This window comes from Dasypus novemcinctus, chromosome 8 (genome assembly GCF_030445035.2).
Source record: "Dasypus novemcinctus isolate mDasNov1 chromosome 8, mDasNov1.1.hap2, whole genome shotgun sequence".
Classification (NCBI taxonomy): Eukaryota; Metazoa; Chordata; class Mammalia; order Cingulata; family Dasypodidae; genus Dasypus; species Dasypus novemcinctus.
In genome coordinates, this window is record NC_080680.1 from 32,556,192 (window position 1) to 32,700,370 (window position 144,179).

The 144,179-nt window shown below is 41.5% G+C and overlaps 1 protein-coding gene across 12 annotated transcripts; it reads right to left on the reverse strand.

The window, feature by feature from the left end:
- Positions 1 to 35,881: 35,881 nt before the first annotated feature.
- On the reverse strand, positions 35,882 to 75,979 carry GCNT1 (glucosaminyl (N-acetyl) transferase 1). 12 transcript variants are annotated; one of them, XM_058301648.2, is made up of 5 exons: positions 75,272 to 75,380; positions 74,429 to 74,541; positions 42,754 to 42,902; positions 42,519 to 42,565; positions 35,882 to 40,565 (listed from the first exon to the last, which is right to left on the reverse strand). In XM_058301648.2, the coding sequence occupies exon 5, from the start codon at positions 40,418 to 40,420 to the stop codon at positions 39,125 to 39,127; it is 1,296 nt and encodes a 431-aa protein (XP_058157631.1). In that variant the 5' UTR covers positions 40,421 to 40,565; positions 42,519 to 42,565; positions 42,754 to 42,902; positions 74,429 to 74,541; positions 75,272 to 75,380; the 3' UTR covers positions 35,882 to 39,124. The 12 variants fall into 12 exon arrangements, with proteins under 12 accessions (XP_058157631.1, XP_058157626.1, XP_004447513.1 ...); XM_058301643.1 differs by lacking the exon at positions 42,519 to 42,565 and having other exon boundaries at positions 35,882 to 40,228; positions 40,301 to 40,565; positions 75,272 to 75,363; XM_004447456.5 differs by lacking the exon at positions 42,519 to 42,565 and adding an exon at positions 46,777 to 46,898 and having other exon boundaries at positions 75,272 to 75,363.
- Positions 75,980 to 144,179: the final 68,200 nt, after the last annotated feature.

Here is a 144,179-nt window from a genome sequence, read left to right on the forward strand (position 1 = left end):
AAGTCTAGCAGTCATTGTCAGGGATCACCGCCCCGATTTCCCCTGCACATCTCCAAGAGAGAACTAAGAGTTCTTATTTTTTAATTCCTCCAGATTTGACAGGAATAGAAGATTGCATGAATATCTGTGATCCTTAGACTTGGGCAAAATGGCTTGTTTTAGTCAACTGGATTTTGAAAGAATGGACAGACAGAAAATTCAACTTAAAGGAAAGATTTTTTTTAAGTGTTAGAAGGTACAGCAAGCTCTGTTGTGCGGGTGTTAATCATCTAGTCCTTTCTTCCTAACGGAACCGTGTTTTGTTCAGGTCTCTATCAGAAAGTGTGACACTAGCTCCAGCGCAGAAATGAATCTAAGATTCCAAGCTTTGTAGGCTGTGACTCAGAGTAAAATACAAATTCCAATTGGCAACCTAGGACACACCTGCACACTATATACTTTTTTATAGAAAACGGAAAAGAAAGCATAATAAAACAAAACCTACCTTTTTTGTGTGCATTGTGCTTTGGTACATTTCTTCTGTTCTTTTCCATTTTTTCAAAGATTCAGGCCCATGGAATTTTATTTCCCACTCACTAATGGGTCATCAGGTGACGTTTTAAACATCATACTCAGCCTGTCATGTCAGTCCTACTCATCTTGGCAATAACTGGTTTCAGGGTAGGCACTTGACCCGTTTGACCTTACGGTACGTGAGGGAAGTCTGCCAAGAATTTTGCTAAGAAAATTTCTTCTTTCTTAAAAGAGACTACCATGCATAGAACAGCCTCCCACAACAAACAACGATGTGGCCCCAAATGTCAATTGTGTGAGGTTGAGAGCCCCTGCCCTAACCGCTTCCTTTAGCACCTTCTCCTGTATAATTTTCTACATTAGAATTCAATTGATCGGGGACTTTAATTTCCAACTTTGTTATTTTCTATGTTGTTTGAATTCTTTGTAAATACACAGTACTTTCATATTTTAAAAGAACAATAAACATTTATTTAGTCAATCAGAACTAATTGTGCTTTCAAAAGTTTGTCACCTGTCTACCCCAAAAAATTCACCATAGTGTTTATATTAATTTTAATGTATATTTATTACTGAGTTAAAATCAAAGTTTAACTGAGCATTTTTAGCATAATAAGGGATCATTTTTGGCCAAAATGGCCTCTCTTCTTTATCCCTGACACGCTCCCTTGCTGTACTGAGTATGTATCTGGCACACATCATAATAAGGAAACCTGAAATAGTAGTATATAGTTTGAAGCTTTATTAGTGGAAAGCAAAGTGCCATTTTTAAGGAGACTTCTTTTTAAGTGACGTGAAGTCTGCTAAACTAGAGTTAATTCTCAGAGTCCTCACTGGGCCTGATGGCCCTTTCTGGGGCAAGTGAATGAGATGGTCCTGCAGCCCTCTATTTGCAAGCACTGATGGTATCTGACACCACCGACCCTTTATCCCAGCTCAGACAGCCACTTCATCATTGGGGACTTCTTTCCCAGAAGATGGGGTCAGTGATTGTGGAAGACTCAGGGAGGAAGGGAGACTCTGTTTTACCTACTATGTGACAGTTAAACCTTCTTTTTTATTTTCTCAGGCTATGTCAAAATGGCTCATAATCATAATAACCTCATCAACATCTTGATGGGATAGAGGGTAAGGAAGTGTTCAATGTCTGAATGGGACACAGGGGCCAGCTTGTTGGGGCTCTTCCTGGCTAAATCTGGAATAACTTTAGTACAAAAATAAAAGTGAGAGTGGCAGACTCTGTGGGTTCATAATGATAGTTTGAAAAAAAAAAATTAACAGCAGTGGGTGAGGGCATAAAGAAAGCTCTTCTTTACAAAAACATGCCAACCAATAAATGTTGAATAAGTTTTTGAATTAGAAAATAACCACCTTGCAAGAGCTGAATCATCAGTGGATGCTAAAACCATCAAATGAAAGGATTTGGGGAAAGTGGATACTCAAAATATAAAATAAAAGATTATTTACTGTTAGCACTTATAAAGACTAAAGTATCTTTACAATGAAGAAATCTGATAAACATCACCTTAACCAAATGATCCAATCTGGTATCACCAGTGATGGGACAAACTGACATTATGTGACAGTATGTGCCACCTGATGCGATAAACATAGTGTTCCTACTGATAATGCTTAATTTGAATCTAAACAGAAGGAAACAATCAGTAGCGCGGTAGAGTGAATTGGGTACCCCAGCAGAGACGCATTCTTAATCCACATTCTTGTAGGTGTGCACACATTATAAATAGGACCTCTTGAAGATATTGTTTTTGGTTAAGGCATGGATGTGAGTAAATCTTAGTTCATATTATTGGCGGCCTTATAAAGAGAAGAAATGGAAGTCAGAAGTTGGAGAAGGTCGCAGGGAGAAGCTGGAAGTCAGCAGAAGCCTGCAGAGCAGACACAAAGAGAGATCAGCATGTGAGGAGATGCAGAGATGCAACCCAAGAGTCCCAGAACTGCAGCAAGCCAGCAGGAATGCTAGTCTTTAGAGAGAAAGCACGGTCTTGCCAAAGCCTTGATTTTGGACTGCTAGCCTCAAAACTGTGAGCCAACAAATGCTTGTTCTTAAAGCCAAAGCCAGTTTGTGGTCTTTGTGATAGCAGCTCTGGCAAATGGAGACAAGTGGCAATTTCAAGACATGCACATACACAAACACATACACAAAGACTAGAGGAAGTGTTCTAGATGAAAGCTTACTAAAGAGACACGACAGCTAAAAGCAATATGATATTTTTTAAAAAGATTTATTTATTTATTTCTCTCCCCTTCCCCCCCACCCCAGTTGTCTGTTCTCTGTGTCTATTTGCTGCATCTTCTTCTTTGTCCGCTTCTGTTGTTGTCAGCAGCATGGGAATCTGTGTTTCTTTTTGTTGCGTCTTCTTGTTGTGTCAGCTCTCCGTGTGTGCGGTGCCATTCCTGGGCAGGCTGCACTTTCTTTCATGCTGGGCAGCTCTCCTTGTGCGTGGGGCTCCCCTACGCGGGGAAACCCCTGCATGGCATGGCACTCCTTGCGCGCATCAGCACTGCGCATGGGCCAGCAGCACACGGGTCAAGGAGGCCCGGGGTTTGAACTGCAGACCTCCCATGTGGTAGGTGGACGCCCTAACCACTGGGCCAAGTCTGCCGCGAAAGCAATATGATTTTTGAGTCCTGCAATATACAAACAAACAAGCATTCATGTGCTTTGAAGATAGATGTCCTTGTTTTCAAGAGATACACAGAAAATATTTAGCTGTGAGTCTTAAACAGGTATCATCGTACTGTCTGTAACTTCTCAAATATTTTAGCAAAAACAAACAAATGGAGAGAGAGAGAAGGGGGAAACAATGGGGGAAAATGTTAACAAATGGAATCTAGGTGAATGGCTATTTATTGCTTTGTTCTTTAAATGTTTAAATAATAGTAGATTAATATAAATATTAACATAAATATTAATATTTGCTTTCTTCTTTAGGTTAGGAAAAAATTACTGCATTCAGCAGGCTGCATTAGAATGTCTCCTGTATCAAAAGGCTATGTCCAATGAAATATCAGGTGTCAAAAATGCTTTTTGACCTTGAATAAAAGGGGGAAATGGAAAGGGGGAAATGAGTTTATATGGCTATGAGTCTCCAGAAAAAGAGTCGGGAGGTCATTAGAGGGGTCACTCTAATGCACGCCTCAGCAGGGTCCCAGAGACAGACAAAGTAGATCCAAGCCCAGGTATTGGTTCTTCTGAGGGCTAGAGAGACCCGCAGGTTCTATGGTCATGGCAGATGGAGTTCAGTGCCATGTCAGTTGGTCCTACTTTGGAGTTCATGTTCCTGAGTGTGATGGAGTTGAACTCAGATGCGATCTTTGTTCACAAGCCTCTCCTGTTACTTTTACCAGACTTGTGGTTGGTGGTGGGGTTTTGTGTATGCTCAGGGGACCTGAATCTCTGGACTATCCATGTGACAGCCAGACCCTGAGCCTCAACAGACTTGCAACTCCTACCCTCTGGTTTAATGAACTTACTCCAGCCAGCTAACAGGGAGGTGAAGATCAACCACTCCAGGGAGCCAAGAGTGCCTACAACCGCAAGCAGGAGAATTGTATCCAGCATTCATGTGGAATCTAAGCCTCTTCTCGATATAGAGGTGGAGCGGACATAACCATCCCAGGGTCCACAGGATGGAGAAATAGAGTATGGATTAGAGTGGATTTACTGATATTCTATTCTGGAAATATTGTGATTAGTAATGGAAGAAAATGTAGCATTAATGTAGAGAAAGTGGCCATGGTAATTGCTGAGGGTAGGGAGAGGGAAGAAGAGATATGATATGGGGGCATTTTCAGGACTTGGAGTTGTCCTGGGTGGTGCTGCCGGGACAGATGCTGGACATTGTAGGTCCTACCATGGCCCAATGGGTGGACTGGGTGAGAGTGTAAACTACAGTGTAAACCATTATCCATGTGGTGCAGCAGTGCTCCAAAATGTATTCACCAAATGCAATGAATATGCCATGATGATGAAAGAGGTTGTTGATGTGGGAGGAGTGGGGTGAGGGGGGTGGGGGCTATGTGGGGACCTCATGTTTTTTGAATGTAACATTAAAAAAAAAAAAAGAAAGAAGGAAAAATAAGATAAAATAAAATTCTTGGCTGGAAAAAAATAGGCTATATGTCAAGACCTGGCTTTTTGGACAGGAGTCCCTGGGCTCAGCCAGTCATAATAAATTTTTCCTTCTCAGAAAAAAAAAAAAAGAGGCTATGTCAAAAATACTGCATCCAGTGTTGTATCCTCCATGCAAAGAGCAAATGCCCCTCGGTGAGGGAGAAATCAGCACTTCTGGCAGAAGTGCTGTGAAATGAGGCCTGACAGAGAGGCAAGAGCCAGATCAAGTGTGCCCTCGTGACTCTAACGTAGGGCTGTGTATTAGTCAGCCAAAGGGGTACTGATGCAAAATACCAGAAATTGGTTGGTTTTTATAAAGGGTATTTATTTGGGGTAGGAGCTTACAGATACCGGGCCATAAAGTATAAGCTACTTCTCTCACCGAAGTCTATTTGGAGCAAGATGGCTGCCAACGTCTGCGAGGGTTCAGGCTTCCTGGGTTCCTACGTTCCTGGGGATTCCTTTTCTCTGGGTTCAAGGTCCCTTTCTTCCAGCGGCTTGCTTTTCTTTCCTCTGTGTGCTGACTTCCTGGGGCTCCAGCTTAAGTCTTCAGCATCAAACTCCAACATCAGAGCTCCAACATCAGAAACTTTCAACTCTGTTTTTTGCCTGCCTTTTATCTGTGAGTCCCCACACACCAATGCCTTAATCATAACTCAATCATGCCCAGGTACAGATCAGATTACAAACATAATCCAAAACTTCTTTTTGGAATTCATCAATAAAATCAAACTACTACAGGCTGTTAAAGATTTAATTTAGTGTTGGGGATTGAATCATGTCCCCCACAAAAGGCATGTTCAGGCCCCACCCCCTGATCCTGTGGGTGAGAACCATTTGTAAATAGGACCTTTGGAGATCTTCTTAGTTAAGGTGTACCCAGACTGAATGAGGGCAGGCTTTGGCATAATATATTAATAGATGAAGTCTTTACATGCTAAGAAAATTGGACACAGGAGGAGAAGCCACAGGGAGCAGCCAGAAGCTGAAAATCAGTGGAACCTGGAAGAGAAAGGAGAAGATGCTGCCATGGGACAGAAAAACCAAGAACCCCAAAGATTGCCGGCCAGTCAGAAGAAACTGACCCCAGAAGGAAGCAAGCCTTCTAGTCTCTGAAACCATGAGCCAATAAATTCCTGTTGCTAACTAACCCAATGTATGTTATTTGTTTTAGCAGCTGAGAAACTAAAACAAGCAGCTAAGCAAAGAGGATCAGAACCTTGACTTTCTAGATTATTTCAGCCTGGCTGCCCTGCAAGGTGCCTTAGCAATGGTGTCCATCTCCTCAGTGGCCTCCTGTGTGGATGCTGCCACTCCCATCCTCCTCTCCACTCTGGTGGGCACCCTGCCAGGAAAAGTTTGCCAGTGCAAGTTCTAAAACATGAAACCCAAGTGTCTGGGAGGCTTTTATTTTGTCTTGATTTGTAAATGGAAAAGTGAGTGAAAAAACATCGCGGGCTCAGCTCCAGATAATATATGCTGGCTTGGCAGCTCACGAGAGCAGCCTGCTGAGATTCAAATCCCAAGTTGCTTTTCAGATGGTAAGGCTGGCTGTGGGTTCTGTTAGCTCAACCTCGTAACCAACTTGGAAGCGGGACTGTGGTAAAAAAAAATACTGCCACCAAAATTCATAGAGACAGAAAGTAGAGGATACAAGGGGCTATGGGAGGAGAAAAGGGGAAGTTATTGCTCAATGGGTACAGAGTTTCGGTTTGGGGTGATGAAAAAGTTTTGGTAATGGATGGTGATGATGGTAGCATAACCTTGTATATGAAATTAATGCCACTGAACTGTACACTTAAAAATGGTTAAAATGGCAAATGGTACATTATAAAACCACAAAAAAAATTTCTTTCTATAAAGTGAAAACAAAACTCTTTTGTCTTTCATTGATTCGTAGGGCTCTTAAAATTGTCCAAGTAGCAGGCTTCTCTTTTTAGCACATAGCCACATCTACAATGAAACAACTTCAGAAAGAGTAGAACAATTCTTATAAATTTGATTTTGATTTCCTAACTAATCAGTCTAAGGCTTAGTTTCATTTCTTTTAAAATTTAAATTAGGTGTTAGAGTTATTAGCATACCAAGTAATTCATGTACATGATAAAAAATATATGTATAATGCAAATGACATGGAAGGGGACAAATGAAATAAAGATTCCTTCACTGCCAACCTCTCCCCCTCAAAATACTAGTAACATTTTCGTGTGAAATCTGCCCAAAATATTTTAATGGATCCTTACTTTTTAGTAACTGTATTAGTCAGCCAAAGGGGTGCTGATGCAAAATACCAGAAATTAGTTGGTTTTTATAAAGGGTATTTATTTGGAATAAGAACTTACAGATACCAGGCCATAAAGTATAAGTTACTTCCCTCACCCAAGTCTATTTTCACGTGTTGGAGCAAGATGGCTGCCGATGCCTGTGAGGGTTCAGGCTTCCTGGGTTCCTCCCTTCCAGGGTCTTGCTTCTTCCTGGGCTCAGGGTTCCTCTTTTCCTGGGGCTTGCTTCTCTTTCCTCTGTGAGCTTCCTTCCCAGGGCTCCAGCTTAAGGCTTCAGCATCAAACTCCAACATCAAAAACGCCTTAACTCTGTCCTTTGCCATGCCTTTTATCTGTGAGTACCCACCCCTTGGTGCCCTAATGATGTGACTCAATCAAAGCCATAACTCAGTCATGCCCAGGTACAGACCAGATCACAAACATAAATCCAGTATCTATTTTTGGAATTTATAACCATATCAAACCACTACAGTAACACAAACATATTCCCTTTCCCCTCAGCGGTAAAGGGAACCGTCCTTAGAAGCATAATGGTTGACTTTCCTTCCTGGAGGTGTAGGCGAGGTTTCCTTAAATGTGCATGAAGGCAAATGCACACACACAGTTTTATAATCTACTACATATGAACATATATGTGCATGTAAACACACATAAATGTAGGTACATGTATATATATATGTGTGTATACAATGAAAGGGTTATATTATTCAAACTGTCCTGTACCCTGATCTGCCTCCCATTACCCAAACCCACAGATACATTATACTTACTGTCTTCTTTAAACCTTTGCTTACACACTTTCCGCTGCCTACGAATATCTTGCTATTTATCTTCTTCCAGATAATTTTCTAAAGCCACCAACACCTACCTCAATTTCCAAGCATTTTTTGTTTCTACATCATAATTTAGAAGATAATTTTACAGAAACCACTGTAGCTTAGTGGAAAGATGGTAAATTCTTGATCAGTCATTCCTGGGTCTGGGTCTTAGCTCCACCACTAAGTAGCTATAAAAGGCAACCATGGAAGTCGCCTCAGACAAGTTTTCAATTTTCTCTGGACCTATTTTCCCATCTGAAAGTCTTAACTTTTATAAAAAAGAATAATGGTATTATTGTTTATAGAGAAAACATACCTATGTGTTTGGTGCTTTTAGAATTAAAAATACTTTAAAAGCACAAAGAACATTTTTATCCCCCCAAGGCAGTTTGATATTATTTGTGAATTCCAAACAGAGATATTAATTATGTTTGCAAACCGGTTGGTTCCTCAGGGTGTGATAACCCTTTGATTGTATTAGATTTAGCTGAGAGGTCTGATTAAATTATGTTAAGATTTAGGGCTCTGATTCAACCAAATCATTAGAGAGTGTGACCCAGCGTTGAGTCCCCGCCCTCTTGGTGGACTGATAGAACAGACTCTCACACTGTAGTACACAGGAGAAGAGCACAGAGGAATAGAGACAGCTCCACAGAGGCCCTAGGAGGGAAGATGAGCCTGATAGTCTACAGCTGACCTTGTGAAGGGAACAGAGCAGCTGAGCCTGGAAAGAAATGAGCCCCAGGGAGAGAGATAAGCATTATGCCAGTCTACAGCTTAGGTCAGAAGAAGTTGGGACCAAGGAGCCTTAAGAGGAAAGAGAAAGGCTGAACCTCATAGACGTCGCCTGCCATTTTGTTTCAATACGTGGCAACAGAGCTTGGTAAGGAAGTTATTTTGAGGTGGACTCTTTAGGGCCTTGTAACTAAGGTTTTACCCCAAATAAATACTCTTTATAAAAACCAACAGATTTCTGGTGCTTTGCATCAGCACCCCTTTGGCTGACTAATACATACACACACACACCCCAAATCCAAATACCTAGGGACAAACAATCTCAATATTTAGTCATCATTATTCTCAAATTTTCTGTGGCTAACAAGAGAGATAAATAGAAAAAGACAGATGAAAGAAAAGAAGCATACACTATAAGAGCTATTTTTAATAGACAAGTTTATAATTTAATATTTCTTTGAAGAAGAAAAAAGAATTATAGTACAACTTCAAATAAAGGTTTCTTTACAGTAAAGTGTATTCATACCTAAAAGGTACTTCTGAAGCTGGTAAAAACAGTGTGTAAAACCATCAAGAAGTTAGAGTCATTGTGGTTTCTTTTTTTAATCATAGTTTCCATTCTAGATAGGACCTTCCTATTACAAAACATAAAGAAATTAGCACTATATTGACCTCCTAATTCCTTCTCTCTCTCCACTGTCCAGTATTTATTTATACTGTTTTTGGTTTACACTGTTAAAGGTTATACAACTAACATTATGTGCTAAAATATAACTTCCACAGTCATTTCATTTTTGTTTTATATGTAAATATACGCAATGTTTATTATCAGTCCTTTTACCAAACCTTTTATATTTCTGGCCTCTTACATTCAGTTTTTCTCTTGGTTGACTAGGTTTTGTCAACAAAATCCTGCGCCACCCCCCCTCCAAATCTTTTTTTTTCCATGAAAGGTTCTTGAGCGCTGTGTCTTAGGGAAACAATCGTCCTGGTTTTTCCAGAATCATATCATATTGTATCATATATTCTTACATAGAGAACAGCTTGCGTTCACTTGTCCCTGAGAATATGCTGTATTGGGTTGAATAATGTCCCTCCGCCCCATGCACACGCACGTCCTTGCAAAACTTCAAAATGCAACCTTATCTGCAGATGTATTTAGTTAAGATGAGATCATGGTAGATTAGGGTGGGTTCTAAATCCAATATGACTGGTATCTTTATAAGAAGAGGGAAATTTGGACACATTCCCACAGACACAGAAGGAAGACGGTCATGTGAAGACAGAGGCAGCCAGAAAGTGAGGCTGCTACAAACCAAGGATTGCCTGGGACCCCCAGAGACAGAAACAGGGTGAAAAAGCCTACTCCCCTAGAGCCTCCAGAGGGAACTTGGCCCTGCCATCACCTGATGTGGACTTAGAGCTTCCAGAACTGTGAGGCAAGAGATTTTCTATTGTTTTAGGCCACCCAGTCTGTGAAATCTTGCCATGGAAGCCCTAGGACACAAATACACACCGGAAGCCTTGCTTTGCCGCTTTCTGGCTCTGAGCGTGGCTGGGAGAGTGTACAGCAGGCCCAAACTGTCCTCTTGTTAGGACTCGTCTTGCCTTTTCTGCTTTGAAGCCCATCAGATTCTTCCTTTAGTCCTGATGTTCAGTAAATTGTCTTGTGTTAATTCTTTTCCAGTGACAGGATGTACTCTGTCATTATGTAGACTAAAATCTTTCATCATTTCAGCAACGATCCTTGTTTTATATCGTTGAATATTTTTTTATTTTGTTCTTTTCTCATTCTCAGACACTCCAGCTTTGTGAATGTTTTCTCTGCTTATCTCCCTATGCTTGCAGCATTTAAGTGAATTCCTGAGTGCTGTTTACCAAATCAGGACAGCTTTCTCAAGTCTGCCCTTCCTGGTGTTTGCCCGATCAGATTTTGGGCCTCAGTAAGAACCATGATAACAGTAACTATCATCTTCTTCTCCATCAGCCCCATTGCAAACATTTACCAAGCACTTGGGGTGGGTTAGACACTGTGTGGTCTATTTGAAATGTTTTCTCTTCTTGTATCTTCACAGACTTCCCACGAATTTAAGTTCCACTATGACTGCCATTCTAAAGGTAAGGAACCTGAAAGGAGAGGTTATTACCCAGCAAAAGGTACACAGGTAATAAGGGACACATCGGGCATTCCAACCCTGTTTTTCCAACTCTAGTCATCTGGGATTTTAACCATTGCTTCTCGTGTTTGCTATTCTACTGTATTTGACTTCCATCCCTGGTATCTTTATTTAATAAGAAAATATTGGGAAGCGGACTTGGCCCAGTGGTTAGGGCGTCCACCTACCACATGGGAGGTCCGCGGTTCAAAGCCCGGGCCTCCTTGACCCATGTGGAGCTGGCCCATGAGCAGTGCTGATGCACGCAAGGAGTGCCCTGCCACGCAGGGATGTCCCTCGTGTAAGGGAACCCCACACGCGAGGAGTGCACCCGTAAGGAGAGCCGCCCAGTGTGAAAGAAAGTGCAGCCTGCCTAAGAATGGTGCTGCCCACACGGAGAGTTGACACAACAAGATGACACAACAAAAAGAAATACAGGTTCCCGTGCAACAAAAAGAAACAGATTCCCGTGCCACTGACGACAACAGAAGCAAGCAAAGACGACAAAGCAGCAAATAGACACAGAACAGACAACCGGGGGGGGGGGGTAGGAATAAATAAAAACAAGTCATTTTTTAAAAAAAGAAAATATTGAACTGATTTCATTCAGTAGTTATTAATTAAATCAGTCACTCATTTACTGAGCATCTACTATATGTTGAATATTATGCTAAATATCAGAAATGCAAAATCATATATAATGGGGCCTTAAGGCAATTCAAAGGTAATTATAAACAGATAAATTGCAATTCTCTTTGGTAAGTGCCATAATAGAAGAATGAACTAATTCCAATAGGAATACAGAGGCAAAGAGACATGGGTGTGTCTGGGAGGAGGAGGAGTTGCTTAGATGAAGAGTATGTGCTGGGGGAAAAAAAGCACATCAGGCAGAAACAGGGGCATGCCTACTGCTTAACTGAAAAAAGAACATCTTATGATTAATGAATTCAGAAAAATTTGAAGTGGTTGGAGCACAAGGGACAGGAAATAGCATGTAGAATATGCAACTAGAGAGGTAAATTAGCACCAAATTGGGACGCTCTGGTTTGGTTGTGTTGGGTTGACTGCCACTCCGCCCTTAATTAATGTCTTCACCCCATAAAGGGTTGTTGATGAGTTTAAAAGTTCTTGGAAGACGCATATACCCAGATCAAACTTTCTATAGAGCACCCTATATTCTACTTCAGTTCTTTGTTTTCTTCTAGTTCATACTTGATATTTCTAGCCAATTTTAGAAGTATTCTTTTACTTTTAGTTTTCTCTTAAAGCCATAAAATCCAACATTCAGTGCAGATCAGGATTGAGGGTGAGTGATAAACACACACCGCCCCCCTTAAGAAACCAATCCAGCCCAGCAAACTTTTTCCAGTGTAAAATGAGCAACATGGAGAGAGGAGAGGGTAAATATAGAAATCTAAGTAAATAGTTCTTTTCTAAAAACATAGCAGTTTTTGGTTTGTTTTGTTTTTAATCTGAGACGAAACTTTCTGGTAGTACCCTCCCATCAAAGAGTAAGTAGTGTGAGAGGTTGCTCATGGGTTAGTTGGCAAGCAAGTTAAGTGTGTTGACTCAGTTGGTTGTGGTATCTTCTGAATATCAGAGCCCACAGAACTATACTCCCCGATTCTGGAACCCACACAAACAACCTGGGTTTGGAATTTAGGAGGAAAAAAACTCTTTTTTTAGGGTTGATGTACATATACCCACAGAAAACCATAGCTTCCTGCTTTTAAGAAAATTGGCTTTTGAGTGTATAGGTATATATGTTTTTTTCAAAATAGTAAGTCTTTTTTAGAAAACAACAATTTGATAGTGGAATAAGTATGTTTTTTAAAACTGAAATATTTGGCAAATGATTAAACATGGCCAATTTACAGGCAATTTTCCAATCTGAGTGAAAAGGCCAATTTGGATGGAAATCAATGAATTAGTCAGGAGAGGCCAGAATTGAGGGAAGAGGAAATAAGTTGCTGGAAAAAAACAGGAGTGGTTCCCAGGGCCAACATATCCATTAGTCACAGCGGGCAAAATGCTTGGGGCATATGATACTTTTAGAGGGCACAAAAATTATTTAACTTTAATGTCTTTTAAAATCAGAAGAAAAAAGAAGCATATAATAATGAATCCAGCTTGGATTATAGTCATCTTTATACTAGTGCAGTTGTAAAATATAATGTTTGATATTTTTTTTATGTGGGAAGGAGCCCACAAAAGTTCCTAAGAGCCCACAAAAATCATAAGGCAGCCCCAGCAGTCATTCAATATGTTGGCTCAAATGTCTAAGAATATGTAGCCCCAATGTCTTCAATGACATTAGCTCTGATAATTTGCACATTCCACTAGCTGGGTGGGCTCTATCCACAGAGCTATGGGACCTTAGCTCATTTCTCAGTTTCCCTCTGCTATTTCAGTAGACCACATACATGGGTTAAGTAACAAAGCCAATAAAATTAGTCTGTTCCACCCTTTATTTTAATTTCCACTGCCAAGAAGCCAAGTCAGCATCTCTTCACCAATGCTACTTTGGTACATACTTCAGCTTTCCTATCTAACTGCTGTTTCCAAAATTTCACACCCTTCGGGGCCCAAATAGCAGAATAGTGCTTCCCATCCTAACCACAGTATGAAAGCTGGATGGGGAGACTCCTCAGTCTGCCAATTTTCATGGCATGTTTTCTAAGAAGTTCTAAAACTGCTACCTGGAGCCTCCCAAAGTCCCTTGTATAAATAGCTTCTCCAGGTAATTACTAGTCTGTGAGTCTGGGCTAATGAAGAGATAATGTCCTATTGTTGCCAGAATTTCTCTAGGTTCTTTGCTAAGCTACAAAAAAAAAAAAAAAAAAAGGAGTTTTAAGTGCAAACCAGTTTAGTTAGGCCAGTAGTTTATCAAAGAATGAAGTGAAGAGAAATGAGAGAAAATAACAGATTATGGGTACCAGGGAGAGAGGAAAGGGGCTGACAAGAGATTAAAAGGGCTGATTTATAGACTACAAGTCCCTGTTACAGATTACAATTGCCCAGGTTTACCTGTGTGCTGACCTAGGCAGGGGGAGAAAAGGCAAAAACAGGGGCAATTTGGATTTCATGCTTGCTTTTTAAACCATTAATCATTCTGCCCCTTTGCTAATGTCAGGGCAGGAATCCCAGCTGTTCACTGTTTTGATTGATTACCCCACCCCTCAATCCCATTGGAGGGCTCAATGATAAGGCCCCTTAAGAATATCCAGGGCTTCTCCTTGATTCTGAAGGAAATCCTGTTCTGAATAGGGGTTCCCACAAGGTTCTTCCAGCAACCACCTTGTGGGGTATCCACGGCCACATGGGTTTTCTGCCAAGTTCCAGATCTGTCTCTTGATTCCCTAATCTAGCTTTACTCTCTTGTACTTTCCCATTTGTTCCTATCTGTTATTCCAGGAATCCAAAGTCTAAAACTACGTTTGGATTGTTTTACATATATATATTATATATATATCATATATAACACTGATGCATATATTGTTTTATATATATAACATTTAAAGCCAAATATATGTTCAAATATATAAATACACAATTAAAGTCAAATATTTCAATTTCAAAAATAAAAGTATGTCTACATCAATGTCTATGTCTAAAACAATCCAATACCAGCATTGTTAATAGAGTTGTGTTCATTTCTTAGGGCTTCCATGATATATTACCTCAGACTGGATAGGTTAAAACAACAGAAAGTTACTGCCCCACAGTTGGAGGCCAGAAGTCTGAAATCAAGGTGTTGACCAGGCTCTGCTACCTCTGAAGTCTCTAGGGAAGAATCTGTTCCATGACTCACTCTTAGCTTCTGGTGGTTTGCATTCTTTGGCTTGTAGAAGCATCACTCCAATCTCTGCCTCCATCTTCACATGGCATTCTCTTCTCTGTGTCTCTGTTTCTGTGTCTCTCTTCTTCTTATAAGTACAACAGTAATATGGGATTAATGTCCCATATATAACGGTCATACTCTAGCATGACCTCATCTTAACTTCATTAATTATATCTGCAAAGTCCCTGATTCCAAATAAGGTCACATTCTGAGGTTCTGGGTAGACATGAATTTTTGGAGGACACAACTCAACCCAGTACAACAGTATAAACTTACTCTAATATGGCTTCTTTCTACCATTAATTTGAGTTCTGGTGAAAATTTTTCATCTACCATACCTAAGAAAAGTTGTATAAATAATACTCCTAGACCTTCAGCAAAAGATAAAGGAAGCATATCACGCTGGATGTTAAAGTTCAAAGCTGTATAGAGGCTCTAGCCATCTTCAAAGAAATGGTCAAAAAGACCAGGGTAAAGAGGAACTGGAAATCACAGGTTGATACAGAAATGCTTTTACTTTTGAAATACACTGTAGACATCATTGCAGTATGGGAAAACAGACTGTGCCCTGAGTTATGCATTGACTTTAGGAGACCTGAAGACTCTGTGTCTATGAACAATATTGTGAGTCATGTTCAAAGGGTCATGCATGAGAGAAGAATCATCTACCTAGCATGGAGTCAGTCACTGCTCATACTTCCAAGGATATGTCTCCTCCAGGGAAGAGCACATATATGTATGCAGGCATCCAGGATCTTCTGGGCTAACAATTCAGCAAATACAACTAGACGACTATGGTCAGGCTCCAAGAAGCCATTAGACCAATATAGTAGGAACAAGAGGAAAGCCATACATTTACTAAGAAAACCTGTTTCAAATCATAGGTTTGAGTCAGAACTTCAGAACTGTAAAGAATTTTTACCAACCTGGTAGAGATTTCTCTCTTTTTGTCTTTACAAGGAAACCCACTAAATAAAGTACAAAAAAGCTAAGCTGCTGTGGTGGAGGCAATGGACGGGAGCCTATCATCTTGACCATCTGCCTCCCTCCTCCAGCTGTCCCTGGAGATCTGTGAAGTAGCTTGAAGATGAGTTGAGTTGAGGGGTTCTCAATCAGGCCAGTACGTTCCCTGAAGGGGCATTTGGAAATGTTTGGTTAAAAAAGTTTTTAACCATTGGCTTTTAGTGAACAAGATTAAGGAACGCTAAATGTCTTGGGAGGCAAGAATAGTTGGGCAAAACAAAGCTAAATTTTTTTTTTTTTTTACTGAAAAATGTCAATAACACCCCTTTGGGATATATATATTTAACTATTTGGAAATTTGAGGGAACTTCTTCTCTTGCTTTTGGCATCATTCAAGAAATCCTCCTACACCAATAGTTGGGCACAGGACCATTTAGGGATCAAGCCAGATTCCAAGTCTCCCTAAATTCTTAAGTCTTAAATATTTATAACATCACCAGAGGGCTCATTTCTAAGACTCATCATGCTAATTAACAAGTTACTAGTGTTTCTTCAATAAAATCCCCTTTTTGACATTCAGTATGCTGATTAGCGAAGTGTCAGTTTGGTGAAACCAGCTCTGGAGTGCAGTCCTTTCTGATGTGATGATAGCTGATCATACCTTGACGATGCATTCCAGATTGTCCCCTGGGTTTGGCTGAACCTGAAAGACAGATACAAAGCATGTGTATGTTGTAAGATTTAAAATAAGTAATAGCCAGTGTAACATGATGGCATTTCCATGGGTTGCAGTGCTATGAGAACCAAGTGAGGTCTGCACCTGTGGATGTGCCACCACTAGGAAAACCCTGGGAACCACATGAGTGTCAAGGACCTGGCGAGAGAAGGAATATTTGGAGACAAAGACCTGCAGATGACAGAGAGCAAGACCAAAAAGCAGAGTAACTCCTCCTTTCTCTCAATTATTTCTCTTTTCTTTTTTTTTTTTTAAGATTTATTTATTTATTTATTTCTCTCCCCTCCCCGCCCCCACCCCGGTTGTCTGTTCTCTGTGTCTATTTGCTGGATCTTCTTTGTCTGCTTCTGTTGTTGTCAGCGGCACAGGAATCTGTGTTTCTTTTCGTTGCATCATCTTGTTGTGTCAGCTCTCCATGTGTGTGGTGCCATTCCTGGGCAGGCTGCACTTTCTTTTGCGCTGGGCAGCTCTCCTTATGGGGCGCACTCCTTGCACGTGGGGCTCCCCCACGTGGGGAACACCCCTGTGTGGCAGGGCACTCCTTGCGCGCATCAGCACTGCGCATGGGCCGGCTCCACACAGGTCAAGGAGGCCCGGGGTTTGAACCGCAGACCTCCCATGTGGTAGACGGACGCCCTAACCACTGGGCCAAGTCCAACGCCTCAATTATTTCTCTTAATCGAGGGATAAGAACTCAAGAATTCAGAACCAGTTGAGGGGTAAGGGTATGTATTAGTCAAGGTTCTCTAAGAAAACAGAATCAGCAAGAGATATCTGTAAATACTATGAGATTTTATAAAATTCTCTCACATGACCATGAGGATGCACAAGTTCAAATTCCATAGGCAGCCTGCAAACCAGGGTCTCTGATGAAGGTCCTCGATAAGTTCCCAGGAGATGTTGGCTGTCCAAAGTTGAGTTGGAAAATTCTCTTTGAATGTTGAAATCACTTCCTTTCTTAAGGCATTTAACTGATTGGATAAAATGTCACTTGTTGCTGATGGTAGTCTCCTTGGTTGACTGTAGATGTAATCAGCCATTTATGTAATCAACTCACTGATGATTAAAGTCCATAAATGTCCTTGTATTATAATTATCCCAGTATTTGCTTGACCAAACAGCTGGGCACAATTACCTGGCCAAGTTGACACATTAGCCTAACCATCATAGGGTATTTGGAAGAAAAACCCCGGAAGAAGGTAAACCCATTAGGATGGACCTTTAACCATGAAGAAACCCCCAATCAACAGTTTGGGCAAAGAAACCTAGAATTAACAAAATTAAAATTTTCTATCTAGCAGAAGTGAAGCCCATGATATCTGTATAAAGCTGCGTACTTTCAAAGTAAAGTTATATTTTTGTACCTCTGAATTCTGTGGGCCGATGTGACTAAGAAATTATACCTGTTACAAAGTTACGTCATGTTTAAGCATCTAGGCTCTACACAGGCTCAACTCCTTAAAAGTCAAAGTCACACATGAAGAATGTGTTTATCAGGCAAGTCTGACACCACACTTCTGCCAGCAGCCAGGGAGGAAACAGAGACTTTTGATATCCAGCTGGAAGAGTTGCTCCAAAGAGAAATCCTGGATGAGGAAGTGCTATGAAGTGATCCAGCCCTGATAACCAGAATATAGAAAACATTTCAGGCCAAATATGAAATGGAAAAAGGAACAGGTAGCTGTGCTAGGATCTGAAATGTCCTTTTGAAATTTATATTTCTCATATTTTCTGGGCTTATCTTTGGTTATCTTAGTATGTTTTTGGTACAGCATTTCTTAAAAATTCCAGCTGTACTGAGGGAAATCAAGGAAGGCAATTTTGTTTCTGTCTGCCTGAGAGATTTAGAAGGGACGGTACACTCCAGGAACATGTTTGTTAATGGCAAGAGGTAATGAGAAGGAGAGAGATACCCCAAGTTAGAAGTAAAACTCTGGGCACAGATGGATCCGTTTGGTCTGCCAAATCGTTCCACATGGAAAGTGTGGGTATTTTCCCCCCTCTTTCTTAACATTATATAAGTAATTTTTATTCACTATTGAAATAGATAAATAAAAAGAAATCTCCCCACCAGTGATAACCTTGATCAACATTTTAATGTACATCTTTATAGATCTTTGTATATATTCACATGCATGTCTGAATATTCAAAACCAGGATCCTGCTATATATACTCTTCTGTAATCTGCTTTTATTTAACTCATTATATAGTGGACTTCTTTTCATGTTAATAAGTGTTTGTCTATTCCAGTGGTTCTCAAATTTGAGCATGTGTAATTACTTAGAGAGCTTGATAAAATGCAGATTCCTGGACCTCACCTCTGGAGTCTTTAAATCAATAGTTCTGGAGCAGGGGAGGAGAGCCTGAGAATTTGCATTTCTAACAATGTGACCCCAGGGAACACATTTTGAGAACTTTGGTCTATACCATCTTATAAATAATTGCCTAATATTTCATTAGATGGAGGAATAGATTTATTTGCCATTCACCTGTGTGAGGATATTTTGACTACTCCAAACACAAACGACACTGGGTTCAACATCCTCATAGCTTAGCCTGGGCTTTGCTTTTTATAAAAGAGCCTTCCCTTACATTTAGTTCCAGGGTCAGACAGTTAAATGAATTCTCACAACCAGGAGGTGTCAGAGAATAATTAATTGAAAGGTTCCATCATAAAGGGCCAAACTGTCTTGGATTGCATAATTAATGGAATTGTAGGTAAATATAGAAATCTGTGCACAGAATTCTTTGACTAATTTCATTCCATTTATGGCAGCTCTGCCACAATCAAAACACTGCTTGGGAAGTGAATGTTACTTAGGCGATTGGGCTCCTGTCTACCATATGGGAGGTCCCAGATTCATTTCCTGGGGCCTCCTGGTGAAAGCAAGCTGGCCCGTATGGAGTCCTGGCCTGTGCAGAGAGTTGGTGCAACAAGGTGACACAACAAAAGGAGACACAGAGGGGGGACAATGGGAGATGTAGCAAACCAGGGAGCTGATATGGCTCAAGCGATTGAGTGCCTCTCTCCTATATCAAGGGTCCCGGGATTGGTTCCCAGTGCCTCCTAAAGAGAAGATGAGAAGATAAGACAAGCAGACACAGACAGCACATGCAAATGGACACAGAGGGCAGACAGCAAGCACAAAAACACAACGGGGAGAGGGGGCATAAATAAATAAAAATAAATCTTAAAAAAAAACAAAAAACATTGCTTGATGAGGGGAAGTGCCTTATCTGTTACTTAATGTTAGATGTGGCCTTAGTGAATTAAATAGGTTTTTTTTAAAAGCTAGAAAAGAAAAGATAAAAAGCAATTTTGAGTAATTATAAATAAAAAAATTTAGATAAACTTCATGTGATCAAAAAGTTTCCATTATAAAATTTAGGGGAAAAAAAATGGCACAAAGTCCATTTTTTTTAGACTCTCAGATTTTGAGAAAGGTTCAAACTTTATTCTAAAGTTCATGAATGGAAAAATAAGGACATCTTGAGGCTACATTTCATGAATAGGAAATCAGGTATGAAGCAACCTAATTCAAAAATGGGCAAAAGTAATAATAGGAGGGTTTACAGAAGAACTACAAAGTTAAAAGAAAAAAAAATCCCTAAGTCTCACTCATAATGAAAGACATTCAAAACAAATATCATTGTTTTTCCCCTAGCTGATTGACAAAAATTTTAAAGTTTCATAATATACAGGATTGATTAGAATGTGGGAAAGAGGCACTCTCGTATACTTTTGTTGGGAGGTTACAGCAGTACAACATTTTGGAGAACAATTCAATGATATCTATCAACATTTTAAGAACATATACTATTAAATCTATAAAATAATCATTAGGAATCTTGTGGATATGCTTTAAAATATTAACAAAATATATAAAGATATTCACTGAAGCATTGTCTGTTATAGAAAAAGCTGAAAACAACCTTAATATCCTTTCACTGGGGAGGCTGTTTAAATAAATTATAGTTTATCCATTCTCTGCAGCCTGTAAAAGCAATGGTGCATGGTGCTGAGAACAGAACAAGTCCAAGTTTACTAATAAATGAAAAGGACAAGGTGCAGAATACTGTATAGGGTGAGATTCCTTTTGCATGAACAAATATAAACATCTATACATTAATGTGGAAGTATATGCAAAATTTTTCTGGAAGAAATCCCTAGAAATGATTAATTGTCATTTTCTTTTCCAAGTGAGGAAATAGACAGTAACAAGTCATGACATGAAAATGCAGAGGCCAAAATCGTTGGTACTCACGGGGGAGGTAAGGGGGAGAATACCAGCGGACATTTCTCAGTCCAGGAGACATATTTGATCCAAATCTTTAAGGATGAACCAAATTTCAAAGTCTTCCAATACATCATCAGAAAACATGGTTTCTTTTTTAAAATCTCTATTAAAATCTTTTTCTAACAAACTGTGGCTATTTGAGATTATTTTATGTGATTGGGAAGATAGCGGAATAGTTGAGACTGATACAGGAGGCCTGGAAAGAAACAAGACCTATGCCAGGAGAGAGAGAGGACTACAGGATCACTTAAGCATGAAGCCCCAAAAGACTGGGCCCACGGAGCAGCTGGAGAGGAAAGGGTGAGCCCAGAGGGGAAGGCTGAAACCTGGGCAGGGATGGACGGCCATCTTGCTTCACCACATGGCAACACACTAGGATCACCAGTGGCTGACTTTGGTGAGAAGGCATCTCTGATGGTCCCTTAGTTTGGACTTTCATGGCCTTGGAACTGTAAGGTTTTACCCCAAATAAATCCCCTTTACAAAAGCCAATGGATTTCTGGTACTTTGCATTGGCATCCCTTTGGCAAATTAAAACACAACCCAAATGTCTATCCATTGTACAATGGAAACTGGTGTATATTCAGGGAAATACTACACAGCAACATAAAAGAAAAAAAAACCACTGCTGGTGACAATACAGATAGATCTCACATACATTATGTTGAGCAAAGTACATTAACAACAATGAGTTCATAATGTTTGTAAGTGCAAGAACAGGCAAAAGCTAATTGGCGTTATAGCAGTCAGAACAGAAGCTAGTTTGAGGGGACGTTATTGCCTGGGACGGGCATGAGGGAGCCTTCAGGGTGCTAGAAATCTTGATCTGGAAATGGTTTCACAAGTGTGCATGAGTGTGTATGCAAAAATACATTTTGTATTGTATTGAGGCTATGTGAACTTTATTATATGTACATTGCACTTTGACATTTTTAAAAACTTTTTTTTTTTAAGGAGAAAAATTTTAAGAGAAAAATTGGGGAGCAGAAGAAGCACCCATTGTGTTATGTTTTTAGTAATTTTTCACAAATTCAAGGTAAATGTCTCTTGATTTATAATTTCTCTCCATTTATAGCATTAATTTAGTAAAAGATATGGTGATTTAGTGAAAGATAGAATGAATAATTAATAAAGGCCTGAAAGATGTCCTCATCCTAACCCATAACAACCTTGTTATTATGTCGCCTTACATGGCAAAAGGGAATTTGCAGGAAGCAGATGTGGCTCAAGCAGTTGGGTGCCCACCTACCACATGGGAGGTCCCAGGTTCGGTTCCTGGTGCCTCCTAAAGAAGACAAGCAGGAGAGCAAGCTGACGTGATAGGCTAGTGTAACAAGCTGATGCAATAAGAAGGCCCAATGAGTTACTCAACAAAGAGGCACAAAGAGGAAACACAGTGGGAGACACAATAAGCAGGGAGCGGAGGTGGCTCAAGTCATCTTCCAACATGGGAAGTCCTGGGTTCAGTTCCTGGTGCCTCCTAAAAAAAAAAAAGAGATGAGTATACAACAAATGGACACAGAGGGCAGACAGCAAGCATAAATAATGGGGGAAGGGAGAAATAAAGAAATAAATCTTTTTCAAAAGGGGGGTGGAATTTGTACAAGTGATTAAGGAATTTGGTATAGGGAGATTATTCCAGAGTATCCTGGGTTAGACTGACTTACTCACAAGAGTCACGAGAAGGATGCAGAAAGGCCACAGTCAGAGAGAGGGCCATGTGATGAAGGAGGAAGAGAAACATTTGAAGATGCTATACTGCTGGCTTTGAAGCTGGAGGAAGGGGCCATGAGCCAAAGAATGGAGGGAAGTCAGCTCCAGATGCTGAGAAAGGGAAAGACACAGTTCACCAGAGGCTCCTGAAGGAACCAGTCCTCCAACTCCTTGACTTTAGCCCATTAAAACTGTTTTGGACTTCTAACCTCCAGATCTGTAAGAAGAAATTTGTGTTATTTTAAGGCATCAAATTTATAGTAGTTAGGTATAGAAATAGTGATATGAAACTAATACAAAAGGAAGGAAGAAGAGGTTCATATAGTCTTATTCTTTTGAAGTCTTTGGTTTGATTTTCATCAAGACATGGAAAAGCACAGGAAAAGCCTTTTTCTCAAGTCACTTTTTATGTCAAAAAAGATCTCTGTATCAGAAGAAGTATAGTTCCTTATGGCTTAAATGGCACAGGCATTTTAGTGACGGAGAAACCAACACTTTCAGACTAAACATAACTTGAATAATTAATAATAACTGTTTTTAAATTATAAAATGTATACTTGAATCCTTCTATAATGTGTGTAAAAAAAACATAAAAATCTCCTTTAAAAGCTCTGAGCAACTGCTCTTAAAATTATCTTAGGGTTCTATGAGCAATCCTTGATTGAGCACTCTGGCATCATAACCTGGGTTGGTTAAGACTATGCAGAGACAAAATTTAAAACTTTTAGAGAAGTGGATGTGACTCAAGCAGCTGGGTGCCCACCTACCACATAGAAGGTCACAGGTTCAGTTTCCAGTGCCTCCTAAAGAAGTAAGCAAGACAGCAAGACAGTGAGCTGATGGTGACAGGCTGGTGTGATGAGCTGATGCAACAAGATGATGCAGAAAGATGACACAATGAAGAGACACAGCAAGGAAACAATAAGAGACACAACAGGGAGCGGATCTCCCTCCCACATGGGAGGTCCCTGGTTAGGTTCCCAGTGCCCCCTAAAAAGAATATGAACAGAGAGCAGACAGCAAGCCCAAACAAAAGGGGAGGGGGTGGGGAGGGGGTAAAGAAAATAGATCTTTTTAAAAAACCCCAAACTTTTAGTTTCTAGCACATCACAGTTCATAGCATTGTCTACTCACATGAGGAAACTAGGAAAGGAAATGAGGTAGATTCCTCCCTTCCCTGCCTCTCCTGCCTTTGGCAGAAGGACAGGCCAGCTGGGGGGAGCAGGGAGTGTGCTGCATGGGACGTTGTCACATTCAGCCTGTTTCCCAGGAGCATCCAAATTCCCCAGTGATCACCGCCCTCATCTTTCTCCATGCTAGAGATTGGAAGAGGTGTGGGGTGGACCAGGAAAAAAGGGATCAAGAGGCTCAAAAGCGAGAAACCACCATCCCAAATCAGGTAGGCAAAAGCTTGTTACTGAAGCTGAGGCTGTCTATTTTTGAGAACACTGGTGTGCGAGAGGTTGTCCTTTGGGTTTTCTTTGTTCTACTCTCCTTTGGCGGTGGTGGTGGGGGGGTGTCCATGTTATCTGGCAATCATCAAGATAGTGAGCTGAAGTTAGGTTAAGAGTAAAAATGTCACACCTCTAAAATACCCGTACTGGAGTTCTTTCCACAGTATCTGTCTTGAGTTCTGAAATTGGGAAAGAGCTTGGTGAGTGTGCACTAAGGACATGTTTCATTAATGATGAATGAGAAACTTGTTTGTGTTCATAAGTTCTCTGGGTCTTTGTATGGTGCCTACCATTTCCCCACCACTAGGCTAGTAGCCTGAAAAGAAGCCCTGGGAGGATGGGTAACTTTTGTCCTTATCTTCCCAGAATTCTTTTCTTGAATATCCCTGCCCCTCTGACCACAGAAATGGGCACACAGTCCAGTCTGGGCCAATCATGGTACTGCAGACACAGTGAACAGTCTGGGGATGGTTTTATAGATTGAGCCATGGCCCCTGCATGTTCACATCCTAAGCCCTCGTCCTGTGGATGTGAACTCATTTGTAAATAGGATCTTCAAAGATCCTGCTAGTTAAGATGAGGCCAAACTGAATCAGGGTGGGCCTTAATCCAAAATGACTGGAGTTCTTGTAAGCAGAGGAAGTTTAGACACAGCCACAGGAGGAAATAGGAGGCAGGTGGATTGCTGATCAGTCACCACCAGAATGCTACAGACGTCACAGAAAGCATGATCCTGCCAGGAACTTGATTTTGGACTTCTATCCTCCCAAACTGTGAGACAATAAATTCCTGTGGTTTAAGCCAACCAGTCTATGGTATTTGGTATTGCAGCCCCAACAAACTAAGACAGATGGGCCCACAACCCAAACCTGCCCTACCTGGGCTCTTCTCCAGGAAGTTTCCACTGAATCTGAACTCATGTGATGTGAAAATTGCCAGGGGCATGTTTCAGGCCTGTAGAGAAACTTGAGGGCATGAAGTTCAAGGAAAAGTCCAGTGAGATACAGAGCCCAGGGGTGTACAATTCACAAGCCACTCCTGGGTCCGTTCATGTATGAGGCAGCTCCACCCACCTTGGGGTTGGCTTACAGGAGCTACAGTTTCACCTTTTATTGTTGAAGTTAGTTTGATTTGTGTTTCTACCACTTAGAACTGAAAGGAAACTGCCAAATATGCATTCATGCGAAAATGAGACACAGGTGCTGCCCTCAGAGAACTTGGTACACATAGAAAGATAAGAACAATTACAGAAGAAAATACAAATTAGGGGATACTTAAGCATTACGTTGTGTTTATGCCCATATACCTGTGCAGTGGATAAATCTATTGTTTTAGTTCCCAGTCAATTAAAAAAAAAAAATACAATGCTTGGCTTAAACCAGCCACAGTTTGAGTAGGAAAAGCCAAAATCAAGGTTTCAGCTAGGCAATGCTTTCTCCCAGAAGACTGTGGCTTCTGGGGCTGGCTGTTGGTGATCCTTGGTCCTTGGCTTTTCTGTCACATGGCAATGTCTTCTCCCTTCTTCTCTGAGTTCCCTTGACTTTTGGCTGGCTGCTTCTGGCTTCTTTCCAGTAATTGGATTAAAGCCCAACCTGATTCACTGGGGCCACATCTTAACTGAAGTAATACGTTGAAGAGATCTGATAATGGGTCCACACCCACCAAACGTACACAAAACCAAGAACATGTCCAAACTGGGGTACACAATTCAATCCACAGCATTTATTACCCAATGTATAAGGAGTGTGGGAGAGTGGACAGATGAATAGTTTAGAACAATGGCCCTTGTTTGGCTGCCACAGAACCCAGAAGTTTCCAGCTCTTATTTTAAACATAAAATAGTCATGTGGAAAGAATCTTGGGGAAGGCTTTCTTCTCTCCCATCCCACTGGTTTGCTTTTGCTCATCCTAAACTAAGAATGTTTTTTTTTCCCCAAATCTTTATACACATCTTCCTTATTTTCATTACCTATCCTTACTTCCTTGTTTGCACCTTATACATAGGGGAGTTCAGCTTCATAGGAAACAGATGTAATCTGACCCCATTTGTGGAGTTTCTATTTGTGGCTTGTGTTAAAATGCATGCACGGACCTACAAACACTGCTCTGCCTCCTACTCCTTAATGTGCCTTCCTCTTACCTCGTGAACAAAAAGAATCGCAACTCACCAGAGACCGGTCCTGCTCTCCAGTTACCTCAGTCCTGTATTTAGGCAGTGAGGAAAGAGCATCAGATTCCTAAAGATCAAGTTTCCTGAGCAGAAATATTTGTAGGCTGGCACAAAAAAAAAAAAAAAAAAAAAAAGTGACAGGACATTTCAATACAGGGGCAGCATTTAGTTTTCAGTAAGGTTTTATTTCACTGAGAGAAAGAAGACAAGCTGAAGTTAGCCAAAAGTCAGGAGTCTGAGTTAAATTCTGTATATTTTTGCCTTCTGTTCTTATGATTTCTGTCTGGAGGAAAACCAGACTTTTCCCCTTAAGGGAGGTAAATCAATTAATTGATGTTATTCATTTACCACATATTTAATGAGCACCTACTGTATATCATGCTCTGTGTTAGGTCTGGGAATACAAAGATGTATTTAAGACCTTTGAGATAAAAATGAGACAATATCCCTATCCCCAAGGAGCAATATCAGTAATTTACTATGTTTCCATTGCCATTATTCTGTTTTTAAAAATGCACCCAACTACAAAAACATGGTGTATACTCCCAGATAATCATGTTCTCAAAGCTAATCCATTCCTGTGGTTGTCGACCGATTGCAAGTAAGATCTTTTGATGAGGTTACTTCAGTTAAGACATGGCCCAGCGTGCTTCTTAATCCTCTTACTCGGGTCCTTTATAAGAGGACGAAATTCAGACAAAAAGAGGGAAAGTCACAGAAGCAAGAAGCTGAAATCAAGGAAACCCAAAAGAGAAGGGCGAGACGAGACACCATCACGGGCCTTGCCATGTGACAGAGGGGTCCAGGACTGCCAGCAGTCGGTCTTCAGGAAGAAGACATTGCCTGATGATGCCTTGATTTGGACATTTTTCTCAGCCTAAAAACTGTAAGTTTGTAAGCTAATAAATTCTCATTGTTAAAGCCAACGCATTTCATGGCATCTGCTTTGAGCAGCCTAGGAAACAAAAACAGACGTGTACACAAGGAGGTTCAATGGCATATTCTAAACGTGGTGATAAGCTCTGGGTACTGCAGAACCCAGGGAATGGAGTGGGCATTTATATAGGGCAGGCCCCAGCACCTTTCCCCCCTCATTTCTCTTTCCAAGAAGCCTTAGTAAAGTCTCATTAAATGTCATTGCTTATCCCTGGGACTGGATGGAGTCAACTCCATCAGCAGCAACAGGCTGAAAGTGGGGAAAGAGGTGGTTTCCACAGATTAGTGCTTTATTAAATGAATGCTGAGTAGGACTGGGAGACAAAAATCTCAGGGGAGCATTCTTTCATGGAGACATGAAATAACATCATGTTTTGAGATGTGTTCCAGGAAAGCACAGAGCATCATATGCAAAATAGAAGATGCTGATGACTGGAAAAGTTGGGCAGAGACCAGTCATTTGAAGAAATTTAGATTTTCTCTTTTATTTATTTATTTATTTTTTTTAAAGATTTATTTATTTATTTAATTCCCCCCCCCTCCCCTGGTTGTCTGTTCTTGGTGTCTATTTGCTGCGTCTTGTTTCTTTGTCCGCTTCTGTTGTCGTCAGCGGCACGGGAAGTGTGGGCGGCGCCATTCCTGGGCAGGCTGCTCTTTCTTTTCACGCTGGGCGGCTTTCCTCACGGGCGCACTCCTTGCGCGTGGGGCTCCCCCACGTGGGGGACACCCTTGCGTGGCACGGCACTCCTTGCGCGCATCAGCACTGCACGTGGGCCAGCTCCACACGGGTCAAGGAGGCCTGGGGTTTGAACCGCGGACCTCCCATATGGTAGACGGACGCCCTAACCACTGGGCCAAAGTCCGTTTCCCTAGATTTTCTCTTTTAGACAGCAGGGAACCATTAAAGCGTGAAACAACCAAATTTGTGTGTCTGATAGATCAATCTAACAGTGCAGGTGCTATGTAACTTGGCCAAGTAACAGTCTCTCTCTGTTTCAGTTCCACTTATAGAATGTGGTTGTGATAAGGATTGAATGAGCTAGTATTTGCAGAATATTTAGGATGGTCCTGGACCCATAGTCAGAGCTAATTAAGTGTTTGCTGCTACTCTTATTATTACTATTGCTCCTATTGGCATTGTTCATTCTTGTTTTATCATTATTATTAGATTGGAAGGGTTTGAGATTGGAGGCGATCAAACCCCGCCCCCCCCCCCCCCATTTACTGCCTTCATCACCATAACTTGACTATTTCAGGAAACCCTTGCCCTGTGTGACACTTTGAAGTTCTTTTATGATTCCAAAAAGAAAAGATTGTTTTTGAACTAATCCATTCCCGTTGGTGTGTGGGGTCCTTTGATGAGAGTACTTGATAAGATCACTTTAGGGCTTTTGATTGGAGTACGTCACAGTGAGGCATGAGCAGCTTAGGTGTCTGCCCTCTTGCTGAGCCTGATATAAATGGAGACACAGAGAGAAAGACACACACAGACAAGGGAATCCACTGTATGGGGTCCTGCCCTGTGAGAGAAAGGACTCCAGTTTTGTCCACAATTGAGCTGCAAGGAGAGAATCCCCTGAGAGACTCTAAGAGGTGAGGCCTAGGTAGAGATGAGCCATATGCCTAGCTTGCAGCTAACTCGGGAAGAAAGCAGAGCATCTGATACTGATAGAGGAGGCGGGAAAAGAGACAAGCCTTACGCTTGAACATTCACAGCTGAGCTCCAGGAGATGGTAGATTCTGGAGGGGAAGCAGAGACCTCGGCAGATAGGTGGCCATCTTTGTCTCATGGCAGGAAGTAGCTGACTTTGGTGAGAAAACGTTTCCGATGGTGCCTTGATTTGGACATTTCATAGCCTCAGAACTGTAAGTTTTTCCCAAATAAATTTCCCATTATAAAAGCCAATCCATTTCTGGTAGCCTGTTGTAGAAGTTGAGAGAGGTTCAATTATTTGCGTATAGAAAGGCCAGGACTCAGGAATGATTTTGAGAAGGAAGAATGATTTATTGACGACCGGCCAGACTCGGGAGCTTTCTGTTTCAAACCCAAGTCCTGAACAAGAATTTTGAGTTCCTTTTATACAGAGGAAGGTCTAAATCATTCTTTGCTTCAGTGCTGAATAGGTTTGAATTAGCATATCTATCTTCCACATCCTAGGTAAGCTTTTAGCATGGACTTCATACATTCTAGATTTGGTTTGCATTTTCCCTGAATATTTAAAGTTTATAGAGTTTGCATTGATAAACTGTTTCCTGGGACTGGAGTCATTGCCATGGTTACCAAGGGCAGGACTGCAGCCTCCCACCATCCCACACCCACAAGTTAGGACAGACCGCTTAGGTTAAGGTTATCTCCGAAAAGACAAAGAGCCTCCCACCCATAGCCCACATCAGCCCTTGGGCAAACTAAAACATCCTGGAAGGCAATAGCTGTGAATAACTGTTTTTCACTCCAGGAACATCCTCAGAGACCCATCAAATCCTTAAAAAAATTTTTCCCCAAGATTCTTTGAACCCTTCCCTCTAAAACCCTCATCTTGCCACATCCTCCAGTCCTAAACTCTTATAATTACATCTACCTTAACCTTCAAAGCCTTCAAAACCTCACAAATAGCCTCCTCCTCTGAGAGCTACGGAGGCTGTGTGGAGGTGGCTCTCCCTTCCCGCAGTAAGCAATAGACTCTGCTTTGTCTTATCACCAGGTTGTTGTGGTGATACTGCAGGGAGCCAGTTGGAAAAGTGGCAACAATCTACATGCGAGATGAAGAGATGGCCAGGGCTTGATCACAGGAGAGGAGCTTTTGAATAGAAGCACTACTGAGGAGAAAGACTTGGGTTACTGGGTGTGGGAAGAGAGGGAACGTTCAAGGAAGCCTCCGAGGTTGGTAGTTTCAGTCACTGGGTAGATGGTAGAACTGTTTTCCAAAGTAGAAACTGTCAAGGTTGGAGGGGCCTTTCTCTGTGCATTGACATGAAGTAACTGGAACCAGTATGACTGGTCTTGTTCCAATTTCTAACCACCCACAAGCACCGCTCACAAAGACCCCTCAGAGGTGGGGTGACATAGCGCAAGCAATTTGGGTTAAGCTTCTCGGGGTTAGTTATAGCTCTATCCTTAATCAGAAACTTTGCCTGTCAGCTGGCAAGCAAATAGTTGTGAATAGCTGAATGCTGTGTGTATGTCACCTGTATGTGTGACTTAATACCCAGAAAACACACATTCCATTCTCAGTGCGCTGATGAGTTGGTGGAAAGATAATGGCAGATGATTACCTCACCCAGGTTTTAGCCTTAAAAGAGCGGCTTCCCAAGAACCTCCTCAGTCCTTCAACGAGTGGCTTCCCAAGAACCTCCCCAGTCAGGGGCAAACCAACATAGCTGGTCCCCCAAGACAAGGAAGATAAACATTACACCCTGCAGGCAAACCGTTTAAAAAATCCCCTTGAAAGCTCTCCTCTTTTCCTCACGTTTTTCTCCTTAGGCCGCAGGTCCACCTGCTTCCCTGCCCCCAACAGAATCCTTTCTGATCTTTTCAACTGTTGTCTGGTGTCTCCTGCCCTCACATTCTTTCGTGGAATCGCATCAGTTGCAGGTTTCAGCTATACAAAGGCCAGCCCCAGGAGGATGGCCAAACAAAAATCACGGTGGTTCCTCACATTCGCCGGCCATGTGGGGATCGTCCGGTCACCCTTATTTGTGTGTGTGAGGGTGTATTTGTTACATGAGATGGAGGAAACAATGGTCTAAAAGAGGAAAGAATAATTAAGCTGGGACTGGCCCTGGACATTGGGGGTTGGTATTTGCCATATATATTATGCCAGAGTGTTTTCCTCTCAAACCTCCCACACTTTCTTCAAAAGTGTTAGACTGGGGAGCGGATGTAGCTCAGTGGTCGAGCGCCTGCTTCCTGCTTCCCATGTATGAGGTCCTGGGTTCAATCCCCGGTACCTCCAGGAAAAAAAAAGTTAGACTAACAGGTCTTGAAATTCTTTTCCCCATTGTGGCTTCTAGACTGCCCTCTCCTGCTTCTCCTTTGACCTTTAGGATTTCCCCCCCTTTTAAAAATTATCTTTTTCTTTTTTAAAGATACACAAATCACACAAAATGCCACATTAAAAAATACAAGAGGCTCCCATATACCTCACTCCCCACATCCCCCACTCCCCCCACACAGACAACTTCCTTCATCAGTGTGGCACATTCACTGCATTTGACGAGCACACTTTGCAGCACTGCTACACAGCATGGACCACAGTTCACATTGTAGTTTACACTCTCTCCCAGTCCATTCAGTAGGTTATGGGGGAGATACAAAATGTCCCTGCAATATCATTGAGGACAACACCAAGAACCGAAAATGCCCATATATCACACCTCCTTTTCCCTCCACCTGCCCTCAGCAACTCCCATGGCCACTGTCTCCACATCAATGATACAATTTCTTCCATTGCTAGAGTCACAATAATTCTATAGTAGAATACCAATAAGTCCACTCCAATCCATATTATATTCCTCCATCCTGTGGACCCTGGGATGGCGATGTCCACTCTACCTCTGTATCGAGAGGGGGATTAGATCCCACATGGCTGATGGATGGGATTCTCCTGCTTGCAGTTGTAGGCATTCTCGGTTCCCTGGTGTGGCGGTCGACCATCTCCACCCTCCTGCCAGCCGACCTGGGTAAGTCTAAAGAACCAGAGAGTAGGTGTTGCAACTCTGCTGAGGCTCAGGGCCCAGCTGGCACATAGACAGTCCAGAGAGTCAGGTCTCCTGAGCATACACCAACCCCAGCGCCAACCACAGGTTCGGTAAAAGTGACAGAAGCCTTTAGGATTTTTGAGGCCTAAGATTTTTCACGGGCCTCTCCTCCTCAGCCTTGTCCACTGGTGCTCACAGCAGGCTGCTCTCTCCTCTCCCTCTGCACCTGCCTTTGGGGTGACTTCACCCACACTTATAGTGTTAAAGAATTTGAGAGAGGTTCAATTATTTGCGTATAGAGATGCCAGGACTCAGGAATGATTTTGAGAAGGAAAAATGGTTTATGCCGGACTCGGAAGCTTTCTGTTTGAATCCCGAGCCCGGAACAAGATTTTTGAGTCCCTTTTATACAGAGATGTAAGGCCAAATGGTCCTTTTGTTTCAGTTCTCAATAGACTTTAATTAGCATATATTTCCACATTTTAGGTAAGCGTTTAGCATGGACCTCAGGCATTCTACATAAGCTTTTAGCATATTTGGTTTGCATTTCCCCTGAATACTTAAAGTTTATAGACCTTGTATTGCTAAACTGTTTCCTGGGACTGGAGTCCTTGCCATGGTCACCAAGGGCAGGACTGCAGCCTTTATCACCCCACATCCACAAGTCACAGATAGTTTAGGTTATCTCTGAAGAGACAAAGAGCCTCCCACCCATAGCCCACATCAATAAATTCATTTTTTTTTTTAGTTTCCATCCTTTTCTTTCTCAATACTTGTTTAAAAAATAAAAGTGCTACACTCAAAGCAGGGCAGGGTCTGGGGAATGAGATGGAGAGTTCGAGGTGGTAGAGAAGATGGACTCAGGAAAAACACTTAAAAGGATGGCATTCGTTAGAGATTCATGTCCTTCTCTGACTCCTTTTTAAACTGGGCCAATAGTAGTTCACACTCCCAAGGCTGCTGTGGAGTGAAAGGAGGAACTTCATGAGTGCGGAGAACATGGCTTGCTGGCAGGAAATGTCCAAGGAATGTGAGCTGGGCTCCTTACTAAGGCAGACACGGAACCTAACTGAAGGAGGATTCTTTGAGGTGAGTGGCAGGAAAGGCTTCCTGGAAAAGAAAACGTTTCTCCTTTGAAGTAAGTTAAACTCAAGTTACATCAGGGTTTAAGAATTTTGTTGGCCTGTTTTTTATTATTATTATTGAAATTATGAAAATACTCTAATTAAAAACGATTGAAATGATAAATGTCCAACCATGAGATTATACCAAATGCCATTAATTGTACACTTCACGTTGATTTTATGCTTTATTCATATGTATCAATAAAATTTGTTTTAAAAAATCTCAAGTTAATCAAGGGGATTCTAATTGGGCCATAATGAGTTTATTTATGAGTCTAATGGCAGAAAAAGTGAATTATAAATACCCAATAAAGTTTAACCAGTGATTAGTGAGTGGTATTCTGCTATGCTGAAATTTTTTTTTAAGTGTTTTCTTTCAAACATTGGTTTCTGTTTCTTAGCTAATTGGAAAGGTAGTTGAGCCTCCAACGGAGTGACAAAATTCTCTATTCAGACACACAACATTTCCCTCCTGCACTAATACTGCTCATCCATGCTACTCCCACAGCCGGATGTTTGGATGGATGCTACTGGAGAGTAGGAATATATTCAAGTCCTCCTGCTGAAGGGGAACATTTGCTTTGCACTGGCAGGCAGCTCAAAGAACCAGACCACCCTCACCTAACAAGCAATTTAATTAACAGTACATTTGGAATCAGAATGTGAAATTCCACAGATAGATTCTAAGGTGCCAGAGGCAAACTGCTGCCTGGTTAAGCATCCTGGAGGTCTTGAGGTCAGACTGACAGCCGCCTATAGGGGTGGCTAAATTATACCTTTGACCGCAAGAGGTTTTGTCTCTACCAGGGTTCTGTATTTGGAGCATCTTACAGGGTTACCAAAAGTATAAGGTCTCAAGACACTCTGCCAAAGCACCAAAGCTTAAATCTAAAACCATTTCTGTCGGTGAAAGAGAGTGGAGAGAGAGCAGGACACCTCTCTCCCAAATAAAGGGTGAGGGTGGGGAGAATAAAGCTCCCTAAGATAAACCATGTGAGAAAAGTGCTCCAAATAAATGTTTGGCAAGCAGAAATCTGATGAAGCTAGAAGGAATCGCTCTCAAAATATCAAGATGTGATTTCAGAGAAATTCTGAATGCTCCTTTCTGTTCAATTTTTTTTTTTACATCCATAATTGAGCTCACATTTTATATAGTCTTCTACTTGGTTTATTGCACTTAATTTCCACAGCATTAAGGATACTATAAAAAGATAGTATTTCATAATAGCCCATCACATGAATGTTAAAAAAAAAAGTACTTCATTCCTGTAACTGGAGATTTATATATTTTTGCATTTTGCCATAAATAAGTACATGACAAACATTGGATGGATTTGAGTCTTTGCCCTGATCTCTGGCTATTACTTAGGACATTTGCCAAGAAGTGGAACTACTGATCACCAAGATTTTAAATGTTTTTAAAGACTCTTCATGGGGTCAAACTGCTTTTATGATAGGTTTCACCACTCTTCCCTGGGGTACATCCATGCATTTCTCAACATCATTTCCTAAGTGTCAAGGATGGATAAAAATCTTTGCCAATTTGGTATATAAAATTTGTTTCAATTTGAATTCTTATTAAATGCCAAATTTTGTTATTAGTCATTTGTATTTTCCCTTATTTCACCTTCTGTGAACAGTTACATGCTTTGTTAATTTTTCTTGGCATCTTAATGCTTTTTAAAAACATGCTAGCATTAGGGGTTTGGAGGGAAATGGGGAATGACTTCTAAGTGGTATAGTGTTTCTTTTTGGGATGATGAAAATATCCTAAAATTGATTGTGGTGATGGTTCTATTAAAAACCAAGGGATTGTACATTTAAAATGAGTGCATTGTATGGTATGTGAACAGCTCAATAAAGCAGTTTTAAAACAGCATATATTATATAGTAAGGTATTATGCCTCCCACTTTCAAAATTTGTTGGCGATCTTTCCAATTCTTTTTGCCTTCTAATATTCAGAAGATATATACACTTTGAGTTAAATCTATATTCTATTCCTTAATGAACTCACACATTCCAAAAATCCATTGCTTTTATTCTGGAAAACTCCATGATATCCAGAGAGAGCCATTGATATGTTCTGGATTTATTTTCATTTAAAAATTTTTCTGCTTCATATTAGATTGCTTTTCTATTTACCCCTAAGGTTTATAAGTTACATATTGTATTTTATTCATCTAGTGGATATATTACCCTTAGATTTTCATTTTTAATCCAACTGAATTTTTGTGTACATTAGTGAAGCTACAGTCTAATGTTCTTCAATGAATGATTTTACTCTCCCCTTCCTAAGTTCTGATGGTCCCATTTTAAGACTTTTTAAAAAAATTATACTAAAGTCTAATTTGGGGCTATTATTGCATTGGCCTGAGAGTAAATTAATGGTATCCTTTTAGTAATTTTTGGCTTTAAAATATAGCTTCATACCTAGTATTGTAAGACTTTCTTTTTTCAAGGTATTCTTAGCTATTGCATTTTTTTTCTTTCAAAAGATATTTAGAATAATCTTATCAACCCTTTAAGAACATATACATTTTACAGAGCTTGTTGCCATGAATGGTAACATCCTGTCTTAAAATTAATTTTTTTGCCTGAAAAAAAATTTAATATCTGGATATACTTGCTAATTTCATATTAAGCCTGAGAATTCTAGGTTATCCCGTTGGACCATCATCTTCTTTTCCAAAAATTTTTAACTCTTAATTTGGGTCTTATCGTTCAAAACAAAATTAAATCCATATTCTGACAAGCCCTGGAAATTTTAAGCAGCACACATTAAATCTTTCACAAGCGGTCTTATAATGTGTAGACTATATAAAGCTCTCAAGCTTTAGAGAATAACCTGATGTCAATAGGGTTCACCAGTTTTCTAGTGGCATCCAAAGAACTGAACACATCAGGTGAGACATAGAGACAGGCACTCAGTCCTGTGCTTTCACTTCCCCGCAGCTGTGCTTACCAAAAACACAACAGAGCCAGCAGGAGCTGTTAAAATCTCATCTGACTGGAAAGCTGCTCTCCTCCCTCAGCAGACACAAGCTGAAGCTAATAATGCCCTAGAATCCAATACTGGCTGTCAAGCAGCATTCTTCTCAAATTCCCTGCCCTAGCTTTTTTGCCTAATCTGTGTTAAATTTTCTTCCTTTGCCACTCCCTCTTCCATATCAGACTTTCCTGCCTTGCAAATTAACCTTGTTTCTCAAATCACACACAAGTGATCTTGTTGGTACAGTGAACTCCATCAACTATTAAATTTAAGTGCTGACAACTAAGCAAACAGGAATGATTTGTGCAGACAATATTTTAGTTTTTGAACGGTTGATTTTAATGGTAATCCGGTTGGAGCCAACTGCGTTGTCATTCCCATATTCATTAGAGTAAAACTTACAGAAAACACTTTTGCTATGAAATAATGTTGAGTTTATAGATACTGTAATGATAAATTATTTTTGTTTCCAAGCAACTGAAAACATCCAGTTCAAAGAACCCAACAGATGAAATGGACCAAAATATGGCTCCTTCCCCCAAAACAGGTATATGAATGAATGACACACACACCTTAGAGACAATAATGCCCCACATTTTCAAGGCCAAGCCACCGTTTATTGTGATCTGGGAAGAGTCGAGGTAATTGCCTATAAAATATAGAACCATTTTTACTAACTCATGTCTTGTAGTAATATGTTAACCTTGGAGCAGTTTAATAGCTAAACATCCTTACATCATAAAATTGCCATTTATTCTAATTTTGTGAATATGATTTCTAATAATCTCCTATAAGACTAAATGACAGTAAAAAATTCATTTTTAATAACTGACATTTACAAAGTAACAAATAATTTTTATATCTTTCCCAAAGAGCTTGCATTTTGGGTCCTGAATTTGTTGTCATCAACTTCCTTTTAGAACCAGCTTTTTGTGTCCTCGAATTGCTTGTCCTAGTGTATGAATTTCATTGCTTTTCAACTATGCTGAAAAGTTTAAAAATAAAATACTTTTAGTTCCAGTGAAAATCCCTATATAATCCCTGTAAAAGGTATCACCAGTCGGACAGTGCTAACACACATTTCAACAAGTGTCATACTGGAAAGATGAGGTATCAGAGCTGCATACAAAAGGTGGGATCACAGTTCTAGTGTGGAACTGGGTAAATAGATGCTTATTTCTGTATTTATGCCTACGATGAAGAAGAAAAATTCTCCCAAACCGGCCAATTTAAATGTAAATCAGAAGCAGTCACACTCCCATAAAGCAAGTGTTGAGATGCATGCTAACTTGGGATATTTTTTAAAGTAATTTTCAGATTTTGCTAAATTCAAAAACACATGAAACTTAAAGCAAATGGGGCAAGGTGTTAACAACCAGTGACTCCAGGGGAAGGGTAAACAGATGTTGTCCACACTGTTGCTTCATCCTTCCTGTCAATTTGAAAATATTCAAAGGAAAAAATTTCTGTAAGATATACACCATGAATGAAGTTAAAAAAAAAAAAAAAAAGATATACGAAGGATGTCATTGAAGGTGACTGGTTTTAGAGTTGTTTTTTTTTAATGCCCTATATTCTAAGTAAAACCTTCCTGCTAAGACATCATGGGAGAAATAACATGTGCATTAAAAGGAAACATTGATTTAGAAGCCAGAAGGATATAACACACAATGTGTATAATGCCCTTTTCAACATCGTCTGTTGAGTTTTAAAAGGAAAACATGCGTTTCTCTTGGTCCAAAACAGGTTGCCATGATTTCATGCAAAAATCCAGCAATCCACTGACTTGTACTTCTACAGATAAAGGTTTAAAAAACGACACGAAACTTCCATTAAATATGGCCAGAATAACAAGCCTCAATAAAATGAAAACATTTTCTAACTTTGAGAAGTGAAAAATGTTTTCTCAGTTGAATGCCTGAAAGCCGCCTGGTAGTATGGATTTCTCGTGTACTGTTTTAAGAGTTGGCTACATTTAAAAAATAAAGTACATGGTTTTGATTCTTGTTGAAAGTTTATCGCTTGGGAGCCGATGTGGCTCAGTGTCACTCAGGGCTGGCTTCCTGCGTTCATTCCCTGGCCCTGGTACCCCCCCCAAAAATTTTAAAAAATAAAAAGTTTACCGTTAAATGTTAAAGCTTCATGTTTTCTATTACATCTTTGGCTAAACTGTGTCAGCTTATCAAAGGAACATTATTTTGGGGGGGAAAAAATCTTCATTTACTCCAAGAGACAGCATGAGAGCAACCCCAAATCATCAATTTCGGCAAAAAATGGAGAGAGTAAAAACTTTATGCTGTGGATGGTACCAGTACCAAATCTGTCTCAAAACTAAAGTTCCCTTTAGGATTGCCAGGCCTTCAGGTATACCTTCTGGAACAGCAGCACTCTCTACCTGCCCCTCATCCAAGGTTGTGACAGGGAAAATTACCATCAGTGAGACTAAGGATCTGTGCGGGTAGCGTGAAGAAGCAAGAACAGGGGAGGCCATTTCATTTCAAATGGTGGCTCGGGAGACACGACGATGCAGCGACCCAGGGAGGCTGGACACAAGTGCCTCGGCGGAGCAGTCGTTCCCGCTCCTGGGGAGTCCAGTGCCCACTGCTGGTTTTGAGAAGTCATCACTGTCCTCAGGTGTTGCCTAATGTGACTCCTCCTGGTCCCTCGGCCCTCCAAAACCTACTTCACCCTTTCTCTCTTGGTTCTCTGTACAGTCTGCTGCCAATCAGATCTACTAATACGGTAAAATAAGGTTCTAGAAATTAAGTTTTTGCACAGGGTGACAGGAGGGACTGGGGAAACGGGGTGGGGGGAGGAGGGAGACAAATAGAAAAATTGAGTGCTACTCTTCGTAAAAACTGTAACAAAGAGATGCCTTAATATTTCTAATATCCTAAGATGATTCACAGAATCAACTAGAAATTGTCATTTTTTTGTGTTTTTTTAAAACATATGTGCAGAGTGATAAGCAAAAATTAGCCAGAGATATTAATGTTAAATCAAGCACATTTTTAAGGTCCCTGAGACGACATACAAAGGTATATTACACAGCACAATATTTCAGCAGAAAATAATTTACAAGGATCATTTAGAGTAAAATCAAATTTGTTTCAACTATATAACATACAAGATAAATTATTTTCTTATGATTGTTGCAATAAATTTATTCAAATCAGGAAATCACCAGAATTAAAGCTGTCAGATAATTTTGGCACAGGCTCGTATCTTTTCCTTTTGTTAAGTCCCTGAGCTTTCTGAACTGATTATTGCATTGTATCTCTCCCCTGTCACCTCGGGCAACTTTCCCCACAATGCCCACAGCCTCCTCTGGCCTCTACTTTAACTTCCTTCCCCCCTCACTTTAACTCCAGGTAGACACTTAATGTTATAGCCCTTCTAACAGCTTGTGCTCTAGAGAAAACGCAGAGCTTCTCTGACGTAAAGAACCAGCTGAGTCCCTGACCCAAGAGCTCCCCATACAGTTTTTTGATCCTTATTAACATGTCAGAGGAGCCAGGTGGGGTATATTTTCCGCATCCTTCGTATTTCTAAAAATGCCTACGATGGTTCACGTCTGAACGCCTCCAGAGCTTTATGCCGCAGATGCTCATCCAAACACTGGATAGCAAAGGGGTCAACGTCCACGTCAAACTTGTTGGCAAAGAAGTGGTGCTTGCGCAGCATCCAGTTCAAGTCACCCATCCCGAAAACACACACGGAGCGCACGTGGACCCCGCTGCAGGGTGGGTAGGGGGCGCCCTTGGAGACGTCACCTTCAAAGTAGTGCCACTTGACGAACCTAGCCACCGCATGCATGTCAGACATGTCATACTTTGGGCTCAAGGGCAGTGCGCCTGGGACTTCTGGGATCCTTTGAATAGTGGCCCAGAGGTATTCATCTGGGCTGTATGTGTCTTTTGCCCAGTCTATAAACTTTTGGATTTTTTCATTCTCTAGCACATACCCCACATACTTTCTATTGACCACAAAATAGGCACTGCCTGAAAAAATGGGTGTTTCAAGAGGAGGAAGTACTTTGTTGGTCCCTGTGTTGGTTAGCTTCCCATTAATGATTTCGTAGTGCTTTTTCCACCGATCCTCTTTATTGGGTGGCATCTTCTCAGTTTCTAGGCTGTTTTCACCCATCAACGACTTGAGCTTCCTGACAATTTCCAGGTTGGTTTTAATAGGAAAATCCATACCACAAAGATTGATCAAGTACTTCCAGTCTGCACTCAGGCTGTAGAGGTCCTTCATGCAGTTGAGATCTGCCTGAACCCGACTCCATGAAGCATAAACCACACTCTCCAACTGACTGGCCACAAAGACATTACTGAAACAGGAAGCAATGCCCAGGACTGCAGCTAAAAAGGAATCGTCTGATTTTTTGTCCACATGAATGCAATAGAAATTCTGAGGCATATAAATGGCCCTCAGGAGCCTGTCAAGCATTTCAATTTTGTGATGAACCACTATTGAATAAGCAATTGGAAACTCCGCCTCTTCTTTGCTAAGGGATTCTACAATATATTTGCGCTTCTTGATGAAAGAAGTACAATCACTGGTCATGTTTACGTAGTCATGGGTTGTCCATCGAGGGCGCTTTTTAAATTTCACTGTTATTATCTCAAGCTTTACCTTTTCAATTTCATCTCTGTCACCCTGTAAAATTTTGGTACAATTAATATTACTACTAGGATTTTCCCCAATCAGCTCCAAATGTCCCACACTTACAAATTGGGGCTTTTGATGAATTATTAAAACTGAGAAGGTGACTAGGGAAAAAATGAGAACCAAGAAGTAGTATTTGGTGGGATAAGAAAAAAGTCTCCTCCGCAGCAAATTCCTCAGCATTTCAAACAACAATCTGGGACTTTGCTTTGTTAAAGCACAGTCTTCTAGGCTTCAAGCACCATCAATTGTCCTTCTGTCTTGGCTTTGAGATTTGTCAGTTTGCATTTATCAGAAGTGCAAAGACATCTTGAAACAGAGAACAGAACTAAAAGAAAAACAGAAATAATATATATAAATACTCTTTCGCAACATCTTCTCAAGCTCAGCCCGTCCTTTCTGCTATGAGAGCAAACTTTGTTAAGGGCCAGTTTTTGAAACTAAATCAAAGTGGATAATCAGAGGAAAAAGGGCAATGTTACAGCCTCTAATATTTATGCCACAGGCTGTATTAGAAAAGAAAACAAGACAAAAAAAAAGAAAAATGCCCAGTACAAGGAGCTACAAAGAACATTCCATGTTTTACTGGTACAAGGAAGTGCAAAAACTTACGTTGAAGACGTAGGCTACAATTGTTGACTTGCCCATAGTTGGTAAATTTTTGATGCTGTGCCAGTTCTAAGAATTAGCACACCTTGCTTTGAGAACATTGGCTAATCTGGGTTCCTCCAGACAGATCCATTAGTGTCCATCACCTGGCTTCAATATTTGAAGAGATCAGATCTATTCTGCTCTAGGCTGTTCAGGATTGGGGGACTAACTTTGGGAGAAGTTCAGAATGGCTATGACTTACACGAATCTTTGTGAGAAGGGTGGGTCAACTGAATTTTCAAACTGCTCCAAAAAACAAAACAAAACAACAACAAAAAAACGTCTGCTGAAACTAGGCCAGCTTTGGGGTTGCTGCAAGTTGATCCCACAATGAGTTCTGTCCCATGCCTGGCACTACAGGAAGAGAAGACATGCACAACGGAGCAATGCCATGCATTTCCTGCACTGGCTATAACAGGGTGTAAAAATTAAACCCTGCGGAAAACAACAATTGTATACAAACTGTAATTTACAATGATAGCTGGAAAATGTGCTTACTAAAAATGTCTTTACTTAAACGCAGCTCTGAAAATTCTACTACACTAACCGAGCTGGTTTTCTATCAATCTTAATTTTAGCAGTTTACTCTTTGGACTTAGTTCCCTGAAGGATATTAACCAGACCTTCTCAGTTTTGCCTACAGGAAAATGATAATGTCTCAAAGCAAAACCAGACAAAATGGTGCCAGGAGCATCTCATAACCCCCTAAATCTGTAGCTTTCCTCAGAGGAAAAAAGAAAAAAAAAGAAAAAAGCTTGATATCCTTAAGTGGTCGGGTGAGAAAGGAATCATGAAGACCTTGCACAATATCTAAACTGTGATTTACAAGCCACGGAAACCAGGACAAGTTTGATGTGCTTGAGAAATCCCAAGTATCCGCCTCACAAACCCCTTGGAGGCATCACTTGTTTTTTTTTCTTTCAACTTGTTTTTCTACTCACCTACCCCCTTTTTCTTTGCCTTTAAAACCCTAGCTCCCATTCTCACTTTGATCTCATCTGGGGAAGATTCTCCCAGTTCCCTGCTCTTGCACTCACAATAAATCATCACCACCTCACTGAGAACTGTGCTTCTCCTCTGCCATGCTGGATCAGGCCGGCCCTGCATTGCAAAGAGCTGTGCTTACTTTAACAACAAACCATTTGTCAATATTCAAATGCCAGGAACTCACATCACTTCTACTATATAAAATGCTTACAAATATTCAAATATTATTTTATCAAAAACTCAATTTTGCAACTCAGCAATTGGTTGTCTAATAAGCATTGTTCAGTAGAGAAAGCCAAACACCACCAACTATCACCCTACCATTTTCAGAGACTTTCAATGAGCTTTTAATACCAGAATTAACACTGGTACTTTTAAATGTTTCATTAAGAAAATAAACTGTGAATATTAAGAATATAAATAAAGGAAGTAGATGTGGCTCAAGCGACTGGGCCCCCATCTATCATATGTGAGGTCCAGGGTTTGATTCCTGGGGCCTCCTGGTGAAGGCAAGCTGGCCCGAGTGGAGAGCTGGTCTGAACAAAGAACTTATTGCAGCAAGATGATGCAACAGAGACACAGAGGAGAGATGATAAGAGATGCAGGAGACCAGGGAGCTGAGGTGGTTCAAGAGACTGAGTACCTGTCTCCTAGTCTGGAAGGTCCCAGGATCAGTTCCTGGTGCTGCCTCTAGAGAAGAAAAGCAGACACAGTAGAATGCACAGCAAATAGACACAAAGAGCAGACAACGAGGCATGGGGGGGAGGGGGGAAGAGGCGTGGAGAATAAATAAATAAATCTTTAAAAAATAAAAAGAATATAAATAATAAAAATGGAACATTATTTGTATATTTAAGAAAAGTACTTCAACTTCTTACCAGGCAGCATTAAGGAAAGGCTGGGTCATTTAGTCCTCTGCCTCCAGGTAGCCTTCTTGGACAATTCAAAGGATCTCTTATGCAATCAGCTCACTTAAATATACAAGCATCCAACAATGGTGATATATCCGAGGAGGCTTTTTAAAAATCTGTGAAGTGAAAAGAAAAACATGTGAAGGGATGGATATGCATATGGGAAAAAGCATGCTGGTGAACTAATCCTATATATATATTTACTTCTTAAAATAATGGCTGGTTGATTTCTCTCTCCAATCTTATTTTCCTAATTGTATGTTTTTTGATTGATAAAGGTTTGAAAACACCCTGTAATTTAGGTTATCTTGTTGTAGAATATGAGAGAGGTTCAATTATTTGCGTATAGAAAGGCCAGGACTCAGGAATGATTTTGAGAAGGAAAAATGGTTTATTGACGGCTGGCCGGAGCTTTCTGTTTCGAACCCAAGCCTTGAACAAGATTTTTGAGTTCCTTTTATACAGAGAGGAAAGGCCAAATGGTCTTTTTGTTTCAGTTCTCAATAGGCTTGAATAAGCATATATCTTCCACATCCTAGGACTTCATATATTCTAGATAAGCTTTTAGCACATTTGGTTTGCATTTCCCCTGAATATTTAAAGTTTATAGAGTTTGCATTGATAAAACTGTTTCCTGGGACTGGAGTCGTTGCCATGGTTACCAAGGGCAGGGCTGCAGCCTCTCACCATCCCACACCCACAAGTCAGGACAGACAGCTTAGGTTAAGGTTATTTCCGAAGATACAAAGAGCCTTCCACCCATAGCCCACATCAATCTGAACTTTTGGGGAGGAAATACGCATTTCCCAAAGCACGTGCCAAAGAGTAGTTTAATGAACTGCTATGATTAATAAATCTGAAACGTATTAATGGGAAGATTCCTAATGCTTACTAGAACAATCAAAGCAAATTCTGCAGTTGAGCTAGTTGTTCATCTCAGTGTCTCCCAAATATTTCAGTCACCTCCCTATCACTCCCAACCTTTATTAGGAAATAAACACTGGGATAGGCTGCTAAAGAGAAATCCAATCAACAACAACAACAACAAAATAATACTGATGAATCTTAACCACTAAAACACATGGAACTAAACAATCTAAGCAATTCCCAAACCACTTTTCTTCAGGCTGGCCTTTAAGAGTTTGGGGATTTGCAACATTAGAGTTCCTTTGGGATTTCTATACCATGCATGTCTATCCTTCCTTGCTAAAAATCTACTCTCTCCAAAATCAATACAAAAGCAACACTAAAGTCAAACAAAATTTTAAAATATATATTGTAAAAACAAATAATAGTTTGTACTTCCAGAATGGTGGTGTAGATGTCTGGAATTTGCTCTTCCATAAAAACAATGAGAACAGTAGCTAAAATCTGTCAAAAAGAAAGAGAAAGAGAAAGAGTGTACATGCAAGAGACAGAAATATCTGGCAGGAGGGGGCGGGGAGGAAGGAAGGAAGAAAGGCGTCCATCCATATCAGAAAGGAAGAAGTAAAATTATCTTTATTTACAGATGACAATGAACTTATAAAATATTCAAAAAAATTTTTTGGCAGAGGTTAGCACTGCTAGACCCAGTGTTCCTTCACCTTCAAACTTTGTAGAAGAAGTGGATTTTCTTGAAGGAAGGAATGTAGGAATATTCAATGAGGCAAAAAACTGAATAATAAGATCCACCCTAAATAACAAATGTTCGTGAATTCCAAGAGAGCAAGGAAAACACAAGTTCCACAGTTTCTAGGACTTGCTCTCCCCAGGCCTACATGATTTGGCAACTCTGAGATGTATCCTGGAGAAGGTCCCTCAAGAGAGCACCAATGCCTTTCCTCAAGAGAAGACTTCTTTGTGGATTCCAACATGAACATTTCAACTAGAAAACACAACAGAAGAAGAAATGGTGGACGGAATTAATTCCACCATGAGAAGAAATGAGGTAAAACCAATTCCTGAGAATAATGATTCTCAATACATGACTTTTAAAAACTAAAATCAAGAAGCACAGAAGACTAAGTTCTAGAAAAACTGAAAATAAACTCTATTCCTTTATAATGCCAGTAATAAGGAAGAGAGGATGAGGAAAAATTATCAAAGGCCCCTGAGGTAATGATACCGGGCACTAGAAGCATTCCAACATAAAATGAATATCTACCAGCCATGAGAGTTAGGGTGCGGCAGAATGTTTACTGAAGTGGGAGGACAGATAAAATGATCAGGGTGAAGGGATAGCCTAGGCTGTGTACCATGACAAGAAACAAGCAGAGCAGACTGATGACAGTCAAAAGGCCTTGGGAGAAATGTCTTTAATCATAGTATACTTGAAGAACATACAGTTTTAATAATGCAGACACTATTTATCCAACCAAAATCCAATAAGATTATATTTGGGAGCCAGAACAACGAGAAGGATGGGTGTGGAAAGAAAGGGGTTACGTACTTTGCCAAGCATTACAGAACTTGCAATGGGGATGTGTTTCTGAAATTACTTTGCTGCTGGAATCCAAAGACCTTCTAATTTTATTCTACCACCAGTTGCCCTTGACTTTAACAGCTCAAAATGGTAAGGATCACAAAAAATAAAGAAAAAAAAAAAAAAAAGGTAAGGACCTGATAGAAAAAGTGAAGTGGGGTGTGATGGTTAGGCTAATGTGTCAACTCAGCCAGGTAACAGTGCCCAGTTGGTTTAGTCAAGCAAGCGCTGGGCTATTTGTAAAACAAGGGCATTTCATAGAACTTTAATCATCAGTGGGTTGATTACACAGGTGGCTGATTACATCTACAATAAACCGAGGAGACTGCCCTCATCAATGAGGGATGTCTCATCCAATCAGTTGAATGCCTTAAAAGGAAGCGGACTTGGTCCAGTGGATAGGGCGTCCGTCTAACACATGGAAGGTCCGCGGTTCAAACCTCAGGCCTCCTTGACCGGTGTGGAGCTGGCCGACGCGCAGTGCTGACGTGCGCAAGGAGTGCCCTGCCATGCAGGGGTGTCCCCCGTGTAGGGGAGCCCCACGCGCAAGGAGTGAGCCCCATAAGCAGAACCGCCCAGCGTGAAAGAAAGTGCAGCCTGCCCAGGAATGGCGCTGCACACACGGAGAGCTGACACAACAAGATGATGCAACAAAAAGAAACAAAGATTCCCATGCTGCTAACAACAACAGAAGCGGACAGAGAAGAACACACGGGAATGGACACAGAAAGCAGACAACTGGGGGGGAGGGGGGGGAGGGAGAGAAATAAATAAATCGTAAAAAAAAAAAAAAAAGGAGATGTGATTTCAGCTTTCAGAGACAATTCCCTTCTGTACTTCAGACAGCCAGCATCTCCTGAAGATCTTCATCAGAGTTCTGGCTTGCAGCCTGCCCTAAAGAATCTGGACTTGTGCAGCCCCACACACATGTGAGACAATTCTATAAAATTTGATATTTACAGATATCTCCTCTTGGTTCTGTTTCCCCAGAGAACCCTGGCTAATACATGGAGTAAAGGACACAACCCACTGCAGGACTGTTTTCACAGTGACAAAGAGATGAAGAGATAAGTGTAAGAAACATCCAAGGACCACTGATTATCAGATCTACATTTTAGGTTGGAATAAGTAAGAAACATGGGATGATTACTTATAATGTAGAAAAGAAGAGCTACAGTACTATTTCAAGGCTAAAATCTACTAATTTTGAGTAGCATATGCTTCTATATTTTAAGTAAACCAATTCTTAGATAAAAGAGATAGCATCCTAATATCACACATTAACTACTGTAAGTTAATTTAGAGAAAGATTACTATATGGAGAAGAAACTGAAAAATACTTAAAGAAATGAGTTCTCTCTGACTCAGGGTACATTCTCCTTAATTCTCCTTTTTACTTATAATAAGAAAGGCAAAGCAAGAATTAGGGGTGGAGAAGGGCATCTTATATTATAAATTAATATAACATTCAGAGCTTTAAGTAGCTTTTAACATATTTATATGTGAATATTCACATACATACATACCTCTAAGAACAATCAGGATTTTCTGCTCAGCTTCTAATTATACCGAGACTCCTGAACAAGTAGCAGGAGAGGAAGGGGCTCTGTGCTCTGTGAAGGTCACTGCTGAAAGATACTACCGTGAACTGTGATAAAGTGGGGGACAGAATTCAGAAAGGTAAACTCTTTTCTTCTGTACAGTTTACACCAACGTAATTCTGGTTTAAGTTCAAACAAAAATAGTATAGAGAGAAGGATTAATTCTCTCTACCTATTACCATTATTTTACACAGTGAAAATGTTCCTTCTTAAACAAAGTGCACATACACACATGCGCGCAGATTCAACATGTATGCACACTCCAGTAGAGGTATGAAAAAGGAAAAACTGGATGGGTAAATCAGAGTCCATGACCTATGGCCCTTCTGCAGGGGAAAGCACGGTCTAGGTTCTTTCAGTTGGTCTCTGGTTTTAGTGAATTCTCTGCCTGGGCTCAATTTCATCAACTCTCTCCAAAGACTTATTCTGTGGCACAGAGGCTGCTGCGACTGGAGCGAAATGCCCAAGAGTAGGAAGGAAGTCAAAGCTATGCAAATAATTCACCAGGATTGTGACTTAAGTTGGGATGTCCAAATGCCATCACAAAGCAGACCAAAGCAAGGAGGACACAGATAAGATGACAAGACAGAGAGGCCTCAGGGCTCTGGGTGAAGGGGTCCTTTCGGACCATCTGGGCTCTGTGGCCTCACCTCCCCTGGGCTGGCACAATCTCTGCCCTCCTCCATCCCAGCCTTGGGGCATTGTCTCTGACACCTGAATGCTAGAGTCACTGCTGGAATTACTTAGCTTCTCTGAGGTCTCCCACTAAAAGAAACGCAAAGACCCTAAGCTTTGCCTACCCTTCCAAACTTATTACGAAAAGCTCTTGGGGGTCTGCTATAATTAAGAACATCATGAGGGCGGCAGACTTGGCCCAGTGGTTAGGGCGTCCGTCTACCACATGGGAGGTCCACGGTTCAAACCCTGGGCCTCCTTGACCCGTGTGGAGCTGGCCCATGCGCAGTGCTGATGCACGCAAGGAGTGACCTGCCATGCAGGGGTGTCCCCCATGTAGGGGAGCCCCACGCGCAAGGAGTGCGCCCTGCAAGGAGAGCCGCCCAGTGCGAAAGAAAATTCAGCCTGCCCGGGAATGGTGCCATACACACGGAGAGCTGACAGCTGACACAACAAGATGACGCAACAAAAAGAAACACAGATTCCCATGCCACTGACAACAACAGAAGCAGTCAAAGAACATGCAGCAAAATGGACACAGAGAGCAGACAACGGGGGGGAGGGAGGTTGGGGGGAGAGGGGAGAGAGAGGAAAAAAAGATAGTAGGCAATCTCTGCCCAGTTTCAGCCTTCCCTTCTGGGCTTCCTCTTCCTCTTGAGGCTCTGTGGGCCCAGCATCTTTCTGATCTCTTCCCAAGGTCAGCTATCAATCACGCAAATGGTCCATTTCTCCGAGGTTTTAGCTGTGTGAGCCTTCTCCTTTCTATCACATGGCAGGCTCAAAAATGACAAAGTTTTCATCTCTGTGTGTCTTCTTGAGTAAGTATCCCTTTATATCAGACAGAGCATGGGGGTGGGGACTCAACCGGAGTCATGTCCTCTGATCTAGTCAAATCTAAAAGCCCTGTTCTTAACAAGTGATCTAATCAAAGACCTCTCAGCTGAATTTAATGCAATTAAAGGGTATCACAACCAGAGGGATAGATTAGTTTATAAACATAATTTTTCTCTTTTTGGGATTCATAAAATAATCTCAAACTGCCACATACACTATGATTTATCCCTGGTATGCAAGGTTGGTTCAACATAACAAGATCAATTAATGTAACACACCACATTAACAGAATGAAGGATAAAGACAAATGTGATCATCTCAATGCAGAAAGGGCATTTCAACAAAATACAGCACCCTTTCTTGGTAAAAAATGCTTAAAACACAAGGAATAGAAGGAAACTTCCTCAACATGATAAAGGGCATATAAATCTTTAAAAAAGAAATCTTTAAAATAAATCTTTAAAAAAGAAAATCAATGTAATACACATGAACAGACTGAAAAGAAAAAAATTACATGATCATCTCTATTGATGTAGAAAAAGCACTTGACAAAGTACAGCCGCCTTTCTTGATAAAAACACTTCAAAAGATATAGAAGGCAACTTCTTCAACCTGATAAAGGGTATACATGAAAAACCCACAGCTAACATCATATTCAATGATAAAATGCTAAAGGCTTTCCCCCTAATATCTGGAACAAGACAGGGATGCTCACTTTCACCACTCTTACTTAACTTTGTGTTACAAGTACTTGCTCAAGCACTTAAGCAAGAGAAAAATATAAAAGGCATCCAAATTGGAAAGGAATGGGAAGTGGACTTGGCCCAGTGGTTAGGGCGTCCATCTACCACATGGGAGGTCTGCGGTTCAAACCCTGGGCCTCCATGACCCATGTGGAGCTGGCCCATGCACAGTGCTGATGCGGGCAAGGAGTGCTGTGCCACGCAGGGGTGACCCTTGCGTAGGGGAGTCCCACGTGTAAGGAGTGCGCCCCGTAAGGAGAGCCACCCAGCACAAAAGAAAGTGCAGCCTGCCCAAGAATGGTGCCGCCCACACGGAGAGCTGACACAACAAGATGATGCAACAAAAAGAAACACAGATTCCCGTGCTGCTGACAACAACAAAAGCGGACAAAGACGACGACGCAGCCAACAGACACAGAGAACAGACAACTGGGGGGGGGGGGGAAGGGGAGAGAAATAAATAAGTCTTTTAAAAAAATTGGAAAGGAAGAAGTGAAAAGTTCACTATGTGCAGATGACATGATCCTATAAAAAGAATGCCTGGGGAAATCTATAACAAAGCTTTTACAGCTGATAAAAGAGTTCAGTAAAGTGGCAGGATGTAAGATCAACACACAAAAATTAGTAGCATTTTGATGAATGGATCAACAAATTGTGGTGTATACACACAATGGACTATTATGCAGCAATAAGAAAAAATGAAGTCATGAAGCATATGAAAACATGGATGAACCTGTAGGACATTATGTTGAGTGAAGCAAGCCAGACACAAAAGGACAAATACTGTATGATTGCATTATTATGAGCTAAACATACTGTTTAAACCCACTGAGTTAATAATTAAAATATAGGTCACCAGAAAATAGGAGAGTAGAGAATAGAAAACTGAGGGTTAATCTTTGCAGAATTGTTAAAAAGGTTGTCTGTAAATCTTTGGACGTGAATAGAAACGGTTAAAGCACATCATGGAGTTTGCAACTAGCAATGCTACCGTATGGGTAGGACTGGTTGAAATGCCAAGTCTCAGGTCATGTATATTACTAGAAGGAAAGCTAAAAACAGTAACATAGGACTCTATAAGATAGTAAAACCTCATGTAAAACACAAATATGGGTGATATTGCATATATAAGACAAAAAATAGATAAATACAAATATACTAGAGAGAAGGAAAAAGAATAGCAGCTATGTACAGCAGATGAGGCATAAAGAGATTGAGAGGTGATGAGTTTTGTTTGTTGCATATTATTATTACTAGAATAATGAAAGTGCTCTGGGAGTGATTGGGGTGATGGATATACAAAACATATGATTAAACCGAATACCACTGATTGTCCTCTTTGGATGGAATTATGTATGCATCAATAAAGTTGAAAAAGTGCTTAAAAAACTAGGAGCATTTCTGTACACCAATAATGAACAACATGAGGAGGAAATCAAGAAAAAGATTCCATTTACAATGACAACTAAAAGAATCAGATACCTAGGAATAAATTTAACTAAAGATGTGAACGACATGTATCAGAAAAATATACAACATTGTTAAAGGAAATAAAAAAAGACCTAAATAAATGGAAGAATATTCCATATTCAAGGACTGGAAGACTAAACATCATTAAGATGTCTGTCCTACCCAAATTGATTTACAGATTTAATACAATAACAATAAAAATTATAACAGTGTTTTTAACTGAATTGGAAAAGCTAATTATGAAATTAATTTGTAAGGGCAAAGGGCTGTGAATAGCCAAAAACATATTGAAAAAGAAAAACGAAATTGGAGGAACCATGCTACCTGACTTTAAGGCATACTACAAAGCTACAGTGGTCAAAACTGCATGCTATGGGTACAAGGATAACATACCCACCAACGGAACAGAACTGAGAGTTCTGATATGTATCCTCACCTATATGGTCAAATGATATTTGGCAAGGCCACCAAGCCCACTCAACTGGGAGAGAAGGGCCTCTTAAACAAATGGTGCTTGGAGAACTGGATATCCATATCCAATAGAATGAGAGGATTACCATCTCATGACCTATATAAAAATCAACTCAAGAAGGATCAAAGACCTAAATGTAAGAGCCAAGACCATAAAGCTCCTAGAAGATAATGTAGGGAAGCATCTACAAGATCTTGTAGTAGGAAATGATTTTAAAAACTTTATATCCAAAGCACAAACAATGAAAGAAAAAAAAAGATAAATGGGACCTTGTGAAAATTCAAAACTTTTGTGCTTCAAAGGAGTTTGTCAAGAAAGTGAAAAGGCAGCCTATTCAATGACAAAAAATATTTGGTAACAATCTATGCAATAAGATCCTAATATTAAAGAAATCCTACATCTCAAAAATAAAAAGACAAATAACCCATTTAAAAAATGGGCAAGAGATTTGAATACACTTCTCCAAAGAAGAAACACAAAATGGCAAAAAAGCACACAAAAAGATGCTCAGTATCACTAGTTATTAGGGAAATGCAAATCAAAACCACAATGAGGGAAACAGAAAGAAGGCAGGATTAACACACAGGACAACAGGGATGAACCCTGAAGACCTTATGTTGAGTGAAGTAAGCCAGTCACTGAAGAACAAGTATTACATGACCCCACTGATAGGACTTAGGCGTACTGAGCAGACCCACAGACCAAGGGTTTGGAAGATAGGTTATCAGGAGACAGAAAGGGTAGTGAGCCAAAGCTCAATATGGGCAAAATCTATGAAAAGGCAGAAGGGGGTGATAGTGGTGTGCAGTGACGTGATTGGGTTCCCGCATGCAGGAACGTAAGGGGGAGTAGGGTGGGGGAAAAACCTTATTACAAAGCCACAGTAATCAAAACAGTATGGTACTGGCACAAGGACAGACATATAGAGCAGTAGAATGGTCTTTTCAAGAATTGGTGATGTGAAAACCAGATCTCCATTTGTTAAAAAAAAAAAAAAAAAGGAAGACCCCTACCTCATATAATATACAAAAATCAACTCAAAGTAGATTAAAAAAAACCTTAATATAAGCCCTAGAACTATTAAACTCCTAGAAGAAAATGTGGGAAGCATCATCAGGATTTTGTGTTGGGCAATGGTTTCTTAAATTTTTTTTCCTATCTGGTTGCATCATTGTCTTTTTTGGTGCATTGCTTCCCTGCGTGGGGGCCTGTGCCTTTCCATACCTTGTATATTCGGAATGCCTTTTTTCTTTTTTTTTTCCACCAGGAGGTCCCAGGAATCAAACCTGGGTCCTCCATATGGTAAATGGGAGCTCAACTGCTTCAGCCATAGCTGCTTCCCAGTTTCTTATAGTTTTCACCCAAATCACAAGCAATGAAAGAACAAACATGGAATCTCATCAAAATTAAAAACTTTTGTTCCTCAAAGAGCTTTGTCACGAAAGTAAAACAACAACCTACACAATGGGAGAAAATATTTGGAAACTACATATCCAATAAAGGGTTAATAAAAAGAAGCCCTCAACTTAAGAGCAACAACAAAAAACCCGATTAATAAATGTCAAAAGACTTGAACAGACATCTCTCCAAAGAAGATATTCAAATGGCCAAAAAGCAGATGAAAAGATGCTCAACATCATTAGCCATCAGAGAAATGGTAAATCTAAACCACAATGAGATACCATTTCATACGCATTAGGATAACTGCTATTTAAAAACCAGAAAATAGTAAGTGTTGGAGAGTATTCAGAGAAACAGGAACACTTATTCATTGTTAGTGGCAATGTAAAATTGTGCAACCACTGTGAAAGACAGTTTAGCAGTTCCTCAGAAAGCTAAGTATAGAGCTACCATATGACCTGGCAATCCCACTACTGGGCAGAGGGATCAAAAAAATTGAAAGCAAGGACTTGAACACATATTTAACACACCAATTTCATAGTGGCACTATCCACAACTACCAAAAGATGAAAGCAACCCGAGTGCTCATCAACCAATGAATGGATAAACAAAATATGGCATATACCTACAATGGAATATTATACAGTTGTAAAAAAGGAATGAAGTCCTGATACTTTGGATGTACTCTGAAGACATCATGTTCCATTAAATAAGCCAGGCACAAAAGGACAAATATTGTATGAGTTCTCACTGATTTGAAACAATTCATAGAGTTGTTTCAGCTACTCAGAGTCAAAATCTAGAATATAGGTTTCCGAGGGATGGAGAGGAGACAAGGAACAGGAAATTAAGGCTTAAAATATACAAGGTTCCTATTTGGAATGATGGAAATGTTTTGGTAATGGATGGTGGGGATGGGAGCACCACACTGTGAATTCAATTAACAGCATTGAAATATATATCTGAATATGATTAAAGGGGGAAATGTTAGATTATATATATGGTAACAGAATAGCATTTTTAAAAAAAAATGATGGAACTATACTACACAGTGAGCCCTAAATTAAACCATGGATTTTAACTAATAGCACAGTTATAAAAATGTGCTTTCATCAGTTTTAGTAAATTTTCCCTACCAATGCAAGGTGTTGGTAGTAGGGTGGTATCTGGGAACCCTGTATGTTATAGGCACAATTGTTCTGTAAACCCACAACTTCTCTAGTGAAGAAAAAAAAGGCCCCTCAAGATAACGTACTTCTGTCCCTAGCAGAAGACAAACAGACTTACGGCCCACTAAAAAAGATTCAAGTTCCCTAAGCTCAGGGTTCCCTTCTTGTAATAGGCAGGTATTATCTGGCTCTCTTCACCTGCGCCCTGTGGGAGTTGGGGATCAAAACACTAACATTTTTTAAAAAGTTAATTCATGTTTTTAATTTTTAAAAAAAGCCTATTGCTATGGGTAATAAATAAGTCTTTCATCGCTGGTCTAGGAGTCTTGTGTTTTCTACCAGTATCCATGAAATCTGTGGCAGACTTGTGAGCTTTCAAGTAGGGCAAAATCTTAGACTCTTCATAGTTCTTGATCTTATATATCGACCTCTTAAAACAAAAAGCATTTATAACTTTGTTTAAAATAAAGATTGTTTCTAAGTCTTCAAAGTAATGATAAAAGAGCAAGAAAGATAATCAGTTTTTAAAGATAGCTGATATCAATTAATATTTTAAGCCTTGATAAGCAGATTTCCTTTTCTCCATTCTACCCTCTTTATACAAACACATTGTTAAAAGTCATAAAGCATATTTTATAATACAAAATTTTAAATACATAATAAAATCCATAAACTTTTCAATGCCCTGTTCCTAACTTAATGAATTCTATTTAAAATAGATAAAATAAAATTAGAGTCCATTTATGTGCTCACCTACAGAAGAAAAAAATTAATGCCTGAATTAATGCTATGAAAAGTTGTACAGAATTTTTTCCCCCACATTATACCTCTTTGGGACAAAATGTCTCTTAAATAACTAACCTTGCACTTCATCTTTTACGGGAAATAGTATTCATTCCTCTCTTCTCCTTCCCATTACTCTCCTCAGAGGCACAACCAGAGCCACAAGAAGCTGACAGTCTGGGGAAGGAACTGAAACCTACTGTTCCTGCCTACAAATTTAAAGGAAAGATGAGACACCCCACCCAGTCTGTGCTGCAAAGCCAAAACTTGTGAATTCATCAGGAGGAAATGAAAGGGAAGGGAAGAAGAGACCATTCCATCCGCAGGGATCCAAGAAGGCTTCCTTGATTACAACTGACCTGGATCTTAAATAATGGATAGGAATTAAGATATTAGGATGTAGGAGATTGATGCATTCCATACTTCTTTTCTTGCTCAGGAAGAAGCCTGAAGCAAAAGGAATCTGAAAGTAAGAGATCAGGATGTGCTAGAGAGGAGGAAGATGAGTAAGCGACAGCAGCTGCTTGCCACTCATGGCATCTAACCCAGAAGACCTTCCCCAATGTATCATGTCACTAGGTCTGTTCCCCCAACATGACCCAGCTAATGAGTGAATCTCTAAGGGCATCTGTGGAAATAAGTGTTAAGATTTCAGTGGAGTGATGATAAACAGGGGTCACTTACCCACATACACAGAACGATTAAAATGATCACTTCATAATAAAGAGCCCATCTGAGAAGCAGCCTGATAGGCGGAGAAAAATTCTGTGCAGAAGTAACGTAGCCTGACTCCAGCTCTGGCCTCCCCAGGACAGCTCCTTGTCCATGAAGAGCTCTGCCCAGTAATGATGAAAACACACAAACCTTCCCCCAAAAGGAAGTAAACTGGGAAGAACCAAAACACTCTTCTGGAACTTTCCTTTGTAAATATAAGGCGAACTGCAAGTACACAGAGACTAGGCTTGATTTGGTGTCTATTCTCTGAATGCCCTTCTTTCCTGGCCCTCCAACCCCTGTCCCCCAACACACTGGTGTGTTGCCTGAATATTTCAGACTAAATGTCAATGTTCTTCTTTTGGGTCTCTCTCTTCAATCACCCAGTGAGAGCCTGAAAGGGTCAAAGAAGATCCAATAACTGGCATGGGTCCGTCCTTTCCCTAAGAAAGTAGAGTCACAGAAAAAAAAAAAAGGAGAGATTGGGGCGGTGGCGGTGGGGGGGGGGGGCCAGCAGGGCCAGGTGGTACGCATTAAGAAAGAACTCTCATTCCAAGGGTCGTCTCCTTTCCTTCCAGGTCAAGCGTGTCCTCAGCCATGAGAGCGGGGCCTCGGCTGGAGCTGCAGGGCTTAAAGAACCTGGCAAAAGTGGACGCGATGCAGGCTCTGGGCCCCTCACTTCCTAGAGGACGTGAAGACTGTGCGCCCTCAAGGCTTAAGAGCCCCACTCTTCCCCAGTACTTTCTCAATATCCTTCATCCAACTTCTGTCTAAATTTAAATTTTACAACTAGAGATATATACAGACTTACCCACCCAAGATTCATACACTCCCTTGAAAGCCAAAGCAATGCCTATTATTATACCTAAATCACAGAATTAAGACAGTAGTGCTTAGGAAAAGCATATGATTTTCCTAGTCTGCCTCTGGGACATAGTTTAAACTTTGAGGGTTATTTTGTAATACAACCTCTTTGCAATGATTTTGATTTTTATAAAAAGATGCCACTGGATTATAACCTGACTAGACATCCTCAGATAAGTGAGCACCAATAAAAAGGAACAGGATATTTAAATGAATTGAAGAAAATATATTAGAAGGGTAAAGGAAGGCATGAACCCCAGGTTTTGCCTGAAAGGGGAAAAAAAAAAGGACCTTTTTCAAGTTTACAGCCCTGAAAATTTTGGAGATATTTTATCTGTCTGACTCCCTCTCAGTGGCCAGTATTTCCTACTGCCTATGCCACTTCGGTATGACCTCATATTTTCCTTCAAGTATGAGTAACGGCTAGACTAAATTTTAAGTCAGAAAAATCTGTCCTCCAATGCAGTAAGTAGAATTCATTTGCAAAGGATATTCCTGATAGGCTTTGACAGCAGAAGCGGATCTATTAATGCTTAAAAAAAAAAAGGTAATAGTATTTTTTAAAAGGAATCTCTGCCACATTACTACTGCAGGCCAAAAAAGAGCAAATGATCTGACTGCCCACTAACACTCCAGCCTGAGGAGTAATGAACTTTTTGTCTTTCCTCCAAAACTAGGTAGTCGATAGTAACTGAATTACATAGCACCAGTTTTAAGGAATCAAAAGTTTAGATGTGAAAGGCTCTTTAAAGTTCATTTTGCCCACTTTTAAAGATGAAAAAACTACAGCCCAGAGGTTACACAGTTGGCTAGGCCATTAAGTCAACGAGTCGTCCACAGGGACACCTATGGTGGCACTGCTGTAGGCCCTGAGGCCACCAAGCTGGGTGAAATCGCAAACTACCTGAGCTCATCTTGCTGGCCACAGATCCTAGGTTTTCTGAACAATCTCAATTTCAAGTCTCTAGCCTCCTAAAGTCTCCCAAAGTTCCAGAAATTCTAATTCCAAAATACTAGATTCCCTCATCAAATTCCAGATGCCACCATGTATCAGCATTTTTGACTTGCTAAACATGACTACTAGGGTAGGAATCCTTGTTCCAAACTACAAGATAATAAAACTAAACTTCAGCAAGAATGCAAAGTGGTCTCTTTGCCCGATTTCCTTCAACCTGTTCAAAATCCAGCTTGACCCCTACCTTTCCGAAACCACAATGATCCTCCTTTCTTCGACATCCAATATCATTCACTGTTGGAGGTTGCCTAGTAAAATAAAAAGCACGAAGCCAACAGAAATGAGCGTAAGTGCTAAGCCACTTCGTAATATGTGACTTCAGCAAGTTACTTATTAACCTTTCCAAGCCTCAGTTTCCTCATCTGAAAAATGGAGCTCATAACAACCCCTTATTGGGTGGATGGTAAAATAACCTGGAGAGCAATTGGCACAATGGTCGGTACAAAGCAGATGCTCAATAAACAGAATTATCAACACCTCTCACTTTCACACTCTTAATCCCACATAACCCTGTCTCCTTTAATCCACAGGCATGCTTTGGTGAGCTCCTGGTGGCGAGGATCTAGTCTGCCTTAGGCTTCTTCCCCCAGCCTCCTTCCCTCACTTCTACACACACTGTTCCCTGACTCACTTATTTGAAAATCCAACCCACTTCCCACCCCTCTACCGCTCTACCTAAAAAAAGGAGGGTAATATTTTGGATGCTTTTTGTTAAATGTGCCTTGTAGGTCACACTCTTTATCAGATAAGAAAACTAAAGGACAATACTGGAATGTTCCAAATTATAGTGTGCCAGGGAGGGAGTGTTAAGCAAATTCCCAACACTCAGGGTTGGGTCTTAAAGAAACCAGAAAGGAAAGGTCTCCTCCTGGTTGGTGTTCTCATCTGTCCTTGAGGTTGACCTTGCCCTTTTGGACTTGGGTCTCCTCCTCTGCCCAAAGGAGAGGTTGGGTTTGATGACAGGTCTCCAGCTCCTGAATGACAAAGGGCAGAGGCAGTGAGAGATGGGTGGGGGAGGCTGAACAGCTACTGGGCTGTGCGTCAGGAAAGTGGAGGATGGTAAGTAAGGAAGGCCTGCAGAGGGCAAAATACTGTTCCGCTGTATTTCCTCAACAGTGGGAAACATTTTTCCCCTTACATTAACATTTCTTGAAACTGATACCCATTTGATACACTGTCAAAATAGGTTTGCATTTCTGTGGTGGTGTTTCTTATTTCTTCAAAGAGCTATTAAACTGATGACGCATTTACAGTCAAACTGTCTCAGAAATGAGGATATTGTTAACATTAATAGTCAGCAAGCTAACGGGTGGTGGTGATGGTGGCACCGCACTGGGAATGTAATTAACACCGCTGAACGGTACACTTGAAAATGGTTAAAAAGGGTAGTGTTAGGTTTGTCTCTTACCACAATAAAAATTAAAAAATAGTCAACAAGCACCCTGCCAAGCATTTTACATGTATTTTCTCATTTAATTCTCACAACCTGTAAGTTGAATAAAAGCTACTTTTATTCTCACTTAACAGTTAAGGAACCTGAGGCTTTAGCTACTCTGAAGAGGGCCATTTGCTCTAGTTTAGCAGCAGTAAGAGGTGAGGCCCCAGCTCAACCCAGGGCTAACTCCCAGGGAGTAGGAGGAGCAAAGCAGAGTCTCACTTCCTGGCCAAGAACAATACTGGATCCAGTTATTAACAGCTTCTCATAATACCTTGCCCCACCTCCTGACTGTTCAAGAAGCCCAGAAGCTCCCAAACCTTCCTGCAGGTGCAAATAAGACAAATTCACCTTCTGAAGGCTTCAGTCCTTAGATTAACCAGAGCAACCTCTTCAACCCTCACCTGAGCTCTGAATGGGCCTTTCTAAGCAGCTTCATAGAACGGTAAACTGTGTCCTCCATTTTCATTCGCTCTAAATTACCTTTAAGTATCACTTGGTAAACTTTAAATTCTTCCCTAAAGCCAGGAATGAAATAATTCTGTGTAATAGCGTGGAAGGAGGCTTGTGAGCTGAGGTGTTCAGAATAAGACATTAAAGGGAAACGGACTTTGGCCCAGTGGTTAGGGCGTCCGTCTACCATATGGGAGGTCCGCGGTTCAAACCCCGGGCCTCCTTGACCCGTGTGGAACTGGCCATGTGCAGTGCTGATGCACGCAAGGAGTGCAGTGCCACGCAAGGGTGTCCCCCGCGTGGGGGAGCCCCACGCGCAAGGAGTGCGCCCGTGAGGAAAAGCCACCCAGCGTGAAATGAAAGAGCAGCCTGCCCAGGAATGGCGCCGCCCACACTTCCCGTGCCGCTGACGACAACAGAAGCGGACAAAGAAACAAGACGCAGCAAATAGACACCAAGAACAGACAACCAGGGGAGGGGGGGAAAATTAAATAATAAATAAATAAATCTTTAAAAAAAAAAAAAAAAAAAAAAAAAAAAAAAAAGAATAAGACATTAAAAATAAGCCACTGAATACATTGCAAATGTGCACGGAAAAAAGCAGACACCCAAACCTATCTTCGTGAGGGGGTAGAGGGGATGAGGGGGATGTCTTTTCCTCCATTTTTTTTAAGGAGGTACTAGGCATTGAACCCAGGACCTCTTTATGGGAAGCAGATGCTGAACCACTTGAGCTACACCCACTCCCCTCATATATTTTTGTAATGTTTAAAAAAAAATTTTTTTTAACTTTTAAAAAGAACGGCTTTATTGAGATATAATTTATATACTGTGAAATTTACTCATGGTAAGTCCAGAATTCAATGAGTTTTAGTAAATTTATAGAATTGTGCAACGATCAAACAATCCAATTTTAAAACATTTCCATCACCCCAGAAAGATCCCTCATGCCCTTTTATAGTCAGTCCTCGCTCCAACCCCCAGCCTCAGGCAACCACTAATTGATTTTGTCTCAGTAGATTTGCCTTTTCTGGCTATTTCGTATAAATGGAATGGTATAATATGTGGTCTTCTGTCTGGTTTCTTTATCAGTTAGCATAATGGTTTTTTAAAAAGATTTTATTTATTTATTTATTTATTTCTCTCCCCTTCCCCCTCCCCACCCCCGTTGTCTGTTCTCTGTGTCTATTTGCGGTGTCTTCTTTGTCCGTTTCTGTTGTTGTCAACGGCAAGGAAATCTGTGTTTCTTTTGGTTGAGTCATCTTGTTGTGTCAGCTCTCCGTGTGGGCAGCACCATTCCTGGGCAGGCTGCACTTTCTTTCGTGCTGGGTGGCTCTCCTTATGGGGTGCACTCCTTACAGGGCGAACTCCTTGCGCATGGGGCTCCCCTATGCGGGGGACACCCCTGCGTGGCAGGGCACTCCTTGTGAGCATCAGCACTGCGCATGGGCCAGCTCCACACAGGTCAAGGAGGCCCAGGGTTTGAACCATGGACCTCCCATCTGGTAGACGGACGCCCTAACCACTGGGCCAAGTCCGCCGCCAGCATAATGTTTTTGAGGTACATCTGTGTTATAGAATGTATCCGTTCCTTTTCATTGATGAATAGCATACCACTGTTAGGATATACCAAATTTTGTTTATCCATTCATCAGTTGAAGGACATTTGGACTGTTTCCACTTTTTGGCTCTTATGCATAATGCCACTATGAACACACACAAGTCTTTGTGTGGATATATGTTTTCATTTCTCTTGGTAGATACTTATGAGTAGCATGGCTGGGTCAAATGGTAAATTTATCTTTTTTAGAAGCTGTCAAACTGTTTCCCAAAATGGCTGTGCCAATTTGCATTCCCATCTCAATATATAAAGTTTCCAGTTTCTCCACATCTTTAACAATGCTTGTTATTATCTGCCTTTTTTATTATAGTAGGTGTGGAGTGGTATTTCATTGGGGTTTTAATTTGCATTTTCCAAATAACTAATGATGTTGAGCACCTTTTCATGAACTTATTAGCCATTCCTATATTTTCTTTGTTGAGATGTCTATTCAAATACTTGCCCCCCCCCCCTTTTTTTTTCTAGGAGTTCTTTATATATTCTGGATATAAGTCCTTTATTGGAAAAATAATTTGCAAATACTTAGTCTCAGTCTGTGGCTTGTCTTTCCATTTTCCTAATGGTTATCATTGAAGCCCAAGAGTGTTTACTTTTGATGATGTCCAATCAATTAATCAATCTTTTCTTTTATGGATCATGGTTTTAGTATTGTATTAAGAACTTGTTACCAGTCAGGGTTCAACCAGAGAAGCAGAATCAGTAGGAGATTATGCATAATCTGTATATATGTGTATGTATATATACTATAATACATAAGAAATATGGGTTTGATATAGGGAATTGATTTATGTAAGAGTAGGGTCTGGTTAAGGAATTTCTGTTAAGATTGTATCTCTCTGCCTAAAACTAGGCCTTCAGGTCCACAGGGGAAGCAGTCAGTAACACCTCACAAGCATGGACTGACACCAGTGTCTGTCCTTTTTTTTTTGCCCCTCATTCATGAAATATTTATTAAAATAACACATTTAGGGGGGAAAAATCAATAGTTTACACATCATTACTGAAAACTGTATACCATCATACAAAAAAGGATTCTATTTGCGGAAATTGCTAATTTATGGCAAGTTCCACTTTCAGAAATAAAACCACAAAATAACACAATCTAATTCAATCTTTAAGGCTGGCATGCTGAGCAAGGAAATGTTCTTATTCCTTGTAGGAGTTTCTTCTTCACACTGTCAGGTACCAGAGCTCTGCCTTTTGTAGTGATTTCAGCCACCAAGGCATCACCAGTAAATAAAGTTCCAGTCCTTTCTCTTTAATTACCTTTTTACAGTGTGCCTTCAGTAGATCCTTCCTGCCACATTCAAGTAATTTAGCTCTCAGCACTCTTTCAGGCATTCTCTTTCTCCAGGTTCTACCAATTTTTGGTTAATCGCTGCTCTTATCTGCACGTCTTTGTTCATCTTGCTAACTACCATCACCCCAGGCGAGGGTCGTCCCTTCTCAGGGATGAAATGGCCCTTACACTGACTACCCTCTTCAGCTGTCCAGGCTTCCAATGTCTGTTCTTGTTGTCTCTGACCTTGGTAACCAGGGTATCTTGCAGAACTGGATCTTGTCAAAAAACTAAACACACACGCTAGTCCGGGGAGTCAAAACTTAAGGAGGGATTCAAGGGTAGCCGAGCAATTTGCAATCCCTCACACTGCTACCTGCCAGGATGTAAGCCAACAGGTCGGCAGCAACATGTGTCAGCTAAAAAAGGGCTTTTCCTTCCTTGTACCATCTAAGGCTTGCAAAAATCTCTCTTGCAGCAGATCCTAACAGGAGACATACAAGGAAGAGGATTCTGCAAAACATAGTTCCAAGTTCAGTGGAGCCAAGATGACACATTACAGTTATCAAGTAACTTTTCTCTTAACAAAAAGTCTTGAAGATTTTCTCCAGTGGTTTTTTCTAAAAGTTTTACAGTTTTTTTTACTTTATTTTAGGCCTATGAACCATTCTGAATTAATTTTTGTGTGCATGGTGTGAGGCAAGATTATATAATCATCTTTTTGGATAAGATCCTCCAATGATCTTAGCACCATTTGTTGAAAAGACTATTCTTTCCGCATTGAATTGCCTTAGCAACTTTGTTAAAATCAATTGACCATAACCATAATGGTTTAATTCTGACTTTCAATTTTGTTCCACTGATTTATATACAGATATGTCTACCTTTATGCCAGCATCACATTGTCCTGAGTAGCTCTATATAGAAGGTTCAGTTTTTAAATCAGCTAGTGTAAGTCCTCCAAGTTTGTTCTTTTTCAAGTTCTTTTTCTGAACTTCAAGTTCTCTTTCAAGTTTGTTCTTTTTCAAGTCCTTTGCATTTCCATATGAACTTTAGGATCACTTTGTCAATTTCTACCAAAAAAAAAAAAAAGCAGCTGAAATTTTGATTATAATATAGATCTGGGGAGAAATGCCATTTCAACAATATTGAATCTGCTAATCTATGAACATGGATTTCTCTCTTTATTTAGGTCTTCTTTAGTTTCTCTCAGCAATGTTTCATAATTTTCAGGGTAGAATTCTTGCACATCTTTTGTTAAATTTACTCCTAAGTATTTTATTCTTTTTCGGGTCATTGTGACTGGAACTGTTCATTTTGAATTGCTTTTTGCTAATATATAGAAATACTACTCAATTTTGTAAATTGATCTTATATCATGTGGCCTTACTGAATTCAGATGTTAGTCCTAGTACTGTATGTGTTTGAATTTTTAATTTTCACTGTTATTTTATTGCAAACTGATGGAAAATGGCCTCAATCTTCCAACAAAAGCTCTAGTTAAAGATATTTGCAAAGCATTATAGTGAAGATAATTTCCAAAAGAACAAAAAGCCATTACAACCGCCCTCCTTTTATGCAGTATCAGAGTTTACTTTTCACATTTTTCTCTGGTGGCTTGTCCACGTACACTACAGATTTACATTGTTGCTCAAAGAGAATAAGCCAAATGAGATGCAGTTATCTATTTGTTTTTCTCATTTAACAGACATCAAAGAGTCTTCACTGTTCTTTGCCACACTTAGTTTGTGTTTCCTTGTAGTGTATTCAGGGTTTTTCAAATTTATACTGTTATAAACATGAGCTGTGAGTATTTTCATATATTCTTAGCTTTGTTTTCTCTTGGCTTTTAAAGGATTTCTTTGGAATTTCCAGGACTGGGATTCTTGGGTCAACATTACATTTTTATGGTTCAACTGACTTCCAAAGGTACCATACTTATTTATTTTGCCACCAGTAATACTGAAGTACAATTTTTCCTACATTTATTGTATAATTATTACACATATGAATAGGTGTGTACTTTTGTCAACACTGCAGCTGTAAAATAGTATATCACTGAGGTTTTACTTTGTATTTCTTTACTAGTGGCTGAATATTTTTCTTGAGTTTCTTTACAGGTGAGAAGCAGGAGAGTATGGTAGCAATGATTTCAGGTTCTGCAGCCAAAATGACTCCAGTAAATCCTTAACTAACCTCTCTGCTTCAGCTTACATGTAAAAAAAATAAACTAGTTAGCTTTACACAATTTAATTGGGAATGATCATGCATACCTTAAGAGTTTTATAAAGAGTGAGTCAACCTGTAAAACACTTATCTGTATATAACACATAATAAACCATCAAGAAACATTAGCGATTCATTTATTATTGTTTTTATTTCCTCTTGTCTGAACTTTATTGAAATTTTTAATTCACAAGTAAAGCTAACTTTTTTGGACCTCGAAGCTGAGAAATCATTTTTAAAGTTTACTGACAAATACCTGAAGGGTCTCAATTTAATTCCACACTGAGTATCTATTTTAACAAAGCAGATTCCTAAGTTCTGGAAAAAAATATAAACATAAATAACACATACTCCCTGAGCTCATGAAATTCACACAGTGGTTATTTACTGAGCTTCAGGGGCAAATTACAGGTTTGGTCAATAGTTTAAAACTATTTTGGGAACAATGCATCCATTGTAGAGCTGAAAGGATCTTTAAACAGCATCTAGTCCTAGATGCTTGATCTAGCTATTACTAGATCTTGTTGAAGGGGTAGATTCTGAGGTCCAATAAATTAAGAGAACTCTAGGCATAAATAAAGCTAAACCCGATTCTGTACTGCTGGGCTTCTTAGCCCTAAGACAGTAATGCTCATTGTAATATACTTAGAAATAGGGTATTCAATATTTCTCCAAGGTTTTTGACCAAGAAAACTTTACAGGAGCTTATCACCCCACAGCGAAATGTGTCTCTCTAGTGCTTCCCAAAATCCATTCCCCTCTGGAACATTCAAGGAAACTGGGGGCCAGAGTCTGGTAGACCTACCCAATCACAAATTTTTAACATTAAGTGACTTTTCTAAGGTTCAACAATTAGTGGAAGGGTAGGGCTACCATAACATGGGGCTTCACCCGTGTAATATCCTTTTATACTCTGCTGCCTCAACTCAATTCTACTTTTTATTTTCTCCCAGTTAGGGCCACCCATAGAACCCCAGATGGGAAATCTGGCATTCCTTTGTGGTTAATGTCAATCAAACATCGGTTCTCTTTTTATTATTTGCTTCTTCAATACAGATCAAATTTTATAATCACCACCAGGAAAAAAAAAAAAAAAAGGAAAAACACCTCTGTATGAGCCAAAAAAAAAAAAAATCTAGTCTAAATTCTATTTTACATTCACATTTAATTTTTGACCAAAAATTGTATTGCCAAGCCTGATCAATCTACTCTGTAAGCCAAACAAATTTGTTTTCCCAAATTACATCCACCAGCAAAAACTGGTCCCTTTCATAACTGAAAAGGACATTCCCCCAAATTGTCAGAAATATCTGTGTATACTAAAAAAGGCACTCATTTAGTGGTTTTGTACACTTTTTAAAAAATCATGTATTTTTATAGCCCTGCCTCACATTTTCAGGAAACTCCCAAGTTCTCTGATAAAAGGTAATAATTTACTTTAAAAGTACTTCTGCACAGCCATCTATACCCTGAAGGCTGGGAAAGGTTACACACCCTAATTAGGAACAGATTCCAGTGACGGTTGACACTCTAGCAGCAGCTACAAGTGCTTTGGGCATTTTAATCAAGCCAGAGGTTTTGTTAATTAGCATAAAGGATGCGAGAAATGGGTTCACTGTGATGAAATGTGCAGTGCTTCATCTATGTGAACAGACTAGGGATACTTTAGAGGCACTTCCTGCACTCGCAGGAAAATAAGACAAGTACACTTGGCAAGTCCCATAGCCTGGGCCCTTCGGGATGGAGTCCCAGGCTCATTCCTGTGTCAAGATGCTGATTCCAGAAAACTCTTGATCACCTGACTGTCCTGGATGGTCAGCTGAGTCCTGCTGCTGGAAAGCAAGATGCATGTGCCTTACATGACCCTCTCCCTGGAGCGCAGTCCACTCAGAGGGCCTGGAAGGGGCAGCGTTGACCAGGCACTTGCGCTGACCTTCCTCGCCTGCTAGTACAGCTGCCTGGGAGTGGAGGTGGAGCCCTCACCTACTGCTACCTGCTTATGAGAAAGAACCAAACTGGTTTAGGCCAGTTCACAACAAAAGCTCTGGGCACAATAGAACTGAGGTCCAGTTGGCGAGGAAAGAATAAGAAACAAAATCTTTTCATCTATGTTGAAAAGATTTAAATTTAAAGCAGTTACCCGCCCTGAAGCAGGAGACTAAACCACAAGATTTCTTAAAGTTCCTAAATTCAAAGTGGTGCATTTAAAGGAAGTTTAATGTTGATTAAATTGTATAGAGAAAGCGCCAGGGACACCTCCCCAAGAACCCTGCCCCAGCCAAAACCTCATGCCTACTTCCTCCCTGAATACACTTGAGTTTCTTCTTGCCATCTTTAAAATTCCCACCAAAGCAGCAGATCCAGATAGCCAATCAAGCCCCTGGGTCAGTTTGACCCAATACAAAACAAAGCCCATCTGCCCTAAACACACCCCTAGAAGATGAACAAACCCTCATCCAATCAATAGGAGTCAAGCTAACTTCCTTTTCACGTCTGTAGAAATCGTCTGCCATTCCTAGAACCCTTACCTACCTGCCCTTGCAAGAGCTCTCTGGCTTCCTCTGCTGCAGTAAAACTCTGACGTCCCGAATAAAATGCTGTAGTTCACAAACTCGACTCCGATTTGCCTTTTGACAATGTACACATCTCAAGACAAACCGGACACACACATTATTCATCGTTTTTCAGAGGTGAGCACTTACTTTTACTTTGGTAGGGATTTTATTTTCCACTGGTTGGTCTACAGGAAGTGTATCATGGAAAGAGAGGCAGTTTTTTAGGTTATGTTTTTTTTAAAAGAAGTACAGGGGATTGAACCCAGGACCTCATACATGTAAAGCAGGTGCTCAACCACTGAGCTACACCTGCTCCCAAGAGACAGTTTTTATTAAAAGTTTATGAGGCATACAAATTTTTAAATTGTCCTATTTATAAATAAATATATGTACAGAGGGCACTTACTCAGTTTTTATTGAAAAGGTTGCAAATTTTTAAAATTACAAACCTTATGAGTGAACACTTGGAGTTAGTGTGCTCCATATGTGTATATTCATTTTAAAATAGTTTGTAACACTGTAACAATTAGGTATATTATAAACCACACAGGAAGCGGCTGTGGCTCCATCAATTAGGCTCCTGTCTACCATATGGAAGGCCCTGGGTTCGTGTCCCAGGGCCTCCTTGTGAAGGCGTGCTGCCCCACGCCCGTGGAAAGCTGACGGCCTGCACCCACGGAGAGCTGGCGCAGCAAGATGACACAACAAAGGGAAACAGAGAAGAATGCACAGAGAATGGATCCAGAGAGCAGACACGAAGCCAGCCGGGGGGCGGGGGGGGGTTTAAACGTAATTTAATTTAAAAAAAACACAAAGGAAAAGAAATGAAACCTATTAGCTTTAACTATCTGCAGTACAAAATTGCTTCTTCACTACAAATGATTACCAGTATACCTTGTTTTATTACACTTTGCTTTATTGTGCTTGGCAGATACAGGTTTTCACAATATGAAGGTTTGTGACAACCCTGTGTTAAACAAGTCTTTTGGTGCCATTTTCCCAACAGTACATGTTCACTTTTGTCTCTGAGTCACATTTTAATTAAGGTAAGTACGTTGCTCTTTTAGACATAATGCTATTGCACACAACTACAGTATGCACTGGAAAACCAAAAAATTGGTGTGACTCGCTTCATTGCAGTATTTGCTTTATTATGTTGGTCTGGAACTGAATCTGCAATATCTCCAAAGTATGTCTGTATTATCTGTAATAAAAGCAATTAAGTAGCCTTCCTTATTTTTTAAATATCTTAAATATTTTGTGTACAGTATTTTGAAGGTCTGCTTCCAAGTTCCATACAGTTTAACTTTTTGTTTTAATGGCTGTCTGGGCTGACCGGGATGCATTAGCGATGTCAGTAGTTCACCCTTGGCTCCCAAATCATAACCCTTGATTTTAATCCATCCACCAATTAGACAAAATTTTTTGATGAAATTCAGCTTTCAATCAAGTGTCTTTTTCAAACTATTAGCAGGTGTTAAATTTTTATAAATATAACAAATGGATTCCAAGTTCACTGATACTCTACACTTAAAAGACTTTAAAACTAGTTAGACTACTGACAGGTACAGCAACATTGGAAAAGGGCAGTAAATCTGGAAATCATGACTTTATATTAAAGAAATATGTAACTGGGGAGCAGATGTAGCTCAAGTTATTGAGCACCTGCTTTCCACATGGGAGGTCCTGGGTTCAGGTCCAGATGCCTCCTAAAAAAAACAAAACAAACAAAACAAGCAGGGAAGCAGACGTAGCTCAACTGATAGAGCATCTGCCTACCATATAGGAGATCCAGGATTCGAACCCAGGGCCTCCTGGCCAGTGTGGTGAGCTGGCCCACGCACAGTGCTACCATGCTCAAGGACTGCCATGCCACGCAAGGGTGTCCCCTGCATAAGGGAGCCCCACATGCAAGGAGTGCCCCCCGCAAGGAGAGCCACCCCATGCAAAAAAAGCGCAGCCTGCCAGGAGTGGCACCACGCACATGGAGAGCTAACGCAGTAAGACTACACAACAGAAAGAAATGCAGTTTGCAGTGCTGCCAAAAATGCAAGCGGACACAAGATCACACAGCAAATGGACACAAGAGAAGAGACAACGGTGGGCATGGGGAGACAGAAAAATAAAAATAAATTAAAAAACAAAACAAGCAAACAAACAAAACCAACTTGGGAACTTGTGTGGCTCAGCAGTTGAGTGCTGGCTTCCCACATATAGGGTGTGTCTGGGGTTCAAGCCCCAGCTCGGTACCTCAAAAAAAAAATTATTATAAAACTTCATGTACTATCATGTCATGCCATGATAAACTTTCAAAACAGTCATTGTTCCTCAGCTCCTTCAGCTGAAGGGAGAGCGCCTGGAGGGAATCAGGGTCTTGGCCCACCTGTCACCCATTCAGGGCTAAATTCTAAGTACACCTGTTGAGGGATGGTCTCATTTAAAGCTCGTGTATTTATAAAATTGAACAAATGAATGCCACACAGGGCCTCAAAAATTGCAATCCCTCACAGTATTTTTAATAACTGGATGAGTGGGATCCTGTCTGGGTGAAGGGCCCCTCTTCTCCACCTCAAAAAACCCACACTCACCAAAGAGGACACAAGACTGAGGAAGGCACCACAGACAAGCAATACAGCTTGACTTTGTTCTTAAATATTCATAAAATTATAAATAGATGTTATCGTTCTTTCCTTCAACACCCCAGAACACTGTCACTCTCATCTTGTCTAGATGCCAACACATGTGGCTCACAATGGCGTCAACCCCACTTTCTAACCTTCATAACTGACACACTAAGCTCCAGGTAATGGGGGCTGGAGCAAAATATGGCAGAGTGGCTGAAATGGACTGGTGGCCACCCCCTAGGGGAGTGGCTCTTAGCCTTGGCTGCACACTGGAAACACTGGGAAACTTTCAAAAAGTACCAATACCTGAGACCCCTCCCAGAGATTTGATGGAGTTGGCCTGAAGTTTGTCCAGGGTATCAGGATTTGTAAAAGCTCCCTGGGCATTCTTAATGTACAGTCAGTGTTAAGAACCATTATTTTCAACTAGTATCAGGGTGGTGAGAAGGAGCTTGAAATGGCCCTTCATCTCCAAGAGCCTCCCCCCTGTGGTTCTGATGTCCATCAAAAGGTATGCTCTCAGTTGAGCATCACTGCCTTTAGGCACCAAGTTAAAGGTGGGAAGCAATTTGTAGAAGAGGTGGTAAGTGACTACAGGGCCAGGCTTAATGGTAAGCAACATCATTCATTCGCTATACTACCCATTAAACCCATCACAAAGCTCAATAAGCAGCAGCCAGGAAGTGGACTTGGCCCAGTGGTTAGGGAGTCTGTCCACCACATGGGAGGTCCGCGGTTCAAACCCTGGGCCTCCTTGACCCGTGTGGAGCTGGCCCATGTGCAGTGCTGATGCGCACAAGGAGTGCCCTGCATGCCGTGCCACGCAGGGGTGTTACCTGCGTAGGGGAGCCCCACGTGCAAGGAGTGCGCCCCATAAGGAGAGCCGCCCAGCATGAAAGAAAATGCAGCATGCCCAAGAACGGCACGGCACACTCAGAGAGCTGACACCACAAGATGACACAACAAAAAGAAACACAGATTCCCGTGCCGCTGACAACAACAGAAGCTAACAAAGAAGAAGATGCAGCAAATAGACACAAAGAACAGACAACTGGGGGGGGGGAAGGGGAGAGAAATAAATAAACAAATCTTTAAAAACAAAACAACAAAGCTTTCAAAAATAAAAAAAAATAAGCAGCAGCCCTCACAATTTCTGGCCCCCAAATCCACAGGCATCTCTATCCATTCTTTCCACAGGCATCTCTATCCATTCTTTCCTTCTCTCCTCCTCTCCTTCCAAAAACAAATCCCTGCCCCTGTGTTCTAGAATCATCCTTCTCTGAAGCCTGGTTCTATCATTTCTTTCTGTCTCCCATGTCTTGAGCCTCTCACTCTGCCAAAAACTCCGTAGCATTAGAACACGTTCAAGCTCTCCTATCTCAATTTTTAAAGAAAAGAAGAAATAAAACCACTAGAACCCACATTCCCTCCCTACCCTGCATGTCTACTTGGCTTCTCAGTGGCCTTACCTGACTTCTCCTCCTCTACCAAACCAGTGATCAAACTCTTCAGGGCCAGTCTTTTTCTTATTCTACATCCCTCTCCGGATGATCTTTTTCACTCCTAATAATTATTTACAAGCAACAGCTCCCAAAAATGTATTTCCACCCCAGGTCTATTTTATAAGTTCCTGCTGCCTGCTCCTCACTTGGATGTCTCAAAAGCAAAACATGTCCAGGATGGAAATCTCTTCCTTCCCCCACCTCATTCCAACCTGTTCCCCCTCCAGTGTTCTCTAGCCCCATAAACGGTTTCACCATCCCATCCCACTCAGTTATTTATGTCAGAAACGTCTGAATCATCTTGAGTACCTCCCTCTCCATCAACCATATGCAAATAATCACCACCTTCCTTCTGATTTTAACCACAGACTCAACATCCCCCAACCCCCGCCATCCACTTCTCTCCAGGACCACCACCCCACCCACGCTATTTCTAGCTTCCTCATCTTTCACCTGGGGGTGGGTGCCTTTGCACTGCCAACGCTGACTCATTCTCCCCCTCCCCAGGGCAGCCACGTGACTGTGCAGGTTGGATCGGCATAAGGCAACTGACTGAGGTGCCTTTGGTCCAAGCCTCACCGGAAGAAACACATCTTTTCTAATGGGTCCACCCACCTCCAAACCACTCTCCACACATCAGCAACAGTGATCACTTAAAAAACCCAAATCTCACCTCCTCTCCCGTTTAAAAGTCTTCAATGGGTTCCCACACTCTTCTGTTAAAGCCTAAACCCCTAAAAATGGCCCTTGAGGCCCCTAACTTCTTCCCTCATCCCCAACTTACATTTCCCGCCTTGTTCTCAGCCCTTTCAACCTGGAACTCCCTCCCTCATTCACTGGACCACTTCCTACTCAGGCCACATTTTAAATACCACATTTTCAGGAAGGCTTCCCCAATCAATCCCCCAAACTAGGCTAGGCCCTCAAGTTACATGCTCTCCTGACACCCTGTGCTTTGCAAAGCTCTACTTAGGCTGGTGACTGTGTGATTATTTGCTAGTCTGTCTTCCCCTCTAGCCACTGGACTCCATGTCTCATAAACGCAGAGTCACTCCATCTTGTTCACAGCTGTATCCCCAGACTAACAAAGCCTGGTGCCCAGTAAACAGCTGTTAAATGCAAGCTGCCTGGCCGCCTCTTTAGCAAGAGAAAAATTTACCACAGGAGAGTTTCTTAGTAACTTTATTACACTGATTGCAAACACAGGCAGGACCCCTGACTGAAGAATTGCAGTCAATGAATTGCAAACTCTGGGTCCCTGGGGGCAGATGTCCTATGCTCTGTTTTGGATTTGCGTTTGCAGCCATCTTTTCAGCTACAGAGGAAGTGTTTCACCAGGGCCTGTTTCAAGGCAGGAGCAAAAGGCCCCACCCCTGCTTGGGTTAATGCTCTGCCTCCTGGAGACATCTTGAAATTCTTAAATTTTGAACAAGGAGACTGGTAAGTTACCACGCCACCCTAAGTTTAACGAATTTGATTTCTGGAAGGAGCTAATGGGTAGCCAATCCCTTACTAAGGATGCATCATCTTTTACAACCAGAGCTGTGTTTTTTAACTTCCCTGAGCTTACAGAAGACCTAAAAAAAAAAAAAAGAGGATCAAATTTTCAGAACACTTTTTTCAAAAAATTCAGATATGAGAAATATCATTTGTCATTGAGAGCTCCTAAATTCATAAAGTTAGGATTTTTCATGCAGAGTTACATGCTAGTAGTCTCTCTGACTGCTGTTAGCTAAAAAGTTTTTTTTTCCCTAAAACTATAGCCTACTCGGCACATGATATAATCATGCCAAGTCTCAGTATTAAAATGTTTGCTTAGAACTTTTGGTTTGGGGATTCAAATACTTAGGGATTGTTCCCATTTTCACACATCAACAAACATGGTGAACTGCTACTCCGTCATCTTAAAAAAAAAAATGGGAGGGAAGCGGATTTGGCTCAACTGGTAAGAGCGTCCGCCTACCACATAAGAGATCCAGGGTTTAAACCCAGGACCTCCTGACCCGTGTGGTGAGCTGGCCCAAGTGCAGTGCTGATGTGTGCAAGGAGTGCTGTGCCACACAGGTCTGTCCCCCGTGTAGCAGAGCCCCATGTGCAAGGAGTGTGCCCTACAGAGAGCCACCCTGGGCAAAGAAAGGGCAGCCTGCCCAGGAGTGGCGCCGCACACACGGAAAGCTGATGCAGTAAGATGACACTGACAACAGGTTAGAATTTTCCACTTATCTGAGAATGTCATCACCATTTACAGCAGTTTTTAGCAGTTGGCAGAGAGCTGCAAACCAATGACGCATGAACCAAATTTGACTTGATTCTTGGTGTTTTTAAAAAGAAAAAAAAAGAGCCAAGGGAAGTGGATGTGGCTCAAGCAATTGGGTTTCCACCTACCACATGGGAGGATCCAGGTTCAGTTCCTGGTGCCTCCTGGAGAAAGCAAGCTGACTCAACAAGATGACACAATGAAGAGACACAAAGAGGAAAGACAATGAGAGACACAACAAAGCAGGGGGCCGACCTGGTTCAAGTGATTGAGTACCTCTCTCCCACATGGGAGGTCTCAGGTTTGGTTCCCAGTACCTCCAAAAGAGAAAATGAGCAGACACAGAGAGCACACAGCAAATGGACACAGAGCAGTCAGCGATCACAAACAATGAGGAGGGGGGGAGAATAAATAAGTAAAATAAATCTTTTTTTAAAAAGCCAATATTTAAAACCCAGTTTTATGTTTTTGTTTTTTGTTTTTTTTTTTTTAAAGAAAATAAGGATTTTTTAGTTACTATTGGAAAAAGTAAGAAAAAACGAAAAAGGAAGATCTGGCCTTACTGGGCCAAAAAAGCCCCACCTGGTTACTGGCAGGAGTGCCAGACACCACCCAAGATTTAGCTCAACCAGGCCCATTACTGGTTCAGTCCGGGGGTGATTTCCTGATCCCAATTCTAGGGAGAAACACTTCTCTTAGCACTAAGCAACTAAATTACAAATGGAAAAGAAGAAACATTTGAGCAGAAGTAGTCTTATAATTAGAGAAGAATAAGCCCAATACAAATTTGGGGCCAATACTAAGAAGGTTCTTTCCAGGGCCATTGGTTAGGAAATGCAGAGGAGGTAGCAGAAACCTTCAAATTCTCACTACAAAATGGAAAATATAGCAACCTCTTTGATCTACCAAAAAGCACTTTCTAAAAACTATATTCACCGCACGGTAGAGTGTTTTCAAAAAGAGAGGAGTAAGCTATTTCTGAGAACTCAAAGTTTTCTGAAATTACCATTTTGGAGGCCTGCCAAAAAAAAAATCCATTTCCCAAAAGTCGATAGCCAGTGCTTTTTTTGCCAGAAATGAAATGTCACCAAATCCTCCGCGGCAGCTCCTCTGAAACTGCCTAGGCTCTGAGCAAGTAACTTACACTGAAAGACCATTAACCCCTCCTCCTCCCTGCTATTAAACAAACCTGCCTTTCAGAACAACCCCGAGGTGGGGGCAGAATGCCAAGGAGGGGGGATGACACCAAGTCTCCGATGGCAAGTCTCAAGCCTTCAGACACCTCTTTCAGGTCACAGAAAACTGTGGCTAAATATAGTCTCATCTGGAGGCACCACAGCTTTCTCTAAACACCATACATCCCACCAACTCACCTGCTCTCCTGGTACCTGTAAAAAGACTCTCCCTTCTCGAAAGAAAGAACGAGGAAAAGGGTGTGCAGCGCAACGTTTATACCAATCTACAGATGGTCGGGTCAGAACTTACCTCCACCTGGTCGGTGCCTAAACCCGGCCTGGATCTGCGGGAGTGACCTCGTCCACCAAGAAAGATGTAAAGAGAGATGTGCACTGTTTTACTTTGCCCTGGAGGTGAAAGCTCTGCAGAGAGAAAAGGAGCCGTGAGCAAAAAGCTTCTTCCACTTCGAAAAGCTAGAAACCAAAACTGAAAAAAAACGACTCGAACTGGATATTTAAAACGACAAACCCCACCACTACCGAAGTGTGGCTTCCTGATTTAAAAAGGAATCACCTGTTTCTATAAGGAATCCAGCAGCGCGACTAAGGAGGAAAGGAAAAGGAAGAGGGATGAGAGCTTCAAGTTAGTTTATTCTTTTCTAAGTTTGTGCCCCAGGGCGAGCCATTTATCATCCCACCGCCCTCCTTCTAATCAATAAAATGGGAGTAACTCGCTACGATTAAATGGAGTTAAACGAAGTAAAAGCGCTGGCTCCCAAGAGGCGAGCGTAAGCAACGGGCGTAACTGAACGCTCCCAGCCTGTCCACGCCCGCGATCAACCCCTCCGATGTCTAAGTTCCAATTCTCTGCGCAGACTAGAGGGAAAGAAGCCACCAAAAAGTGACTTTCAGGTGACACCGGCCACCGGTGCCCTGGCCACAGGTTGAAAATCGGATGGAAAAGGAGAGCCGAGGGAGGGGCCGCCGCGCCATCCCCGGCCCGAGCGCACACGCCGGCGGCGAGCTCGCGGCCGGCTCGGCTTCCTCTGCCCCGCCGGAGCCCACCTCGCCCTGGGCAGCAGGGCCCCGGCTACGAGTCAGCTTTCTGCCTTCCATCCTTCCCCCGAAAGGGCGCGGGGAAGGAGACGGTTACCTGCAGCCGGCGCCTGGCCTCCGCGGTGCTCGAGGGCCCCCGGGTGCGCTAACGGCGCGGGGCCGCTCCGCACCCTCCCCGCGCGGCGCTCGGGGCGCACCCGGGCCGCGCCTCCGGCCTCCCACGCGCGCACCCCGCCCCCGGGCCCGCCCCTCGAGGCCCAGCCCCCGCCGCCGCCTCGCCCACCTCCTTCGGCGCCGGGCTGGGGGCGCGCGGCTCCTGAGCCGAGGGCAGGGCGCCCCCTGGGCCTCGCCCGGGGCCGGCGCCCGTGCGCTTCCTCCCGGCAGCTCCTCAGGTTTGCTCTGGTTCTTAGTTCTGGAAACCGCCTGAGGGAGAGGGGCCTGGGCGTGCGTTCCCGACGTCCTAAAAATTGTGCGGCCCTCCCTCGGAGCCAGAAAACGCGACGTGTTGCTTTTCCTGATGTTAAAATGAAAATGTTTGATGACAAAGAAGACAAGAATTTAAATGCCAAGGGTCTTTATATCTCATGACGTTTAGAATCGTCCGTGTAGTTGTTTGCTTTTTTTTTTAGGCGACCGTGGCTTGCGAAATTTATCATTTAAAAACGCATTAAATGCACGTGCATTTTCCCATAAGACCTAAAAATCAGAGCCCAGAACAGGATTTTCTTCATCTTCAAGGCATTCATTCATTCAACACACAGAGATTGAAGGGATGACTGCAAACTCTCGCTTCGCCTCCCCCCTTGTCCTGCTGGGGCTGCAGGGCTAAGCTGGCACCCAGTGAGGAGGCGGGCGTCTGGAAACTGGAGTGCGTGCCTGGTTCCCTCATTCTTCCTCACGGGAGACACGTGGACCCGGATGGCAGGCCTGGGCTGGCGGAGAGGGATCCCCTGAGGCCCCGGGGCTCACCCTCTGGGGCTCCGGATCTGGAGGAGGTTAAATACCCTGGAGGGTGCACGCTAAGACGTGTCCACACCACACCGACACAGAAAGAGGGTAAGGTGGGCCCCTATGCCAAGCACGAGTTAGCCACCCTGGTGGTTTCACGTTCACCTCTCCTGGCCTTTTCCCTTGTGTGCGTTGGGATCATCTGAGAGGGTTGCTGCGGACGCCTTTACACCACCACTCCCCACCCTTGTGCCTGCGTTCCCGGTGAAGCAGCTGGTGTAGGACTGAATGAAATATCCCAGAGGGACGGGGAATCTTGCCTCGTCCTCAAGGGGATTCCACTAATGACAATCTTGGAACCCGTTGTTTTCACATTTTATTTAAGAAAGCAATTTTCATATAATGTACTATGAGCAAGACCTAAAACAAGGGAAATACACGGAGTCCTCTTTTTTTTTTTTTTTGAGTGATATTTTAATAATGAAAGCAAAAGTCTGTCAGAACTAGAGAAAAGTAATTACAATTTGTTCTCTATCTATTGGTAATCCACATGACCATGTTTACTAGAGGCAAAATGATGCTTTTTAACTCCTCAAGTAAAAACGTTGTAGATGCAAATATGCTGCAAAAACCTTTATAATGCATTATGAAATTAAACTAATAAAGATTGGAATTTTAATGTTTGAAGCTATCTCTGCCACTTATCCTTTCCACTAGCATAAACCATGTTTCCTCCCTCCTACATTTGACCAGTTTTATCTTCTTGTGTGTCAGTCAAGGATATTTTAAGTGTGTTTATTTGTCAATACTTAGTATGCCTTCAAGCATACTCTCAGACTTTTTAATTACTAAAAGGGTGGTTACAATTTGTAACTGGCATCCTACGTTGGACCTTTGAATATATGATGCTAAAGAAATGCTAATTCTGCTCTGTAACAAGGCTTATACAATATTATTTTACTTCAGTTACATTGTGGATATTGATGTACTAATCTGATAATCTAATGTTAGTGCAGCATGTTGTTTTGATAAGAAAGTTAATTTCAAGGTCCAAACAACAGGCTTGTAAATTACCCTTCGCAACATATCTGGCTTGTCAGATACTGACTATATGCCATAAATGTAATCAAATTATTTTTAATTATTGCAATAACATACCCTTCATAAAGCTATACAAGTAATTCAAAACGTATATCCGGATCTATTAGAGATATATCAATTAGGGTCTGGGAAACAAAAATCACACCAGTTATTTTTAGAGAGAACGTTAAAAAAAAATTAGTTAAATGTTGCTAATGAAGGACTGAAAAGGAAAAAAGAAATTTAAGTAAGCAATAGTAACTGCAGGAAGCAGCTGGCACCTACATATTTAACTGGGGGTCGGGGGGGGGGGGGGGGGGGGTTGGGAAAGGCAATTCTTGGGATTATCTGAACCTGAGAGCTGCGGGCTCTGCCCACCTGCTTCTGTTATTGCCAAAGGAGAGTAATGAGGCTGCATCTGGGAAGCTGGACTAAAAAGCTAGGTACTGGAACCAACTGCTGAGCCAGGGTGAAGAGCTATTGCTTGAACTGAGTGGAACAGCAAGCAAGTAGGAAGGAGCGAATCCCTTATCCCTCCTCCAGCCTTCAGTCTCCTCAAGCTGCCCCTACTGACAAAGCCTTACAGAGTTTGCTGTTTGCCAGATCCCAGCACCAGCATCCCAGCACAGCATGGAAGGCTGGGTGTGAACTGAGAGGCGAACCTTAATAACCAGCACGAGGGATAAGCTCGTGAATACAAATGTCAACTGTCCTAATATTATAGTGTAGAAAAGTGCCTAATGTAAACACAGTTGGTATGGTAATGACTAACATAATAGCAATAAGTTTTCTTTAATTTTATGGCGGTTAAAATAGGTTCAAAGTATGGCTTTTATACATCAGTGCTCATAGTGGCATTATTCACTATTGCCAAAAGATGGAAGCCACTCAATCCATCAACCAATGAATGGATAAATAAAATGTGGAATCTATATACAATGTAATATTCCACAGTCATAAAAAGGAATGAAAGGCACAAAGTACTACATATTGTATGATTCCATTTATATGAAATGTAAATATAAATTAGTTTATAAAGAGAAACAAAAAGGAATGAAGTCCTGATACATGTGAATGAACCATGAAGACATCATGTTGAATGAAATAAATCAGACAAAAAAAGGACAACTATTGTTTGCTCCAACTATTTTGAAGCAATTAGAATAAACGGGAGCGGTTGAAGCTCAGTGGTTGAGTGCCTGCTTTGCGTGTGTGAAGTCCAGGGTTCAATCCTAGTATAATCCCTAGTACCTCCTAAAAAAAAAAGCAGTCACAGGGTCAGAATCTAGGACATACGTTACTAGGGGATGGGATGGTGATAGGAATGGGAAATTAAGGCTTAAAATGTATAGGGTTCCTATTTGGAATGATGGAAATATTTTGGACATGGGTGGTGCTGATGGTACCATACCACTGTGAACACAATTGGCAGCACTGAAATATATATCTGAATATACAAAGGGGGAAATGTTAGATTGTATATATGGTAACAGAATAAACCTTTTTTTAATTGATGGAACTACACTACACAGTGAACCCTAAGTTAAACTGTTGTAGAAGTTGAGAGAGGTTCAATTATTTGCGTATAGAAAGGCCAGGACTCAAGAATGATTTTGAGAAGGAAAAATGATTTATTGACGGCCAGCTGGACTCGGGAGCTTTCTGTTTCAAACCCGAGCCTCAAGTAAGATTTTCAAGTTCCTTTTGTATAGGGTGGGAAGTCAAATGGTGCTTTTATCAAAGAAAACTACTTTCTTTCTTAGTCAAGTGTTTGCCTGAGTACCAGGTAGGTTTTGAATTAACATAACGCCCACATTTCAGGTGAGCTTGAATTAGCATCTTACCCACATTCCGTCTGGATGCAACTTTGAATACACATTTAGTCTTATATCTTTCCTGAACATTCAAAGCTCTTATCACTTAACTGGATTTCTAGAGACCAGGCACCCTTGGATACAGAATTAAATGATTTTGAATTTATGCACAGGCTATATTACATTTCCCATTTGAGGCCAAGTCCAAGTTCCCTTAAGCTTCAGCATCACCACCATCAGAGTTTCCCTGGACTGACTGGTATGTATAAAGTGTTTGTATCACTAAATTGCCTCCCAGGACTGGAGTCATTGCCATGGTCACCAAGGGCAGGACTGCAGCCTCTTACTGTCCCACGTCCACAAGTCAGGACAGGCAGCTTAGGTTATTAACGAAGCGATGAACAGCCTCCCACCCATAGCCCATGTCAAAACCACTGACTTTATTGCTATTGTATATGGAATTTCCCCCCTAAATTCCTCCTCAGATTATTCAGTACTAGTGTACAAAAACATTACTGATTTTTGTGTGTTGATCTTGTATCCTGCCACTTTGCTGAACTCATTTATTAGCTCAAGTAGTTTTGTCATGGATACTTCAGAATTTTCTAAAGTATAGGATCATGCCATCTGCAAAGAGTGAGAGTTTTATTTCCTTTTCCTATTTTTTGGATTCCTTTAATTTTTTTATTTTTTATTTATTTATTTTTGGTCTGACTGCCCTAGCTAGAACTTCTAGTACAATATTGAGTAAAAATGGTGACAGTGGGCATCCTTGTCTTTTTCCCGATCTTAGAGAGAAAAAGCTTTCAACCTTTACCCATTGAGTATGATGTTAGCTGTGGTTTTTCATATATTCCTTTTATCAGATTGAGGAATTTTCCTTCTCTTCCTAACTTTTGAAGTATTTTTATCAAAAAAAGGATGCTGGATTTTGTCAAATGCCTTTTGGTATCGAGTGAGATGATCATGTGTTTTTTTTCCCTTCAATTGGCTAATGTGGTGTATTACGTTGTTTGATTTTCTTATGTTGAGTCAGCCTTGCATACCAGGAAAAAATCCCACTTGATTGTGATGTGTAAGTCTTTTGATATGCTGTTGGATTCGATTTACAAGTATTTTGTTGAGAATTTTTGCATCGATGTTCATTAGAGGGATTGGTCTGTAATTTTCTTTTCTTGCAGTATCTTTATCTGGCTTTGTTGTTAGGGTAATGTTGGCTTCATAAAACGTGTTTGGTAATTTTCCCTCCTCTTCGATTTTTGGAAGAGTTTAAACAGGATTGGTGTTAATTCTTTTCGAAATGCTTGGTAGAGTTCACCTGTGAAGCCATTTGGTTCTGGACTTTTCTTTGCTGGGACGTTTTTGATGATGGATTCAATCTCTTTAAATGTCATTGGCTTTTTAAGTTCTTTTTTTAAATTTTTTTTAATTTTTAAAAAATTTTTTCATTTTTTATTTCTCTCCCCTTCCCTCCAGTTGTCTGTTCTCTGTGTCTATTTGCTGCATGGTCTTCTTTGTCCGCTTCTGTTGTTGTCAGCAGCACAGGAATCTGTGTTTTTTTTGTTGCCTCATCTTGTGTCAGTCTCCGTGTGTGTGGCGCCATTCCTGGGCAGGTTGCACTTTCTTTCACACTGGGCGGCTCTCCTTACAGGGCACACTCCTTGCGCGTGGGGCTCCCCTACGCGGGGACACCCCTGCATGGCACGGCACTCCTTGTGTGCATCAGCACTGCGCATGGGCCAGCTCCACAGGGGTCAAGGAGACCCAGGGTTTGAACTGCAGACCTCCCATGTGGTAGACGGATGCCCTGATCACTGGGCCAAGTCCGCTTCCTGGTTTTTAAACTTCTTGTATTTCTTTTGGCGTCAGTGGTAGGTTGTGCATTTCTAGGAATTTGTCCATTTCATCTAGGTTGTCTAGAGTGCGGGCATACAGTTTCTCATAATGTCCTATTATGATTTGTTTTATTTCTATGGGGTCAGTCGTAACTTCCCTCTTTCATTTCTTTTTATTTATTTGCATCTTCTCTCTTTTTTTCTTTAGGGGTTTGTCAATTTAATTGATCTTCTCAAAGAGCCAGATTTTGATTTTGTTGATTTTCTCTATTGTTTTGTTGTTGTTGTTGTTGTTCTCAATTTCATTTATTTCTGCTCTAATCTTTATTATTTCTTTCCTCCTGCTTGCCTTGGGATTGGTTTGCTGTTCTTTTTCTAGTTTCTATAGTTGTTCAGTTAAATCTTTGAGTTTAGCTCTTTCTTCTGTTTTAATATAAGCATTAGGCTATAAATATCCCTCTCAAGACTGTCTTCACTGTATCCCATAAGTTTTGATAAGTTGTGCTCTCATTTTCATTTGTCTCAATATATTTATTGATTTCACTTGCATTTTCTTCTTTGGCCCACTGATTATTTAGGAGTGTGTTGTTCAGCCTCCACACATTTGTGAATTTACTTTTTTCTTGTCTATTATTGATTTCACGTTTCATTCCATTATCATCTGAGAAGGTGCTTTTATAATTTCAGTCTATTTACAGTTATTGAGAGCTGCATTGTGCCCTAATATATGGTCTATCCTGGAGAAAGGTAAATAGGCACTTGAGAAGAGTGTATAACCCACTGAGTTTGGATGCAGCGTTCTGTATATGTCTGTTAGGTCTAACTTGTTTATCATATTGCTCAGGTTCTTGTTGGAAACTGAGGCATAGTGGCCTCACAAGGAGAGACGTGCTGTCTCCATGGCTAAGCTTGCAACCTAAGGAATGTGATAATTAAGAGTTCCTGGCAGATAGGATGAAGCTGTTAAAGGCTGAAAGAGAAGATGAGCACATCTCTAATGAAATATCCAATCGCCGTATATCTCATCCAGGTGCTTATCCTAGCTTATATCCAGTCCAACCTACTGCACCTGATGAGCCGCCGCTAATGGCTGCCCCGACCTCAGCACCTGGAATTTTTTCAGATACGGCAGACACTATACCCTGTGTTCCAACCCCACTCCTCAAACACCCTTGATGCGCTGTTAATTGCAAGGATCTCGACAAGGGAATCTGGAGGCCGTGCAATTTTTATCAGCTTTTCAGGTTATATCACGACCAATTCCATCAGATGCTAATAATCCTCAGGGAGGTGCTGCGTTCCATCATGAACCAATACCTTTTAAACTACTGAAAGATTAAAACAGGCTTGCGTTCAGCATGGGATTAATTCTCCATATACGTTTGGCTTAGTTCAGGGCATGGCTCAGGCAGATAGATTGATTCTTTGGGACTGGGAAACGTTAGCCCGTACTGTTCTTAGCCCTGCTGAATTTCTGCAATTTAAAACTTGGTGGACCGATGAGGCTAATATGACTGCCCGGCAAAATGCTAATCAAGACCCTCGGGTCCTTATATCAGCAGAACAGCTATTGGGAATAGGAACTTGGGCAGGAGTTGGCGACAAATGCTGTATGATGTAGCAATAGTTTAAGTCTCTTTCTTTCATTCCCGATACCCTTTGGGTCCAAATCTCCAACAGGTTCTCTGTTTCCTTGTTGATCTTCTATCTAATGATGTGAGTGGTGTGTTGGAGTCTCCAATGATTATTGTAGAGATGTCTGTTTCTCTCTTCAGTTTTGCCAGAGTTTGTCTCACGTATTTTGGGGCACTCTGGTTAGGTGCATAGATATTTATGATTGTTATATCTTCCTCATGGATTGTCCCTTTTATTAGTATATAATGGCCTTCTGTATTTCTTATAACTTTTTTGCATTTAAAGTCTGTTTTGTTGGCGGCGGACTTGGCCCAGTGGTTAGGACGTCCGTCTACCACATGGGAGGTCCGCGGTTCAAACCCTGGGCCTCCTTGACCCGTGTGCAGCTGGCCCATGTGCAGTGCTGATGTGCACAAGGAGTCCTGTGCCACTCAGGGGTGTCCCCGCGCAGGGGAGCCCCATGCGCAAGGAGTGCATCCCGTAAAGAGAGCCGCCCAGCACAAAAGAAAGTGCAGCCTGCCCAAGAATGGCACCGAATACATGGAGAGCTGACACAACAAGATGATGAAGCAAAAAGAAACACAGATTCCCATGCCACTGACAACAACAGAAGCAGACAAAGAAGATGCAGCAAATAGACACAGAGAACAGACAACCAGGGTGGGGGGAGGGGGAGAAGGGAATGAAATAAATAAATCTTTTTAAAAAATAAATAAATAAAGTCTGTTTTTTTATTTGTATAGCTACCCCTGCTCTTTTTTGGTTACTGTTTGCATGGAGTATCTTTTCCCACATCAATGTAAGGTGTTGGTGGTGGGGTAGTATCTGGGGCTCCTGTATTTTATGCATTATTCTGTAAACTCACAAACTCTCAAATAAAGAAAAAAAAATTTTTTTGTTTTTTAATCATTTTTAAGTGTGTAATCCAATTTCATTAATTACTTCTACAATATTTTGCATCCATCACCACCATCCATTTCCAAAACTTCTCATCACTTATGACAGAAATTCTTTACCTATTAAGTAATAAATTCCCAGTCCCCCCTCCCACCTTATAAATTATACTCTACTTTCTCTCTATGAATGTACTTAGTATAGATATTTCATATAAGTGGAATCATGCAATATTTGTCCTCTTGTGTCTGGCTAATTTCATGTACCATAATGTTTTCAACAACAATGTTACACCAATGTTGTAGTATGTTTCAGAACTTCATTCCTTTTTATAGCTGATTCATTCCTTTGTGTGGCTATACTATTTTGTTTATCCAGTCATCTGTCAATGAATACCTCAGTTGCTCCCACCTTTTGGCTACCGTGAATAATACGGCTATGAATATTGGTGTCCTCCTATCTGAGTCTCTGGAAGTTTTAATGCTGGGTCATATGGTAATTCTATATTCAGCTTTTTGAGAAACTACAGAACTGTTCTCCACAGCATCTACACCATTTTATATTCCCATCAGAAATGTAAACTGTTCCTATTTCTCTAATTCCTTGGCCACACTTGTTTTTTTCCATTTCTTTAATAACAGCCATTCTAGAGTATGTGAGGTGATAATCACATTGTGGTTTGCCTTGATTTGCACTTCCCTAATGGCTAAAACTGTGGAGCATCTTTTCATATGTTTATTGGCATTTATATAGCTTCTTGGAAAAATGTCTATTCAAGTTCTTTTCCCATTTTTAAATTCAGTCTTTTTGTTGTGGAATTGCAGCAGTTCTTTATATAGTCTGAATATTAAACCTTTATCAGACATATTGTTCCCAAATATTTTTCTCCCTTTCTGTAGGTTTTCTTTTCACTTTCTTGATGTTCTTGACAAACAAAAGTTTTTTATTTTGATGAAGTCCCATTTATCTATTTTTTTCTTTTTTGCTCTTGCTTTTGGTATAAGCGGCTTGGTTTTTTATTTGACATTTTCCTAGTTCTGTGAGTCAGATTGAGATCGGGCCTCACTTGAGGACCTGCACCATCCCCAGCCCGGTAACGGCACCTTGTTCAGCAGTCGAGGGCACTTTTGGTGAGTCCAGCTCCAGAACCAGTGCTTGGATGTCTTGTCTGTTAAAGCAGAATAGGGAGGTACTTTGATTTTTGGGGGGACAAAGGGATTTTCCTTGGCCATTCTGGGAGGTCTCTTCCCTGGCATTGTGTGGGAGAATTGTTTGAGTGGGATTCTTTCCTGGCTCCTTTAAAGCTTTTTTCTCTTTGGCTTAATGATACTAATCCAGTGGGTAACTCTAGTGGCTACCCTACCGCCTCTCCTCCTGCTGATTGCATGCTTTGCCATTATAGCCAATTCAGATCAAGATCTTCAAAAATGGCAGATTACCAGAGGCAGTTTATAGAACTTCAGGAGCCTCTTTGAGAAACTTGGGATTTTCCCAAACTGCCCATCTGAGACCTCCCCAATCCCTTCCTCTTCCACTCCTCCTTCTCTTTACCACCCTCCATCTTCTCTATAGCTCCCTCGAATCCTTTGTTCTGTCTCCCTTCACCTTCTCTACCTCTTCCACCTCTGTATCTGCCCACCACTTCCCCTTCCCACACTAGCCCCTCAACTCCCTATAGCCACTCAAGCCTTAGGCTTGATTGGGTTCCTGATTGGGTTCCCAAGGGGCTCAGACTCCAAGAGCAACCACTGAGGCTGAGAATGCTAGTTGGAAACAGACTGGATGCTTTATCTACTCAGGTGGGCTTTGGACACACCAGATGACGACTTGCTGCTCTTCAGTCCCTCACTCAAAACTTAGTCCTCCCTAAGATTACATCTGACAGCCCAGGAAAGCTTAGGGTCTCCACCACAAATATTGGTGGGGCGGTTTCAGCTCTCACAGTGAGCAAGTAACCTCAGCTTGCCCCATCTGCCAAAAACACAGTCCTGGTAAACATGTTAAAGTGGGAGAAGCACAAAAGTCAGCTCTTTTATATAAGCCAATGTATTTCAACGTCTGGATTGAACTATAAGCTATTAGTTTGTGTCTATTTGTTTATGTATATATATACATGTATGTATGTTTTTATATACGTATGTTTACATGTATGAATATACATAATATTTTCTGACCCCTGGATGTTATTACCAAATTAGATTATAAAATCTCTTGAAGGATCTCCTTCCTGGTTATCAGATTCTGGTTCTGTTCATTGTTTTTGAGCACTTTTGCTCCTCTTTAAAAATTGTAGGGGAAGTAGATGTGGCTCCAGCAGTTGGGTGCCCATCTACCACATGCGAGGTCCCAGGTTCAGTTCCTAGTATCTCCTAAAGAAGATGGGCAAGACAGTAAGCTGACGTGATGGGCTGGCATGGTGAGCTGACTCAACAAGATGATGCAACGAGGAGACACAATGATAGACATAACAAACAGGGAACAGAAGTGGCTTGAGTGATTGGGTGCCTCCCTCCCACATGGAAGGTGCCAGGTTCAGTTCCTGGGGCTTCCTAAAAAGAAGACGAGCAGACACAGAGAGCACACAACAAACAGACACCGAAAGCAGACAGTGAGTGCAAGCAATGAGGGGGTGGAGGAGAAATAAATAAAAAATTGATAAATCTTTTTTTAAAATTGTAGGTAATGATCAATGTGCAAACTATCTTGTCTGACAGAGATTTAACTGACTTCTTCCACTGTGGAAAAACCAGTTTTGTTACCCACCGGTAACTTGGACCGGATCCTACCACCTTGCACAAATTGTCAGCCCTTACCAATTTTCAATTCTTCCAAGTTCTTTCAGTATTTGGCTACAGCCCTCCAAACAACATTCCACATTTTTCTCCCTCCCTCTTCACTTGGCTTTACCAAGAACTAAAACGTGACTGTCCAGATTTTATTGGGACTCTAGGTTATCTTGTAACTGGCATTTACTCCCAGGATCTGAAGAAGCACATTGAGCTGACACCCCACAAATTGATATATACTCCGAAGGATCACCACAATAGATGGTGCATACACTGGTTTTTTCCCTGAACAAGCCATTCATTCTCTGGGTCACAAAGTCTGGCAAAATACTCAGGTCATGCATGTCCTCACGTGAGAAGTAACAAAGACTGTGGGCACCATCACTAAGAGCACCTGCATCTTAGCTTCAAGAAATTTAAAGAGGTAGCCGACTTGGCCCAGTGGTTAGGGCATCCGCCTACCACACGGGAGGTCCACGGTTCAAATCCCAGGCCTCCTTGACCCGTGTGCAGCTGGCCCATGCGCAGTGCTGATGCGCACAAGGAGTGCCCTGCCACGCAGGGGTGTCCCCCGCGTAGGGGAGCCCCACGCGCAAGGAGTGCACCTGTAAGGAGAGCCGCCCAGCACGAAAGAAAATGCAGCCTGCCCAGGAATGGCGCCGCACACACGAAGCGCTGACACAGCAAGCTGACGCAACCAAAAGAAACACAGATTCCCATCCCGCTGACAACAGAAGCGGACAAAGAAGACGCGCAATAGACACAGAGAACAGACAACCGGGGTGGGGGGGGGGAGGAGGAGAGAAATAAATAAATAAATAAATCCTTTTTTAAAAAAAAAGAAAGAAATTCAAGGAATTATACTGCATAACTGAAAAAATCTCATCCACTGATCTTTTCGATCTTCCTACAACCTTTTATCTTACTATTTATCTTTTTCATTTGAGGTATTCCTCTTTTAAGAAGTGTGAAATTAGAATGATTTTACTAATCACCTTGATTTGCTTGAGCTTCCACTTTATCCAGGGAATTAGAAAGAAGAAACAGAGGTTAACTGAAGCAGGCTGACACACTAACAATCCTCTATGGTGCTGATAAAAAGCCCCGCCCCAGACTGGAAGGAAGAACTGTAACAAAGAGTTCAAGCTGACCCCAGCGAAGTCTGCTGAGTTTCACCAAATGGCCATAATCTTACATCAACATCCTGTTTGCTAATTGATGAACTGGCCTCAAGGACACTCTACCCGAACAGCCCTGTACCCCCGTAACCCACACAGCTCACAGAACATATGTACTAACCATAAATCATGTTCCCTTTATCCCCATCCATTCCCTCACACCTCTCCTTTGTCTCAAGCAGCCACATAAAGTGCTCCCTCAGCTCACCCCTTTAAGCAGAAACCTCTTTGGTGCTGCTCCTGGTTAATGCAACTGTAGTTCAATAAACTCTGCTCTGTATCCACTTTTAAAAATCCTTTATTTTGTTTTCAACGCAACAGTACTTGGTGTACGTAAGTGGGCTCCAAAGGCGGATGCCAGGGCAATGCTTCCGACACGTTGGAGAGGAGCAAGACACCCGCAGGAACCCTTTGTGTTCCATCCTCTCTGGGCCATCTCCTGGCTCACCCACCCAGCCCCTTGCGGATCTTTGAACTCCTGCCATGTTGTGGCTGAGGTCAAAATCTGTTTGTTGAGCTAAAGTCCGGTCCAGCCGTCTGTCATGGCCTCTGTTTTCTGCCATCAGGTAAGAGAATTCTCTTCTCTTTCTGTTTCTTTACTGTTTCTCTGTTGTAGAAAACATTCAGTCAGTAAGTTTTATATTTCTGTACTTCTGTGTTTCTGTAGTTTGTGTCTGTCTGTTTGTTTAATGTTTATTTTCCTACCTCTGGATGGTAATATTAAATTAGCAAATAAAAATTCTTTAGAAAACTCTATTCAAATTGCTTGAAGATAAATTAATACTTATAGGGTCCCAGAAATTGGAGAAGCTGAGCTTCTGGGGCTCTTTCAAATCCTTCTGTCTTTTCCCTCTGGGTTCTAACTTAGTTTAACTCCCCTTCTCGTATAATAAGATTTTCCAAGTCCTAATGAAGATTCAGTGGGCCTTGTAAAGAATTCAATCTTATTCAGATTTCTAAGCCTGGATACTCAAGCCTTTGCCAGTTAATTTACAGGACTGCTGGTAAAAGTCATGCAAAAATTTAGATAAAACCATTTCGAAAAGAAAAGCAGATGTGCTTTTCAATACACTGCAATCTAAAAATCATAATAAAAATAGAGTATAATCTAAAATAAATATTTTAAATGCTCATAAATAAAAGTAATTCATTTGAGAATAAATACTTCTCTCCAGACTTTGTATAAATTAGATTTGTATAGGGGAGTGGGTGTGGCTAAAGCAGTTGAGCACCTGCGTCCCATATGGGGGGTTCCTAGTTCGGCCCCTGGTACCCCCTGGATAAAACAAAAACAAACAAACAACAAAAAACAACAACTCAGGGGAGCTGATGTGGCTCAGTGTTTGAGTGCAGCCTCCCCACATACGGGGTACCCAGTTCAACCCCTGGTTAAAAAAAGAAAAAGCTACAGAAAGTTTTTTCTAAATTATGATTGAAACAAATTAAACAATTTTCATATATTCCACATTCCAGAGTCTGGTAGTCAATGTGCTTTTTTCTTTTTTTTTTCCCCTTAAGATTTATTTTATTTAATTTCCACCCCCCCTCACCCCCAGTCATTGTTTTGTGCTCACTCTCTGCTCTCTGTGTCTGTTTGCTGTGTGCTTATCTTCTTTTTAGGAGGCCCCAGGTACTCGGCAGACAAGCTAGAACTTATGTCGGTTGCCTCGTGACTCGCTAACCTTTCCAACTGAAACGAAGAGTCAGGCGTGAGTCAGGTGGTAGCTCTTGCCTTGCGCCACATCCTATTGTGATCTTATTTTAGCTTCTGTGGTCATTTTGTGTATTGTTGCTTTTTTTTTTTTCTCATCATGGTCCTAAGAAAATGAGCAGTGATAGTGTTGAGCAGAAAAGAAAATTACTTTACACCACCATTGAGAAAAAAAAAAATAATAGGTAAATGTGAGAGCTATCTTTGCATTACCGATCTTGCTAGGAAATACGGTCTGCCTAGAACAACGGTCTCCATCATCACTAAGAATAAAGAAGCAATTAAAAAAGGCTGATTTTGTGAAAGGAGTTAAAGCAGGAACAAAGTGGTGTTCCCAAACACTGGAGGAAGTTGAAAAGCTATTATTAATTTGGGTAAATGAGAAGCAGTTAGCGATGGCGTATGGGAAGCCAGGATATGTGAAAAAGTGAAAGTGTCGCATGCTGGTCTTTTGAAAAACAATTGGGAATGGAGTGATGAGAGTGTTGAAGTTTTTAAGGCCAGGCACGGCTGGTTTGATAATTTTAAAAAGAGGACCGGCATCCATAGTGTTGTGAGGCATGGCGAGGCAGCGAGTGCTAACAGAAAGGCTGCTGATGGATTGTCAGTGAATTTTAAGACTATGTAGAAGCAGAGGGTTTTATTCCCCACCAAGTTTTTAACTGTGATGAGACCAGAGTTTTTTGGGAAAAATGCCAAGTAGGACCTACATCACAAAAGAGGGGAAGGCATTACCAGGCCACAAACCCATGAAGGACAGGCTCGCTATTGTTGTGTGGGAATGCTAGTGGGGACTTAAAACTTACACCTCTACTAGTCTGTCATAGTGAAAACCCGCGAGTTTTCAAAAAGCATAACGTCATAAAAAGCAAACACCATGTGATATGGAGGGCAAACAGCACAGCTTGGGTCATGAGGCAATTTTTCACTGAGTGGATAAGTAAAGTATCTGGTTCCTTAGTGAAAAAATATTTTCTGGAGAAAGATTTGCCTCTGAAAGCTCTCCTACTTTTGGACAGTGCACCTGCCCACCCTCCAGTCTTGGAGGATGGCTTACTGAGGAGTTCAGCTTCATCACCAAGGTTCCTGCCCCCAACACTGCTCCTCTCCTCCAGCCCATGGACCAGCAGGTCATTTCAAACTTCAAAAAGTTGGACACCAAGGTGTTTTTCCAGAGGTGCTTTGAGATCACCTCTGACACCCAGTTGAGACTCACAGAATTCAGGAAGGAACATTTCAGTATCCTGCACTGCCTTAACCTTATTGATAAGGCCTGGGCCAAAGTCTCTTATAGGACAGTGAATTTGACTTGGAAGAACTTGTGGCCAGAAGCTGCGACTCAGAGAGACTCTGAAGGGTTTGAGGCTGACCCCAAGCCTGCAGGTCCAGAGGGTCCACTTGTGCAGGATATTGGACCTTTGGGCCAATCCGTGGGTCTGGGGGTCGAGGCTGGTGTGGAGGAGTCAGTGGAGGAACATGGCGAAGAGCTCAGCACTGAGGAGCTGCAGCAACTACTGAAGGAGCAGCAATGAGAGGCAGCTGGAGAGATTTCTTCAGGTGAGGAGGGGTAAGGGAGGATGTCCCCAGTTCCTTGATAAAAGCAATGTGTGCAAAATGGGCAGAAGTTCAAAACGTGGAGAAATACCATCTGGACAAAGTTCTGACAGGCAGAAATGTGGGTTTATTGAATGACCAAACAATTTCACACTTTCGAGGAATTCTGAAAAGAAGACAGAAGCAGTCCTCGCTGGGTAAGTTTTTAGTGAAGGTGACAGAGTGTGTCAGAGCCTGTGGTGCAGGTTGAAAAAAGGCAGAAAAGAGAAAGAAGCCCTGAAGTGCAAGAGCCCAATGTTCCGCTGGAGGGGACTCTCCTGCCAGCAACGCTCCCATGACCTCCCCCCTCACCACTCTCCACCCACCGTCCCGTTAGGCCAGGAGCTCTTCTCAGTACAGGTAAAGAGAAGCTTCCATTTTATTTAATCTAAGTATTTATTAATTTTTAGTTTCATTTCTCATGTAATGATATACAACCAAATCTTTTTACATATTGCCTTGAAAATGTGCATTGCCTTTGGTTTGTATTAAATTTGTATGTATTAAATTTATTACTTATACATTATTGTTAATGTATTAAATTTATTTACATTATTCCTTATGGGAAAAATTTGTTTGGTACTTATCATTTTTGGTGCTTGTCGTGCCTCCTGGAACCAATTAATGATGAGTACCAAGGTGTCACTGTATTTCTAGATAATTGGCTAATTCCAGGAAGTCGTTTGGAGATTAACTAAGTAGAAATATGAATTAATATTGATAACAAAAAGTAACTTCAAAATAAATTTCTATCTGCATATTAAGGTGGTGGTAGGGGGAAGATAATCTTGAATGCATTGAAAACCTAAAGTTTCCATGAAATAATTAAGCAAATAGTTTTTTCCTGTACTCCTAAAGTAAAAGACCTGCTATAATTTTACTAATGGTGTAAAAGTAACAGGAACAAAACTTCTACTATAGGTTTTAGTTAATAATCTCCAGAAACAGCTTTATTTAAGGAACTTAGGGCCAGATTGTACACTCTTTAAGCTGTTACATTTATCCCTGGGCTCTGATCTCTCATTTTTATTTCTAAATCCTGAGATGCTTTTACTCTGTGTATAACCTAATAGCTCCCTAAAATTTTTTAAGGACCTGTATGACAACTGGAACACAGCGTTAAAGTCAGCCAGCTCTAAAAATAATGAAGAAACAGCCCTATGGCTACACAAAAAGAGTGGCCATAGAGGAATTGCCATAGGCTGGTACAACACAATTAGTGGGGAGTGGATGTGACTCAAACAGTTGAGCTCCTGCTTTCCACATGGAGGTCCTGGGTTCGATCCCCATGCCTCCTAAAAACAAAAACAAAAACAAAGCAAACAAATGAAAAAACCAGTTTAGGAGAGCTGACGTGGCTTGGTGGTGGAGCACTGGCTTCCCACGTACAAGGTCCCAGGCTCATTCCCTGTCCCCAGTACCTTAAAAAAAAACCCACAATTGGCATAAAGATCTGCTCCTCTGGAGGGTTAACCTGTGTGGTATTGTGAACCCAGATCTTGCCCACTCTAAGCAAATATCCTAGGGCCTATGGGAGAAAATCTCACCCTCCGGGCACATTCTAAACATTTGTGCTAGCACTTTTATGTAATCAGATTTTGTCTAGGTTCTTGACTCTGCTGCAGAAATGAATTTCAAGAACATGTCGGGTGATGTAAGCCACTAATTTATTAAGGTAGGGAGGGAAGAGAAATGGGAGAAAATAACAGATGGTGAGTCCAATGTAGAGAGGAAGGGGCTGAAAAGTGATAAAGAGGGCTGATTTACAGACTACAGTTTCCCATTAGATTATAAATCCCCAGATTTACTTGCGTAGTGACCCAAGTAGGGGTGAAGAGGGCAAGAACAGGGGTGCAAAGGCAAGAGAGAGAGATTCCGTCTTCATGCTTGCTTTTTAAACCATTCATTATTCTGCCCCTTCGCTACTGGCACAGGAGGAGTTCCAGCTGCTTGCTGCTTTGATTGATTACCCCACCCATCAGTCCCCCAGGAGGGCCCGATAATAACGTCCCTGGAGAATATCCGGGGCTTCTCCTGCTTTCCAGACGAAATTTTGTCCTGAATGGCAGAATTTCGTGGGGGTCTTCCATCAGCCATCTTGGGGGTACCGATGACATGTGGACCTCTTGCCATGTTCCAGATCCATCTATTGATTTCCTACCTGGCCTGCTTCACTTAGACTTCTTTCCCAGATTCAAAGGGCTTCTTCTAACTTCTTCCTTGCCTGGGCTGCCACTGTAGCAACAACCCACAATCAATCAGACTGTTAAAGGCAGATGTGTGCCTGCATCCTGCATCTCCTGACTTCCTTGGAATATTCATCCCTTATCTTTAAGATAAGAGCCGCCCTTCTAGGAGGCAACTCCCAGAGCCCAGGAACTCACGTTTTTGCTTGTCTTGTTGATTTTATATTGCAGCTGTGGCCTTACCTCAAAGTACTACCGTTTTTTTCCACGGGTTCGTCTGTGAGCCCCCACAGAACGTACTCCCAGGAGGGAGGAGGCCGGCGCGTGGGAACCCTCTGCATTCACGCCGTGCACCCAGGCTTATGAGATCTGACCCCAGCGGGGCAGGCTGGGGCACAGGACAGCAGCTCAGAGCAGGGTCCTGACAAGACAGAGGTTCCCCGGCAGGGCGCCGGGCGTTGCAAAGCAGGTTTTTTAAGCCCTTTTAGCAGCGGTCGGCTTTGCCCTCTGGTCGGGCTGCCATTGCCTTCTCACTGCCTCTCCCCTCGGTGGCAGCACAGCAATGATGGAGAGCTGGGGGCTTGCCCCTCACGAAGGGTCTGCGCCGGTGCGCGCCCGCCTTCCTGCCAACCACACCTTCCCCCTGGTCTGCCACGGGCAGGGCCAAAATGGTGCCATGGGAGTTTCCTTTCCCAGGGGTCACAGGCCAGGCCGCCCCTGCATAGTTCACCTTTACCCACATTTTATCTTCTTACTACTGAATTTCTCATTACAGTTTTGTGTTGAAATGCTTTGGAATATCTTAAAACTAAAACCGAAAATGCATTTCCTCTCCAGGAAGTGATGGCCTCAGGGCCTCAGAGCCTCTTGGCTAGAACAGTTGATGTCTAATCACTTGATGGCCTTTTGATGGCTGATCTAACTGGGAAACTATCAGACAGTAAGATCCTAAAACTAGGACTGTGTCTAAGACCTCTGGAAGAATAGGAGGAAAAAGTCTTCTGCCGCTTCTCCAGGAAGGAGCAGTATTGGGCTTGAAAGGCATCCACTCTCTTCGGTCTGTCTTCCAAGTCCAGAACAGCCCTGGAAATGCCTGGTGGCAGGGGCTATGGGATTCCCGGGGTGGTGGGAATCAGAGACCAGCCAAATATTCCCTAAAATTTAGCTCAGGAGCTTCTGTCTGTGTAACAGTGCAGTCATTCTCAGACCCTGGCATGTAGGGGTGCCAAGAACCAAGGCAGTAAACTCTAAATGGCCCCCATTCCTTGGGCCATTACATTCAGAGGGCAGCCTAATAGGCCCTGATTTGGGCGCTTTGATTTGGGATAACTGCTCAGAACATCGCCCACCAACTCAGCGTGGGCGCTTTGGTCTGATCTCTGGAATTTTCAGGCACCAGCCCCCCCCCCCCCAAACCTCAGTTATAGGCAAGGCTCTGGAATTAAAATTCTCAGGACAGTGAGACCAGAGCATCAGCTCCAAATAATGTGGAGTAGTGAACGTTTTAATCAGACGTGGCCTCCAGGATGCCAGATCAGTCGCCTAAAATGTGCCTCTTCATTTTTCCTAGGATAATGGGCATGGTCTCTAGCCGACCAGTAAACTCCCCATAGGAGTGTCTTTTCAAGAATCAGGAAAATTTGCCTATTACTGGTCCATGTGGCCACAGTATAGCTGAGAGCAGCTTCTGCCTAGGAGCCTAAATTCCAGCTAAACCAGGGGAAAAGATGAGGATAGACAGATCTGAGGCCCAGAAACCTCATGTCTTGTCTCCTTAGAGAAATGAGGAAATACACCTCACACTTCTATTAGTTTAAACTCAGTTGTACCTATAAAAGGTGTGAATGGGGAAGCAGACTTGGCCCTGTGGTTAGGGTCTCCGCCTACCACATGGGAGGTCCGCGGTTCAAACCCCAGGCCTCCTTGACCCGTGTGGAACTGGCCCATGCGCAGTGCTGATGCGCGCAAGGAGTGCCCTGCCACACAGGGGTGTCCCCCGTGTAGGGGGCGCCCCACGTGCAAGGAGTGCACCCCGTAAGGAGAGCCGCCCAGCATGAAAGAAAGTACAGCCTGCCCCGGAATGGCTCCGCATACACAGAGAGCTGACACAACAAGATGACGCAACAAAAAGAAACATAGATTCCCGAGCCACTAACAACAACAGAAGCGGACAAAGAAGAACACACAGCAAATAGACACAGAGAACAGACAACTGGGGTGGGGGGGAAGGGGAGAGAAATAATAAAAATAATCTTTAAAAAAAAAAAAAGGTGTGAATAGAGATTGAGATCCAGACTGGTTACTAAACCTCTCCTAAAGATAAGGAACCCTCCTCATGTGCCATCAATTACAATTAAAAGGTTCCTGGCTTTCCTAGCTCCCTGACTATTTCCTTGAAACACCCCAATCCTTCCAGCAAAACAGGCTTGAAGGGTTTTACCTCTTGTGGGAAGTATCTAATGGGATGCAGCTCCAATTCATGTCTCATCAGGGGCAGAATTTCTCTAGACCCCTTAGCTCTATATCTAGCAGCTGCCCAGGAATTTTCCTGGAGGAAGGAAGCTGGAGGGTCCTTCATGAAATTTCTGCCACGGGCAGAGACTGGAAGCTTTGTGTCAGGTGATTCTAAAGTCAAGTCTTTCCCTAAACTTAGCTAAGTGTGTAAAATTTCTTCTGTTCTAATCTGTGTTTGTCAGTTTGCTTGCACCTAAGAAATCACCTGTTACAAATTGGATAATGGTGAAAGATAACCTAAAAATGAGTCTTTAAATGTCAGTACTGTCTTGCAATTGGATTTAATGTATAAATCACAAGTAGGATTGATTCAACTGCCAGAAAAGCAGAGAAACTTTGCAAAGTTGTTACTAATAAAATTCTTGTGGCTTAGTTAATAAAGGTACCCAATTTGCCTTAAAGTAAAAACTTACTAGAAACTATAATTAAGAATTAAGGTCATTTATAGATGCCTTTATATTTTAAAACAGCAGAAGGACAATAACTGAAAATGGGTAGATTTAGCCTAAACCTACTATTGTAAGTGTAAATTCTAAACTGAACTTACCTTGGTTTATGGTCACTTCAAGCCTAGCTGCTCCCCTTGCTTTTGCTTATGGTTATTTCTTTTTTTTTTTTAAAGATTTATTTATTTTATTTAATTCCCCCCTCTCCCAGTTGTCTGTTCTCTGTGTCTATTTGCTGCATCTTGTTTCTTTGTCCGCTTCTGTTGTCGTCAGCGGCTCGGGAAGTGTGGGCGGCGCCATTCCTGGGCAGGCTGCACTTTCTTTCGCGCTGGGCAGCTCTCCTTACAGGGCGCACTCCTTGCGCGTGGGGCTCCCCTACGCGGGGGACACCCCTGCGTGGCAGGCACTTCTTGTGCGCATCAGCACTGCGTGTGGGCCATCTCCACACGGGTCAAGGAGGCCCGGGGTTTGAACCACGGACCTCCCATGTGGTAGATGGACGCCCTAACCACTGGGCCAAGTCCGTTTCCCGCTTATGGTTATTTCATCACAGCTTCTGCCCCTATGCTCAGGGGAAAGGAAATTTGAGACATCCCTGTCTCCTGTCCTATTGGTATTCGTGACCCTGCTTTCTCTTGTGGCTCCAAGTATGGACTAAGTTTCTGCCTGGAGGAATTCTTGACCCTTGGGGTTGAATGTCCACTCTTCCAGTCCAGCAGCCACTGGAGTCCTGTTATCTCCAAAGACTGGGAAGTGAAGGAGGCCTCCTGCCTTGACTGATGGGGGTTCCTGAAAGTGGCAATTCATGAGAAAAACCAGTTTCCCCGAGGCTTCGATAGCCTCAGTGAGTATACACAGAATTATTCTTGCTCATTCAAGGTCTGCTAAAGACAAAGTGAAAAATAAAATTCTGAAGCAAAGGAACACTCTATTAAAGCACTGGGGACATTTTGGTTATAAGCCAATAATTAAGGAATGAAATTCTTGTGCAGATCTTCATGGTCACCATGCAAATTAGGGTAACTAAAAGGAGCCTTCCAAGAAATCTCTCCTTATCTTATAGTTAAACTTACTTTGTAAGAGAATGAAAATTATAACAGCAAGTTCTGTGTCAAACTCTATTCGTGTCTGCCTACTTGTTCGATATATAACTTTAGACATTGGGATGATAATATCAAATTAACAAATGAAAATTCATAGATGAGCTAAAATCAAATATGCAGTTATACATGTGGGAAAGACAAGGTGTGACAGATTGAAACTATCTTCTAAGCTGGGGAATTAAATATCATAGTTTGTCCTATAATTCCCTCAATTTAAACCTTTTAACAGCCTTGAAATAAGGGTGATTAATAATCCTATTACCAAATATCAACAAGTAAAAAAGTCCTTGAAAGATCTTTAAAAATAAGCAGTTTTCCAGAACTAGCATGTCTTTTCTTTTTTTAAGATTTATTTATTTATTTATTTCTCTCCCCTTCCGCCCCCCTGGTTATCTGTTCTTTGTGTATATTTGCTGCGTCTTCTTTGTCCGCTTCTGTTGTTGTCAGTGGCACAGGAATCTGTGTTTCTTTTTGCTGCGTCATCTTGTGTCATTTCTCCGTGTGGGCGGCGCCATTCTTAGGCAGGCTGCACTTTCTTTTGCGCTGGGCGGCTCTCCTTACAGGGCACACTTCTTGCGCTATGCGGAGGACACCCCTGCGTGTCAGGGCACTTCTTGCGCGCATCAGCACTGCACATGGGCCAGCTCCACACGGGTCAAGGAGGCCCAGAGTTTGAACCGTGGACCTCCCATGTGGTAGATGGACACCCTAACCACTGGGCGAAGTCCGCCGCCCCTGTGTGCATTTCTTTGCATAAACTATAACTGTTTCCATTTTATTTAGCTTCGGTGTTATCTCCCTAGGTTTATGAAATACCAAGTATATAAATTTGTTAAATCTTCAAGATGATGAAAGTTAAGTTCATACCTAATGAAATTAAGTTAAAGAAATATAGATCTGCCCTTGTTTAAATGAATAAATAAATTCCATTGGTTGCTAATTGTGATCTAAGGTAAATTAACCAGTCTATGTGGTTGTGGTTAATTATAAAGAGTTTGTAAAAGCATCTTCTAAACTGAAGCACTTAAATGGCTAGTTCTAAGAAGCCATTATTAATTAGAAACCTAAATTGATGTTAATGGCAAAAAGTAACTTCATAGCAGTGAAACCTGTCTGGAAGTCACCTCAGTGTGCATATTCAAGTGGTGGTAATGAAAAATAATCTTGATTCCATTGGGAATCTTCAGTTTTCATCTTAAAAAATGGAAAAACTAGTTTTCCTCTACTGCTAAAGTAAAATACCTGCTAATTAGTGTCTCATGGTAAAAGTGTAGAAGTAAGAAGCAAAGTATAAAAATGTTAAGCTCATTTGATATGTTACGCATTGCATTGGAAGTGCTTACAAAGTGTATAAAATCAAAAGATAGACTTCATATTGTCAAACTATCTTGTGCATTCAAACCAGGCCTTCAATACACTGCAGGTTGCCTCTCCATATTGTGTTATTGGCTAGGTTGGTCACTGACCCCTAAAACAATAAGGTATCTATTACATCTCTGGTTGTGCTCCTGAAGTCGATGGAGACTGTATTGCATTTTCAAACTCCTGAAACAGCCAGTGATGGCTGGATATAGCCAAATATACAATGGATATTGTCTCCAGACTGGCACTGTTTCATAGTGCTGAAGGAATACTGGAGCCTACCTTCTTAGCTTCTCTCTAGGGTCAATGGTGCTGCAGCTTGCTGGCTGTGTGAAGAACATACCAAGTGTAGCAATGATCACCAGAGTACTGTGAGTAGAACTTAAACAAAATGGCATTATGGTCTACTCTCATGGATAGATAGCATGTAAGGTATTGCAAACCTAGCACTTAAGTTTCTCTTTGAGCTGCAATTAATAGATTTATGCATTGGATGGTGCATTAATTAGTAATCAGTACTGTACCTGTATCCTGTTCTAGATATATGCCAGATGATTATAGTAATACCTTTTCTATTCTAGACCATATGCAGAGAAACATTGAACATGTTAAAAAGTCTTGGTTAACTTCATTTTCTAAGTAGTTAATAATCGTGCCTGTAAGATAAAAGAATTGCCCGAGAGCAGTGGGGGCAACAGTCCTTTTAATTTAAAATGCCACCAAATTAACTTAGGGGTAACCTCTCCATCTTCACCCCACACCAGGTGTAAGACATGCTTAACCCAGGTCTCCCTCCTAGCCCTTATTCCAGAACTTGTCCCACTCATACCCTGGGGAGGACTGGCAGATCCACATGCCATCCTTCCAGAGCTAAGCATTTCCCACCAGAAAGGAAACAGTAAATGAGGTGGCTAAGACCCACTTCAGCTTAGCCCCTTTGAGATGGTCCATGGGCAACCTTTCCTCACCCAGGACCTGGAAACCAGGTTCTGATAAAAACCTGGCAAGAAAACAAGCCTCATTCTCAATTAGAGCCAAAATGGAAGGAAATTTACTCTGTAGTTCTGATCACTCCCATGGCTATTAAAGGAATTCCCAGCATGGTGCACTTATCCCAAGTAAAGCTCACCAGAAGATCTGATGAGAGTTACAAGTGCCAGTCCTTGGACAGCCTGAAATACCTCTTCAAGACAAAGCTAAGTAGTGTCGGTGTCAAAGTCAGCTGTTCCCTCTAACTCTAGCCCAAAGGCCTATTGCTGGGGTGGGGGGTGGAAGTATACCAGATATTCCTTAAGAAGTCTTGTCTGTTTTTATCTCCTGTAACTTAACTAAAAAGGACAATGCCTCTTCTCACTCCTCTCCTCTACCATAGGACTGCGATTGGCAATTTATACCTAACCCTGTTGTCTATTGCAATCTCTCTAGAGTTAACCAACAGCATAAAATAACTAAAGAAAAAATACTGTTTCCCACCAACTTTGGGAAAATGCAACCTTTGCAGGCACCTGAACTTTTCTACTTTTGCGGTCCAGTATCCTCTTAGTGGGACCATATATTCCCAAAATTCTAATAAAGTTTATGTCTTCCAGAATCAACATCTTGTTAGCCATATGGTGATTTCATCTAGCTTTGCCCAGGATTCCAGATCCATCTTCCTCCAACTGAGATAGAATAGCAGAAGGGTTTTACACCTTGTCAAGTAGGGCCTACTGCCCCTAACCAACAGGAAGTTGCTACAGAAGAATGACCATCTCCCTTCAGCCCTCCTCTAAGAATAAAGGTGTAAAATCTCTGAGGGGGGAATGAAGCAGGCTAGTAAGATAGGGAATCAATGGATGGATCTGGAACCTGACAGAGAGTCCAGTGGACATCAGAAACCCCAAGATGGAAAGAGGATACCGAAGATGGCGGCTGAGTGAGCTTGCCTTGCCGTCTCTCCTGGGAAGAGGCAGCTGGGCACCGCTGGAGGTTCTCTGGGACCAGGCTTTTTCAGGATTTTTTCAGGGCAGGAAGTGTCTGGACATCGATTTGGTGGGAAGGTAACGGAAAGGACTGGTCTATAAGATATAAATTGAGACTTTTCAGGAGGGGGAGGCAAGATGGCGGCTGAGTGAACTTCCCGGTTACTAGCTCCTGGGGGGAATTGGCTGGAGGCGTCGGAGACTCTTTGGGACCGGCTGTTTCGGGAATTTTCCTGGTCCGGAGGTGTCTGGACATCGATTTGGAGGGAAGGTAACAGAGAGGATCCATCTGTGAAATATACACGGAGATCCCAGCTACGTGTGGAGGATTCCCTCCTTGGGTAGGTGGAGCCGAGGCAGCTAGCACCGCGCGGAGCCCCAGTGGGCGGCGGCCAGGGTAGCCGAGTCCGGCCGAGCCCGGCTGAGCCGCGGTGGGCGGAGGGGCGGAGCCCAGCTGAGCTCGGCCGAGCCCAGCCGCACCGCGCCGGGCGGCGAGCGGGAGAGCGGAGCTGCGCTGCGCTGCGCCGGGTGGCAGGCGGGAAAGCCGAGCCCAGCCGAGCCCAGCCGAGCTGCGGCGGGCGGCGGGCGGCGGGCGGGGGACCGGAGCCCAGCTGAGCCCAGCCGAGCCTGGCGGCGGGGTTTCTGTTCTTTGGTTTTTTGTTGTTGTTGTTGTTGTTCTTTTTTTTTTTTTTTTTTTTTCAATCCTCTCTTTCTTGTCCCCAATATTCTTCTTATACTATTTTACCTTAACAATACAATAGGTCCTACAGGAAATATCTCACATTTGCTGGGTTTCCTCACCCTCCACTGCCTCATTTCTCTGTGAATAGATTTAGCCTATCTACACTATCCCCTTTCCCCTACAACTTGATATCCTCCACCATCTGCTATCTCTCCTATATTCCATCTCCCTTTCTTTGATCCATAAAGTGTCTAACTCTTAATTTCTAATACCTTTGTTTAGTTTTCCATCTGGTATTCGTCCCTGAAACTATTACCTTTCTTTTCTCTTTCCCTCTCTCACGAAAACAATAGCCTCTTAGTACGTACCACATTCCTCCCATATTCAGTCGTCTACCTCATTATAGGTACTTTCCTACTACTATAACTCTACACAATTTACATGATCTAACCTCCATCCTCCCAGAACTCATATTATTGCTTTGTAAACATATATCACCAATACTACTTCACACTTTTTCCTTCCTTACACAATTGACTTTCCCCAGCACTAATACTTTCCTTTAAAGTGAGCTTAACTAGCAATAAGAAATTGGAATAAGAAGAACAAAGTGACAAAGAGAAGATATAACACTTACGCAAAAACAACAGCTAATTAATCTCCAAGACTAGACAAAGAAGCTAAGGAACTGATTAAACCCGTCAAGAAAAAATGCTGACAAGACAGCAACAAAAATCTACAAACCAAACCAGTAATCAGGAAAACATGGCTGAATCCAACCAACAAACTGAAAATCAGGAAGGGGGGCAGGACTTCGCACAAGCAATGAAAGATCTCAGAACATTTATCACCGACAAATTTGATGAAGTAATGAAAGAGGTTAACAGCGTGAAGACAACACTTGGAGGGGAAATTGCAGACATGCGCAAAAAAATAACAGATATGATGGAAATGAACACCACAATTCAAGAAATCAAAAATACACTTGCAGCAAATATCAGCAGACTAGAAGAGGCAGAGCAGAGAATTAGTGATGTGGAAGACAGTGCATTGGAAATCAAACACATAGTAGAAGTGGTCAATAAAAAGGTAGAAAAAATCCAGATAGGACTTAGGGACCTGAATGATAACGCAAAACGCTCAAACATACGTATTATAGGCATTCCAGAAGGAGAAGAGAAGGGAAAGGGGTCAGAAGGAGTGTTGCAGGAAATAATGAATGAAAACTTCCCAAATCTACTGAAAGAGACAGATGTACATATCCAAGAAGCACAGCGCACTCCACTGGTCATAAACCCCAACAGGCCCACCCCAAGACATATACTTGTCAAATTATCCAATGCTCAAGACAAAGAAAAAATTCTAAAAGCAGCAAGAGAAAAGAAAACCATCACATACAAGGGAAACTCCATAAGATTAAGTGCTGATTTCTCATCTGAAACGATGGAGGCAAGAAGGCAGTGGTATGATATAGTCAAGGTACTAAAGGAAAAAAATTTCCAACCAAGAATACTCTATCCAGCTAAACTAGCATTCAAAAATGATGGAGAGTTCAAAATATTCACAGATAAACAGAAACTGAAAGAGTATATCAACAAGAAACCTCCCCTTCAAGAAATTCTTAAGGGAATTCTGCAGGAAGAAAGGAAAAAACAGGACAGTCAGAGATGGAGGAGAGTGTAAAAGCAACAAGAAAGACAAAAATAGAAGGGGAAAATAAAGTGATACAAACAAAGTATAACAAACACAAATCCAATCAAAATATGGCTACCATAAATAACTCTCTAAACGTAATAACACTGAATGTCAACGGATTAAACTCACCTATCAAAAGATTCAGACTGGGACACTGGATAAGGAAATACGACCCATCTATATGCTGCCTACAAGAGACATATCTTAGACCCAGAGACTCATGGAGGTTGAAAGTGAATGGCTGGAAAACAATCATACAAGCAAACAACAACCAAAAAAAGGCAGGAGTAGCTATATTAATATCAGACAAAATAGACTTTAAATGCGAAACAATTGTGAGAGACAAAGAAGGATACTATATTTTAGTGAAAGGGACAATGTGTCAAGAAGATCGAACAATCATAAATATTTATGCTCCTAACAAGGGCGCCTCTAAATATGTGAGGCAAACGCTGGAAAAACTAAGTGAAAGAATAGATGCATCTACAATTATAGTGGGGGATTTTAATACACCACTATCAACTCTGGACAGAACATCTCAAAAGAGAATCACTAAAGAAACAAAACATTTGAACAGTATATTAGAAGAGCTGGATCTAATAGACATATATAGATCATTACACCCAAACACAGCAGGATATACATTTTTCTCAAACGCACATGGAACATTCTCCAAGATTGATCATATGCTAGGCCACAAAGAAAGGCTTAATGAATTCAGAAAGATCAAAATCATACAAAACAATATCTCTGACCACAGTGGAGTCAAGCTGGAAATTTGCAAGGGACAGAGACCCAGACTTCACACGACAATTTGGAAATTAAACAGCACACTCTTAGAAAAACAGTGGGTCAAAGAGGAAATCTCAAAAGAAATCAATGACTACCTTGAGACAAATGATAATGATAACACAACATACCAAAATTTATGGGATGCAGCAAAAGCGGTACTGAGAGGGAAATTTATAGCCATAAATTCATATATCAAAAAAGAAGAAAGAGCAGAAATTGAAGAATTAACTGCACACTTGAAGGAATTAGAAAAACAACAACAAAGTAACCCAACAGGAAGAAGAAGGAAGGAAATAACAAAGATAAGAGCAGAACTAAATGAAATAGAAAATAAGAAAGCACTTGAAAAAATAAACAAGACCAAGAGCTGGTTTTTTGAGAAGATCAACAAAATTGACAAACCTTTAGCGAGACTAACAAAGAAAAAAAGAGAAAAGATGCAAATACACAAAATAAGAAATGAGAAAGGTGATATCACCACTGACCCCACAGAAATAAAGACTATCATAAGAGGATACTTTGAAAAACTATATTCCAACAAAAATGACAATTTAGAGGAAATGGACAAATTCCTAGAAATACATAAGCAGCCCATACTGACGAAAGAAGAAATTGATGATCTTAACAAACCAATCACAAGCAAAGAGATAGAATCAGTCATTAAAAATCTCCCAACTAAGAAGAGCCCAGGGCCAGACGGCTTCACAGGTGAATTCTACAAAACATTCCGGAAAGTACTAACACCAATCCTGTTGAAACTATTCCAAAAAATCGAAACAGAAGGAACACTGCCTAATTCCTTCTATGATGCCAACATTACCCTAGTACCAAAGCCAAACAAAGACACCACAAGAAAGGAAAATTACAGACCAATTTCTCTAATGAACCTAGACGCAAAAATACTTAACAAAATACTTGCTAATCATATTCAACAACACATTAAACGAATTATACACCATGACCAAGTGGGATTTATTCCAGGTATGCAAGGATGGTTCAACATAAGAAAATCAATCAATGTAATACACCATATAAACAGATTGAGAGAAAAAAACCACATGATTATATCTATAGATGCAGAAAAGGCATTTGACAAAATACAGCACCCCTTCCTGATAAAAACACTCCAAAAGATCGGAATACAAGGAAACTTTTTGAACACGATAAAGAGTATATATGAAAAACCTAAAGCCAACATTGTTTACAATGGCGAAATCCTGAAATCCTTCCCTCTAAAATCAGGAACAAGACAAGGATGCCCATTGTCTCCGCTCCTATTTAACATTGTCTTGGAAGTACTGGCTCGAGCACTGAGACAAGAACCAGATATAAAAGGCATTCAAATTGGAAGGGAAGAAGTCAAAATTTCATTATTTGCAGATGACATGATCCTATATATAGAAAACCCTGAGAGATCTACAACAAAGCTCCTAGAACTCATAAATGAGTTTAGCAAAGTCACAGGTTATAAGATCAATGCGCAAAAATCAGTAGCATTTCTATACACCAATAATGAGCAAGATCAGGAGGAAATCAAGAAACAAATACCATTCACAATAGTAAATAAAAAAATCAAATACTTAGGAATAAATTTAACTAAAGAGGTAAAAAACTTATACATCGAGAACTATACAAGATTGTTCAAGGAAATCAAAGAAGACCTAAATAAATGGAAGAATATTCCCTGTTCATGGATAGGAAGACTGAATATTATTAAGATGTCTATCCTACCAAAACTGACCTACACATTCAACGCAATCCCAATAAAAATCAACACAGCCTTCTTTAAGGAACTAGAAAAACTAACTATGAAATTTATTTGGAATAAAAAGAGGCCCCGAATAGCCAAAGACATATTGAAAAAGAAAAACGAAATAGGAGGAATCACACTTCCTGACTTCAAAACGTACTACAAAGCTACAGTAGTGAAAACAGCATGGTACTGGCATAAGGAGAGACACACAGACCAATGGAATCAAATTGAAAGTTCAGATATAGAACCTCATGTATATAGCCATATAATATTCGATAAAGCCACCAAACCCTCACAACTGGGAGAGAATGGCCTATTCAACAAATGGTGCCTGGAGAACTGGATAGCTATATGTAGAAGAATGAAAGAGGATTACCATCTCACACCTTATACAAAGATCAACTCAAGATGGATCAAAGACCTAAATATAAGAGCCAAGACCATAAAGACCTTAGAAAGCAGTGTAGGGAAACATCTACAGGACCTTGTAATAGGAAATGGCTTCATGAATGTCACACCAAAAGCACGAGCAGCACAAGAACAAATAGATAAATGGGACTACCTCAAAATTAAAGCCTTCTGCACCTCAAAGGAGTTTGTCAAGAAAGTAAAAAGGGAACCCACACAATGGGAGAAAATATTTGGCAACCATATATCTGATAAGAGACTTATAACTTGCATATATAAAGAACTCATAGATCTCGAAAACAAAAAGATAAACAACCCATTTTAAAAATGGGAAAAAGATTTAAACAGACACTTCTCCAAAGAAGAAATACAAATGGCTAAAAAGCACATGAAAAAATGCTCCAAATCCCTAGCTATCAGGGAAATGCAAATCAAAACTACAATGAGATACCATCTTACTCCCATAAGATTGGCAGCCATGAAAAAAACAGTAGAATACAAATGCTGGAGAGGATGTGAAGAAAGGGGAACACTCATCCATTGCTGGTGGGAATGCAGAAGGATCCAACCATTCTGGAGGACAGTTTGGCAGTTTCTCAAAAAATTATCCATAGATTTGCCATATGACCCAGCAATACCACTGCTGGGTATATACCCATCAGATCTGAAAACAAGGACACAAACCGATATATGTACACCAATGTTCATAGCAGCATTGTTCACCATCGCCAAAAGTTGGAATCAATCCAAAAGTCCATCAACAGATGAGTGGATCAATAAAATGTGGTATATACACACAATGGAATACTACTCAGCTGTAAGAACCAATACACTACAATCGCACGTGATAACATGGATGAACCTTGAGAATCTTATGTTGAGTGAAGCAACCCAGGCATTGAAGGACAAATACTATATGACCTCAATGATATGAAATAAGTTAACTGCCTCAGAGAGCTAGAGTCTGGAAAAGTGGCTTACTGGAAATCGGGGGGTGGAGGAAGGCTGTGAGTTAATGTCTGTAGGGGTGGAATCTGTGATGAGCTGGAGGTAAGTATGAGCACAAAGAAGGGACAAAATGGGGGCAAGGGGTTACCTTCGGGTGGGGTTTTCTGGGTTTGAGGGGGGCTGGGGATGGGAAGAGGGGTAATATGGTCCAAGAAATAGGTGGGAGGGAGGGGCAACATACAAACATGGGAGAGTGCCAGAAGTTCATTGAGAACTAAATGTTGAGTAAAACGTATCAAAGTATAAGTAGGAGGGTTACCTGGTTAGGACGCTCAGGGGGTATGGTCTGATGCGGGACGGACTCCGGAGGGAATAGCTGAAGGCTCATTTTGCCAAGGTGGGTTCTACCATTGGGTGGGGTGGACCCATATCCTGGGGAAGACTAATGCCGTCGAATAGAGAGAACTGTATCTCTCGTGAGAAAGGACGGCTCCCAGGGCATTAGATTGGCAGGCGTTGTGGGCCCTAAGGGGAGGGGAAAATAGACGTGCAATGGATGGAACAAAGGTAAATAAGGGGGCAAAAGAGGAGTTATGTGAGAGTACACGAGGATGAATATAAAACAGCTAATATTACACCAAAAACATATAGGGGACGACAGACTAATAATGAAAACCATAAGACAAAACAGGATAACTAAAAAATTTAGAAAACTGTACAACCTAAAGTATGGACCACATAGTAAGCACAAATGTTACCTTGTTTGAAAACTATAGTTTCGGAATCTGTACATCAGTTTCAGGAAATATGATATGAATAAGTTAAAAGATTATTGCTGTGGACGAGGGACCACTATCAACTACCAACTGATGATGCAACTGGAAAATGACCTTATACGGAAGGTTCAATGCGGATCAGCAGAATATCCATGTCTACATAAAATACCATGACTTTAAAATGCTGTTTGACCTAAAGTAAGGGGGAAATGGAAAGGAGAAATGAGTTTATATGGCTACGAGTTTCTAAAAAAGAGTCTGGAGGCTGGCAGAAGGTTTGCCCTCATGCACAACTGAGCAGAGTCAGAGAGACAGATAAAGCAGATACAACCCCCAGATATTGGTTCCTTTGAGGGCTAAAGAGACCCATGGGAGTTACGGTCATGGCCGATGGGGTTAACTACCAGGGCAGATGGCCCCTCTTTGGAAATGGTGTTTATGTGTGATGAATCTGGACTCAGATGGGATCTCCCTTCATAAGACTTTCATGCTAATGTGCTGGAGGTGCAGTTAATGTTGGGGTTTAAGATATATTTAGGGGATTTGAATCTCTGGACTGACAATGTGATAGCCAGATCCTGAGCCTCAACAGACTCCAGCACCTACAATCTGATTTATTGGACTTACCACACTCAGCTAAGATGGAGGTGAAGAAGGACAACCACCACACCATGGAGCCTAGAGTGATTACAACTGAAAATGGGAGGATTGCATCCAGCATCCAGGTGGAATCTGAGCCTCCTCTTGACATAAAGGTGCAATGGACACAACCAATCCAGTGTCCACATAGAAGAGGTGGCATTGGATTGGGAAAAGTGGACATAATGGACAAAGGGTATGGGGAAAGGCAGGAAGAGATGAGAGGTGGAGGCGTCTTCGGGACATGGAGCTGCCCTGGATGGTGCTTCAGAGGTAATCACCGGACATTGTAAATCCTCACAGGGCCTACATGATGGAATAGAGGAGAGTATGGGCCATGATGTGAACCAATGTATATGAGGTGCAGAGGTGCCCAAAGATGTACTTACCAAATCCAATGGATGTGTCATGATGATGGGAACGAGTGTTGTTGGGGGGGGGGGGAGAGGGGGGGTGGGGGGGTGGGGTTGAATGGGACCTCACATATATATTTTTAATGTAATATTATTAAAAAGTCAATAAAAAATAAAAAAATTAAAAAAAAAAAAAAGATTATTGCTGTGGAAGGGAAAAGGTTTTATGGTGGATCTGGGGAAATACTGTATATTGTATATATGAATTTTGGTGATCTAAGACTTCTGAAACTGACATTATGTTGGGATTCACTTTACGGGAAGTTTTGGATCACAGAGTGGTTCAACAATGGCAGCGGAGGAATACTGATATGGGATGTTATTGACAGGATATATATGGTTGACAGGGAGTTATACAGGGCATATGCCCAGGGTATATGGTAATGTCTATATATACTCATAGTGGAAACAATTAATAACAACAGCTAGTGGGGTACTGGGCTCCTGGCCGGGGGGTCACTGTTGTGGGCCCTGGGAGAGCAGCGGCAATCCTCCAGGTGCAACGGCAAGAACCAGGAAGGAAGGAGGGCCCAACAGTGGGCTCTTGATACTAATGGCTACACTTTTGAGCCTATGCACCTGCAATAAGAACAAGGCCTAGAGTAGCATTGTGCCTGGGGGTTTCCTCCTGACAGCCTTCATGTTACTCAAATGTGGCCACTCTCACAGCCAAACTCAGCGTGTAGATGTGATGCATTCCCCCCAGCGTGGGACACGACACCCGGGGATGAGCCTCCCTGGCACCGAGGGATCACTACCACATACCAGCTGAAGAAGCAACTAGAAAATGACCTTGAATTAAAGATTCAATGCGGAACAGCAGAATATACCTGTCTACATATAATAACATGACTTCAGGAAGCGGTTTGACCTAATGTAAGGGGGAAATGGAAAGGAGAAATGAGATTATAAGGCTGTGAGTCTCTAAAAAAGAGTCTGGAGGTTGTCAGAAGGAATACCCCTATGTACAACTGAACAGAGTCTAAGAGACAGATAAGGTAGATACAACCCCAGGTATTGGTTCTTTTGAGGGATAAAGAGACCCACGGGTTCTATGGTCATGGCAGAAGGGGTTCACTGCCATGACAGATGGCCCTTCTTTGGAGCTGGTGTTTCTGCGTGATGGAAATGGACTCAGAGGGGATCTCTTTTCACAAGACTTGCATGCTACTTTATTGGAATTGTAGTTGGTGCTGGGTTTAAGATATATGTAGGGGATTTGAATCTCTGGACTGATAATATGACACCCAGGCCCAGAGCCTCAACAGACTTCAGCTCCTACATTTTGACTTATTGGACTTACTCCACTCAGCTAACATCGAGTTGAAGAAGGTCAATCACCACAACATGGAGCCTAGAGTGTCTACAACTAGAAGCAGGAAGAGTGCATCCAGTACCCATGTGCAATCTAAGCCATCACTTGACATAGGTGTGCAATGGACACAACCAATCCAATGTCCACAGAGAAAATGTGGAATGGGTGTGGGAACGGTAGCCATGGGGGCTGCTGGGTGTGGGGAACGGGAGGAAGAGATGAGATGTGGAGGCGTTTTCGGGACGTGGAGTCGTCCTGGATAGTGCTTCACGGACAATTACGGGACACTGTAGATCCCCCCAGGGCCCACTGGATGGAACGTGAGAGAGTCTGGGCTATGATGTGGACCATTGACTATGGGGTGCAGTGATGCTCAGAGATTAACTTACCAGGTGCAATGGATGTATCACGATGATGGGAGAGAGTGTTGCTGTGGGGGGAGTGGGGGGCGGGGGCGGTGGGGTTGAATGGGACCTCATATATTTTTTTAATTGTAATTAAAAATAATAATAATAAATAAATATTAAAAAAAATAAATAAAGAGGATACCTAGGGAAAAAAAAAAAAAAAAAAAGAAACCCCAAGATGGCTGCTGGAAGACCCCACACACACACACACACACACACAAGACTCTGCCATTCAGAACAAGATTTCCTCCAAAAGCCAAGAGAAGCCCTGGATATTCCCCAAGGACTTTATCATTGGGCCCTCCTGGGGATTGGTGGGTGGGGTAATCAATCAAAACAGCAAACAGCTGGAACTTCTCCCCTGCCATTAGCAAAGGGGCAGAATAATTAATGGTTTAAAAAACAAGCACGAAGACCTTTTGCTCTCTTGCATTCACCCTGTCCCAGTGCCTGTCCTGGTGCTGGTCCGTGTGCCTCTTCCTGCCTTCTGTGCCCTGCTCTTGCTGTTTTCCCCTGCCATGGTCGCCATGCAAGTAAAACCTGTGCATTTATAATCTATAATGGGGAACTGGAGCCTGTAAATCAGCCCTCTTTATCACTTTTCAGCCCCTTTCTCTCTACCTGGGACCCATGATATGTTATTTTCTCCCATTTCTCTTCCCTCCCTGCCTGAATAAATTACTGGCCTAACTCACCCGATGTGCTCTTGAAATTCATTTCTGCAGCATAGCCAAGAACCTAGACAAGATTCAGGTACACTTCCTGCCTGGCACAGTCATTGCCGCTGCGACTTTGCCGCAGGCAGTCTCTGAAGTAGCCCTAGACTTGACTCTTACAATTTTTGTGCTTCATCCTGTGGAAACTCTGTTAAAAACCCATGGTGACCATGGCACTCACTTCACAGGGCAGCCCCTCTCTAAACTTCTGTCACTTTTACCCATCCTGCTGCACCTCCACTGCCCATCACCCCCAATCAGCGGGTCTGGTTGAGTGTTCCAATGGCCTGACCGAGACACAGCTCGGAAAACTTATGGAGCAATTTGGCCTCCCACCCGCCGCCCCAGCCCTGGGTTAAAGCTCTTCCCCTAGTCCTCAAGAACTTATGGGGACACTCTTGTGTCCCTCACCAGCTTTCCCTATACAAGATAGTTACTGGAAGACCCATGTCCTTATTTCCCTCATCATAAACTGCCAAAGTTAGCTCCTCCGTGGCTACCTACTGCCCCAAACTCTCACAAACTGTTTCTGAGCTCCACAAAACTTTTCTAAGTCTCTCTCTACAGGTCTCCCCAATTCTCTACCACCTGTGCAACCAAGGCATTAGGTATATTGGAAATGGCATCTTCAGAAACGCAGGCTTGAGCCCCGATGGAAAGGACCCTTTCAAGTCCTCCTTACCACCCGCACTGCCGCAAAGCTTCGAAGAATCCTGGATTCACCTGTGGCACCTAAAGCCAATCCTGTCACCCCAGTGGATCACTGAAAACATCAGAGACCTGACCCTGCAACTGCAACCAGTCAGCAAGTCCAGAAGCAGCCAGTGTCTAATGCAGACAGCTCTGCCAAGACCAGGGATAAGTACACTTAAATTTCCTTTTGTCATTTTCTTTCTTTTTTTAAAGATTTATTTTATTATTTATTTCTCTTCCCTCCTCCCGTGTTGTCTGCTCTCTGTATCCAATCACTGTATGTTCTGTGTCCGCTTGCATTCTCGGTGGCACTGGAATCTGTCTCTCTTTGTTGTGTCATCTTGCTGCGTCAGCTGTCTGTGTGTGCAGGGCTACTCCTGGTCAGGTTGTGCTTTTTTCACGTGGGGCAGCTCAATGCAGGGAGCACTCCTTGTGCTTGGGGCTCCCCTGTGGGGGACACCCCTGCGTGTCACAGCACCCCATGAGCACAGCAGCACTGCATGTGGGCCAGCTCACCACATGGGCCAGGAGGCCCTGGGTTTGAACCCTGGACCTCCCATATGGTAGGTGGACGCTCTATCAGTTGAGCCACGCCCACTTCCCCTGTCATTTTCTTAACGAATGAATAGTTCTCCCCTGAGAGCAAGAACTCGCTGACTGACCCCCTAGGGACCCTTATTAACTCTCTTATCTTCTCTTTGCTGCAGTTAACTCCACTGCCTTTATCTAGGCTGTTGCAAGTATTGTCTTCCCTAGCCCTATTGTCTAGTTAAAATGACCCCTACCTCTACTCTTTTGATTATTCGCTCAGGAACCAAAGACTCTTCTGTCTCCCCTCAAGTGTCACCTTCCTATGCAACACCACTCTAGGGCCTGTAGCATCTCCTTGCCTGCTCACTGACCCAGAGCTGGTGGGCAATGCACAGTTGTCTCTGTAATAGACCCCAACTTCCACCCTTTTAACTTTACCTCCCCCACACAAAATAAAAGGGCTATCAGTTTAATTCTTGCTCATATAGGGCTTGGACTTGGACTTTCAGGCCCCTGAATAGGTTTCAGATAGCAAGAACACGTCATCTGCAACCTTAGTGCCACTCTTGAAGCTGTAGCTCAAGAAACGGGGGTAAGCCCTGCAAGGACTAACTACTTCTCTCAGTTCCCTCACAGCCGTAACTGTGGACAACAGTTAGCTTTAGATTACCTACTGGCAGAAGGACAGTTGTTGCCAGCACATCCTGTTGTACTTGGATCAGTACCACTGTATAAGCCAAGAAATCCAGGAAATTTTCAAGCAAGCCAAGTGGCTTCACGCCATAAACCAACAACCAAGAGACATATGGGATTCAATTAAGGGGTTTCTGCCTAACACCTCTGGGCTGTATTCCCCAGCCTAGCTGCTGATCATGCTGAGGCAGGCTAGTAGATTAGGAATCAAGAGGCGAATCTGGAACCCGGCAGGAAACCCACGTGGTCACAAATACCTGACACCATGACTGCTGGAAGAACCTGCGAGAACCCCCATTCAGAATGAGATTTCCTCTAGAATAAAGGAGAAGTGCCAGGTATTCTCCATGGGCCTTATCATTGGGCCCTCCTGGGAGATTGATCGGTGGGGTAATCAACCAAAACAGCAAAACAACTGGGAGTCTTCCCCATACATTAGCAAAGGGGCAGAATAATTAATGGTTTTAAAGGCAAGCACAAAAGCTAAACCAGCACTGTTCTTGTCTTTTCCTCCCCCTGCCTGGATCAGCACACAAGTAAACCTGGGGATTTTCAACCTGTAATGGGGAATTGTGGTCTGTAAATCAGCCTTCTTTATCTCTTTTTAGCCCCTTCCTCTCTACCTGGGACCTATAATCTATTATTTTCTCCCATTTCTCTTCTCTCCCTCCCTTAAATTACTGGCCTAACTAAACTGACTTACACTTGAAAATCATTTTGTAGCTTAGCCAAGAACCTAGAGAAAATCTGGCAACAAACCTAATCATTATCCTTCTCCTCCGACCTGTTTTCACCTGCATCATCACCAACTTCATTCCTCAGAGCCTCAAAGCCACAAAACTCTTTCTCTTGTCCCTTGTAGCTTTAGAGTATCAGTCTGTGGGAGTGGATATAGTTCAGTGGTTGAGTGCCTGCTTCCCACACACAAGAGCCTAGTTTCAATCCCAGGTACCTCCTTTAAAAAAATAAAATAGAGTAGGGAAAAGAATGTGGCTCAAGCAATTGAGCTCCTGCCTACCACATAGGAGGTCTGTGGTTCAGTTCCCAGTGCCTCCTAAAGAAGACAGTGAGCTGGCGTGACAGGCAGGCAAGGCAAGCTGATGCAACAAGAGGCACAAGAAGAAAAATACAATGAGAGACACACAAAGCAGGGAATGGAGGTTCCCGGTGCCTCCTAAAAAAGAAGAGTGAGCTGACACAACAGGCAAGCGTGGTGAGCTGGCACAACAAGATGATGCAACAAGAGACACAAGAAAAAAAACATAATGAGAGATGCAATAATGCAGGGAATAGACGTGGCTCAAGTGATTAGGCACCACCTTCCCACATCAGATGTCCCGAGGTCAGTTCCCAGTGCCTCCTAAAGAAACAAGGAAGACAAATAAGACATAGCAAGTACAAACAACAGGGGTAGAGGAGGGGAGAAATAATGAAAGAAAATAAATCTTTGATGCTTTATTTTATTTTATTTTATTTTATTTTATTTTATTTTATTTTATTTTATTTTATTTTATTTTATCTATAGAGCCCCAAATTAGTCATACATGGTTGTAGCAGTTTGATATGGTTATGAATCTAAAAATAGATATTGGATTATATTTGTAATCTGGTCTAAACCTAGACATGATTGTTATGATTAGGGCTTTGATTGGGCCCTGTGATTAGGGCATTCGGTCCCCACCTCTTGGTGAGTGGGGACTTACAGATAAAAAGGCATGGCAAAGGGCCGAGTTGGGGGTTTTTGGTGTTGGAGTTCTGATTTTGGAGTTTGATGCTGAAGCCTTAAGCTGGAGCCCCAGGAAGTAAGCTCACAGAGAAAATAGAAGCAAGCCCCAGGAAGAGAGGAACCCTGAGCCAGGGAGAAGCAAACCCTGGGAAGAGAGGAACCCTGAACCCAGAGAGAAGCAAGACGCTGGAAAGGAGGAACCCAGGAAGCCTGAAGCCTCACAAGCATTGGCAGCCATCTTGCTTCAACACATGAAAATAGACTTTGGTGAGGAAGTAACTCATGCTTTATGGCCTGGTATGTGTATGCTCCCACCCTGAATAAATACCCTTTCTAGAACCCAACCAATTTCTGGTATTTTGCAACAGCACCTTGACTGATATACAGAATTTGGTACCAAGGTGTGGGGAAGTGCTTTTGCAATTACCAAAATGCTGGAATGGTTTTATAAATGGTTAAGGGGTATTTTGGGGAGGAATCGTGAAATGCTTGGTGGAAAGGCCTAGATTGCTTTGAAGAGAATGTTGATAACAATATGGATGCTAAAGAGGCATTTCATGAAGCCTTAGAAGTAAATGATGAAAATGTTACTGGAAACTGGAGGAAAAGGTGATCTCTGTTTTAAAGTCGCAGAGAACTTGGCAAGATTATCTCCTGGTATTTTATGGAAGGCAGAATTTGAAAATGGTGAGCCTGAGCATTTAGCTGAAGAAATTTTCAAAGTAAACCCAGAGAATGCAGCTTGGTTTCTGCTTGCAGTTTATAGCATAATGCTATGTGAGAGAAATATGCCAAGGACTGAACTCTTGGGCACAAAGGAAACAGAAACCGATTCTGGAAATTCCAAGCCTCTGGAAATCAAGCTCCCAGATGAAAGTGCCCCATTGGAGGACCTAACTAAACTTGCAACTGGTAAATCAAGATTGAAGATGCAGTTATGTCAGAAAGACTTGTGGAAAGTCTTACTGTCTGATGGCTTGGATCCCTGCTTCCTACATGCTAAACCAACAGGCTTTTTGAGAGAGCTGTATGAACAAAACCACTGTCAGACTAGAATAAAAGGGACATGGAAAGGAGAGATTGAAGGGGGAAATGACATCAAGAGGAAAGCCATGGAAGCTGAGATCTGGAATTAGGACTTCACCTTGGGCCAAGAGAGGAACCCCACCCATGTGTACAGAGAGGGTGAGTTTGCCCCAGCAGTTGAAGAGGGTGGATGTTCCTGCCCAATTTTCTGGGAGAGTTTTGCTGCTCCAGGGTACAGAGAGGGTGGCGCACATTCCCCAAGGATTAGGGTGGTTAAGGTCAGCACCCCACAGGTCTGAGAGGAGCGGACCTGTCCCCATGGATTAGGGAAGGTCAGGTGGTCAACTGTTGCTCTGGGAGGGTTGAGCCTGTATGTCAAAGGTTAGGGGGAATGCTGTCTTCATGTCGCTGTACTAGGAGGGTTAAGACTCTAACCCAAAGATTGAGTAAGGTGTGGCAATCACCCCAACACTCTTGGAGGGTGAGGTTCTGGAGCTTGGTCAACACCCAGATGCTTCATGAGGGTGAAACCAAGAAAATGGCCATTGGGCAAGCCTGTGGAAAGGGTGGGTTCACATAAGGCATCAAGGAGAAGAAACTATCATCTTTTAAGAATGACTGTCAGACTGAAATTGAATGGAGGGTGCCCTGCAGGTTTACTGAACTGTAGAGGACCCATGACTCATGTTTCCTCCCCCAATTTCTCCTTATTCTAATGAAAATGTTTATCCTCTGTCCATTCGTGTATTGGAAACAGATAAATTGTTTTGTAAGTTTCAGAGATCTATAGCAGACAAAACTTTGCCCCAAGCCAAAATGTATTTCTTTAAATTGATTATGATATGATTTAGTACTTGCATTTTTACTGATTTAAGGTTTTTTCAAATATTTTAATGTCTTTTGGAATTAAGAGGGTTGAGTGTAGCATATTGACATTGTTATGAATTCCAAAAATAGATATTGGATTATGTTTGTAATCTGGTCTGTACCTAGGTGTGATTAAGTTATGATTAGGGCTTTGATTGGGCCATGTCGTTAGGGCATTCAGTACCCACCTCTTGGTGAGTTCTTTGCTCCTGGAAGAGAGCAATCATTGAAGAAATACCATCACCACCATCGCCAACACCACCACCCTGCACTTTTGCAATAGTCCTGCTCTCCTAATTGCAGTAATCCTTTTGAATAAAATTTCTACCTACCTAATCTGGATTTGTTTTTTATTTTGACAAGGCTATGAAATTAGTTTCAAATTATTTTAAAAACTCAACAAAATTGCATTGAATAGACCATGAGAAAGAAGTAAGAGTATGACATTAAGATAGGGAAAGCATGGGAAAAGGACTTGGCCCAGTGGTTAGGGCGTCCATCTACCACATGGGAGGTCCGCGGTTCAAACCCCGGGCTTCCTTGACCCGAGTGGAGCTGGCCCACGCGCAGTGCTGATGTGCGCAAGGAGTGCCGTGCCACTCAGGGGTGTCCCCCGTGTAGGGGAGCCCCACGCGCAAGGAGTGCGCCCCGTAAGGAGAGCCGCCCAGCACAAAAGAATGTGCAGCCTGCCCAGGAATGGCGCCACCCACACTTCCCATGCCACTGACGACAACAGAAGCGGACAAAGAAACAAGACGCAGCAAATAGACACAGAGAACAGACAACCGGGGGAGAGGGGGAATTAAATAAATAAATAAATCTTTAAAAAAAAAAAAAGATAGGGAAAGCAAATTCAATAATAAATGCACTGTTAAGGGGAAAAAATAGTTTGTTTCCCAAGCATACAAATTCCAGGCAGAATAAAGTCTGAAATGTGTTTCTAAAAAGAAAGAAGGGAAAGGAAAGCACACACACAAGTCCTAAAATTTAAAAAACAGAAAATAATATAGTTCTTTTTTTAAGGGTAAGTAGCCTTTCTCAGAATGTCCCTAAAGCTAAAAATCACAAAGAAAAAGCTTGATAGACTTAATTATTAGTACATTAAAATGTTAAATGTGAGTACAGCAAAAGATGAAGTTAAAAATCAAACAACAAGGAGTGGATATGGCTCGAACAGTTGGGTACCCACCTCCCACATGGGAGATCCCAGGTTCAGTGTCTGGTGACTCCTAAAGAAGACAAGCAGACAGTGAATGGACACAATGGGGAGACAATGAGCAGATGCAACAAGCAGAGACAATGAACAGACAACAAGCAGACACAGTGAGTAGACAGATGAGGGAGCCATCTCAGGGGGGAATAATCCAAAATGGTACTGTTGCTACTAATTAAAGTATTACCCCTTTTTAAAAAACCCAACAAACTAAAAAATATATATATACAATAGTATGCAAGCAAACATTAATTTTCTTAACAGAGTTCTGTTCAAATCAAATTTTAAAATAAATATCAATGTGCCCAAGGGGAAAAAAATGGGCAAAAGGCTTGATCAGATAGTTCACAAATGAAATCCATATATAAAGAGGCTCTTAACTCTGATAAAAAATCCAAGAAGTATAAATTAAAACTAGAATCATTTTTCACCTCTCAGATTGGCAAAGTTGAAAAAGATTGATAAACCCAATATTTGCAAGGATATAGGGATACAGGCGCTCTCCTATGCTGCAGTGTCAGTTTATAAATTCCTACAATCTTTCTAGAAGTCAGTTGGACAATATTTCAAAATTTTAAAATGTGAGTATTATTATAGTCATGCTTCTAGCAATTTATCCTATGAAAAGAATATTGCAAATGTACAAAGATTTTTGAATAAGGTTGTTCACTCTTTATACTCTCAAAATATTAGAAGCTGTATAAAGCTTGCTAGACAATTTTCATCAAAAGGTAAAATCATAACTCTCATATGGATATGAAAATGAACATGTTAAAGAGTTTATTTGATTTATGTTCTAAGAGGGAGTCAGGCAGATGTTATAGCCAGTTCATAGGAAAAGCCAAAACAGCACAGATTTATATGGGATAAAGAAATGTTGAGATGAATTGCAAATGAAGATAAAACTGGTTTTTCCATATGGGAGAGGGGATTGTCAATTAACTCATGACCAAACAGGAAAAAAATCTGCCTATATATCCTGAACAAGCAGGAAAGAATTTACATGTCTCTCAGCTGCCAGAAGTTACCTATGGTTAAATAGCTCAAAGACCACACTAGAATTTATAACCTAGAAGGATATGCTATAGGGGATGTGTAGTTTTCCATCGAAACACAAAAAATTTTCCTACATGGTTCATTGATAGAAAAATTATGTTGCCCTGATACTATGCAGTTGTAAACAAGGATGACTCTATATTGTCACAGCAAAAAATATCAATATATCACAAGGATGTTAACTTTCTATTACTTGAGTAAGGAAAAATAAACATGTTTTTACAATGATCATTTCTTCAAAAAGATATTTCCAGTTTGAGAAAAATATATAAAATAAATGGATAAACAAGTCAGTAGTAAAGTTAGCATTTCTGTCAAAAAGGAAAAAAAAAATTACAGGTTGCAGATGCCAATTAGGACGCTTACCAGCAAAAACAAATTAAAAGAAATATCTATCTGAATGGAAAAACAGGGAAACGGACTTTGGCCCAGTGGTTAGGGCGTCCGTCTACCATATGGGAGGTCCGCGGTTCAAACCCCGGGCCTCCTCGACCCGTGTGGAGCTGGCCAGGCGCAGTGCTGATGCGCGCAAGGAGTGCCGTGCCACGCAAGGGTGTCCCCCGCGTGGGGGAGCCCCCACGCGCAAGGAGTGCGCCCATGAGGAAAGCCGCCCAGCGTGAAAAGAAAGTGCAGCCTGCCCAGGAATGGCGCCGCCCACACTTCCTGTGCTGCTGACAACAACAGAAGCGGACAAAAGAAACAAAAGCAGACAAAGAAACAAGACGCAACAAATAGACACCAAGAACAGACAACCAGGGGAGGGGGGAAATTAAATAAATAAATAAATCTTTAAAAAAAAAAAAACAAATTGTGGCATATCCATACAATGGAATACTACTTGTAATACAGCCTGTGCATGAATTCAAAATTATCTAATTCTGTATCCAAATGTGCCTAGTTTCTAGAAAGCCAGTTAAGTAACATAGGCTTTAAATATTCAGACAGTATGTAGACTGAACGTGTATTCAAAGTTAATCCAGACGGAATGTGGGCGATAAGTTAATTCAAGCTTACCTGGAGGGCAGGCAATATGTTAATTCAAGCTTACCTGGAATGTGGGTGACATGCTAATTCAAGTTTAGCTGGTATTCAAACAAATGCCTAAACCCTAAAAAACTAACAAAGAAAGTCTTTTTGACCCTTAAACTTCTGGCCCTACCACGTGTGTGTCTTGTATAAAAATAACCTAAAACCTCTACTCAGGGCTTGGCTTTTTGGACAGGCGTCTGCCAGGCCTGGCCCGTCGTAATAAATCTTCCTTCTCAGAAAATTCCTGAGTCCTAACCTTCAATACGAAATCGCTGCATACTCTCTGCTTCCACTACACCTTGATTTAAAAAATAAAAAGGAACCCATTCGCACAACAACATGGATGAATCCAATAGACCGTACGCTGAGAGGAAGATGCCAAACACAAAAGGTATGTACAGTAATTCTGAACAGGCAGCTGTTAACTATAGTCACGAAAAGCAGAGCAGTTATTGCTTGGGACTGGGTTTGGGGAGGGGGTGGGTGGCTTCCTTTTTGGGTTGCTGGAAATGTTCTTTATCTTGGTCATGGTAGTGATTTCATGGGTACATGTCAAAACTAATTTTTGAAAACTAATTGAATGGATGTATTTGTATGTAAATTCTACCTCAATTTTTTAAAAAGTGTGTTGAAAAAAGACTAGAAGGGGCAAATGAAGAGGAGAATAGATATTGGGCAGGCTTGGGAGGCACTGAATCTGCAGTGATGACTCTGGAGAGGACCTCTGTCTTCCTGGAAATATGTCTGGACTCTAAGGATTCCTATTTGGAAGCGACCTGGAGAGGGATGGTTGGTGCAGTCATGATGTTAAATGGGCTCTCTGGAGGGAGACAATGCACAGGTAGAAGTTGTGAGGGAATTTTCACAACAATGCGGACCTGGCACAGAAAAAAAGAAAGACGAGGAGGGTGGGCAGGGGGAAGCACTAGAAGGGGCAGGAGAAACAAGACGGCATGGCTGGACACCAAGCAAGAACGGCCCAGCAAGTGAAAGGGGACGGAAAAGTCAGGTAGGCTCACAGGGTATTTGGGGCCAAGCCCTCGAGTTCCTACATTAAATGAACAAGAGTGTTCCAGATATAAAAATTGTTTAATAGGATACTTCAATACTGACTTGCCTGTGTTAATACTGACTTTATATGCATGAAGTGTGGCAGAGGTTCCCTCTGGTGGTAGCATCCAAAACACATGCAGAAACAAAATAGCCAAGAATCATGAAAATCAGCTCTAGTTTTATATACATTAAATATTAGAAGTAAATATTTTGTCCAATGTGAAAATCCACTATATTTCGCTAGTATTCTCAAAAATAATTAGCTTCTGCTTCTGGCCAAAATGAAGTAACAAAAACCAGATTTACCTTTCCACCTGAAACAATTAAATTGGGCAATTAAACAATTAATTAAACAAATTGGGCAATTAAACAATTAATTAAATAAATTAGGTAAAATTTATTGAAATAATGATGTGGTAGATTGAATTGTATTCCAGTTTTGACATGTTCTTGGTGTTGGTTCACATTCTGTGGGTGTGGACCCATCATAAATAGGATCTCTTGAAGATGCTACCCAGTTGGGGGGGGGCGTTGATAAAATAAAATAAGGCAGATATTTCTTTTAATTTGTTTTTTAAATGACTAGAGTTCTTTATAGGCAGAATGAAACTCGGACGCAGAGAGAAAGCCACATAGAGGAGAAGAAGCTGGATGTCAGTGAAATCTGGAAGAGAAAGAAGATGCCGCCATGTGCACTGCCATCTGACAGAAAAGCCAAGGACCCAGGGGTCACCGGCTCCCAGCCCCAGAACACCACATTTCTTCCAGGAGAAAGCATCACCTTGCTGACCCCTCAGTTTTGACTTTTCCTGGCCTCAAAACCATAAGCCAATAAATTCCCATCGTTTAAGCCAACCCATTTTGTGATATTTGTGATCACAGCTGGGAAACTAAGACAAATGGTTTTTAGACATGGCACATCAGGCAACACAGGATGGTAATCCCTGAGAAAAGGGGAACAAAGGAGGCAAGCCTTATTGAGGTGGGCTAGTTTAGGGAATGGGAAGACAAATTTTTTAAAAACTTAGCAGAAAAACATAGCCATGAAAAACATGACCATGGAACCCCGTTGGGAAAGAGCCCCATCAGAAGGCTGCTGGAAGAACCCCACAGGAATCCCCCATTTAGAACAAGATTTCATCCAGGATCAAGGAAAAAGCCCTGGGTATTCTCAAGGGGCCTTCTCATTGGGCCCCCTTGGGGGAATTGATGGGTGGGGTAAACAATTAAAACAGCAAACAGCTGGGACCCCTCCCCTGTACATTAGCAAAGGGAGGAATAATTAATAGTTTAAAAAGCAACTGCACAAGCCAAATCTCTCTCTGCTTGGAGCAGCCTGCAAATACTGTTGTAGAATTTGAGAAAGGTTCAATTATTTGCATATAGAAAGACCAGGACTCAGGAATGATTTTGAGAAGGAAAAATGATTTATTGACGGCCAGCCAGATTCAGGAGCTTTCTGTTTCAAACCCGAGTCCTGAACAAGACGTTTGAGTTCTTTTTATACAGAGAGGAAAGGCCAAATGATCCTTTTGTTTCAGTTCTCAATAGGCTTGAATTAGCATATATCTTCTACATCCTAGATAAGCTTTTAGCATGGACTTCATACATTCTAGATAAGCTTTTAGCACATTTTGTTTGCATTTTCCCTGAATATTTGAAGTTTATAGAGTTTGCATTGATAAACTGTTTCCTGGGACTGGAGTCGTTGCCATGGTTACCAAGGGCAAGGCTGCAGCCTCTCACCATCCCACTCCCACAAGTCAGGACAGCTTAGGTTAAGGTTATCTCCGAAGAGACAAAGAGCCTCCCACCCATAGTCCATATCAGTACAACTGGAGACCTGTAATCTGTTATTTTCTCCCATTTCTATTTTCTTCTCTCATTACCTTAGTAAACTACTGACCTAACTAAACTGGCATGTTCTTAAATTCTTTTATGTAACATAGGCAAGAACCTAGAGAAATCTGGTAATGGCATGATTAGAGAACATTTTCAGGCTGCAACACAAGGAGAAAGAACTCAGGAAGGCCTCAATCAGCTCCCTGAATTATGGAGACAGAGCTGGGATCCTGGAAGGACCACAGTAGCTAGACTATACAGAGTGTCTGACAGGAGAGGGTAGCACACAGAAAGAACTCTGAAGGTCTGTAGGGGGCCCCCACAAGTCTTTAGTTGAGGACACATGTAGGTGAGGAAATTACAAGAGGCCAGGAAAAGAACCACCTGAAAGGAGCAGATGCAACAATCCTCAGAGCTCACCAAGGACTAAGAATAGTGCCTATTCCCTCCAGCCAGAGTGGGAAACCGTGTCATTCAAGGGGCATCAGATAAAGTATTCAGTAGTGGGGCTCTGGTCATGCATTGCAAAACTTAAAAGCAAGCTTTGAAAAGATCAAATTATTTCCAAGTGACTTAACAGTATCTCAGGAAAAAAAGCTCAAGAGTATCCATAATTTGAAAATAACCAGCATCTAAAAAGGTAAAATTGACAATGTCTGGCATTCAATCAGAATTTATCAGGCATGTGAAAAAAACAGGAAAATATGACTCAGAAGAAAAAGCAATAGAAATAGATTTTTTAAAATGACATAGATAATGGAAGGATGTTAAAGGACATTCAAGCAGTTAAAACTATTCCATAAGTTTTAGAAGGTGGAGGAAAGATTGAGCTTATTATGAGCAACGTGAAAGAGCCAAAACTGAACTTCCAGAGATAAAAAATATATTTTGGATGAAAAAATACATTAGATGGGATTATCAGCACATTAGACAGGGAAGAAGAAATGATTAGTGATTTTGAAGACATAACAGTAAAAACTGTGACAGTAATAGAAAATTAATCACGAAAGAAAAATACTGGAAAATATAAACAGAACATCAATGAGTGGTGGGACCACTTCTAAGTGGCCTAATCTATGTGTAATTGGAGCCCTTTCTTTTAATCATTCTATTTCTCTTCTTTTATTCACTTCAAACTCCTTTTTTCCTACTGTGTTTGACTCTTCTCATCCCTGAGACTTCCAAAGTGGGCCCACAGGGATCTGCCTCCCCAGGAAATGAGAGAGGGAAGGAAACAGCCTAAGGCTGACTCAGCTCTTGACCCACAGATTTGGTCTGCTCTGTCCCACCAGTCATTCCAGGCCAGAGGGGCCACACCATTGTTGACCTTGGGAGCCAGCACCAGAATAAAGAGATCCCATGCTCAGAAACACCCTCCCTACCGATCAGGACTGGTTGTTGAGAAAGCAGAGAGGAGTGGAATTATTTCCTACCTAAGCAAAAGGAGGGGGCTGAAGGCAAATGTTTCAGAACAGCCTCTGAGAAAGTTTGAATTGTGAGGCTCTAAATAGCCTGGACACAGGATCCTCATTAACATCGGCCCAGTCCATGATGCAGCATACACACATCAACCAGGCCCTGAACTGAGAGGCCTGCGAAAGAGTATCATCTGCTGGTCGCCCAAGGTAGTGCACATGGGAAATTTAAAGTAAATAAGCAAGAGGGGCTTTTTCTGGCTTTTACAGCCTCCCTCCCCAAGGTCCTTGCAATTGGATTTGTAACCTGTTACTGATCCAGGGCCCAGATTTCAGAAAATAAAATCCTAAAGACCTAGAATAGGTTGAACCAAGAATCAAAGACCAGGAGTAACATACCCCCCTTCCACTAAATCCCAAGGGAAGAGAGAAACTGAGCATCTGAGTAAAGGCACCACTATAGTCAGATGCCTAGACAGCAGCAAAAAATGACAAGTCATACTAAGAAAATGAAAGAAATAGCCAAAGCAAAGGAAGATATTAAAGCCCCATGTGAGTGAAGCAAATGTGACTCAACCCCTTGGGTGCCTGCCTATCACATGGGAGGTCCCAGGTTTGGGTCCCAGGGCCTCCTAAAAGAAGAAAGGCAGATGCCGCCTTTAGCCACAATGAGCTTAGACACCACCTCCTGCCACAACAAGCAAGACTCCACTGCAACAAGCAGATGCCACATGCATGCAGATGCCACAGCCCACAGGGAGCAGGCATGACCCAGGCTATTGGGCACTTGCCTCTCATGGGGGAGGCCCTGGGTTTGGTTCCTGGTGCCTCCTGAAGAAGGCGAGGAAACAATGAGCAGACAGACAAGAGGGGGGAGGGTAGGATAAGTAAAGAAAAATAATAAAATAAATAAATAAATCTTAAAAAAGGAAGAAAGAAAGCCCCATATGAGACACAGGATTTGAGACAACTAATCAGTGAGAATGGGTACAAATTTCCAAAATCAAATTAATGAGTTGAAAGGCAACATGGCTGAAGAGATAAAGGAGATCAAGAAGACACCAAGAGGGAAACGGACTTTGGCCCAGTGGTTAGGGCGTCCGTCTACCATATGGGAGGTCCGCGGTTCAAACCCCGGGCCTCCTTGACCCGTGTGGAGCTGGCCATGCGCAGTGCTGATGCGCGCAAGGAGTGCTGTGCCACGCAAAGGGTGTCCCCCGCGTGGGGGAGCCCCACGCGCAAGGAGTGCGCCCGTGAGGAGAGCCGCCCAGCGTGAAAAGAAAGAGCAGCCTGTCCAGGAATGGCGCCGCCCACACTTCCCGTGCCGCTGACGACAACAGAAGCGGACAAAGAAACAAGACGCAGCAAATAGACACCAAGAACAGACAACCAGGGGAGGGGGGGAATTAAATAAATAAATACATCTTTAAAAAAAAAAAAAAAAAAAAAAAAAAAAAGAAGACACCAAGAGAGCATCAAGAACAATTAGAAAACCTGAAAAATAACAGAGCTTGGGAGTGAAAGATATGATAGGTGAGATAAAAAAAAAAACCACATTAGATAACTTACAGAAATGTACAGGAGAGAGTGTAAACTGCAATGTAAACTATAATCCACACTTAGTGGCAATGCTCCAAAATGTGTTCAATTACAACAAATGTATCACACTAAGGAAGGATGTTGTTAATGTGTGTAGGGAGTGGGGCATATGGGAATCCCCTGTATTTTTAATGTGGCATTTATGTAATCTAGGTATCTTTAAAAAAATATATTAAAAATAAATAAAATAACAAAATAAAAAACACATTAGAGCCATACAAAAGACTCAAAATGATAGAAGAAAGAATAAGTGATATCAAAGACAGAACAGATGAAATTGAAAAGAAAGAAGAACAGAGAGGGGAAAAAATGGGGACAATTGGACAGGAACTCAGGGAGTTGAATGATAACACGAAACAAAGCAACATACATGTTGGGAGTTCTAGGAGAAGAGAAGGGGAAAGGAGCAGAAAGAATATGTAACTCTCATGGAAGAAAAGAACTTAAATGTCCAAGAAGCACAGTGTATCCCAATCAGAATAATGCAAATAGACCTACTCAAAGACACATACCATTCAGAATGTCAAATGTCACAGATAAAGAGAAAATTCTGAGAGCAGCAAGGAAGAAGCAAATCATCACATACAAGGGATGCCAGGAACAGTGTGGATTTCTCATCAGAAACCATGGAAGCGAGAAGACATGGTATGATACAATCAGGATATTGAAAGTGATAAACTGCCAGTTGAGAATTCTTTATCTGGCAAAATTGTTTTTCAAATATGAAGGTGACTTTAAAATATTCACAAACAAACAGAAAAAAAAAGAGATCATAAAAAAGAATCCAGCTTTGTAGGAAGCACTAAAAAGAAAAGACAAGAGAGAGAGGCCTGGAAGAGAGAGTAGAAGGCAAGAATAACAGAAAGGATAACCAGAGTAAAAAAGACAGATGAAAATAAGATATGACATGTGAAACACATAGAATAAAATGGTGGAAGTAAATAATGCATTCACCATAATATCATTGAATGTGAATGGAATAAACTCCCCAATCAAAAAACATAGGCAAACAGAATGGATAAAAAAAATTTAAGCCACCCATATGCTGTCTACAAGAGACTCATTGTAGACCCAGGGATACACACTGGCTGAAAGTGAAAAGTTGGAACAAGGTACTCCATGCAAACAGTAACCAAAAAAGAGCAGGGGAAGCTATACTAATATCAGACAAAAAAGACTTTAAATGCAAAAGTTTTGATAAATATAGAAGGCCATTATATATTAATAAAAGGGACAATCCACCACAAAAAAATATCAGTCATAAATATCTATGCACCTAACCAGGGTGCCCAAAAATACATGAGGCAAATTCTGGAAAAACTGAAGGGAAAAAAATCTCTACAACAATATGTGGAGACTTCAACACACCACTCAAATCATGAGATAGAACAACTAGACAGAAGATCAATAAGGAAACAGAATTTGAATGAAATGATAAACAAGCTACACCTAACAGACATATATAGAATGTTGCATCCCAAATCAGAAGGTTATACATTATTCTCAAGTGCTCATGGAACTTTCACATGTTAGGTCACAATGCAAGCCTCAATAAATATGAAAAGATTGAAATTTTATAAAGTACCTTTTCAGATCATAGTGGAAAGAAACTGTAAATAATAGATGGGAAAGGGGAAATTTGGCAAAAGTGGAGGCTGAACAACACACTTCCAAACAATCAGTAGGTCAAAGAAGAAATTCTAAGTGAAATTAGTAAATATATTGAGATGAATGAATAAGAGAACACAATTTATCAAAATATAGGGGATACAGGGCCTTTATGGATAACCAGAGATGGCATGACGAAAACTTCAACACAAGAGTTAGACAAACTCACATTTATTATGTCTGCCGAGGTAAGGAGCCAAGGTCAGTCTAAAGTGACTCAGACTCAACTCCCTGTGCTGTAGTTTCACTCTTGCTTAAATACCCAAGTTATTACTTAGCATTTGCTTTGATTATGCATTAGTTTTTATGCATATGAATGAGCACACATAGCTGGTTATATAATTTTATGATTGGGTATGTTCAGGAAATCACACTTGCATATACATTGCATGATCCAGATGGGGTAGATAAGTCCACCCCTGGGTGGGAATTTTACTATGTTAATTAAGCAAGTTGAAGTGAGGACAGCAAGGGGCTTCTTCTGGGCAGGTCCAGCCAACTAGTTAAAGGTAGTTTTCATACTTCATTGCTTCAACAGGATATTCTTGATGACCAAAAGCAGAATCTGGCACAAAGAGAGGGTTGCAGTTCATTACCTTCTGATTTACATACAATTATTTTCTTTGTATCCTAGTAACAGGGAGAGAAACAAGTTACTTTCAGGTATTTGGTCATCCTACATCCATCAAAGGCAGTGCTGAGGGGCAAATTTATAACCCTAAATACCTATATTAAAGAGCTAAAATTGGGAAATGGATTTGGCCCAATGGATAGCATGTCTGCCTACCACATGAGAGGTCCAGGGCGGCGGACTTGGCCCAGTGGTTAGGGCATCCGTCTACCACATGGGAGGTCCGTGGTTCAAACCCCAGGCCTCCTTGGCCCGTGTGGAGCTGGCCCATGCGCAGTGCTGATGCACGCAAGGAGTGCCATGACACACAGGGGTGTCTCCCGTGTAGGGGAGGCCACGCACAAGAAGTGCATCCCATAAGGAGAGGCGCCCAGCACGAAAGCCTGCCCAGGAATGGTGCCGCACACACGGAGAGCTGACGCAACAAGATGACACAACAAAAAGAAACATAGATTCCTGTGCCACTGACAACAACAGAAGAGGACAAAGAAGAAGCAACAAATAGACACAGAGAACAGACAACTGGGGTGGGGGGGAAGGGGAGAGAAATAAATAAATAAATCTTTTAAAAAAAAAGAGAGAGAGGTCCAAGGTTCAAACCCAGGGCTGCTGGCCCATGTGGTGAGCTGGCCCATGCACAGTGCCAATGCATGCAAGGAGTGCCGTGCCACACAGGGGTGTCCCTGTGTGTAGGGGTGTCCCCTTGTGTAGGGGAGGCCCATGCACAAGGAGTGCCCTGTAAGGAGAGACACTCAGTGTGAAAAAAATGCAGCCTGCCCAGGAGTGGCGCCACACACACAGAGAGCTGACACAGCAAGAGGATGCAGCAAAAAGAAACACAGATTCCTGGTACCACTGACAAGAATACAAGCAGACACAGAAGAACACACAGTGAATGGACACAGAGAGCAGACAACTGGGGAGGGGGGGAAGGGAGGGAGAGAAATGAAAAATAAATCTTTTAAAAAAAGAGCTAAAATCACAGATTTAATTGAACAATTGAAGAAACTAGAAAAGAACAGCAAACCAATCCCAATCAATAAAATTGACAAACCCCTAGCTAGAATAACAAAGAAAAAAAGAGAGAAGATACAAATAAATACAATTAGAAATGAAAGGGAAGAAGTTAGAACTGACCCCACAGAAATAAAAAGAATCATAAGAGGATATTATGAGAAACTATGCCAACACACTAGACGACCTAGATGAAATGGACAAATTCCTAGAAATGCACAACCAACCTATGCTGACGCTACATGAAATACAGGAATGCAACAAACCAATCACATTTAAAGAGATTGAATCTATCACCAAAAATCTTCCAACAAAGAAAAGTCCAGGACCAGGTGACTTTTACAGGTAAATTCTACCAAGCATTTTGGGAAGAATTAATAGCAATCCTGTTTAAACCATTTCAAAAAATTGAAAAGGAGGGAAAATTATCCAACACATTTTATGAAGCCAACATCACTATAATACCAAAGCCAGATAAAGATACTACAAGAAAAGAAAATTACAGACCCATCTCTCTAATGAACATAGATGCAAAAATTCTTAAAAAATACTTGCAAGCAAATCCAACAGCATATCGAAAGACTCATACATCACGACCAAGTGGGATTTATTCCTGGTATTCAAGGGTAGTTTAACGTAAGAAAATCAATCCACTGCATGAGTTTTCCAACTTATATAGACAAAATCAGGGGAATATGTGTGGAATGGATACTAAGAGTATGGGATAATGATGGAAAGAATATAAAGTTGGATCAGGCTGAATTTGTTGATGTGGGCCCACTAAGCAGAAATTCTGGATTCAACACTGTAGCTTGAGGGGTTAGAAAGTACTCTAGTAGTTTGTTAGGATGGCTGACTGAAACATGGACCAAAAGACAGCCTCGCATGTCTGAGGCTGAGATGCCCGATTTGCCCTGGTATACAGTAGATGAGGGGATTCAAAGGCTTAGAGAGATTGGAATCCTAGAATGGATTTACCATTTGAGAGCTGCCCACCTACCACAGGAATATCCAAAGGACACACCTTTAACCATGACTATGAGGAATAAATTTGTAAGACTATGTCCATTTTTCCTGAAGAGCTCTGTAGTTGCTCTTCTCTGTAGTCCAGATATTACTGTGGGGAGGACTATAATGGAATTAGAATCTTTAAACATTATAGGAATGATCAGATCTCAGGTCAATAAAACTCAAATATGTGCAGTTAATCGCCAAAGACAATGTAGGCATGGCTACCACAGTGAAAGGCAGACTCAAAGCAGCACTCAAAATATTCTGAATCACATGGAATTATGGCATTGGTAATACATCATGGGGGTACCTAGAGGTGAAATAGATGGGCAATATACTAAATTTCTCCTGGATCTGTATAAGCAGAGGTGTTCTATCTCTAGTGAATAAAACCTTAACTCAAATTACAGGGGAAGAGAATCACAGGTCCTTAATCAATTTCCAGACTTGAGACAGTTTAGAGACCCAGAGCCCCTTAATTGAAGAGAACAGGTCTTCTTGGGGAAGGATCCTGTTAAACTGCCAAAAATTTATACTGTTAATCTTTCTCCCACCTTTCCCCAAGGAGACCTACAGTCTTTTACCAGAGTAACTATGCATTGGGGAAAATCAAATGATCAGACATTTCAGAGATGATTAGACACTGGCTCAGAAGTGACATTAATTCCAGGAGACACAAAATGTCACTGTGGTCCACAAGTCAGAATAGGGCTTTATTGAGGTCAGATGATTGACAGAGTTTTAGCCCAGGTCCATCTCACAGTGGGTCCAGTGGGTCCTGGCACCCATTCTGTGGTTATATCTCCAGTTCCAGAATGCTTAACTGGAATAGACATACTGAGTAACTGACAGAATCCCCACATTGGATCCCTGACATGTGGAGTGAGGGCTTTTATGGTTGGAAAGGCCAAGTGGAAACCACTAGAACTCCCTCTGCCTAGCAAAATAGTAAACCAAAAGAATACCAGATTCCTGGAGGGATTGCAGAGATTAGTGCCATTATGAAGGGTTTGAAGGATGCAGGGATGGTGATTCCTACCACATCTGCATTCAACTCTCCTATTTGGCCTGTGCAGAAAACAGGTGGATCTTGGAGGATGACAGTAGATTATCATAAATTTAACCAAGTGGTGACTCCAATCACAGCTGCTGTCCCAGATGTGGTATCATTGCTTGAGCAAATCAACACATCCCCTGGTATCTGATATGCAGCTATTGATCTGGCAAATGCTCTTTTCTCAATTGCCATTAGTGAGGACCACCAGAAACAGTTTGCTTTCAACTGGCAAGGCCAGCAGTATACTTTCACTGTCCTGCTTTAGGGGTATATCAACTCTCCAACCCTAAGTCATAATATTGTCTGCAGGGAACTTTATCATCTCTCCCTTCCACAAGACATCATGCTGGTCCATTATATTGATGATATCTAGCAAGCAAGAAGTAGCAAAGACTCTAACTTATTGGTAATGCATTTGTATGAGAGAGTATGGGAGATAAATTGAACACAAATAAAGGGAACTACCACCTCAGTAAAATTTCTGTGTCCAGTGGTATCAGGGATGTAGAGATATCCTTTCTAAAGTGAAGGATAGGCTGTTGCATCTGGCTCCTCCTACAACTGAATAAGATGCACAATGCTTAGTTGCTCTCTTCGGATTTTGGAGACAACACATTCCTCATTTGGGTGTGCTACTCCTGCCCATTTACCCAGTGACCAGAAAAGCTGCTAGTTTTGATTGAGCACTGGAATAAGAGGAGGCTCTGTGACAGGTCTAGGTTGCTGTACAAGCTGCACTACCACTTGGACCTTATAATCTGGTAGGTACAATAGTGCTGGAAGTTTCAGTGGCAAATAGAGATGCTGTCTGGAGACTCTGGCAGACCCCTATAGAAGAAGCACAATGCAGACCCTTAGGATTTTGGAGCAAAGCCCTGCCTTCTTCTGCAGATAACTACTTCCCTTTTGAGAAACAGTTTTTGGCCCACTATTGGGTCTTAGTACAGACTGAATGCTTAACCATAGGACATCAAGTTACCACAAGACCTGAGTTGCCTATCATGAACTGAGTATTATCTGACCCACTAAACCATAAAGATAGGTGTGCACAGCAGCATTCCATAATAAAGTAGAAGTGGTACATATGAGATAGACTCTAGCAGGTCCTGAAAGTACAAGTTAGTTACATGAGGAAGTATCCCAGATGCCCATGGTCACCACCCCTGCCATGTTACCTTCTCTTTCCTTGATCACAGTTTTGGCCTCTTGGGGAGTCCCTTATAATCAGTTGACAGAGGAAGAGCAAACTCAGGCCTGGTTTACACATGGTTCTGCATGATATGCAAATACTACCTAAAAGTGGACAGCTGCAGCACTGCATTCCTTTTCTGGGACATCCGGGAAGGCCAGTGGTGAGGAAAAATCCTCCCAATGGTCAGAACTTTGAGGAGTGCACCTGGCTGTTCATTTTGTTTGGAAGGAAAAATGGTCAGAGGTGCATTTGTAACTGATTTAGGGGATGTTACCAATGGTTTGGTTGGATGGTCAGGGACTTGGAAGGAACATGTATTAGTCAGTCAAAGGGATGCAGATGCAAAATACCAGAAATCTGCTGGCTTTTATAAAGGGTATTTATTTGGGATAGAAGTCCACAGTTACCAGGCCATAAAGTTTAAGTTACTTCCCTCACCAAAGTCTGTTGCCATGTGTTGGAGCAAGATGGCTGCCTCTGCCAAGAGTTCAGGTTTCCTGGGTTCCTCTCTCCCCAGGCCTCTTTTCTCTCTGAGCTCAGCTCCTCTGCTCACTCTGCTCTAAACTATCAGGCAAATGGCTCGTCTCTCTTCCTGGGGCCTCTGCTGTGTCCAATTGAGCCTTCTCTCCATCCTCACGTATCCGATACTCTATGTGTTTTACTTCCTGGGCTCCAAGATCAAAACTCCAAACTCCCTTCTTTGTGGTGTGGTTTCTCTGTGTGTCCCTGCCCTCAGTGTTGTACTGATGTGGCCCACTCAAATCAATCATTATTTGATCAAGTAAAAGTGAAAACTCTGAATCCAATATAATCTAATATACCCAGAAGAACAAACCAGTTTGTAAACATATTCAAGTATCTGTTTTTGGAACTCATAAACAATATCAAACTTCTACACTCCACCCTCTGAATTCCAAAAAGACACTGCAATATTTTTTAAAAAACCTTTAAATCAGTACAATGCTAAATACAGAATCATATCACAATCAGTTCAAAGAAATAGTTTGTCACGAGGCAAAAGTCCTGTCTGGCTGTAAACCTCTGAAACATAAAACAATTTATCTGCTTCCAGTGCACAAATGGACAGAGGGAAAACATTTTCATAACCATAAGGAGAAATTGGGAGGGAAACATGAGTCATGGGTTCTCTACAGTTCAGTAAACCTGCATTTGATTTCAACATCTGAAAGTCATTCTTAAGATTATGATTTCTTCTTCCTGGGGCCTCATGAGGACCCACTCTTTCCACAACCTTGCCCAATGGTCATTTTCTTGGTTCCACCCTCATTAAACAACTGAGTGATGACCAAGCTCCAGACCTCACCCTCCAAGAGCATTGAGGAGATGGCCACACCTTATCCAATTTTTGGGTTAAAATCTAAACCACCCTAGTATAGTGAAGTGAAGACAACATCCTCCCTAACCTTTGGCATATAGGCTCAACCCTCTCAGAGTAATAAGTTGATGACCTGGCCTTCCCTAATCCATCGGGGACAGGTCCATCCCTCTCAGACCTATGGGGTGACAATCTTAACCTCCCTAATCCTTGGGGAATATGCACTGCCCTTTTGTGCCCTGGGGCAGCAAAACTTTCCCTAAACATCAGGCAGGAACATCCACCCTCTTCAACTGCTGGGGCAAACTTACCCTCTCTGTACACATGGGTGGGGTTCCTCTCTTGGCCCAAGGAGATATTTTAATTCCAGATCTCAGCTTCCATGTTTTTCCTATTAAAGCTGCTTCCCCTTCAATCTTTCCTTTCCATGTCCCTTTTAGTCCAAACTGACAGTGGTTTTGTTCATACAGCTCTCTTAAAAAGCTTGTTGGTTTAGCATGCAAGAAGCAGGGGTCTACGCCATCAGACAGTAAGACTTTCCACAAATCTTTCTTAGATAACTTCATCTTCAATCCTGATTTACAAGTTCCAAGTTTAGTTAAGTCCTCAAATGGGGCACTATCATCTGGGGACTTGATTTCCAGAGGCTTGGAATTTCCAGAATCAGTTCCTGGTTTCTTTGTGCCCAATAATTCAGCTTATCTCAGTCATCTAACATTTTGCTATAAGCTGTAAGGAGAAGCCAAGCCACATTCTCCAAGTTTATTTTTGGAAAGTTCTTCAGCTAAATGCCCAGGCTTGCCATTTTCAAATTCTGCCTTCCATAAAACACAAGGAGTTAATCTTGCTAAGTTTTCTGCCACTTTAAAACATGGATTGCTTTTCCTCCAATTTCAAATAATAGTTTCATCATTCACTTTTTTTTTTAAGATTTATTTTACTTATTTCTCCCCCCACCCCATTCCCCCCATTGTCTGCTCTCTGTGTCCATTCACTGTGTGTTCTTCTGTATCTTCTTGTAGTCTCATTAGGTGACTCCAGGAACCGATCTGGGGATCTTTCAGAGTAGGAGAGAAGCGATTACTCTCTTGCACCACCTCAATTCCCTGTTCTGCTACATACTATTTTCTCTCCTCTGTGTCTCTTGTTGTGTCATCTTGCTGCACCAACTCTCTGCATCAGCTGGCATTCCTGAGTGGGGTGGCTTTCCTGTGCTGGGCGACATTCCCACATGGGCTGGCATTCCATGTGAGCCAGTTTGCCCTCTCCAGGAAGCCCTGGGCATTAAACCCTGGACCTCCTATATGGCAGATAGGAACTCAATTGGTTGAGCTACATCCATTTTCCTCATTTACTTCTAAGGTATCATAAAAAGTCTCCTTAGCATCCATATCCCTATCAACAGCCTCTGCAAAGCAATCTTGGCCTTTTCTATCATGCAACTCATGATTCTTCCAAAAAAATGCCCCTTACCCATTTATAAAACCAGTCCAGCATTTTGGTGATTGCAAAAGCACTTTCCTATTCCTCAGTACCAAATTCTTTATTAGTCAGACAGAGGGGTGCTGATACAAAATACCAGAAATCTGCTGGCTTTTATAAAGGATATTTATTAGGGGTAGAAGCCCACAGTTACCAGTCCATAAAGTGTAAGTTACTTTCCTCACCAAAGTCTGTTGCCATATGTTGAGCAAGATGGATGCCAACATCTGCAAGGGTTCAGTCTTCCTGGGTTCCTCTCTTCCCAGGGATTGTTTCTCTCTGGGCTCAGCTCCTCTGCACGCTTCACAAGTCCAAATGTACATTATCAGGCAAGTGGCTCATCTCTCTTTCCAGGGCCTCTGCTGTGTTCAATTGAGCTTTCTTTCCATCCTCACGTATCTGATTCTCTATGTGTTTACTTCCCCAGCTCCAGGATGAAAAAATCAATCTCCCTTCTCTGTGGTGTGGTTTCTCTGTGAGTTTCTGTCATCAGGGACTCAACATCCTACTGCCGTGGCCCACTCAAAGCCTCCATCATTATTTAATCAAGTAAAAGTGAAACCATATAATCCAATATGCCCAGAGGAACAAACCAGTTTACAAACATAATCCAGTAACTCCTTTTGGAATTCATAAACAATATCAAACTGCTACAGAATATGACTGGAAAATTGGTGACAAAGAGGTCTGAAGAGACCTTTCTGAGTCATCCAAAAACATGAAAATATTTGTAGCCCATGTGAATGCTCACTAGAGGGTGAGTTCAGCAGAGGAAGACTTTAATAATCAAGTGGATAAGATGACCCACTCTGTGGCTAATGCTCAGCCTCTTTCCCTATCCACTCCTGTCATTGCCCAATGGGCTCATGAACAAGGTGGCCATGGAGGTAGGAATGGAGGTTATGCATGAGTTCAGCAACATGGACTTCTCTTCACCAAAGCTGACTTGGCTACATCCACTGCTGAGTGCCCTATCTGCCAGCAGCAGAGACCCACACTCAGCCCCCGACATGACACATTCCCCAAGGTGATCACCCTGCTACCTGGTGGCAGGTTGATTACATTGGACCACTTTCACCATAGGAGGAGCAATGATTTGTTTTAACTGGAATAGTCACTGTTGGGGTCTGAGCTGGGCCCCTCAGTCAGAGTGGGAGAGTCAGGGCCATTAGCAAAAAAGAAGGCAGGTGGAGCCGCAGGGAGTTTATGCATATTGAGTTTATTCCATGCTCTTTTCCACCTTTCTCTGCCTCTCTGTCCTGTTCCTTCAAGCTTCTTTTGTTCTCTCCACTCCTCTGTTTGCATGGGAGCTGCTCTTATGTCACTACTATCAGAATGTATGATTGGCTCTTACAGTGGTTCGCCTATCATATTACATATACCGATTAGCTGGTGCATGGGTCAGTTGGAATCAAGTTCATGCCCCGGAAGCTGAATGCAGTTTTGCTGCGTCACTATTTCCCAGATGTAGCAAAGAAGTAGGCAGGATGCTTATGCTGTTTAACTATTGGGCTCTAGTTACCCCTGCAGACACATACTCCAGATATGGGTTTGAATTTCCTGCATGCAATGCTTCTCCCAAAACTATCATCCGTGGACTTACCAAATGTCTTATCTACTGCCATGGCATTCCACACAACATTTTTTCTGATTAAGGAACCCATTTCACAGCAAATTATGTGCAAGAATGGGCAAATGGCCATGGAATTTACTGGTCTTACCATGTTCCCCTTCATCCTGAAGTAAATGGATTGATAAAACAGTGGAATGCCCTTTTGAAGACTCAATTACGGCACTGAATAGGTGGCAATACCTTGCAGGGCTGGGGCAATGTGCTGCAGGAGGTTGTGTATGCTCTAAATCAGTGTCCAGTTTATGGTACTGTTTCTTCCATAGCCAGAATTCATGGGTCCAGGATTCAAGGGGTGGAAATGGGCATGGCACAACTCCTTATTACCCCTAGTGATTCACTAGGAAAATTTTTGCTTCCTATCCCTGCAACCTTAAGGTCTGCTGGTCTACAGATCTTAGTAGATGGGTGCCAAAAGGAGGAGCATTTCCACCAGGGAACACAACAATGATTCCATTGAACTGGAAGTTAAGACAGACACCTGGCCACTTTGGGCTCCTCTTGCCTCTGAATCAACAAGCAAAGAAGGGAATTTCTGTACTGGCTGGGGTGATTGATCCTGACTATCAAGGGGAAATAGGGCTACATCTACATAATATGGGTAAAGAAGAGTTTTCCTGGAATACAGAAGATCCTCTAGGGTATCTCAATACTGCCATGTCCTGTGATTAAAGTAAATGGAAAATTGCAATGACTCAATCCAAGCAGGACTAACAATGGTCTAGAATCTTCAGGAATGAAAGCTTGGGTCACCCCACCAGACAAAGAACCATGGCCAGCTGAAGTGCTTGCTGAGGGTAATGGGAACATGGAATGGGTAGTAGAAGAAGGTGGTGATAAATATGAACTTCAACCACATGACCAGTTACAGAAATGTAATAGTTATAAATCTTTCTTCCTTGTTTTGTTATGAGTATGATTATAAAATGAATATCTTTGTTTTCTTCTGTAACCTTTTCCCTTATTGTATGACAAGTTGTATTAGTATCAAGTCATAATATTTAAGGATGTCAAGTTTAGAGTGAATATTACCCAAGGACTTGCACCATACTGTGTAGGGAATTAATGCATTTCTGGTTGTATGCAGGAGAGTTGAACACTGTTAGGTGTTATATGCATGTCTTTTATTGTTTTAACTTAGAGACTAAGTATGGTATAAGTTAATGTATATTGTTGCCAAGTTGGCAAGGGGTGGACTGTGATAGGCTAATATGTCGGCTAGGCCAGGTAATTGTGCTCAGTTGTTTGGTCAAGCAAGCACTGGGCTAATCTAATACAAGGACATTTGTGGACTTTAGTCATCAGTGAGTTTACTGCATAAATAGATGATTACATCTATCAACCACAGTGATTGTCATCAGCAATGAGAGTGTGTTTTATCCAATCAGATGAATTCCTTAAAAGGGGAAGTGATTTCAGCATTCAGAGAGAATTTCCCAACTCATCTTTGGATAGCCAATGTCTCCCAGAAAGTCATCAAGGACCTTCATTGGACTTTAATCAGAGCCCCTGGTTTGCAGTCTGACTGCAGAATCTGGACTCACACATCCCTGTGTCACATGAGAGAATTTTATAAAATCTCATACGATTTCCAGATATTTCCTGATGACCCTGTTTCCCTAGAGAACCATATAATGCAGAAAAGACACTTGACAAAATTCAGAATTCTTTCTTGATAAAAACACTTCAAAAAATAGAAGGAAAATTCTTCAATATGATAAAAGGTATATATGGAAAACCCACAGCCAAAATAAGTACACAGGGGGGAAAGCCTGAAAGCTTTCCCTCCAAGACCAGGAATAAGACAAGGATGGCCACTGTCACCATGGTTATTCAATATTTTACTAGAAATTCTAGCTAGAGCAATTAGACAAGAAAAAAAATTTAAATGTGTCCAAATAGGAAAAGAGGAAGTAAAACTCTCACTATTTGCAGATGACATGATCCTATACTTGGAAAATCCTGAAATATCTACAAGAAAGCTACTTGAGCTAATAAATGAGTTCAGCAAAGTGGCAAGACACAAGATCAACATGCAAAAATCAGTAATGTTTTTGGACACCAGTATTGAACAATCTGATTAGGAAATCAGGGGGATAATTCATTTACAATAGTAACAAAAAGACTCAAATACCTTAGAATCAATTTAACCAGAGAAGTACAGGATCTATATGCAGAAAACTACAAAACAATGCTAAAAGAAATCAATGAAGACCTAAACAAATGGAAAGACATCCTGTGTTCATGGATCAGAAGACTAAATATCATGAAGATGTCAATCCTACCCAAACTGATTTATAGGTTCAATGCCATATGAATCCAAAATTCCAACAGCTTACTTTACAAAAATAGAAAAGACAATTACCAAATTCATTTGGAAAGGAAAGTGAACCTAAATAGCCAAAAGCATTCTGAAAAAGAAGAACATGGGAGGAATTCCACTGCCTGGCCTTGAAACATATTACAAAGCTATAGTTATCAAAACAGCATGGTACTTGCATAAAGATAGACACATCAATCATCAGACTATAATTGAGAGTCCAGAAATAAACTCTTACCTTCACAGCGAACTAGTGTTTGACAAACCTACCAAGTCCATGTTAATGGGACAAAACAGTCTCTTCAACAAATGGTCCTGGTTGAATTGAATATCTATAAACAAAAGAATGAAAGAGGACCCCTCTCTCACTCCCTATTCAAGAATCAACTCAGAATATATCAAAGACCTAAATAAAACTCCGAGAAAGAAATGTAAGGAAACATCTTAAAGACCTTTTGGTAGGTGGTGGTTTCTTGGTCCTTACACCCAAAGCATGAGCAACAAAAGAAAAAATAGATAAATGGAACATCCTCAAAATTAAACACTTTGGTACCTCACTAGACTTTGTCAAATAGCAAAAGACAGCTGACTCAGTGGGAGAAAATATTTAGAAATCACATATACAATAATGGTTTAGCATCCATGATACATAAAGAGATGCTACAACTCAACAATAAAAAGACAAATGACCTGATTAAAAAATGGGCAAAAGACTTGAATAGATAGTTGTCCAAAGAAGAGATACAAATGACAAAAAAACACATGAAAAAATGTTCAACATTACTCATGATTAGGGAAATGCAAATCAAAACTACAATGAGATATCATTTCACATATATCAGAATGACCTCTATTAAAAAGATAGTGGGAAGCCTAAAATAAGAACAAGGCCTAGAGCAACATTGTGCCTGGGAATTTCCTCCTGTCAGCCTTCATGTTACTCAAATGTGGCCAGTCTCGAAGCCAAACTCAGCATGTAAATGCAATGCCTTCCCCCCAGCGTGGGACATGACACCCGGGGATGAGCCTCCCTGGCAACGAGGGACCACTATCAACTACCAACTGATGATGCAACTGGAAAATGACCTTATACGGAAGGTTCAATGTGGATCAGCAGAATATCCCTGTCTACATAAAATAACATGACTTTAAAATGCTGTTTGACCTAAAGTAAGGGGGAAATGGAAAAGAGAAATGAGTTTATATGGCTACGAGTTTCTAAAAAAGAGTCTGGAGGCTGGCAGAAGGATTGCCCTCATGCACAACTGAGCAGAGTCAGAGAGACAGATAAAGCAGATACAACCCCCAGATATCGGTTCCTTCGAGGGCTAAAGAGACCCATGGGAGTTATGGTCATGGCCAATGGGGTTAACTACCAGGTCAGATGGCCCCTTTTTGGAACTGGTGTTTATGTGTGATGAATCTGGACTCAGATGGGATCTTCCTTCATAAGACTTTCATGCTAAGGTGATGGAGGTGCAGTTAATGTTGGGGTTTAAGATATATTTAGCGGATTTGAATCTCTGGACTGACAATGTGATAGCCAGGTCCTGAGCCTCAACAGACTCCAGCACCTACAATATGATTTATTGGACTTATCACACTCAGCTAAGATGGAGTTGAAGAAGGACAACCACCACACCATGGAGCCTAGAGTGATTACAACTGAAAGTGGGAGGATTGCATCCAACATCCATGTGGAATCTGAGCCTCCTCTTTTCATAGAGGTGCAATGGACACAACCAATCCAATGTCCACATAGAAGAGATGGCATTGGATTGGGAAAAGTGGACATGGTGGATGATGGGTATGGGGAAAGGCAGGAAGAGATGAGAGGTGGAGGAGTCTTTGGGACATGGAGCTGCCCTGGATGGTGCTTCAGGGGCAATCACCGGACATTGTAAATCCTCACAGGGCCCACTGGATGGAATGGAGGAGAGTATGGGCCATGATGTGGACCATTGACTATGAGGTGCAGAGGTGACCCAAAGATGCACTTACCAAATCCAATGGATGTGTCATGATGATGGGAACGAGTGTTGCTGGGGGGGGGGGGGGGGGAGAGGTGGGGGGGGGGTGGGGGGGGGGTTGAATGGGACCTCACATATATATTTTTAATGTAATATTATTACAAAATCAATAAAATAAAAAAAATTTAAAAAAAGAGAATTTTTCACAAAAAAAAAAAAAAAGATAGTGGGAACTGAATGTGGCTCAGCGGGAAGTGGATGTGGCTCAGGCAACTGGGCTCCCACCTACCACATGGGTGGTAACTGGTTCAGATCCTGGTACCTCCTAAAGAAGACATCGCTGACCCGATGGGCAGGCAGAGCGCACTGATGCAACAAGATGATGCAACAAGAGACATGGGGAGGAAAAACAAATGAGGGAGCAGAGGTGGCTCAAGCAATGAGGCACCTTCCTCCCACATCAGAGGTCCCAGGTTTGGCTCCCAGTGCCTCCTAAAGAAACAAGGAAGACAAACAGACACAGCAAGTGAAGAACAGCAAGGGAGTGGGGAGAAATAAATAAATTAAATTAATCTTTAAAAAAAAAGATAGCAAACTACAAATGTTAGAGAGAATTTGGAGAGATAGGAACACTTACTCACTGTTGATGGGAATGTAGAAAGGTACAGCCACTGTGGAGGACTGTTTGGCAGTTCCTAAAGAAGTTGAATGTAGACTTGCCATGAGACCCAGCAATCTAGTACTAGGTATATATCCAGAAGAACTGAGAGCAGTGACATAAACAGACATCTGCACACCATTTTCCATAGCGACATTATTCACAATTGCCAAAATTTGTAAACAGCCCAGCTGTCCATCAACCAATGAATGGATAAGCAAACTGGTTTATTCATTCCTGGAACATTATGCAGCTGTAAGAATTTCACACAAGAAGTCGTGAAGCATATGACAACATGGAAGAACCTGGATGACATTATGTTGAATGAAATAAGCCAGACACAAAAGGACAAATATTGTATGATTGGGCTACTATGAATAAATATATTGTGTACCATATTGTATGATTCCATTTATATAAAATGTAGTAAATCAATATATAAAGATGAAATTAGATTACTGGTTATGTAGGGCTGGGGAAGCCATGCTAGGGGGTGTGTGGAGTTTTTGTTTTTGGAGTAATGAAATGGTTCTAAAATTTTTTGTGGTAGTGAATGCACAACGTTGTGATTATACCAACAGCCATTGATTATACACTTTAGTAGATCATATGACTATATGTAAAAAAAACAACAACCCTGCTGAATAAATAAATAATTGTGCAAGTATAGCTAGAAATAGCAACTATGTAGGCAGGAGAAATGGAGAGAGATTGAGAGGTGAAGAATTTTCTTGTTTACTTGTTTGTTGTTTTTTGTTTATTATTATTATTGAAATAGTGAAAATATTCTAAAATGATTGAAGTAATGAATGCACAACTATGTGATTATACCAAATACTATTGATTGTAAACTTTGGATGAATTGTATGCTTTATTATTGTGTACCAAAAAATTGATTTGTTTCAACAAAATGTATTCAACTTACCTGCTCTACGATAGTTGCATGTTTATGAATCTCAGTTCACCAGTAGCGAACATGTGACACATTCTCCACTCTGTAATTCAACTGTCCTGTCCCATGCAAATAATCCAAAACTAATTTAAGGCTCCTTACCCCCCACTCCCCATTCCCTTTGGAGGTGGAAGTTTCTGGGTGCACTACAATAGCTTTCTTCAAATAAATCTACTTATAAATTCTCCCCCTGCTCCGTATTTTGCTCTATTTTTTTTTTTATTATTTTAAATGTGTTTTTTAAATTGAGATAGTTAACATAAAACTCACCTTTTTAAAGTTTACAATTCAGTAGTTTTTATATATTCACTAAGTTGTACAACCATCATCACTATCTAATTCCAGAACATTTCCATCACCCCAAAAAGAAATCCCTATTCGCTGTTAGTCCCAATCTCCCCATCCTATAATAGCTGGAGACCACGCATCTACTTTTTGTCTCTCTGTATTTGTGCTGGACATCTCATATAAATAGAATAATACAACATTTGTCCTCTTGTGCCTGGTTTATTTCATTTAGCATAATGTTTTCAAGATTCATCCACGTTGTGGCATGTATCAGAACTTCATTCTTTTTTATGGCTGCATAATATCCCATTGTGTGTATATATCACATTTTGTTTATCAATTCAACTGTAGATGGACATTTGGGTTGCTCCCACCTTTTGACTATTGTGAGTAATGCTGCTATGAACATGTGTGAACAAGTATTTGTTCGAATACCTGTTTTCAGTTCTTTCAGGTATGTAAGTAGGAGTGGGATTTCTGTGTCATATGGTTTGTGTCTTTTTGGGGAACTGTCAAATTGTTTTACAAAGTGGCTGCACCTATTTACATTCCCACCAGCAATTTATGAGGGTTCTAATCTTAAAAGGACACCTTCTATAATGTGTACAGCCACTACTAGATCCTGCACTTTCTTGTCCATTGATTTTAGCCCCTCAACACAATCTTATTGTTTGACTAGCACTACTTTGGCTACCAAATCGCATTTCTCATCTGTTAAAATATATACATTTTTAAATACTGGCAAACCAGAGCTCTCCAGATGGACAAACCACTCCAAAATGTAATAAGTTAAAACAAGTTATTATTTTTCATGATTCTGTGGGTCAGCTGGGGCCCAGGCCAGATGTTCCAGGCCTCTCTTTCTGTGGCAGGCTGTTGGAATCCTTACACTGTGCTTCACTTTCAAGCACACGAAGTGGATGCTGCAGATTTCTTTGATTCCACCCTGTGAAATAATACAGCATCACTTCTGCACACTCTATGGGCCAAAGTTACAGGGGCAGACCAGTTTTTAAGGGGAGAAAAAAATTGGCTCCATGTCTCCATGGAAAGAACAGTAAAGAATATACTGCTTTTTAAATAAATCGCACTTTTAAAAAGTGAATTATACCTAGTTTACGCGTAGTTTATACATACAGAGGGCAACTACAGTGGTATGCCGGTGTTAGCCACAGAGATGGGCATCATTGTTTTTGCATACTCAGTATCATTCTGTTGCCCTCTTGAATTTTTTTAAACTTCTTATTGTATATATATACAACTGAAAACTTCCCATTTTAACCTCTTTCAAATGCACAATTCAGTAGTACTAATTACATTCGCAATATTGTGCTACCATCACCAATATCCACCACTCCAATTTTTCCATCACCTCAGACAGAAACTCTGCATTCATTAAGCAATAACTTCCTCTTCTCCTCTCCTGCCCCCAGCCCCTGGTAACCTATAATCTACTTTCTGTC

Bases quoted from the DNA above. Each gene is read 5' to 3' on its own strand.
- GCNT1 (XM_023588617.2), bottom strand. From the start codon at position 40,420: ATGCTGAGGAATTTGCTGCGGAGGAGACTTTTTTCTTATCCCACCAAA.